This window comes from Motacilla alba, chromosome 6, assembly GCF_015832195.1.
Source record: "Motacilla alba alba isolate MOTALB_02 chromosome 6, Motacilla_alba_V1.0_pri, whole genome shotgun sequence".
Taxonomy (NCBI): domain Eukaryota; kingdom Metazoa; phylum Chordata; class Aves; order Passeriformes; family Motacillidae; genus Motacilla; species Motacilla alba.
Genome location: NC_052021.1, coordinates 32,288,890 through 32,401,237, shown reverse-complemented (window position 1 = coordinate 32,401,237; position 112,348 = coordinate 32,288,890). Strand labels below are relative to the sequence as shown.

General features: G+C 43.4%; 2 protein-coding genes and 1 long non-coding RNA gene across 4 annotated transcripts; 2 read left to right on the top strand and 1 right to left on the bottom strand.

Moving 5' to 3' along the window:
• Positions 1-37,638: 37,638 nt before the first annotated feature.
• On the top strand, positions 37,639-82,661 carry CHST15 (carbohydrate sulfotransferase 15). Of its 2 annotated transcripts, none has more exons than XM_038140779.1 (8): positions 37,639-37,716; positions 63,203-64,271; positions 65,012-65,351; positions 69,010-69,156; positions 73,510-73,666; positions 77,086-77,242; positions 80,716-80,863; positions 82,028-82,661. In XM_038140779.1, the coding sequence occupies exons 2-8, from the start codon at positions 63,729-63,731 to the stop codon at positions 82,216-82,218; spliced, it is 1,683 nt and encodes a 560-aa protein (XP_037996707.1). In that variant the 5' UTR covers positions 37,639-37,716; positions 63,203-63,728; the 3' UTR covers positions 82,219-82,661. The 2 variants fall into 2 exon arrangements, with proteins under 2 accessions (XP_037996707.1, XP_037996708.1); XM_038140780.1 differs by lacking the exon at positions 37,639-37,716 and adding an exon at positions 55,034-55,247.
• A 3,933-nt stretch (positions 82,662-86,594) lies between these two features.
• On the bottom strand, positions 86,595-92,350 carry LOC119702896. Its single transcript, XM_038141574.1, has 3 exons — positions 91,201-92,350; positions 90,125-90,245; positions 86,595-87,511 (listed from the first exon to the last, which is right to left on the bottom strand). The coding sequence occupies exons 1-3, from the start codon at positions 91,610-91,612 to the stop codon at positions 87,415-87,417; spliced, it is 630 nt and encodes a 209-aa protein (XP_037997502.1). The 5' UTR covers positions 91,613-92,350; the 3' UTR covers positions 86,595-87,414.
• Positions 89,345-97,578, top strand: LOC119702897. The gene is made up of 3 exons (XR_005257482.1): positions 89,345-90,140; positions 97,119-97,212; positions 97,466-97,578. It is a non-coding gene; the product is annotated as an uncharacterized LOC119702897 (long non-coding RNA).
• Positions 97,579-112,348: the final 14,770 nt, after the last annotated feature.

The window sequence follows — 112,348 nt, the reverse complement described above, 5'->3', positions numbered from 1 at the left end:
ATCTTCAAAGCTAAAGTCTGTTCTTTTGAAAGACAGAAGTTTTCAACATTTAAATTTTGTCTGGACTGTAGAGAAGCTACAGTGGGACTTAGGTACAAATCTGCATCTGATAAATTAGAGGTATTAAAATCAGGCAGAAGAGAAAGGCTCCCAGCTTTACTTAACTGAAGTGGATTTATCTGAAAAGGAAGGCTTTCCTTCTGAGTTGAAAAATGAGATTATATAAAAATCCACCACCGGAATGTGGCAGGTATCACAAAATTAGCCTTCCATCTTTAAATCCATGTAGGCAGGGAAAGAATCTCCTCAATCCCTGACTCCTCACCCACTCAGGTGCTGGGACCCATCCAAATCTGATTGCTTGAGGCAGCTTCAGTGACATAAATCACCAGCAGCTCCTGGCCTGGCCCCTGAAGCTGTGACATGGAGCACTTGAAGCACTGATGGTGAAGCTGCATCTGCCCCTCTGAAAAATGAAGTGCAAGAGCTGTTAATTCTGCACTCATGTTCTTCTCCAGGTCATAAAATGCACCCACAAAGAGTTTTGCAGAGTTTAAACCAAAACACTGAGAGCTTTTTGGGATTTGATCTGTGAGCAGCTTTCACCTTTGTGGGTCAGTTCCCATCCTGTGTACCTGGCACTAATTCCATCCCAAAAACACTGACAGAAAGGAAGGTCAGCGGAAAATCTGTAGCTCTGCATTACAAAATTTGGAAAAAATCCAAGGGGAAAAAAGATGAATCTCTGATTTACATCTCAGCCAAAAGTTTTCCTCCTCTCTTTGCTGTTTTTTTTTGGGGATGTGCCTCATATTTAGTTGGTACCCACAGGCAAATCCAGGTGTGTAGGGTCCCCCCAGCACTTCCCTGTGTCGTGGCACCTGTGAGAGCTCTGCTTTCTGCCCCTGGACACAGAAACAAAACTTCCCAGGCTTCTTGAACCACCAAATGATGGGAAAGGGTTGCAGTTCAGAAGTCTTCAGCTGATTTGGCTCACCCCTGCAAGAACAGACCTGAGGACAAATCCCTTCTTGTCTGCGTGGCAGGATCACCCACGCAAAAATAGTTCTGGTCAAAAAAAAGCAGGTTTATTGCTTGCTAATTTTAAATCAAATTACCTACAGATTTGCTTGTTTGGAAACAAAGCTCGGCTGATTTCAATCCCAACATTTCAACAAAAATGTGTGTTGGTTTTTGCTCTGAAAGAATTTCCTGTATGAAAAACAGGCTGCATTGTTACTGGAAGTAAACAAGGCAAATGTTTACAAATAGCCCATATGCAGTTTTGGTTTGGGCAGGACATTTTAATGCCACCCATCAAACAACTGCAAAATCCATTCTTCTTCCACTGCTCTCTTTTAAAGGCATGAGAGTCAAGCTGTAGAGCCCAGCCTGATAACTATAAAATAATACACAGCATAAAATTAGGTCCTCAAATACAGACACACAAAAGTACTTGACTCCATCAGCATCTTGGAGTTTACATATAAATGAGAATATGATGAGTTAATAGCCACTGATGTACGAGGGCAAGCTTTGACACACTGCAGAAGCAGAGAAATCTTTTAAATGCAGTTCACATATTTCGTTCCAATCACCAGAACAATGTGTTTAGGGAAGGAAGATCAATAGCTCCGTTGCTGCCAGCCCTCTCAAATGCAAACTGGGCTGTTTTCTCAAAAGAAAAATATTGCTTCTTGAAAAATCAGACTCATAGACAGGCTTGGGTTGGAAGGGACCCTAAAGATCATCCAATTCCAACCCCCTGAAATGACATCATGGTGATGGAATGTTGTGATCACCACATTGCAGGATTCCTCTGGGCATTGCTGGAGTTAGGCCAAGCTGAGCAGCAGAGCAGCACTCCTCAACAAGGGCCAGCAGATCTAAGGTGGGAATTAAAGTCAGGTTTCCCAAAGAGCCCACAAGTCCACAGCTCCAGCTCCAGCCTGAATTTCACTCTCTGCCTCCACTGTCTGGGTTCGTGCTGAGCTAAGAGGAGCACAGCTCATCCCCAGGGGGGTTGATGTGCTGCCACATTCCACTGATGCTGGAGCCCTGTCACTCCTTAAAACAGCCTCTGCAGCAGGTCAGCATTCCCTGGGGAGGAATGGAATGAGAAAGGGATAGGAGGGAAGGAAGAGAGAGGGGAGGAAGCAGGAGAGTGGAGATGAGAGAGGAAACCCTCCAACCTCTCCCCTCTGGCTGGACGGCGCCATGGGAGGCTCTGTTGCCCTCTCCATGTTTCCAATATTTCACTGCAGGCTGAGAGGCACGGAGTTTCAAGTCTGAGGCAAACACAGTGGAAGGAAAAGGAGAAATCTTGCCAATGTTTGTGTAGCCTTGCTGCCTGATGTCCTGCAACTCTCATACGGGGATTTTCATCATGTGCCAGAACTTGATGAGAATGATATTTCAAGATCAGCTCAGAGCGTGGGTGGATCCTGCTCCAAGACATCATTTTTTCTGACTTGAACTAGAATTTACTTACTGGAGAGTCTATTTACACTGCTGGTAGGTTTTTGTGTGCTAAGGACCAGGTTAAAATAAATGTTATAAGGAGTAGAGGCAAGCCAGGGCAATCAATTGAATAACTGTGACATTTCTGGGGCACCTCTGGAGTCAATCACATCAGAGCAGTAATTAACTCCCTATTATTTATGATAAAGTCAAGTATTTGATGTGAGTGAAAGACGTAGGAGAGTTTTCACTGACAGCCTTCCATTACCAGAGGCTGCAAAGGAATTTGTGAAGTTGTCAAGCAGGAGATACCCGGCGTGTTGGATTTGTCGTCATATCTGTCTGTGCCAATTGCTGGGATTGTGGGATTTACAGCTCGGGAGCATTCCTGCACTACCAGGAGCATTGGCAGCTGTTCCTCAGCCTGGAAGATGAGTTGGCACAAGGGCTGGTAGTTGGGCCCACGCCTGGATGCACCACAGCAGCCCACGGGTCTGGTGAGCTCCCATCCCAAACAGGATCCAGTAGCACAGGGAAGGATTTGAGCCCACCAAACTGATGTTCCCTTAAAAAAACCTGAGTGATTCACACTACTAATATCTCAGTGACATTTTAATTAACTTCAGAATGTCCAGAGCGCGGAGAGCTCACTGCAAAATCCCCATGCTGCTGTCCCATCTGTGGTGAGTTAATGCCACGTGGTACATCCACAAAACACTCAGAGTTTATTTCTGACGAGGTCAGCCCACGATGCACAGGCTTGTTTTGGAAGCTGATTTGAGTCATCCCAAATATTTGCTGGGGAGCTGCTGTCTCCCCACCTGCGCGGGTGAGCCCTGCAGCTGTTCAGCAATCCTGGGAAGCACCCATGGCATGGGATCCCAATGGGCTTGGGAAGCCCCAGCTCTCAGTCATCCTACACTGGTTGCTGTCTCTTCCAGGCTCAGGGAAAAAAAAAACCAAAAAACTCACTCAGGTTTCTTTTTGTGTGCAAAACTAACAAATATGGCAATGAGAACATTTTGTTGAACTTGAGGTCCATGGAGAAGAACTCTGGGAAAATGGGAACACACCCTGATAAACAACAGTTCTGGTATGAGTGTGATTGCTTTAAAAGCTGTGCACAACTGGTTTGTGCTTCCCAGGTAGTTCCTTTGAGATTAATTAGTGCAATATTGTTTGTTAATCTTGTGTCAGGGAGGAAGTTTGGAAGAAACAGTCACTACTGACCTCAAAGTTCTGGATTCTAGGAAAACCTGAAGCAAATATATTTAAAATGAAGTGTACTTCTCTCTTCAATTCTCTTTAGACCAGTGCTGTTTCCCTGAGTTGGAAAGTGACATTTGAAAACTGCTGATGGAGATGAGAAATCTTGGAAAGAGTTTCTCATAGATATCACATGGAAATGGAGAGAAACTTCAGTATATTTATGCTAAAGCATTTCCATGGGAGGAGGACACAAACTGAATGGAGTGATATTTCCTGTGATTCCAGGCCTGATAAATAAGGAAAGCACAGGGAGCACAATGCAGCATCTCCCCACTTAGAATCTGAGAAAAGCAGGCTAAAAATAAATAGTTTGGAGATAAATACTCTGTATTTATGTGCTGAGTACTGGAGGCTGTTGCTGGCCCTTTGTAGCTGTTGGTTGCAGCAGTGAAAATCACACGCTGAGGGAATGTTTGAACACCACGAGGTTTCAGCACAAGCCCTGACATTACCAAGTATTTTTAGAAGGTATTTTGCACCACAGAGAACCCATTGGATGTCCTTTGGGTTGCTCAGAGTGGCTGTGGATGCCTCAACCCATGTCCAAGGCCAGGTTGGACACTGGGGCTTGGAGCAGCCTGGGACAGTGGAAGGTGTCCCTGCCCATGGCAGGGGTGGAACTGGATGGGATTTAAGGTCCCTTCCAGCCCAAATTACTCTGGGATTCTATGAAAATCAATCATTTCAATCAATCAATCGTTAGGATCTTCCTAGGATCCTACACAGACAGCAGGGGTGGGCACCTGGTCACATGAGATGTCAGGAATTAAAATCAGCAATTCTCTAGAAAACATTCCATACAAACCAGAATTCTGGATACCACAAAGGCAAGAAAACCCCACTGCTCCCACCATTCACAAAGCCTTGCTGGTTGTTCCCTAAGCTGGGAGGATTTTTAACCAGGTTACCATGGTTTATGTTCACCACCCCAAATGATGAAGGCACATTATTACCCTGAAGATTTCTGCTGAAAGCTCCTCCTGTGTCCAGAAATTCATGCAGAGAGCACCCAAGTGTTTTATGAGGACCACAAGGAAGAAAAGACCGTTGAGAAGACAAAAAGGGAATATTAAAAATATTAGTTTTCTTCTATCAGTAATCACTTCTCTCCAAGTTACCACTAAAGAAAGCAATTCCAGAGCAGAGGATTTTGAAGAGCAGTGGAACCATAACACCAGGGAAGGTAGTTTAATTACAGAGCCATAACAATGCATTTCAGCAGCCTTACAACACAAGTCTTAGTTCAGTAACTTTTAGGGTTTGTTATTCTTTGCCTTACCATCCAGTTGTAACATCATCCAGGTGGTTATCTCTACAAGGTTTAAATTTCCAATCTATTAAAGCAATCTTAGCAATCTATTATTTCTAGACCATTGAGGGAAGGTTAAAATGAAAATTACACTGGAGGGAGCAAGTTCTGTTCCAAGTACAGGTTGAAAACATCTCAGAAGTGGAAAGCAGTAAGGTTTCAGTGGAAGAAGGGAAATGAAATGACTGATAACAGTCATTTAAAGTGATTTAAAGTGATTAAAGCAGCTTGAGAGAGGTAATGTGAAAAGATTTTTTCCCCCCACTAATGTAATGGGGAATTTTCAGTGCATGATTCAGACAGCTCCTACCTCCAAGCTGTTTTTGAACCACTGAGTTAGGTTTTAAGCACTACATTACAGGAATGGAAAATCTCATTTTCAGGAGCACACAAGAGGAGCAGCATCTATCTCCACATAGCCATCCACCCAATTTAAATAGAGCTGTGTGGCACGGGAGAAGCAGAAAATAGAAATATTTGGGAACAAGAGTGAACCCAGCTGAAGAAAGATTCTTTGACATTAAGACCTCATGGATCCCAGCTGGATAAATCACCTTCACAAGTTTTATCCAAGTAGCTGTGATGGGCAGAATCCCAGACTGGTTTAGGTTGGAAGGGACCTTAAAACTCACCTCATTCCAACCCCTGCCACGAGCAGGGACACCTTGCACAGAAGCAGTTGTGCCACAGACATAGCAATGCTCTGTTTTGGCCAAGCCGAGCGTCATTTATCTAATTTCCCCCAGTTCCTGCAAGTGAGATAAATCCCAGGGAACAAAAAACCCATGTGTACCTGTTGGTACAGCAACAGCAGCAGCAACAGAACCTTGAATAAAAAAACCCCTTAATACCAGGTCTGTTTATTTGTTGCTAGAATAGCAGCAGTTGATTTTATTAATTTTTATGGTGCTATTGGGAAATTTAATAGTCCTATAAAAGCCAGTTTAAAACTTTCTGATTGTCCTATCTCTTCAAACAAATGCATACTCTGGGAATTTAAAAAAAAAAAAAAAAGGAGAGCATCAACTGGATAGGGCCATTACTATGAATAAATTCCCTCTTACTCAACACCAGAGCCTTGACACAATAGACAAGAGCCTCCATGGGGTTTTTTTGGGGGGGGAATATGCCAAGGATCACTAAAAAGGGTGTTTTGTTTCCTGCCCCCTGTCTGCTGAGGGCTCCCTGGGAGCTGCCACGTGTGCAGAGCAAATTGCAAGGCACCGAGGGCTCCTGTCAAACCAGAGGTTGCACAGCAAGTTGTTTGGAAGCAAACAATTCAGTCATTTAATGTATTTTCACACAGTAAAACTGGTGAGTGGCTGCTGGGGATGAATGGCACACTCGGTGAAAGGAACAGCCAGTCTGGGGCCACTGCAGGTGAGGCTTGAGGAGGTGGAGGCGAGGGAAGGTTTTGAGGGTCCCAGTTTAGGCAGAGGGAAGAGGGAAATGGACATTTCACCAGAGTGGGGTGTGAGGTGACTGCTCCTCTGTGTGCCCTCAGAAATGTCACTGTGTTCATACAAAGGCTTGATGCACTGTGATTTGTAAAAAATGAAGTGGTAGGTCAGCAGTGAGCAGTAGAGATGTGTCTTTATCTACAATATCTCTGCACAACACGCCATAGACACACAAGAGGGTGTAAAAATTCCATTTGCTCCTTTTTACTCTATATAACCACAAAGCTATACCATAGAGGTATCCACTAAGTGAAAATTACTACCAGGCCTGTTTTGCTGCTATTTTTGTGGCTTTCTGATCATGTCAAAAGACAGCCAAGCCTTTCTAGCTCACCCCTTCTTACAACACACATCAGGCAGCGTGGCCCAGCTCCATCCCAGTAATGTCCCAGCTCCATCCCAGTATGTCCCAGCTCCATCCCAGCATGTCCCAGCTCCATCTCAGCATGTCCCAGCTCCATCCCAGCATGTCCCAGCTCCATCCCAGCATGTCCCAGCTCCATCCCAGGATGTCCCAATAGCCACTCCAGCAGTCTCAAGGCTCACCACCACCTTGGTTTCCCAGTCTGCTGCAAGCAGGGTTTGTTCCCCATCTCCTCAGGGCAGGGTTTCTCACAGATCACGTTTCCATTGAGTTATTCCTGGTTCTGACAATGCCCTTCACAGCTGCAATTCTATCTGAGGTAAATGAGACTTTTGAGGCAGAGACTATAATGAGCAGGTTTTGCCTTCTGGGATCATCTCTGCTGCTGACAGAAGCTCTAAGATGGGTGTTTTATGCTCTCCTGTGTAAGAGAGAAAATGAGAATGGGAGCAGCAGATCTTGAATGGTGTTTTTGTCTTCCTCCATGAGCTCAAACAGCTCCCCACAGTTCCATCAGGCTGGTGCCAGGGTGGTTCTGCTGTGGGCTGGAGCTGGAGGGTGCCAGGGTGGTTCTGCTGTGGGCTGGAGCTGGAGGGATGGGGAAGGATGTGGGGCAGGGGGTGACAGAGCAAGTTTTGGAAGAGAATGTCCCAGGCTTGCTCTGCGTCCTCCAGATGTCCTGAAGTGCTCACAGATCCCCTTCTCTCCACACGCTTTTATTTTACTTTTAAGTTACTACACTTCCACCTTTTAACCTAAAAGAGGATTGATTTAGGTTAGATAGAAGGAGGAAATTTTTTACAGTGAGACGAGGTGGCACAGGGTGCCCAGAGCAGCTGGGCTGCCCCTGGATCCCTGGCAGTGCCCAAGGCCAGGCTGGACAGGGCTTGGAGCAGCCTGGGACAGTGGAAGGTGTCCCTGCCATGGCAGGGGTGGCACTGGGTGAATTTTAAGGTCCCTTTCCACCCAAACCATTCTGGGATTCTCTGCTCTACCCCAAACCTCCACTGGACAGGAATAAATTGGTTTTGGCCCAGTTGTGTGAATACTGAGGATGCTGTTCTCCCTTCTTCGCCCTCCTCTGCATGCTGAGCATGCAACAGGCAGATACAAGCTAAATTTTATTTTATTTTTTATATTTTTCAGAATGAAAGACACCATCTGTGCCACATCCTCCTGTTTATTTCTGCTGCATCTCTGCAGGCTGGAACCTCTTGTGGCTGCCAAAACAGAGCCTCTCCAGCTGATGAACTTCTGGGTTTGGGTTTTGATTTTCTTTTTTTCTCACATAATGGTTCAGAGAGAAAGAATTTCCAGTTGCAGGGCTATTTCTGAAAGTGTGCTTGGCACCTGTGCTGAAATCTTGCCTGAAAGAGAAGGTGTAAAGTCCACAATACCCAAAGGCAGAGTCCTGATGAATTCCTGACAGGGAGCGTTGAGTGGTAATTCATCCATCAACCTGGGGAAGGCTCTGTACCTCTCTTCCAGATAATTGAACTTTAATTTATTTAAATTTAATGGAAAACCATATGGAGAGGAACAGAAAGCTAATTTAAAGCACTGCTCAAAGCAATCAATATGTTAACAGATTCCTTCAACATTTCACACTCAGTTGCTGAAAAATGTTTAAAATGTATGGTTTTTTTTTTAATTAGTATTATGAAAACACAGGGTTTCTGGCATGTTGTATTCAAAACTCAAGAGCCAAAATAAGCCTCTGTTGTGAAAATTGAAATATACACTGGAAGCACAAATCATTTTATTGGAAGTGGAAGTGACAAGTGTTTAATATTTTACCAAAAAATGCACATCTGTGAAGACTTCTAGGAAGACACCTATAAATCCTAAGGGCTCACATCACCGGGTTTCATATGGCCCTGAAATAAAAGCAGTAAATTAGTTGTAGGAGTTGCATTAAGAGATTGAAGTTGGCAGGAAGAACACACGAAGGAGCAGTTCAGTGTAAATGGATTAAATACAGATTAAAGCAGACGAATGCAAAACTCCCAATTATGCACATCAAAATTTTAATTATTTTCATATTTTCCTGATTCCTTTGATGCTCCTCAAGGTCATTTCTTTCCATTCTGGCTTTTGAAAACAAGTTTTTTTTCAATGGCAGGATAATTAACACTCTCCTACTCTTAAATGTTGATCTCCTACCATTGACCATGTTCTGCCCCACAGCCAAATGCTTTTTTATTCAGGGTACAACTTAATTTACTTTTATATTAAAAAAAAAAAACAAACCCAAAACCCAAATGTGTAGGCAATTTAAGGTCCTAGAAAATAATAAATGTCCCAATTCTATTTTATCTTATAAAAATATGAGGGTTTAATGATGACAGTGATTCTTATACCTGCAGTTTGTAATTTTCATTATGGTTTCATCTTTGTCAAGCTTGAAGAGTGCAAGCTGTAAAAATAAGTGAAAGGTTCTTTCAGAAAGTTTAATAACTTGGGGTTGTTAAGAAGGCTGGAATCTGAAAGGAGCAGTAACTCCCTGCCATGAAATTTCAGCAACCCGAACAAAGTCTTATGGAAATTCCATAAATAGATTTCAGTCAAACCTCATTGAGGGCAGGTCTGACTTTCCTGTGGCTTTTTTAAAAAGCAAATTATTTTAAGCTCCCTTTTTTAAAATTTTTTTTTTTCCTTTTGGTTAGGCAAATGATCCTGCAGCATTTTTCATGTCAGATTTGCAAAGTCCTCTCCCAGAAACTTATTAGCATGATGGCCCAGCTTTGCAGAAACTAATAGCTCCAATGGAAAAAGAGCAAATAATGGCTAAAATATATGCTGCTATTTATTTTATTTTATTTTATTTTATTTTATTTTATTTTATTTTATCTTATTTTATTTTATTTTAACATTACTTTACTTTATTTTATTTTAATTTTATTTTACTTTATTTTAATGTTATTTTATTTTATTTGATTTTATGTTACTTTATTTTATTTTATTTTAATGTTATTTTACTTTTTTAATGTTATTTTATTTTATTTCATTTTATTTTATTTTATTTTATTTTTTACAATGCAATATTCATTCATTTTCTTTCGTATCCTTTGCCCTTGGATTTTCAAGCTCTTGGCATAGTCCTGACTATAGAAAAACAGACAATTAAAATTGCTGAGGTCGTGCAAACTCTGCTTATTTCTTGCAAGATCAGTGTAACAGTAAATGGTGGATGCTAAATAAAAAACGAGGGGCTCTTTTAAATAAAATACATCATAAAATTGGTCTAATTAAACAAAATTTGTCTTTCATCGGCCAGTCTGCTGGAAGGAATTTCTCTTACAGTGGAATGTGCAGGAGCTGGAAATTTCACTTTCTATGAGCATTTTAAGGCCCTGTGAAATAAACCTGAATGATGAGCAAGAAAAAAACCCTTAAAGCCACTACAATTGCAGCAAAGCCAAAGGAAGGGGACACAGCCGGGCTCCAGAATAGGTGGGAAGTGAGGTGAGAGGTTCCCCTTTGATGCTCAGGGTGGGAATCCCTGAACACTCCCAGGTGCAGCTGGAGGGATGCTCCCTCCTGAGCTTTCAGACCTTCCACACCATCCTGGAAATATTTCTGGACCCACGTGGGGGTGGCATCCCACCTCTCCAAATACCCCAGCTCAGAGTGGGACCAGCCCCTGCTGATTTGTAGGAACACAACAAAACCTCCTCCCATCCAAAGGTCCTCCAAGCAACCAGAGCTCAGAAGAACAGAATCCTTTAATAGCCTGAAAGTGGTTCCATCAAAATCCATTGACAACTACTCAGCAAATATCCTTTCATCTCCCTGTGGGAAAAACCATTTTCAAAACCTTTAATTTCTAATTTAAGATTCCTTCTGTTCTGTTACCAAATCCCACCCAGAAAGCTGCCAAGATCCATCTTGAAACAGCTTAGGTTCCTTCTCCCAGCACTATATTTGATGGAGGGTTTCTAAAATTCAGTGTAGTGATTAGAGACCTTCTAATTCTACACTTAAATGTATTCAGGGCACATATATATATATATATATATATATATATATGTATATATATATATATATAACATATATATACACATACCCATTTGATCTTATCCTACCCTTCCACTCAGATAATTCTTCTGGTTATCCCCAGATGATTTTTAGAGAAAATTATCATTTCCTTCTTGGTCTTTAATCTCCTAATTTCTCTGTGATATCTGAGTAGCTGAGCTGGGTAAGCCACAGGCTTCAGCTGCAGCACGTGAGCCCCTGGGCTGATTTTCCTTTACACTCACCCTGCAGTTCTGGTGGACCAGTGCCCACTTTCACTGCCCTCCTCGAATTTTTGTGGAGAATTTGGGGCAGTGGCAGGGGGCAAAGCGTGACAGAGCATCGCTCTGTTTGCTAAGCAGATCCCCTTGGCAACAATGGTGATGGTTTTATGAAATTAGCAATGTTAAGGGGCTGAAATGGTGAAAGGAGCAGGCAATGAGATCTTGAGCAAGTATTTCACCTGGGATTTCAAGGGCTTGCTCATGGGCTAAGTTGGTGTTTGTATTTTTATGCAGTGAGCAGGGATTTCTTTTATTGGCTCGAGTCCTCTCAGAGGCCTGCACCCAAACTTTGAGAGTCCTCTAACTTGAGACACCTGGCTTTGGAAATTATTTCAGAAGCCTCAGTGACTATCATTTGGGGTGGACACTGAAGTGGTTTCAAACTCCACAGATCTTCTGTTTGTTTTTGGTTTTTTTTCAGCCTCCTCTGAGCTTGGCTGTCCAGACACGGAGCACCCATGGGGCTTGGAATGGGGAAAGGACCACGGGAAAGCAAAATTCCTGATGGCCAAAGCCCCCTGGAAGCCTTCCCTGCCTCTGGAGCAGCAGCAGTGTGCTGTGGGGGTGAGCAGAGGCTCTGCTGTAGAGCCAGGGAAGCAGATTCCAGCTGGGAATGATGAGCTGTGCACACAGGAGGTGCCGTGGGGCCTGGGGCAGCACGGAGAGAGGGGAGAGAGGGAGGCATGGGGGAGCTGGGACCCCTGCTCCCAGGAGGGAACAGGGCCTGGCAGCTGTGCCCCTGGAGATGTGGCAAAGCCATCTGAGCTCACCTCGGCGGCTCCTGAGGAGTCCCCAGAACGCTCTGAATTCATAAGAACACTGAAATCTCTCCAGAGTCACTCAGGAGGTGTGGGTGGCAGCACGCAGCGCTGCCAGGGACTCGCTGGGGTTACAAACTTGATGTGTGTGTGTGCTCCAGGGCCATCCGTCACCGGGAGAGCACATTCATGGACAAGCTGAGGGCAACAAGAGGCTTGATGTGCTGGATGCCACCAAGAGCCTGAGCCTGCTTTACTCCTGTAAAGTGCTCCTGACTCAGGCTTTGCCATGTTTTCAGGAGCAATGGTGAGCATTAAGAGAATAGGAAAGATATAATCATTTCTCCTGTGGATCACATCTCTGCTGTGATGTCTTGAGTGCATTTGCATAATTAAAACATGCAATTCAGCAAGAGAAGTTGCCTTAATGGATGACTCCTCTCACCCTCTGCGACCAAGCACCATCTGTCATTTACAAAGAAAATTGGCTATTCAACCAAGTTCTTTCTTCACTGGAATTTAGTATTTTTTTTATTTCCATGGCAGGAAGCCTTTCCTGGTTCCTAGGACACAATTTGCGATATATAAATCAAGAAGTGCAGGAAAATGTCTGCTGCCTGGAGTGTGTCTGGCATGTGCCTGTGCCCAAGACATGGACTTATTTCTGGAAAACCTTGCTGAAATTGGGAAACCCCTGTCCTGACTGACCCTCACGTTATTTGGGTTGCACAGAGGGAACAAATCCCTTCCTCCTTCAGGATTTCCTCCCCATCACCTGTGCATTCCCTCCCACTGCTCCTCACCTTCACATCTGCACTCCTGTCTGAAAGCAGAAATAACATCAATCTCTTCCATCAGGTTTTTCCAACCTGGATGGAAAGATTGGTCGGTTTGCTGTGATTCATTGTTGTTATTTCCCTTCTTTTCCTTCCTCAGTGTGGGAATTTCTGTTAGACACTACCTGGCAGCGAGAAAGCTGAAGGGAGGAGGAGAGGCTGGGGTGTGGGTTTGATCCTGGGGCAGGGTGGGACTCTGTAGGTGACAAAGGAAGAATCTCAGATCCTTCAGCACTTCTGCTCCTTTTAGGGGAGAAAAAAGCCTGGTCTCTCCCAAGCTGACATATTTTCAATTCGTTCCCTTTGAATTTTCTGGGAGCAATCCTCAGAAAAAGAAAAAAAGCCACAGTGAGGCAACATTCCCCTAACAAAGATTACAGGAGGCAAAACTGGAGACTCCAGCATTCTCTCCCCAGTTTAATAAAAAAATTAGTTTCTACCTCCTTTTGTGCTCCACTGTCTGTCTGTAGCTCCAGGTGTGCTGCCTCAGTGGCACAGGCTTTTCAAATCCTCTGCTCAGGAGCTCCTTGCTCTTATTTTCCTGGACAGGTGTGAAACCAGAGAGAGTGAGATCCCTGGGACCACTCTACACAGCTGGGCTGGGTGACAGAGCCAAAGACACAGTCAAAGATGGAGTCAAGAATGGTCAGACCTGTTTTTTTCCAAGATCCCCTGGCCACCGTGGATGCAGAAGGAAGGTGTGAGATGCTGGACCACCCTGGGTGGATCCCCCTGGAGCACTCAGTCCCCAGGTTCTGCAGCAGCAGGGGGCTCCCAGCCTGGGTTGACACCTCTCCCTGGGCTGTGTGCAGGGACTCAGTGGCAGAGCCTCCCCATGGGAGCAGCTTTTCCATTCTTGTTCCCAACTCCCAAGCCCCCCACAGTCCCTGATTTCTGCACGGATTGTCTGCTCTCGTAGCACACAGCAAGAAATTCCTGTGGTGGTGTCTCCCAGTGCCAGCACATGTGGGCTGCTCCCTGGGTACATATTTGTGCTCTTCCCATTTCAGCATGATTTAAGGCTGTGGGGAAAACAGTTACAAAGGGGGAGAAAAACAAAACCAAACCCCAACCTCTCCCAAACTGCTGTGGCCAGGCAGCTGAGTTTCATACTTGCCAACCCAAGCTGCTCGGAGATAATTAGCCTCAAAAGTCAAAAGAAACAAGCCAGATGTTCCCAAACCTGTTCAGCAGAGATTCTGCCTTTGATTGTGACAGTTTAGCATATGAAATAAAACTGTCTAGAGTTGGAACTGGAGTTTAATTTCTAAGATGGTTAAAAAAAAAAAATCTGCTTCATAGGACAAAACTGTCTCAGGAAGGAGCAAAGAGCTTCTGAAAACCAGCAGGATAAAAGGCACAGTTGAGTAAAAATTAATGAATTTTACCCTCTGTAGAATACAAGTCCCAACTACAACAGAAATTGGAGTATATGAAAAGTGATTATGCACACAAAGATACAAATAAAAATCCTGGTCCTTATGATCTGTATGTGTAATAATAATAATAATAATAATAAAATATGGAATAATAATAATAATAATTATGGGAAACAAGCGTACAGGCCATCCCTGCCTATCAAAGAATTTGAAAGGAAGCACATGGAAAAACCATGATACTTACAGTTTTTCAGCTGAATTTTCAGTATTTTTCATTTACCTTCAGTACTAGACTGGCATGAAGTCAGCAATGACGCCTTGAGTTTTCCCATCTGAAGAACTCACCCCATTTTATTTGGGTTGGTTTTTTTTTATGTGCATCTCAATTCTGGAAGCAACTAAAGGGACTGTAGAAGGACCGGGAAAGGAAAAAAGAGAAGTATGAGAGAAGAAGCTAATTAAGATTCTAGACTATTGGAAAATCCCAATGCCACAGAATATGAAAGGTCAGGTAACTAAGAAACAGTCAAATTAAATTTACTTTCCCCTTTGGCTTTCCAAGAAAACCTCTGCAGCCACAGAATATTTCACCCAAAGGAAAACTGCATGGAAATATTAGGTGAACTTCAGAGAAAGGGCTTATTGAAATGCTTTCTCAAGAGCCCTGGAACACTGCACTGAGCTGCACAGATACCTGGGAAGTGCAGGGGCAGAAATCAGTGGCAAAGCAGCACTCAGGGTGATTATCTGATTATCCCTCCTGATGAGGACACTCAGCAAAGCCTCAGCTGCTCGGAGTCCACTCTGGGTGTGACCTTTCCTACTGCACTGCTCTAATCCAATAACTTCCAGTGCTTAATGTGAAACGTGTGGTCACGGATAAAATCTCTCCAGAGCAGTCAGGAAGAGGAATGACTGCAGCTCTGCCAAAAGGAGAGAGGTTCCCAAGTTCAAGTCTTTATTGTGTTTGACTGCTGGGGGAATCAGTTACATCCTGCCCAGTGGCAGCTCGTGTCAGAGCTCACCCTCTGACCAGCCAGCACTGATGTAGCTGATCTGCAAATCTGTGAGCTCTATTAATCACTTCCCAGCTGGAATAATTCACTGGACTGACATAATCTAATGGTTCACTGCAGTATCACAGACTGTGATATGATTTCCTTTCTGATAACATTTTTAATTCACAGTCCATACTGATTTATTTTTTAAATGAAATATCCTACTGAGTTTGCACATCTGCTCAAGGTTATCTACAGTAAGTTTGTCATAATTTTGGGTAGGATAGTTTTGTAACAGGAAGGGTGATTTTGTAATACACTGTTGTACAATAACAAACAAATCTCTTGCAGCTACAGCTACCCAGGGTTGAGCAGAGTCCTCAAGCAATTGTTCCCAATTTGTTCTCATTCTTCTGCTTCCCTTTTAAAAGACATCCTGGTCTAGATTTCTGCAAACATGCTAGCAAAGCCCATCTGAGAGCCATTCCTAAGAAAAACTGACTCGAATCTGAATTTAGCTGAGCCTGGTGTCATGGAATCAGAATGGTTTGGGTTGGGAAGGACCTAAAGCTCATCTCATTCCAACCCCTGCCAAGGCCATCACACCCATCCCATTGCTTAACCCAAAGAGTCAGTGCTCTATCAGGTGGCACCAATGAGGATGGACCAAAGGACAAAAGCCTTAGACATAAATATATCTAATTTTCTGATATTGTCTTGTGTAATGATGAAGTCCCCAGATTCCCAGTAAAACTGAGCACTTCTCCTGCTGTATCAGAATGCAGGCAGCAACCCCCTGGATGGCTGCAGCTCCCACATCAAAGGTAGCTGGGAAAGATTGATGGCTGCTAAATATTTCTTCACATAAAGCTGAACAAAGCCCTGCAAGTCGAACCAAGTTGATTTTCAATAGTAGTGAGAAGACCTTTAAAAATGTGACTTGTGGAGGAAAAAGCATCTGCAAAGGATGTTCTCTTTAGATCCTTGGAAAAAAGCCACTGCTGTTTCTTTGCTGGTTTTTTTTCAGGCTGATATCTACTCACTCTGCCTGGTTAAAGCTCATCTCTTCCCTGTCAAGGAGAGAGTTGTCTTCATTTTTCACAGAGCATGGCTGAGTTTCAGACACTGCCTTATCTAAGGCCACAAGATGACAAAAGTAGGCACAGAAGGAAATCCAGACCACTTGAAGCTGAGCCCCATGTTGAAACTGTTGAACTTCTTCCCTGTGAGCAGGAACTGGACTCATAGCTGTATAATATCCTGTTTATTAGGGCCACTTGACATAGAGAAATGTTTTCAGGGAAAATCCATGTTTAATGAATTAGTAAAAAGAAAAGCTGCTTTTAAAATAGCTTCTGCCTCTAATTATAGTAGGAGAGGAAGAAACAGTTCAGCTTCTTCTGCAAAATTCTATTTGCTTTAGTTTGAACCACAACAGAGCTCAGATCCTGCAGGAATACAGTGGAAGATTACGTGTGTCTTATTTGTACAGTATTTGTTGTCTTCTTTCAAAATATTTGGCCAAGACTTGTCTTCATAACCACCTTCCTCCAAACAGAATCCACACAAAATACAACTGCAGTTATTTGGAGGAATGTTTGGGCTTTCTAGCGCTCACTAGTCTGACAGGTAAATGTTAATTGGGTAAAAATGCCTCCAAATTTAATTAGGACAACAAATAGTTTGTTCCTATTCTATTGATCAGAAGAACACACTGAAATATAGCTGAGCATCAGACACAGATGAGTGTCATTTGCAACAGCCCAAATCTTTCAGCAAATCAAAATACACTTTATTTACTGTTTGGAATGCTGTGTAGAAATCTGATCGATGGGGCTATGAGGATGCAATTCTGGCATTCAGAACTTAAGGGAAGAGATGAATTTTTAAAATACATTGTCAGGCTTTGGTGGGTGAGGACAAAGCAAACACAACAGGTCACAGTCCAAGCACGCACTGTGAGAGCAGCGGTCCCTTGGTCCCTGCCTCATTGTCCTTGGCTCTGCCTCCATGGAATTTTTCCAGACAAAGTTTGAGCTGCAGGGAGGCCTTTGGAAGGGTTCTGCTGGCCCATCCCAAGTGTGTCTTGCCCTGGTGGCAATGGCTCTGGCACATGCCTTGCTCCAAACAGAGCTGGCAGCTTGGTCTGCTCATGGCAGATGGGGAAAGAGGTCTGTGAGTCAGGGGGGAAGTGGGAGCTACGTCATCCGTGAACTCCACAGGTCACATTTGTGACAGGATGAAGCCAGCTGGACAGGGGCTGCTTTTCCCTGGGCTGGAAAATAGGGTCTGGATTGTGCAATTGGTGCCTGTGGTGAGGGGAATCCGGCTTCGACACAGGAAGGGTCATGCAAGAGAGGACTCATCCCAGGAAGCGTGTGCAATCAGCCGGGAGCATCTCCTGTGGAATGTTGTTATCAAGAGACACAAAGCCCACACAAACCCAACCCAAAGCTCCTGTGCCACTGAGGATGTGCTCCTGTGTTTGGAAAGCAGCAGCACCAGTGTTTCATTGCCCAGCACTCACCACCTTGCAGATAAACAGGAGGAAGGAGCCCCTCATGCTGTGAGCACTTTCCTCCTCTGTGTCCTCCTCTGACCTCTCTGGGTATTCCTATTTGGCTTTTGCAAGCACTGATATCTTGATTTCTCCTTCTCCTCCTCCAAGCACATCAACATCCACTCTCCCCTGTGCAGAACCAGGACTTGATGATCCTTGTGTGTCCCTTCCAACTCAAGCTATTCTATGGTTCTATGATCTCTGATTTTTAAGTCCCTCTGTGTGTTCTTCCTTGACCCAGATTTGACCTCTTGCTGCAAGACAACAACTTGTTCATACAATGTTTTCTGTCTAAGCCAGTTCTTTATTTAGGCAGCTGCTTTTCTCTTTCTGTCTGCATACCATGCTAAAAAAAATAAAAAAAAGTTGCAGGTTTTGTGTGTGGTGTAAACCTCCACAGTTCTGCTTTTTACTTTCAAGCCTTGCAGTGCCTTTCACAACAAAGATGCTCCCACCTTTGTGGGATCTCCCAGTTTATCCAATAAATCTTCCCCATGTTTTCATTTGGGGTGAAAACTGGAGATGGGTGACTCTTCAGGCAAGCAGGAAAGAGAAAATCAAAACAGTCAACAGAAAATTCCCTGGAAAACAGCTCAGATTTTTAGATATTCTTAATTTGGTTCCTTAATCTCTTTTTTCAGGCTCAAAAATCCCCCAAGTGAGGACTGTGTTTCACACATCAAATAGCTCCCCACACCTCTGCTTTACTGGGAGTCTTGGAGAAAGCTGGACACTGTGGACACAGGAGCTGTAACCTGGCCAGGAATTGCCTTCAGTCCCCTTCTAAACACCCTGTGCCACACTACTGACCTCACAGCCTGTGTTTTGGCCAAATTCCTGCAAAATCTACCCCTCAGTTCACAAAAAAGTGCCATCAGCACAAGTCAAAGTGAACAGGGAAGACATAAGGAAATGGGGCTGAGCTCTACAGCATCTTCCAATGGTAGTTGGATAACCAGAGCTCAGGCTTGGGGCTGGATCCTTAATTTTTAAAGTGGTGCAGGGAGAATTGAGAATTAACAGGAATGGAAGTCCTCATGAAGCAAACCAAAAAGCCTGAAAATGTGAGTTTAAACACAGTAAGTGACAGCAGAAAGATAATTGGGTGCACTTCTGGCCTTATCTGCAAACTCTGCTGTACACAGAGTCATTAAAAGCAATCTCCCAGTGAAAAAGAACGCCCGCCTCATCTTGAGCTGTTTAAGTGCTTGCTGTAATTGTGCTTACAGATGTTTTAAGAATTCATATGTAGGAAACTGCAGGTCTTTAATTATAGGTAGGCTGGCAGAGGGTGCACTCTGCTGCACTGCAAACAAGCCTGTGCTGACCCGGCAGTGACCTCCCAGCGTCTGCTTGGGAAATCAGAGGCTGCTTTCCCTCTGCATCCCAGATCAGCTGCAGGGACAAGGACCCGCTCTGAAAGCATCTCCCTGCGCCAGCTCTCTGTGCTGATCCCCTCCTGGAATGGCACTGTGGCAGGATGGATGATGAAGGGATGGATGATGGATAGATGAATGGGTGGATGGATGGATGATGGATGGATGGATGGATAGATGGATGGATAGATGGATGGATGAATGGGTGGATGGATGGATGGATGGATGGATAGATGAATGGGTGGATGGATGGATGATGGATGGATGATGGATGGATGGATGGATGATGGATGGATGGATGGATGATGGATGGATGGATGATGGATGGATGATGGATGGATGGATGGATAGATGGATGGATGATGGATGGATGGATGGATGGATGGATGGATCGATGGATCGATGGATGAATGAATGGATGGATGGATGGATGATGGATGGATGGATGATGGATGGATGGATGGATGGATGATGGATGAATGGATGGATGGATGGATGGATGGATGGATGGATGGATGAATGGATGGATGGATGGATGGATGGGTGGATGGATGGATGGATGGATGGATGGATGGATGGATGGATAGATGAAAGATGGATAGATGGATGGGTGATGGATGGATGGATGGATGGATGGATGGATGGATGGATGGATGATTGGATGGATGGATGGATGGATGGATGATGGATGATGGATGGATGGATGGATGGATGGATGGATGACGGATGGATGGATGATGGATGGATGGATGGATGATGGATGGAGGATAGATAGATGGATGGACGATTGGATGGATGGATGGATGATGGATGGATGATGGATTATGAAAGACAAACATTTACTCCTCACTTTCTTCTGATTTTCTAATTGTAAACCAAGGTACTCAGGATGTAATGATTCCTGAAGAGGATTAAGACCTTTTTCAAAATGAAAATTAAATATTTGGAGACAGCGAATACCACACAATTGTCAAGAAAGTATTGCTCATATTATTTCTTCTTTCTTTTTTCTTTTTTTTTTTTTTTTTTTTTTTTTTTAAGTTGGAAAGTGCTCTGTAAGGATAACTTTCCCCTCTCCCAGGTTATCTGTGATCCACAGGTGTGGTAGATATACCTTTATTTTGCAGAGAAAGACTTTCACACCCAGGTACCTTTTTTGACTGTTGATTTTCCCTTGAACTGAGCAGCCCTGGAGGGAGAGGATCCTAAAGAGGACCCTAAAGAGGCTCAGCCTGGGGGAAATCCTCAAAGACGTCTCCCCTTATTTTATTAATTGAAAAATACCCAATAAAAGGAAGGAGGTGCACGTGCAGAGACCACAGTAGATGGAAAGAAAAGGGAGAAAAGGTTAAAGGGTGGTTGACAAATTTAAATGTGAATGTTTCCAGACTCTTGGAACCGGATGAAAGGTGCTGATCTCCTCCAGGCTATTCTCAGTGTTTTGGTTCAGGACTGAGATTCTGCATTATGTAAAATATGCTTTCTTGCTACCAGGAAAGTTTCACCAGTTCGTGACCTTAAAACACAGAATAATTTAACTGTTTTAATTGTTTGGCCACAGTGATGTCTACTGATAACTTGGAGTTAAGGCCTTTCCCGCATGTAAAACCTGTCAGCACAGCTTTTTTTACTAAAATTATACCAGTTTTTTAGCAAATGCCTTCAATGGCAAAGAGCTGTGTAGAACACACTTAGAATCATCTGGGTAAGAGAACTGCTGTCCCAGTGTTGGGGGTTTGGGAGAGGAAGGTACACACATAAATGAAGTTTTGGAAACAGCCCTAAAAGTAGTGAATAAGCGCAGAAGAGAATCCCAAGAGGGTCTGGGCAGGAAAGGACCTTAAAGGTCATCCAGTTCCACCCCTGCCATGGGCAGGGACACCTTCCAATATCCTAGGCTGCTCCAAGCTGGCCTTGGACATTTCCAGGGATCCAGGGGCAGCCACAGCTGCTCTGGGCACCCTGTGCCAGGGCCTGCCCACCCTCACAGGGAGGAATTCCTTCCCAATATCCCATCTATCCCTGCCCTCTGGCAGTTTACACCCATTTTCTCTTGTCCTGGCATAAGAGGAGCTGATTCTCCCATTCAGGAAAGCAGTAGGTGGTTCTTTAGCCCTTCACCCTACATGTGGAGTCATGAATTTTTGGCTGGAATGTAAGTGAGCACCATCTTGGACTGAAAGCTCTGGTCTGGACACTTCACCAAAATCAAGGAGCTCATCCTGTGGGATTTTAAAATTGAACTCCATTTCAATGTAATTGAAATTGTAATTGTAATTTTGTCTCCAAATCTGCAAGCTCATGGGTTACGAAATGTCAGCACCATAAAACGCCTGCAGGTTTGCAAGCTCCAGCCTGTGCTCCTGGAAACTTGGGGTTATTCTCACCTCACTTTCCATGAGAGTTGATGGAACCCTCCAGTTTCCAGAGGCTCTGGGGGAAGCCTTGTGCCTAAGGGGCAGCTTTTCCTTTCAAATGAAGGATGGGAGAGAGAGAGATTCAATGGAGGCACATCCTACAAACACCACCTCTGGCTGGATTTACCCTCCATTCCCCACTGCACTGAAATGAAGAACACAGACAGATTATGCAACAGGGCTGTGCCATTTCTGTCCATTCTGTACAAAGCTCTTTAGATAAACAGATTCCCTTCTCCTTATCTGCATCATCATCTTTGGAGTTAGCTGTGGAATTTCAGCCACGATGGCCGAGGGTTTAAGTGGAGTAAAGGCTTTTAGGAGGAGAAAGTTTATCTTTTATTGGATTACTCTGAAAGGACAGATAAGCATCCAGGCATGCAAGTCTAAATGTTTGGAAAGGAATTCCTTGTTGGAGACCTTGGCCTTTCTCTCCAGCTTTTTTAGTTTGTTTTACAGAAGTATTTTTCCTTGCAAAGCTTGCTATGGCTATTCCTGAAATGCTGCACAGAAGTCAGGGAACAGCAGCCTGGATTCCCAGTCAGGAGAGGCTCAGAGGCAATTTTTGAAGGGCTGGAACACCAGCCACAAACATGAGTTACACGTAGGTCTCATGGGCTCAGATAGGAGCAGGTCTGATTTTTTTTTTTGGCTGCAGACACTCAAGGCCATTCCTTGGCAGTGTTACAGGAGCAATATTTACACAAGGATGAAGGACAACTTTGTCAAGGCATTTGCACAAATTAAAAACATTATTTTTCCTTGCTATTATTTATAATAGCAGACTGAAAAAAAAAAAAACAACCAAAAACCAAAACAAACCCAACCCAAAGCTGGTTTCCCTATGACGGAATTTTAATTGGTTTTCATGGTAGGATTGAGTGAAATTTTGTTTTCAAAGCACAGGCTGCATCTTGAGTAAACGGTGAGGATGAGGAGGAAAAGGAATGTATTTTTCCTTCTTATTGGGAATTCTGTATTGATAATGAGGAGCAGAGGCTTTAACACAAGGGATCAATGCTGAGTGATCTGTGCTGAGCTGGAGAACAAACCATTTTTTCACTCATACTATGAAGAAAATTTGGCTTCAGGCTGAACCCTGAATACATGATAATGTAGATAAAAAATTATTGAATTTAACTTCAACTTTAAAAGAATAAAAGAAAAAGGAAAAGTCAGTATTTAAAATCTGTGACCACATATGGACTTTGGTAAGGTCTGTTGATATTGAACACCCTGCTGGAGCTGCTCAATACACAGGAGATACACTCTGTGCACCAAAGAGCAGAAAAATAACAATGAACCACTGAGTTAACTCCCCAGATTGCTCTAGAATTGAACATAAGACATTACATAAGTTTCTGAAATGAATGATGCCATAGACCTCTCATACAAGAAATAAACCTGTACACCTGCATGGTTCATGGTGGCAGAAAATGGGACAGTGTCCTTGGTGGCTGATTAGAGCAATTTAGAAAACAGCAGTTCCATTTTGTAGGTGAATGCTGGAATTCCTCAATCCCTTCTCGTTCTAAACTGGAATAGAATGGTAACATTTGCTGGTGCAATAATCACTGGGTTAGCAGTATTGTGGTTTTATAGCTGGAAAAACCCAAACAAATCCAAAAAAACCCTGAAGGTAACATCTTACTGAAATGAAACATTGACAGATTCATCAGGAAACTAGAAAATGGAGTCCAAATTCATTTGTCACCTCAAACACTGCTGCTGTAAAACCAGCCTGGTCCTAGTGCTGCTCCATGTCTGCCTTAGCAAGGATTTTTGGATACAGCCCCAGACGTTCTCTATTTCTGCCCCAGCAGCACCCAGAGGGTGTGAGACACAGTGAGCTTCATCCTGATACGTTTTGGGGTGGAAAAAACCAAATATTTGGGAATCCACAATGTTTCTACTCCCAGCCTCACTTCCTCTCTGAAGTGCAGATTTGATCTCAGCACTTCAGCTCTACCTCAGCCCTGCAATGAAGCTGTGCTGGAAATGGTGGGAAACTTTATGGCTGGTAGAGACAAAGGGTGAGGCCAATCCCAGAAAGTCCATTTTGCTCCAGAGCTCTTTAAAGTGAAAAGCCTCAAACATTTATTCTTGCTGACAGAGTCAGAAATGTATGAGGCTGTCAAAACCCAACTCAGATGCAGTGTTGTGTCTGTCACGGTGTTGGTGGAGTTTAGATAGGAATGAGAAAAAGAATTTGTCTCCTCGGTAGCAGAAAATTGCTTATTTTACAAGGTGCCACAGAGAGTGTTATCTACTTGGGATTTATGGGGTGGAGGCTTTAATAATGCATTTCAGCAGGAAAGGAATATTTGTTTTATGACATCCTTCCCAGGGTGGTGCTTGGCTTTTAGATGGACTGTGGCTTGAAAATTACCAACTCACCTATCAGGGAGCTGAGAGACCACTTAACCCCAGGGCAAGGCAGGGTGAGCAGAGGGGTGGGAGCCCAGATTTTTCCCAAGACTTGGGGGCAGCTGGGCTGCAGAGGCACCCTGGTGGGACAGTGTCAGGGACAGAGCATCGAGGCACTGAATGCAGCTCATTATTTTGGACAGCACCTCTTTGTGTGGAAGCACCATTAGCTGCAGCAGTGGGGCTGGAGCTGTAAAAACCAATTCCTGTAGGACAGCACCAGTGTGAAACACTGCCCGCTGATATCTGATAACAGCAGTGAGATAGCATGAACATTTTGAGCCAAATAAGGATAAAAATGATGCTGTTGCTTCTACACTGAAGCCAGAGGCTCTGCAAACACGCTGTAATGAGAATTTTTTTGGCCAGCAGCAGCTCTGTCAGCTGAGTGGAACGGCCACAGCCGGCTGAGCAGGGGGGAAGCGCCGTGTGACAAACAGCCAACAGGAGGGCAATATCAAGGAGGTGCAGAGAGTTATTTGTTGCTTAATGAAGAGCCTCTCGAGGCTGAAAATTTACAGTGCTTTCACAGTTCAGTTTTGTTGGAGGAGGGAATAAGAATGAGCCTTGAGCGGAGTGCGGTGACGTCGCGGCGCGCAGAGGAAGCGGCACAGACCCTGCAGACCCGCGGCCCAAAATTGCATTGACAAGGGAAGGCAGGCTGAGAGCACGAGCCAGCCAAGGTCAGCCAGGGCATTGCATGGGGGTGGTAATTAGGCCACTAATTAGATTCTCTAGGGCAGGCTGGGGAAGGAAGAATGCTTTACAGTAGGAAAAGGAAGAAACAAATTCCCGGTGCGCTGTCAGACGCGTCCCTTCCGACCAATCTGCCCCATGATGGCCATGGTGAGCAAAGTCCTGGGGGACATGAGGAGCAGCCTGAGCAGCTGGGGGTGGGGTACAAGGACCTTGTGACAGGAGTAAGTAGGTTTTCTTCACCAAAGAAACAGTGAAGTTCAGAGAAGGACCTGCTGTGAGTCCTCCACCATCCCCGGAGGAAAGTCCTTGGTCAAACAAGTCCTTGGCCAAAAGCTGGGTTTTGGTGAAGGAAGGGGAGGATTGGAGGTGTTCAAGACAGGAATCTTCCCTGACAAGCCAGAGTGCACTCACTGTCTCTCCATAATGTGTAGGTAATGGGAGTAAGGTGAATTAAAAAGGCTGAAAATATTCCCTGGAGAAAACCAGGTCCCCAGTGAGGACAAGAAACTGAATTTGTGTCGTACAAACACTGCAACTTGATTTTGTGAGGTGGATTCTTTGCAGAATCACCCTCCCCACTGACTTGTGCTTGGCTTTATCCTGATCCCCTCCTCCTGGACAGATTTAAAAATCACATTTCATCTTATTTTTCATTTCCCGGGCTGTGAGATCAATAGTCTAGTCACACATAAACATAATCCAAATCTTTTTGTACTGTTTTTGTTGTTATCACAGGAAGGACTTGGACTGAAAAGAACATTTTACAAAAGACTGTTGATTCTGCTGGGATGGATCAAAGCTAGAGCTGTAACATTGAGGGAAGAGAATTCAAACAGAAAGGAAAAAGTGAAGGCATCTGGGACATACAACAAATGCAGCACTTTAGCTATGACTTTTCACCTCTGTTTTACCCTGTTCATAGGAAGAAATTCTTCCCTGTGAGGGTGGTGAGGCCCTGGCACAGGGGCCCTGGCACAGAGAAGCTGTGGTTGCCCGTGGAACCCTGGAAATGCCCAAGGCCAGGTTGGACAGGGCTTGGAGCACCTGGGATAGTGGAAGGTGTCCCTGCCCATGGCAGGAGAGTTATAAATATGTGATCTATTCACAAATAAAATCAGTGAACTGTGCTGGGCCAACCAGTCAGGAGGGAAACTGAACCTAATTAACATTTCACTCTACTCTTGTGGTGTTTCTTATCTCTGTACAGCTTGAAAGTAAAGTTTGGAGCCCAGGTACAGATTATATTGAACGCCCAGCATGGAAAATCTTCACCCTTGGTCAATTAAACAATTAAATCTGAGGGGGACCAGTCTTTTTTGTGGATGGTCATTGGAAAGAGCCCAATGCCCTCTCACTGAAAAGAGATCCCTATGGAAAAGTTTCACTCCAAAAGAAACCCCCAAGCTTGGTGGTGGAACTTTTCTGGTTGCATCTTTCTGGAACTTGGATACTTTGGTCAGAATTGCCTCCAATTCAATTAAGACCATACATGTCAGCAGCACTTCTCCTGTCACTTTTTTGGCCCAGAGGGAGACTTTGGATAAGGGAGAGGACTTTTGGAGCAGTTAAAAACTGATCTGTGCTCCTTGGCTACAGTGAACGTAGGAGGTCATTGGCCCAGAGAGTTAATCAGAGGTCACCTTTTCAGCTCCCCAAAGCAGAAAGCACCAGCAGCCGTCGCTCAGCTGGTGACCAGTTGAAAAGGAAAAAATAGATTGTCGTTTTTTTGGGCAGCAGCACTTGCCAGCCTCAGCTGCAGCCAGTGGTGAGATTCCTTGTAGCCTGAGGAAGTGTCCAGCAGAGCTGCAGGGAACACAGAGTACAGAGGAAGAGCTGGCTCTGTGTTCCTGGGGTTTGGGAATGCTCGACCTCCATGGAGCTGCCGGCCCGGCAGCCAGGGTCAGCGGCGGAGCATCAATCCAACCACAACTGCTCCTGGCAGAAAAAGAGAAGAGAAAAGGAGCAAGAATAAAGCTTGATTGTGGAACTGGAACTAGAGGGATGTGGCAGGAGGGAGAGGAAGAGAAGTGCCTGATTTGGCAGGGCAGAGGTGCAGGGGGTGAGTGGAAGTCAGAGTGGAGCATCCCACTGCATGCGCTGGCCAGGACATCAGGAAAGGCTCAGCAAACACGGAGCCTTGGGGACTAAAGCAAATATTTCAGCTTGGGATGGAAGCACTGATTTTATTGTAGGACAAGAATTCAGTTTCTTGTCCTCACTGGGGACCTGGTTTTCTCCAGGGAATATTTTCAGCCTTTTTAATTCACCTTACTCCAATTAACTAAACATTATGGAGAGACAGTGAGTGCACTCTGGCTTGTCAGGGAAGATTCCTGTCTTGAACACCTCCATTCCTCCCCGTCCTTCACCAAAACCCAGCTTTTGGCCAAGGACTTTTCTTCAGGGATGGTGGAGGACTCACAGCAGGTTTCAACCAGTGGGGCCACAGCAATGATGGGTTATTTTTATTTTTATTTCCTTGAGGGAATGGACAGAAATTGGAAATTTTATCACTTCCTACCCCCTATAGATGTGCAGAGGGAGCTCACAACACCCCAGTGGCTGCTGAGAGCCTTCCCAAGTTCACTGGGTAATACTTTGTGTTGTTTGCAGGCAGTAATTGACAGCAGCAGTTTAATTAAACAAAAACAGCAAGACAGTTTCTTGCTAAAAGGGCAGGCAACAATAATTTTCCAGAAATGGATCCTTCCAGCTTTCACTGAGGATAAACACTCAGAGCCCTTGCAAATTCTGATAAGTGACTTCAAGCCTGCCTTGTTATCTTGCCTTTTTTTTTTTTTTAATACTCTGAAGTTGTTGGGAGGAATAAAAAGAGCCAGAAATCTTTATTATTCTTCCTAAGGGATTCATTGCATTCTACTTTGCATTGCTTCATCTTATTACCGATTTTCACTGTACATGCTTTTAATAAATACTTATTGCTATAAAGATAACAACATTGTTATCACATTAATGGCTTTGCAGTGGTGTAAATGAAAATTAATATTAATAACATTAACAGTAACCTTGATACAGTAGAGCCCTGGTAACTGGGAAATATTTGAGTGTTTTACAATACAAGAAACCTTTCTTTTCTGGTTTTTCTACGCCAGTGCTGGAAGGCAAAGTAGGAGAGACAGAAATTTAGATATTTGTGGAAAAGGCTCGGTGATTATTTCCCGTTATAGATCACTGCAGTCTGGTTTATTAAAAATATCTTCTCATCCCCAATTCTTCCCTGAGGTATTTCTGCTGCCTACCAGCTCTGCAATGAATGAATGCAGACACCATATGGGCACTTGTCTTCCAGCCTGTGTGTGGGTCTTCTGGGGCTCTGCTCAGAATCCAGCAGATGGGTCAGACTGACATTTCTCTTCTGAACCAGAAGAGGGAAAAAAAAAAAAAAAAAAGCAATGGGGCTACACTGCCATTCTAGGCAGTTCTGCATCTTCTCAACCAAAAAGCTGAATGAATCAACCACAGGGAATTTTGCTCTCTTTTACACTGCATCGCTTTGCATGAAAGAAAAAGTCACCTGCAAGCAAATAATCAGATATGGTGGTTTTTGCATGCTTGTACATTTCCCACACATTCTCCTTTGTTCATATGTAAGCTGAATTTGAGATTGGGAGCACGTGCAGCTGAGCACCAAAGCTTTTTTGCATGATTTTTTTTCACCTGTGTTGACCTAAAAACTCCAACAGGAGCTGCTGATACCAGTGGTTGTGCGTTCTGCAGCAGAGAAAAGAATCAATTTTGAGCAAAGAGCTCTCTGTTAGTACAACATAAAGGAAATTCCAGTGTGCTGGGAGTACAGTCAGAGGGAATAAGTATTGCAAGATTTCCAGTACTAAGCAGAGATTGAAAACTGTAAAACCAAGGGTTTATGTGAGATTAAGCCTTGAGATTTTCAAGTCTGAAAAATCTGATAATGTCAAAGTTATTGTCTTCACTGGGCTGAGCCCTGTCACGCTGCTCATTTGCTTTCATAGTTTGGGGACATTTTTACACACTAAGGCATAAATTTAACAGAATAGACAGCAATGTAAAAAGCTGCAGATGGTAACTGCAGAGCAACCAAGCATTGGCTCCAATGGTGAATTTAACTTTAGGGTTCCCTGCTTTAGCAGATGGCAGATTTCAGGCCTGACTTTGCATTGATGTAACTTTCTTTAGTGCAATCTTTTGATGGGGGGATCAAATTCACCAAGACTTTGCTTTAGCTGAAGTCGCCTCAAAGATCAAATGTATGCTTAGGTATGTAACTCATCTCAGGTGTTTGTGTTGGGTTTTCAGTTTGGGGAAGGCAGCTGGATTTTACAACATGATGGAGAGTGTCAGCCAACACCTGGTGACAGAAGTTACAAGACATGAAATGAAGAATTCCTTTAATATGATCTTGTAGAATAAATATTGCTTCTAACTGGAGATGGAAATAAGAAAATGTGGCTGTAGCACTGTAGGAACCTGCATTAACTCCATCAATGACTCCTGCAGAGCCTGAGGAACTGTGCAAGAGCCTGACCTTGCTGTCAACACATCCTTCTTTTCCACAACATTATGACAGTGTTCTATCACTAGCTATAAATGAAAAGTAGATGCATTTTACAGGAATATGTAGATCCCAGCAGGCACATTCACCTCTCTACGCTGGCACCACTAATCTGTCTCTCTCCATCACTCTGATTTACAGCAGGCCTCAAAATGCAGACTAAGGCCTCTCAGTAGTGTTTATCTCACTGTCACTTTGTCACTTCGTCTTGCTCCTATGCCTCCGAGCAGAAGCTGGCAGCCACTGTCTCCAGCATAAAAGTGGATTGAATAGATTAAAAGTGGCCAAAGGGTATTGTGGAAACCAGAGGTGTGAAGGAAGGTGGCCAGCTCTCCAAACAGAATGATTAAAGATGGCAACGCAGCCTTGGCGGGTTAATGCAGCATCCACTGCCCACAAATAACACCATAATTTCACCATCCAGAAATACTCCAGGGAAATAAACATTTCTCATCATTGCCAGGAAAGAGGAATCATTAAGGAAGAGAATGATGATGAAATGCAGAAAGTCTTGCTTCTTGAGCACAACACATTAGTTTCTGGGACATGAGGCTCATTTGTAATAGGGATCTAATTCATATAATCAACACCAAGGCTAAACACTGAAGAGAAGATTTTCTGAAATAAAGATTGATTTCTGTGCCAGCCTTTCCATGCTAAACACAGTCCCAAATTGCATTTCTGTGTCCAGGAGCGGGTGTTTAGAAGCCTAAATATCCATTTGTGCATACCAACGGGCAGCTTGCCTGTGCAACCCGAAGAAAAGCAAGAGAGGGATGGGTTTTCCAAATCTCAACTCCCTGGTGGTGCTTCTTGGCTCTGACTGAGAGCAGAACTGGCTCGGTGTGCCTCTCTGTCCCCAGTGTTCCTGGGCAGGATCCACAAGGCATTGAAGTGCTCCATGGCACCGCTCCGAGCCCTTTGGATCGGGATGAGGCTCTCACTCCCTCTCATCTGCTGTTACAGCAATGCTTGACATTAATATTTCCCTCTTCAGCACAAGTTCTCAAAGCCCTTTTCAAGCCTTATTATGGTTCACATCACACTCAGGGATGATGCAGAGGTCCTAATGACAAGGAAAAATGAGGACAAGAGAAGTGACTTGCTCAATGTCACACGATTGCAACCCGGAGACCGCAACGGGAAGATTTGAGTCCCAGTAGTTTGCTCTGAGCCCTAATGAATACTAATGACTGGCCATATTGATAATTCATAGTGCTTCCATTGGGCTTAACACACACAAAGTGCTGTTGAAATGCTCATTTTTTCAGTGATCCCTGGGGCTCTGCATGGTGTTCATCTCACAGCCCACTCCACTTCGCAGATGTGGAAATCACAGAGTTAATCAGATATTGCTCCACCAGTGGGAAGCTGAGCGTGGAAGTGGTTGCAGGATGAGCCATGAAAGAGGATGTTCACAGTGTCTGGCTTCTGGCATGTCACCCAGTGCTTGATGGAGGGGTGCTGGAGCTGAGAGCTTGGTCTCCCTGACTGCCAGAAGAGGAGCCAGCTCCATTGGAAGCCCATTCAAAGCATCTGAATTAGAAGCTGTTTCTCTCTGCTGAGCCTCTGGAGAGATGAACATTAAAGGTCTCAAGCTAGACATGTGAATATTCTCCCTTAAGTGCTTATTATTATTCCCATTTTGCAGGTGGGTGAACTGGAAAGGACAGGACTCTGCTAAATTAGGCGAGCTGCCCGCGCTGGTTAGGCTCCCTCTCTGCTCCCTCATAAAACTCCTGGAAATGTCTATGAGAGAAAAGAATGTAAAGCTGCATAAATCTCCAGGGGAATATGTTTAGGTTGTAAAAATACAGAGACAGCATGGAAATACCTCCAAGTGCTCTGGGAATATATGGTGAGTCATGAGCAGTGTATATTAAATGGTCAACGCTTCTCCAACAGAAGCAATTCCTCATGCGAGACCACAGGAGTCACAGGAGTTGGCTTTGCCCCAAACTGCCTGATTCAGCAAGATAGCAGCAGTGTGCAGGAACCCTGCTCTCATGTTTCAGCTTTTAGGCACTGGGAAAGAGGAGAAACTGAGAGATTTTTGATGGATTCGAGCATGGCAGTGTTTTAACTGTGTGAGTAGGAAGTTACCAGAAAAATAAAATGCAGTAAGAATAGATAATCACAGAACCACAGAATGTTTTGAGTTGGAAGGGATCTTAAAGCTCATCTCGTCCAACCCCCAACACCTTCCACTAGACCAAATTGCTCGATATAATTACTGTATGAAGTGCATCCCTCCCATGCTATTTCTTCTGCTTCTTCTGTCTCTCAGTTTTCTGCCATCTCTGGCATTCTTCCTAAAGCCAGAATTCAGCTTGCAATCGTGGTAGTCATTAAAAATTATCATCTAAGAAAGTGTTTATCAGCTCTATCATTGCAGGTGCACTGGAAGAATGATTGCAAATTAAAATGGCTTTGTAACAAGGCCTGAGCTAGCAAAAAAGGAAAAAAAAAGAGGCAGAAAAAAGGTATATTAATTTTTCTGAAATTAGAAGATAGAATAACACTTGCAGGAAACATTTATCATTATGTCAGCAAGGGGGTTATGTGATAGATCTTTTTAATAATGGTTTTCATAACTTTGAAGGTAAAGACAGTTGGTCTATCTTGGTACTTTTCATAGAACATCTAACAAGTTAAATTACTTTATTTGTGTATGTCAAATGAAGGCTAATACAGCAAAAGCAGGCTTGGAAATTAATCTCTTTGCAGTTGTACAGGGGCAGGGCCCATCCTCTGCTCCTGAAGGAAAAATCAGGATGGCACAGGCCATGTCTATACAAGTAGACCCCACAAACTCAGCATTAACAAATCAGCCTTGCAACTCGAGATATTTATAAATTATGGCTAAAAGAGACATTTTTTCCCCTCAGCACTATGAGATGATTGTCCAGAATGTAAATATTTTTTAAGGAAAGATTCATATGTGCACTCACACGCCTTGTGTGTAAATGTGCTTCATGCCACAAGCTGTTTTATTAATTCTTGAGCCACTGTTGAAGGCTGGGGTTTGCAAGGAACTTCAGGAATGAAGAGCAACAGATGGGAAGGGGGAAAGACTGGGGTATGTAGGGAAAAGAGCCTATAAAATGCAGTTAATCTGTTTTTTTTTCTGGAGGTAGACAGAAGGGTAAAAATCACTTAAGGAAACCAGGCACACGTATAATCCAAGCACTCATTAGAACACATCCCTGATAAAATTTTAAATGCTTCATTTTGAATTCAGAGGCTGGAGGAGGAGTAAAAAATGACATGAAAGTGAAAACTCAGGGAGTTGGAGTGTGAATGTAAAGGCTCAGTGACCTTAAATTCTCTACCAGAGGCTCAGGGGCCAAATGTGAGAACACAAAATACATCTGGAGAGCCACAGCTTGTGTATGCGACAGAAAATGAAAAATGTTCTGTAAGAGGAGCTAAACAGCTCCAGGAGTGACAGCCTTCCCTCCTCATCCAGCAGAGCAATGTGAAACCACAGGGCTGCTCAGGTGGGAAACGAGGAACCAGGAGCAGAGATCCTCTTGACTCCAGCGTGTGCCTTGAATCAAAGCCAGACATGGTGGGGACACAGAAGCCACCTGGTCATTTTAGCAGATCTGAGAAGTCTTAGAGCATCTTTCATCATTTAATCTCCTGCTCAGCTATCTCAAGCTCTTCATTAATCAAAGCTCAAAAGCAGTGTGGATTTCTAAAGACTTTTTTTTTTTTTTTTTAATATTTTATTAAAGCAAACAATTTAAACAGAGCTTGAAGCAACCTAATGTCAAGCTCTGGGCTGCTGCCTCCCTCAGTTTTGCCACTGCTGTGATGAGCCCTTGGGAGCTGTCCCCTCTCTGGGAGCTGCAGGAGGAGCAGTGTGGAGCTGTCACACGTGAGCTGTTGCTGGTGCCAATCTGAACCTATCTCCAGCTGTCTTCTGGATCACAACTCCTCCTTCCCATCCCTTCAGAGGCTCGCAGAGCTGTGCATGCAGCAGGTTTCAAAGCTCTGCCTGCCCTAGGAATCACAAACACGTGCTTCCAGAAGCAGCAGGTATTCACAGGCTCCAAGGCTTTTCGTTGCATGCAGTGCCACAAAAGAATTATAGTAACTCTGAGCACTGAACCATTTAAATTCTATTTTAATTGATTCCCAGCTACCTCACAGCTCCAGCATATTGTTAAATCAGTGGTGGATGAAAGTAGCAGGAGGTAACATCTTCTGCATTGCTGCAGGGAGAGCATATCTAAAAGAAGGCAGTAAATCCTGGGCGCCTCATTGCCAGAGAGATGCAGACAAATTGGAAGAAATTCATAAGAAGAGTAATAAAAATGATTAAAGGTCGGAAGGGACTGAGTTATGAGTGAAGATTAAAGGAACTTAATATGCATCACTTGGCTAAATGATGACTAAGAGGGGAATGATACCCTTCAACAAGTACTTGGAGGGCATAAAGATCACCAATGAAAGGGAACTCTTGAAGGTGCTGAAGGACACACAGCTCAGGATGAAAGGATGGCATCAGGCAAAAGGCAACTAAAATCTAAAAATCATTAAAATCTTAACGGACCATTTGTGGGAAACCAGATTCTGCCACATGTACCTAATCAAGTTTCAGTTTTAATTTCTGCCTGTTCCAGGGACAAAGGCATTGTCTTCAATTAAAGGCTGAGCGTGAATTCCCAGAGGCATCCCAAGGTAGTGCATGCCAAGAGGAATAATTCCCAACCCAAGTTGAGAAAACAGCAAAAAAGGCATTCAGAGTATCTGAAGGTTGATATACCCTTTACTCAGAGCTGAAGGATGTACAAGATATGAAATTAGTGATGTGAATGTGCCTGTTGCCAGGATACCAGGGGCAAAATGAGAGTAATAATGCATTTCTTTAAAATACACACATTCCATTAATTCCAGTGAGAATTACACCAATATTTTAATGGCAGAGCAGACAACTAAGAATAGCAAATCTCCCTGCAATCCTCTCACAGCACCAACTCCCAGCCTTGGAGTTGGGAGAAGAGCTGAAACAATCTCCGGGGGTGCTGGAAGGCTGTGGCTGCACATCCTGAGCCCAGCCTGCATCCATCGGGATGGAATTAGGCTGAGCTGCGGCTCTGCTCGCGCTGAGCTGTTAAATACAACATCCATAGCACCTGGTGGTTTTCCAGGCTCACTGCACGGAAACTCCCGGCTGGATTTACAGGTCTGGTGTTGTTTTTTTTTTTTTTACCCAGGAAATTGTTCGTTTCCAGCTCCACCACACCTCTGCTTTCCCTGAGAAAGGGGAGTCCTGAGGTGTCCCCCGGGAAAGGTGGCAGGTCCCTTTGCTCCCGGCAGCTCGTGGCACAAAGCGGGCAGAGATGTTTTGGGGAAGTTTTGGTCTTTTCCTGTCACTGCCCGCGTTCATTTCTGGTGGAATTAGGATTTGATGTGAGGATGTCACTTGGTGCTGGCACCCTGCAGCAGCATCCCTTGAGAAGGGCTTTGGGAAGCACTGCCTGGGGATGGAGGTCATGGGAAAAGGGCTCCCCAAAAGCAGCTGGAGTGGGAAGCAAAATCCTCCTCGGTCCTTGTGGGCAATGAACTCCTTCCTCTGCTTTATGAGTTTGGGACAGAGGAAGCACAAAGCAGAAACATCTGCATTTCTAAGCCCTCTCTGTGAGAATAACCCAGAGATGCTGATGCTGGGAGAGGCACGTGGAGGAAAAGCAGCCCTTTTTCTGGGATTAGCATCCCATTACAGCAGTGCTCTGAGGACACAATCTGATTTATTTATCCCAGAATTTAATCTGGCTATAAATGCACAGCTCTGCTACTGGCAAACACAGCCATTGGACCTGTCCACCAGATTTCTGCCCCAAGCCACAGCCAGCAGCTAGGAGAAAGGAGTCAAGTGGTTAAAAAAAATCACCTTTTAAATTCACAGGTTTGCACCACTAATTGAGGGCCCGCTTTCCAAGACTGCTAAAGGACTCGCCCATCTTTTTCACCACATAAGCCTGCTCAGAGCTAAGAAATATGTACAAACTTGTTTTAAAAGTGGGATGATTCTTCATATGTTGTAGAGTAAGCATGGCAACCAGCAGAAATCAGATTTACAGAGGTGGAGGTCAGGACCTTTCTTTTTATGAAAACCAATCTAGTCAGAGATAGCTCTACTATAATTTCTATATTGAAACTTCTTCATTTCCTCCCTCTTTGAACCCTGAATCATGAGAATTAAAGGTCAGTCTCAGCTTTTAGATTTTTAGGCTGTTTACTCTGATTTTCCTTCCTCTGGCAATCATTACAAGAGCATGTAGTGACAGGACAAGGGCTAATGGATTCAAACTGACAAAGGGCAGGGTTAGATGGCATATTAGAAAAAAAAAAATTCTTCCCTGTGTGGGTGGTGAGGCCCTGGCACAGGGTGCCCAGAGAAGCTGTGGCTGTCTCATTCATCCCTGGAAGAGTTTAAGGATGGGTTGGATGGGTTTGGGGCAGCCTGGGACAGTGGAAGGTGTCCCTGCCCATGGCAGGGGCTGGGACTAGATGGGCTTTAAAGTCCCTCCAACCCAAACCATTCTGTGATTCTGTGATTTTTTTTCTCCTGGTAACACTGTTCCTGGAGAGGGATTTATTGTGCCATTAAAGTTTGTGTTTTCCTCCCCTTCTCTCCAGGTAACACTGAAGAGAGTCTGTAAGTGTCTGTGAGATGGGCAGACTCAACCTTTATGGAGTGCCTGGAAGTTTGAGCTGCCACGTGTGGAAAGCACCACCAAGATTTCTACTCCAGCTGCTGCTTGGTGGGGAATAATGTAAACAGAGACTTCCCCAGGGAATGAAGATCTTGTTTTCATGACAGCTTCTTTGATTTTTGGTTATTTAAAAATACAGAAAAAGGAAGGGAGTGTAATTACACAGAAATCTGGCTAAGGATAATTGCTATTCAGAGCATCCCACGAGGCCAAAAAAGGCCTTGGAGGGCAGCATATTTAACTCAGAACAGAAATGCTGAATATGTGTGAGTATTTTATAAATCACAGGTGTCACCTCGTCAGGGTCTTTATTCTGGCTGTTTTTTTTTTTCCCTAAAAACCAGGTGACATTCAGATGTGACCTGAACAGAGATGCATACATGGTGCTGTAGGAAATGTGTGCATGTGTGGCTTTTAAAAGCTTTTAAAAGTTTTTATATGGTCTTACAGGTGCACAATCACCTGCTTGAAATTGTTAATTTGTTTGGCTCCCAGACAGAGCTGTGTAATTTATAAACTTCTGCTTTGCATTTTACTATTAAGGTACATATGGTTTCACTGCAAAACAGATTCCCACAGAGCTGAGTTTGAGATGCTTCTGAAAGTTAAAACCAAAGATGGGCTTGATCACAAAAGGAAGTACTAAAATAGAGAATTCACTGTTCTTTCATGTTCAGCTTGTGCTTTAGCACTTCAAACTCTTAGAAATAATATTGCTGAGTTTTAAACAGTGGATTTAAGCTTAACAGTGTAAGGAGGGAAATATGAAGAGTTTTCCTTTTGATAATATTGGCTTTGCATGTATTGCACTAAACCTTTGATGGAAATGGTGTGTGCTGCGTCTCAGAAGGGATGAGTGTGTGTCACAGGCTTAATAACCAGACTATACATTTAACCATATATTTATCATCACAGAACAGTTAGAGGTGGGAGGGACCTTAAAGACCATCTTGTTGCAACCCTCCTGCCATGGGCAGGGACACCTTCCACTATCCCAGGGTGCTCCAAGCCAAACCTGGCCTCGGACACTGCCAGGGATCCAGGGGCAGCCAGAGCTGCTCTGGGCAGCCCAGCTGCTCTCTCCCACCCTCACAGGGAAGAATTCCTTCTTAAAATTTAATCTCAGCTTGCCCTCTGACAGTTTAACAGTTTTTAGGTATATTCACTTTACACATATATAAATAAATATATAAATATTTTAGTAGGATCTCGTTTGAGCACAAACTTTGCATTCAACTGTGTAGGAGACCTGGCATCCTTAGCCACGTTTGCTGTCCCATTCCAAGCCCGGAGCAGGGCAGAGGGTGCTGCCCGCAGCCTGCCAGGTGTGCAGCAGGGCAGCTCTGACTCCCCAGCCTCGGCAGCCCCCGAGCCGTGAGTCTCCTCGGGCTGACCTCTGCCTGCACACCGGGATTCGGGACAGCCCCAATTCCCGTCGCACGGCTCAGGAGGGGCCCATCTCCTCCTGGATTCTCTCCATCCATCCCCGCCGCTGCCGCGGGCGGTTCTTGGGGCCCGGGGGATGCCCGGGGCATGTCCCGCATCCCGCCCCGGGGGGTTCCGCGGCGCATCCCCCGCTCTGCCCGCAGCCCGTCCCCGCAGCCCCATGCTCGGGGGGACCCCCACGCCCCGGGAGCCGCGGGGCAGAGCCGAGCGGCTGCACTCCGCCTCCCGGGCTGCGCAGCGCGGCCGGGGAGCGGCGGGGCTGCTCCCTCCCCCTTCCTCCTCCTCCTCCTCCTCCTCCTCGTCCTCCGCCCCCCTCCCCCAGGGCAGAGCCGGCGGAGGCGGCGGGCGCGGGGCAGAGCAGAGCCGAGGCGGCGGAGGTAGGAGCGCGGGGATGGGATGGATGGGATGGAATGGGATGGGTTAGGTCGGGATGGGATGGAACGGGATGGCGGGGGGGCTCCCCAGGCCGCGGCTCCCCAAGTTTGCAGGCAGCGGGACTTTGCGGGAAGTTGGGCAGCGGCGGCCGCGGGGGCTCGGCTCGGCTCGGGGGACGCGGGGCTCCGCCGGGGGGGACGCGGGGCGGCCCCCGCTCCCCGCGGGCTGCGGCAGCCCGGGCGCTCGCAGGGCATCCCCGGAGCCGCGGCAGGAGCGGGCCCGCAGCGGGACAGGGCGGGCGCGGTGCCGCCGCTGCCCGCAGCCGCGGATGGCGCCGGGCTCGGGGACAGCGGGCACTTGTGCAGGGCTGGCCTGAGAGAGCCGTTCCATCCCGGCAGCGCATCCCACCTGGGAACCAGCCCGGCGCGGATGCTGCCGCTCGCCGCGAATGTTTTTGGGTGAAGAGGGGGATTTCTTCAATGCGAGCTGTCGGCTGTTAAAAATAGCTTCATAGCTGCTGAGAATGCAGGCAAGGTTCAGTGACGGGTTATTATGGTCAGAGTCTGTTAAGCAACAATTCACCAGCTGAACTTTGGCGGTCTCGTGTATGGGCTTCTCTTCTTCTTCTTTCTTTTTTTTTTTTTTTTTTTAAATTTTCCTCTGCTGCTTCATTGTAATACTACAGCCGTACTCTGCAGGGATCTGAGTGTCTCAGGCACTGACAGATTTGTAGGTTAATAGGATATGTGAGAGGAGTATTGCTTGGATGGTGCATCCAAACACCTACCAAACTCTCAGATTTGGAATTCTTTTTGAATTTTATTTTATTTGTTATATCATGCTATGGCCTGAAGTCCCCTTCACACTGACTTCCTTGCATATGACATCAAAATGGTTTCACTTCTTGAATTGTTAGCCAGACCAAAAACCCCATCATCACCATCATCTCCTGTAGAACAAACACGTTCTTTTGTGTTTTGAGACTTAAAAGAAAGAGCAGAGTGGCCAGCTGGGCACATCACAGATTAAATCTCGAAGCTTGCTGGAACTGTTCTTGAAAAATAAATATTTTTAAGGTTTTTACTGCAAATGGTATGTGCTCGTTTGGATAAACAAACACCTGATTGAACAGCACTGCACTTGATACTGCCTGGGGACTGCTTGATCTTTGGCAGAGAGGGAAATTTCCACCAATAAAACATCCCCAAATGGACATGAACCATACATATATATCTGTGCTATTTATAGACATAGATATGTTTTTTATATACACTCACTCACAAACAGTGAATCTCACTTAAAACCAGCAAACACTAACGGAGTAGCTGCCTTGAAGCCTCTTTTTGTCAGTGATTAAAATGTTGTCACACGTCTCGTGCCCTGAGAGCTTCTCTGCTGCTGCTGGTGCCATTTCACTCTTGGGCATTGAGTCAAAGGATTCATCTGGCTCTTCACGTGCCAAAAGAAAGAAAATCAATTTGAATGCAGAAAGGAGGAAACTACTTGTATGATGATTTAGTTGTGAAACTACCTCCTTTCTTTCCTTTTTTTTTTTTTTTAATAGCACTTAGATCCTGTGTGTATGAGTTGCAGCCACTGTGCAGTTCTGAAATCAATAGGAAAACAGTTTTATGGTTCAGATTTTGTCATAGGAGGACTAATCTCAAATTCAGAGTGTTTTATTTGGTGGTTTGTAACAGGAACGTGATCAAACAGTGGAGATTTACATTGCAAAACACTTAATTCCACTAATGCAATGGAAGGCAGTAATGGATTTTTATCTTCAATGCTAAACTAAAAAGCAGGTATCTGGAAATCAAATAAATGAGAAGGGTGAAGCAGACTCTCATATTTGAATTATTTCATGTGGTTGAAGGGGAAGGATGAAGGTGTGTAATCCACCAGCAGCATGAACAAGGATTTTATGTAGGCATAATCACAGAGATGCAAATAAGGTACTGCTTATGTTCTATTTTAACGTTATTTTAAGAAACCTGTGGCAGGAGCTCTGTGAGAATGGGGAGTTTCAGTGCTCAAAGCTTTTGTTGGCAGCCCAGGTGATCTCGGTTTTAAGGATGGGCTGGTACTAAAGCACCTCTCAAAGCATTGGTTTGTGTTGAAGATCAACTGGGGTGGCAGCAAACTCTGCCGAGGATTTCTTGTGGAATTCCTCTGCTGACTAGGAAGGGAATCCTTCCTTTTATAAACTACTTTTGCTGCACTGAGTTCTTCCTTATATGTCCACAGAGCCAAATCTCACTATTGTAGCTCAGGGTTGTGTCCCCACTGGGTGCTGATAGAATTTCTCCCGAGGTGAGCTGGCAGCAGAGGGCTGATCTCACCTAAATGACACGTGGATTTAGGAACCTGCAACACCCAGCTGTGTTTCTCTTCCAGCACAGATGCATCACTTAGGTGAAGAAAAGCCATGACATAAACAGATACTGATATCCCCCCCTCCCTCCTAATTACCCCTGCAGTTAATGTATGTCCCAGAGTCATAAATTCCAAAGAGACGTGCTCTTAAATCACTCAGTGCTGCCCTGGGTACTCGCCTGGTGTGGAACACTGCTTCAAACATCTCAGAGGGTTGCAGAAGATGCACCTTGATTTGATCTGGGCTCGTTAATTGCTGGTTTTAGACTCCCATTTTCCCATTTAACCCACCTGTTTTCCTCCATATCTCCCGCAGGGAGGAGTAATTCTAAATTCCCACCTTACTTCTTGGCTGGAGTTATTTGAGTTGCTCAGCTAGAAGAATCCAAAGTGCTGTGGAAAACCATGGTAGATTCCAATAAGAGAGCATTTTTTCACCGCTTTCCCCCAAAATTAGCATTTCTTATTTATTTATGTTTTTTAGTGAAGTGCCCTGTTCTGTTTGCTGACCAAGTGAGGTGTCAGATCTGCCACACAGGGAAAGGGATCTGTAACCTCCTGCAGGTTCTTGTTTTGAAGCACTTGCACCCATCTCTCTGCTTACACTGCAATTTCACTAAAATTCTAGATGATCTAGAGCTTTGCTGACCCATTCTCTTAAAGATTTGTGTGGCTGCTTGTGTATCTGACAAAAAAACATGTTGTGTTTGTCCCCACAGCCTGCTGGGTTGTGTTTCCCAGGCTCAAAGACATGATTGCAATTCTGTCCTGGTGCCTGGGCTGGGTTTTTACAGGCGAAGGAGCCAGGGAAGCTCCGAGGAGGTGGAGAGCCTTGCAATGGGAGCACTGTAATCCTTTGATTACACAGCTGTGCCTGACATGCCACTAAACAGCACTTTAGGGGCAAGCAGTTAATGTAGCTTTTCCATGGAATATTTATTAATTTGTGTTACACCTGGTTTCCAGCAGCTGTTGAACGTGGATTGTGAGCTTTAGATTCAAGGAGCATCCTCCGAGGGGAGACAGGCAGGTGATGCCTTGCAAGAAGAAACAGAAGGGAAAATGTTGTCCTGGTGGCAGTGACAAGGCAGCTGTGGGGAGGATGAGAGGCCTGGTGAGGTGGTGGATGGGAACAGGAGTGAGGGACCTTGGCACACTCTGTCCCACTGCCTCTGTCCCCTCTGGTGGCAGCGCACTGGAGGTCACAGTCTCAGACTGGTTCATGTGGGAAGGGAATGTGAAGCTCATCCAGTTCCATCCCTGGCATCTTCCACTGTCCCCGGTTGCCCCAAACCCATCCAGCCTGGCCTTAGGCACTGCCAGGGATCCAGGGGCAGCCCCAGCTGCTCTGGGCACCCTGTGCCAGGGCCTGCCCACCCTCACAGGGAGGAATTCCTTCCCAAAATCCCATCTATCCCTGCCCTCTGGCAGTTTGAAGCCATTCCTCTTCTCCTGTCGCTCCATTCCTTGTCCAGAGTCTCTCTCCAGCTCTCCTGGAGCCCCTTCAGAGGTTCTAAAGTCTCCCTGGAACCTTCTCTTCCCCAGGCTGAACACCCCACTCCCAGCCTTTCCTCACAGGATTGATGCTCCATCTCTCCTGCACCAACCCTCCAGCCCTGACTAATTGCCTCTTCTCATTCCCAAATCCACCTTCCCCAACTCCCACAACAGCCTGAGCTGCCTGAAGCACTCATTTCCCAAACCTCAGCACCTGGCTTTCTTTCTGTCCTTGCCCAAAAATGAGGTGGCCCACCTCAACCCCAGACACATTTCTGGAGCTCCTGGTGGTGTGAGCCTTCCCCTGTTGCTTTGCTGAAAGCAGCCACAGCCCCTGCAGCCCTGGGGATGGTTGGGGGCATGTGGCTGCCCCCATGGGTTTCCTTGGAAATGAACCCAATCCTGTGGAGAACTGGTGGGATGGAGTGGCAAGGGAGTAAGCCAGGCTTTTATTTGTTTGTATACCAAGCAGCACCAGATACACACTTAATGTTCTAAAACTTACTATGCCATCACTTACCCACCAGAAAAGCACAGTGTTTCATAAATAAATGGGGTTTTGGGCCAAATCTGTATCTAAAGTGGGTTGTTCTTCACTGTAAAAGGTGCAGATCTGTACCTAAATAGCAAAATACTCAAACTGACATTTTCCATTTGCTTCACGCCTTCCAGTAGGAAAAAATAAGTTTCATGAGGAGATATTTTTTCCCTGTAGAAAAACCTTGATTTTCAGTGTGGGTGAATGTACCCTGCTATCTAACCCTAAAATGAGAAAAACTGATGAGATTGAAAAGGGCTTTTGTATTGTTATATTTTACTTTGGTTTTTGCATTTAGTGGTGTTTGGCTTAGCTATGACAAGTTGAAGTTAAACTTGTAACTTCTCAGGATTGCATGGAATAGAGGGAAGGTCATTTCTTTCAAATAAGTCATTGAGTTACAGGTGAGTTTGAGCTGGGGAGAACTCTGAGGTCAGACAAGAGTGAAGATGAAATGTAAAGTTCAAAGTCATACGGAGGAAACAAGATAAGACTGCTTTGAAAAATGAAAAACTCAACAAGATACAAAGGCAAAAAAATATAAAGATTTATGTGCAGCATGTGTACTCAGGAGATGGAAGAAGCCTCACAGTGTTGAAAGAGTGCTCTGAGGATGGGCAGCACATGGATGTGAGTTTGTAATATTGGAGGGTTTGCCCAATTTCAGGTCTTGGAACAGTGTGGAGAAAAACCACTTAATTAAAGTGCTTTAGAACTGGCGCCAAATGAGTAGTGAGATACCAACAAATAGGAGAGACCTCAGGAAAAGAAAAAGTAGCATAAATCAGGATTCTGCAGGGTTTTGCCCATAATTTGGAGGAAATGTAAGAGCCCAGTGTCAACCTTGCTGTGCCTAAATTGGGATATAATGGTCTGAGTGCCAGAATTCATTAATGCAAAGAAAAAGGACTCTTTGACTGGGGCAGCCAGGAGGTTTGTCCATGTAAAGCTAGCAATAGGAGGAAGTGGAGAAGGATGGTTTAATAGTTTATTAGGAGAATGTATCACATAATGAGATGGGTTTGCCTGCAGGCCCAGCTCCTCACAGGGGAGCTTCCTCTCCTGAAAATCCTTTAGCAGCTCTTAAAACCAACGCTTCCTTGCAAGCCCATCAAATACCTTATCTAATATTCCTTCCCAGCCTCTTTGATTTTGGCTGCTTTTTAGTTGTAATTAGTCTTTTTTGCTCAGCTCTGTAGATATTAGATAATGTTAAACAGATATTGGTAATGTTAAGTAAATTAAATGGATAATGAATCTCAAATTTTGAAGTTCATCATTTTGTAGAGGTATTTCACTGCGTTAGGCTGGTGATTGGGCTCCTGCTCTTGTCTTCCACCCTTTCCTAGTGCATTTTTATGGGTTGCTGCTGTGCAGCTCATCCTTGGGACTGCTGAAGCCTGAGGACATTTCCTGGGGCTGCGTCGGGAAAGGATTTTGGGTGCTGCTGTTGCAATGGGAGAGGAGCAGGTTTTGCACATGTCCGTCAGGTGTGGAGCCTGTGCCCAGGTGATTCCAGGGAAGGAATGCTGGTTCACACTGTAAGATTGACACCTTCAGGATCAGGGATCCTCTCTGCCTGCTTTGTGTCTCCCTGGAGCTCCAGGCTGGGATAACACTGAGACATCTGGGTTGTAACTGCATCCATTGCAAGCGATAAAAATCCAGATAAAAACCCTGCTGTGTGTTAAAGACTGCCAATAGAAACTGCAGCACGAGATGCAGAGATGGGCTGTTAATTTAAGAAGACAAAAACATGTTCTTGAGCACTCCAGCACGGAGTACTACAGCTTTATGCCCTGAGCGACTCATCGGAGCCGTTCGGAAAGTAAATAATTTAGATGAGAAGTTTCATCAATTATAAAGCTCTGAAAACAGTTTCTCAGCTTCAGGATTAACTTGCCTGAGGATCAGATAAGGATAAATCAGAATGAAACCACTATTGCACTTGACACTTAGTATTAGAATTACTTTGCAAGGCTATTTATACCATCTTTAAAACAAGACATGGGATGTGAGAGGTGAGCAGAAGGGAAGAGAGGAACCTGAGCTGATCCTCTCACTGAGGAAAAAGGAAATAAAAATTTGTCTGACATCAGGTGATTTTAAGTAGGGAAGTTTTTAACCCTTCAGAGTAGATTTTTGAGCGTTTCTGAGGAGATCAGCAAAATGAAAATAAACAGCAGAGTAAATGCAATCTAGATTGGTATCCATGGAAATCCAACGTGGATTTATCTGGCATTAGGCTGGATCAGGAGTAATTCACCTTCTGGGTTTCACCGGTGTGAGGGGAACCAGGACGTGGGCGTGGGAACAGTTTTGCAGTTGTTGTGGAGGGATTCAGAGCCCTGTGCTCACCAAGGAGTGTGGCAAGGCTGGGAAATGTGGGTGACCCCCCAGAGCGTGTCAGGGAGCAGCTTTTGCCTGGAGTCAGTAACTCTCTCAGATGGTTCCCCTCACCTGCTGCTCATCCCTGCCTCAGCTGTACAGATTGAGCATTCTCCTGGCTTAGCATCAGAGTTGGAATGTTGCAATAACTCATTTTGGTGTAATACAGGGGAACGCATAAAAAGCCTCTGCTGAGTTTTGATAGTGTTTTCTTGTAATGATACCCATTAAATGAGTGTAGTAATCTCTCCAGTTTTCCATTTTTTTGTCTTGCTGTGCTGGTACATTGGATAATGAAGGAAAAAAAAAAGAGAAAAGCCCTAAAAATGTGCAGTGAAAATGCTGATAAATATGTAAATACCAACGGTATCTTTTTTGGACTATTACAATTCCTACAAGCTAAAGCTTTCCAAAACTGCAAAATGAAGAGGCACTTTATGACAATTAATATTTATGCATTAAAACATGCCTGTTACTGAAACAAGAGTATCCCATCCATCATCACTAAACATTTTACAGTGCACAACTTTAATACCCTCCTTTCTGTATTGTGACAGCAAATAATTCTGAAATAGCAAATATCATTAAGTTGCATTTAACAGAAAACTTGGAAGGTTTCAAATGAGATAACATAAACTCTGTGTTCATTCCAAACAGCAATTCTCTGGATCAACCTCTGCCTTCATTAAAGTCACTGAAATGTCTTCCTGCTGACTTCAGCATGCCAGCATTTCAAAAAATAAATTGAAATGGGATCTTTAAAAGTTTTCTTCTTGATGAGTGGCTGGAGCTAAAGCCGTTCAGCTGTGCTTTTCTGTGCATATGTTATTTAGCTCAGCCAGGAGGTCTCGAGGTGAGGATAATGTCTGGTGGGGATGAGGGAATGTGAGCAGGAAATAATATTTCCCTTTGAAATAATCCATCAGTAGCTGTGCTATCCCAGAGGCCCCTTTTTATGGAAATCCTGCAGATGTGGAGCCCCCTTTCAGTGCTGAGGGAAGCCAAGCATGCAGGTGGACATTCCTCTTAAGGATATTTAGGCCTTAAAAGTGATGGAAAAGCCCCAAAGTCCAACTCTTTATTTATTGCACTGCTGCAGGGCACGAGTGCAGCCTTCAGACATGGCTTTGGGGACATTTTTAGCTTTGTCCTTTTGGCATCAGGGGTTTCTGTGCAGCAATTGAATAGGAGGAAGGAATTAATTTGATTTAGCCCTGTCAAGCTGAAAATGAAGTTCCTCCTTGTACATCCTTCGAGGAACCCTCCATGGTCTGGATTTAGCTGCCATCCGCTCCATTTTTACTGTTATATTTTTGGACTTCCTCTGCTGATAAATATTTAGAGTCTGTTTATCTCTCATCTCATTTCTGTTACATGGTGCTTACAGATTTTTTTTTCCCCCATAAATACTTATTACTGCAGAAATTAGTGTTGCAGGCCTTGATATTGCAGTGCCAGCAATTTTGTAATTTTAATTGAGGCTGGCTGACAGTACTTCTATTAATTATCCAGGAGAGGCTTATGGCTTTCTAAAAGAGAAGTGTATTTCTGGCTGGAGGAGTTTGAAGGGGAGTAGTAATTGCTTTATGTCTGGAGTGCAGGTTTAGGTGCAGGAGGCTTGGCTGGATTTGTTGTGGCCATTGCTGAGGATCAATAAAGCATGAAAAGGGGAAAAGCTGTTTCAAATTTGTAAAAGTTGTAGCCACCAGGATGCTGCTGCACTCAGAATGAAAAATGCAGCTGTTTATTTTGGGTTTAATTAAAATCCAATGAAAGACAATTCAGAGAGACCTAAGTTGATATTAATTACTTTGAGCATGTGAATAATTGGAGCAGGTGAAGGACTTCCTTCACAAAATTCTGCACAGCCTTTTCTTACAGCCCGGCTCTATGTGATTCTTACTGATGCTGCCCAGCTAAATCCTAGTGCTCTTTTCCTGTGCCTTCCAAATTCCTTTGTGGAGTTGTGTTTTTCCTGATGTGAATATGACAGTCCCACTTTAATTGGATAACAGCAATTGTCACCCTGCAAGAGGGATTGTGATGCCCAGGGGCCTCAGAAGTATCTGCATGAAAATAAATAAATAAAACATCTGAAAAGCTTTGCTAAGAAGCAGTAAATTTAAAAATTGATTTGGTTAGCAGCATTGAAATGAGGTGCCTTATTCTATTACAGCATAAAGCCACCAGATGTCACTTATTTTGTGCACCCCTCTTCTGAGGAGAAGCATGTCCTTGGCTTGGAAAAGATTAAAACAATAAAGGACAACTTACTTTAAGTGGCTTTGTTTCTGTTTGTGTTTCCTAACTGGCAACTGTCTTCCTTGATAAATATTTTTATCTTAAAATAGATCATATAAGCTCATTTCTCACAATCAGACAGACTTGCATTTTTTATGAGCTTTAAATGTCAGCAGTGCCATTTTGAGAGTCAGTCTTTAAGAAAATAATTAATAGGCTTACTCCATTTTCGGAAGGGGGAATGTACATTTTACGGATAGGAGGGTTTTATTTTTATGAACTGTTCTGTCATTAAAGGCACCTCAGCCAATGGCTCACATGGATATTCATCTTCAGCCAAGTTAAAAGCAGAGGGGGGAGTTGTAAAGTCATACAGAAGGTGGGGGTCCTTGTGGAGAGGGAAAGGAATAATTCTGAAATCAGAAACCAGTATCTGCTTCTGGAGTGGAGCAGCTCATCCTCAGGGTTTAAAGGCTTCAAGGAGAAGTGGAGCAAAGGGGGATGTGTCCCTAAAGAGGAAAAACAACCCTTGATACCCAAGGCATAGCTGGATTTCCTGGCTTGGATGGGCATGGCCAGTGTCAGGGAGGTGGAGGAGGTGACAGTTCCTCACCAGTGAGAGCCAGCAAAGGGCTCCTTGTCGTCCTGGGTGTGTCCTGTTCCACTGTGGGTTTTCCCTCCCAGTACCAGAGATGCCAAATTGAGAGGTGCACGCCCTCTTTCTGCTCCCTGGTAACATAACCCTCGTGCTCTTTCATTTTTTGGCCTGTACTTAAAGGCAGCACCATTAAAAAGAGGAAATTTCATTTGCTGGACTTGAAGCAGAAAGGCTGAAAATTGAATGTTTTCCTGAAGGATAATGATTACTGATTTTTTTTCCACCTAGTGGTAGTACTGTAGTTTGTTTTTGTATTTTAAATATGTCTCCTCCCTCAGATTTCAGCTTGGGATGGAGTCCTACTCACTCTGTGCATCTCATGCGGGTTGGAGGATGTAAATCCACAGCTCTGAGTGAATGATGTGAGAGTTCCTCTCCAAATAATTTTCCATTTCAGTCCTCAGGAGCAGCTGTGCTGAAAGGCTACCTGCCTTCATTTTTCATCTGAGGTGAAAAATGTACTCCAGCATGTCATTCTCTAGCTGGAGGCAGAGTACATGACACATTCTCCCCTCCCTTTTCCCCCTGTGCTTGAGCCAAAATAGAGGTGAGCAAAACACTCCTTAACTAATAGAAACAGTGTTGGCTTCTAGCTGCAGCAAATTTGTATTTTAGCACCTCATATGAAACCAATTACATTAATGAGGGCTCCAGTTCTTAACTGGGGGTTGTTTATGACAGGGAGGGTTTCAGTTCCTGCTGCAGGTCTTGCACCATTGCTCCTGAAAGTGCCATCTGCCAGCTTTGGAGACCCAGAAATGCTCCCTGCCACTATTGTGCAGGGAGATTCTGGCACAACTCTGGGGCGGGAAGCGTGATTGCAGCTTGGGAAGCTGGGAAAATTCACTTTCTGTGTCTGTTGAGCTTATGAAAGGCTGAAATTCATTCTGTTTAATATGGTTACTGGGGGAAAGTCAGAGTCCATGCTGTCTGCCTTAGGTGGTTTATTTAGAAATTGGATTGCTGGTGGCTTTCTGTCTTGTGAAACACATTTCTGAATTTCATTCAAAATCCCTCAATTCCCAGGTAATGGGATTCTGGATGGTGAGTTAGGAGATCTAGGTTTTTTTTTTGTACTTCTATCATGTTATTCCAAATGATATTACAGGTGGCACATGTCAGAACTCTGTCATTTTGTCACCCAGAGATGGAGCAGCACCTTTGAAAAGCACTCTGAGATCTGATGTTGGGAGTTCCACACCCTTTCTGGACCATAACCTAACCCCAAGACACATTTGAGTGCACTCTGAGGCTCCTGTGTATGGCATGAATGGCTACAACTGCATTTTCTCATTTAATTACTTTTCACCTTGGGCAAAAGCATCTCTGTAAAAACACTGATAAAATAATTCATGTTGTATTTAATTGTCCATGTTTGGATAAAACATTTTGCCTGTTCCAGATCAGTTTTTTTGGCCCCACATAAGTAACTTAAAGGAGGAATAGTAAAAATAACATCAAATGCAAGTTTTCATGGGCAAAGAAAGAAGCCCATATAATTGTAAGGCTTCATTCTGATTTGCTATTCTTTTCAAAGTGTAATTTAAACCAATGAGCCATGCAATAAAGAAACTGAGGTGTGTTACCAGCTTATGATTTATTTTTTCACTTAATGAAAAGAACTGAGGAATTTTTTTGAGTTTATAGATTATTCTGAACTTCTGCAGTCACTTACTTTGATTATAAATGGTTTGGATGCTGAAGGCATTTTCCAGGATTTAAATATGCAGGAAAACTTCAAATTAAATCAAATGACCAGTTGTGAGACTTATTTCTCTCCTGCACCTAGGATGGTGCTCTAGAATGCCTAATTTTCCACATACTAGAGAAGTAACTGCTGTAAAAGGAGCAGGAATTGGTTATTCACATGGAAAAATAGTAGAGTCACAGTGTGGTTTGGGTTGGAAAGCTTTAAAGCTCATCTCATTCCAGCCCTTCCACCACCCCAGGCTGCTCCAAGCCTTGTCCAACCTTTAATTTTTGTCCAGGAGGGACAGAGAACCCATCCCTGGCTGCCTTCCCTTGTGGACTCTGGTCTGGAGCTCTGCTCTCCTCAGGCACGGTGGGGATGCACCAGGGGATCACCACACTCCAGCTGCCACCTCCCCCTTGACAGCAGGAGCAGAGGTGAGCTCCTGGAGCAATTCTTTGGCAAGAGACTGGGGGTTTTCATGGCAGGGCCACCACAGCAGTTCATGAGGCCAAAAAACTCAAGCAAAACAACCAGTGTGGCTCCAAGCTCAGGAGGGCTCTCCCAGCTGGGTGGCAGTGCTGGAGTGGTGATCATGGCTCAGGGGTGAAGGTGATGCCTCGTTCAGGCTGCCCTAGAACAGAGGCTGGGCAGAGTTCCAGAATAAAGCAGGGATTTAGTCAAAGGATCTCCTCCATGGATCCACCTTGGGCAGCACAAGAGCCCAGCCAGGGCTGCACCCAAGATGAACCCAAATGGTCCCAAAATGCACGAGCGCTCCCGGGGTCTCTCCCCTGGCTCAGTTCTGCTCCATTTGCACCTTGCAGTTCATTGTCCCATTCCAGCTTTAGCCCAGGCACTCCCACCCTGCTTGTTTTTCTCTCTCCAGCCCACGCTGTTTGTGCTCCTGGGCTGAGCTTTGGATCATTTGTCCTTGGTGCCCAGCTGGAGCAGGAATTGTTTTGTCTCCCTGCTCTGTGCAGAGCTCAGCATCCCCTGATATGAAGATCAGACCCACACACTAAAGCAGCACAGAATGTGAAAAATAGAAAAGCGAAAACCTGAGGCATCAAAGGTGCCAGCTTGAGGTTGATAGTTGGACTCAGTGATCTTAAGTGTCTTTTCCAGCCTTTACAATTCTTTGATCAGGCTGCTGAATTCTGGAGCTACACTGGAGCTGTTGCTGTTGAAGCCAGGGGCAAACCAGAGATTCTGGGGTGGGGGCACTGTTGGTTTTTGGCCATCTCCTGTAGAGGACATAAAGCAGGATGGAGGGGCTCCACTGCCCAGAACTGCTCCAGCCCAGCTGCTGAGTCACATTCCCAAAGATTTGATGGAATACGTGGCATTTCTTGGCATTTTGTTGCATGTTGCTGCCTTTAGCTATGGGCGTGGAGTGATCTTTGCAGAAGACAATGATTGATACAGCTTGTGGTGGCACCTGCTGTGCTTTTTAAACACCCTTCTTGAGGGTGGAAAGTGTTAAGGAAGCTGAGCACAGGGCAGCTTCTGCAATGCCTTATTCCCAAAACCTTGCAGTTCCTTTTGGTGCCCACTAAAAAGCAACTCGGCAGCATTAGTGATAGACAGCTGAGTATAGAGCTGTTTTTCACATTTCTCTGGATCTGAGGCACCAACAGAAGCATTTCCTCTTGCAGCTTGATGCATCAGTTGGGTTGAGCTCTTCTGCTGACCAATACAAACTTTTTCTCTACAGATATCTGTATATAATAGGAATATTCTATTTATCATTGTTTCATTGTGGCCAGGCGTCACTTTTGAGAAATGAGCATTGCATATCTCAAAGCTTGAGTCCTCACTTACCTGACAAGGTTTTAGGGGTTTCCTTACTGTTATTATTTAGGTTATATAGCAGTGCTTAGAAGGAATAAATGGGCTTGGAAGCCATCTCTTCCAGCCTAAGACACTTTTATGTCAGTTTAGTCCTTGCTGAAGAAATAGATTAAGGAATTTCTAATTTATTTCACATTAAAAACATCCCCTCCAAGTGTATCTGTATGCTCTTGATGCCATCTTAGTCTTCTGCATGTTTGAGAGCCTTGAATGCATTAACAGCCTAAACCAAGTTATTACATTAATCTCATGAAATCAAAGATTCATATCTTTGACTCAAGGTAAACACCATCAGCAACAGAGAAATTGAGCAGACGGAAATGTGTTTCAAAACTTGGGAGGCGTTTTTTGCTGGAGATTTCTTTCTTAGATATGTTAATTCTGCTTCAGTTGGAGTTTGTAAGTTCCTGCAAAGTACTTTGTGGGGTCTATTCTGGAGATGCTTCTAGTTCTTTGCAGTTTTATAATGTTAACAGTTTCAGTCTTTCTGCACTAGAAACAGCTTTTTGGGTTATCATTAGCAGTCATGCATCTGTTCTTGAAAATCTGGCTGCCAACTGCAGTTGATGGAATTTGTGTCACTTCAGATTCCTTGTGTGATTTGCCTCAGCAAAGGGTTTATTTCAAGCAGTGGAACCTGGGCTCAGAACTCGTGTTGACGCCATTTCAGCTGCAATGTCCTGTAGCAACTCCTCCTCTATTTGTCTGGAACCGAATAAATCAACAAGCACTGCTGCTTAGAAATAAAACCTCATTTTACCTCCCACTGGTCACTTCTGTGCTCTGCTGCCTCCAGGGACGTGGGGGTTTTCCATGGCAGTGAGAGATTTCTGGCTGGAGCAGAGCATTGAGGAGCAGTTGTGCTCCCTTTCTCCTTAGACCTCTGGGCTGTCTCAGGAGATGCTCTGCCCCGCAGAGCAGATGTTGGAGCATCCTGGTCCCAGGCATCCCTGTGAAGCTCCCATAAGGTGCTCGGGTAGGGATCAGTAAGGATCTGAATAAGGCACTTGTGCTATCTCAGAGCTCCATCAAGGGTGGGCTTTGTTTTCTCAGTTTCTCACTTCAAAACCTTAAAAAGTGAATTTTGACCCCTCTGCAGTTGAAGCAGAGGGAGAGTGGAAGGTTAGTTTGGGACAGTTTCCCAATAACAGAAGTTAAGTAATTAACATATCCATTGGAAAAAAAAATCTCTTGGAGCATTTGCCTTGGGTTTCCTCTGCCCACAAATAAAGACCATCTAGTTTGCTAAGCTAAATGTTGTCTTTATATTGCAGAAAATGTTGCAGAAGAGGCATGGTGTGAGGGAGTGCATGCCAAATTTCTCTTGGTATATTCATCATTATGCAGAGTTGGGGTTTTGGTTTGCTTTTCTAATTTCTTTTTCCCCTTGGTTTCTTTTCATGGAGATTGAGTAAAGAACATTCTCAGATTTTTATCTTGTTTGTTTACAATCTGGAGGCCAGCTAAGTGCAGTGTAAGGCATGAAAAGGTATTTGTGGTTGTGTTCTTTCCAAGTGGAAAACAAGCACGCTGAAGCCAAACACGGGAGAAACCTGCAGGAAGAGAGAGTCGAGTCAAGGGAGTCAATGGTTCAGTGGCTGAGGAGCAGATTTTCTTGTTATTGTCCTGGACATTAGAGTGTTTGCTCACTGGGTTCCATGGAGTTTTTTCCCTTTTGTTATGACTGTTGTCAACTGGGAACTTTGTGCAGTTGCAAGGTTCGTGGGCTGGATTTTGTCCTGTTGTGAGAACAGCACCAAAAGCTGTGATGCTTCTGAGAGGCTGGTGGCAGAGTGCAGCACATCCTCTCTCCTCCACTCACGGAAATCAGTGCCTTAAGATATTTGAACTCCTTTGAAGCTTCTGATAGAAGTGTTGCTCTTTAGATGTGCTGGTGTCAAGATAGGAGAGGGCAGTCAGGAGAGTTTAATCTATTATCAAATGGCTTTAGCTTCCTCATCAAGAGTGTGCTCTGCCAGCCACACACACCTCAAAGCCCGGGGTGCAGAGCTGCAGAAATGTCTTCAGAATGATGGCATCTTACAAACTGTTCAATAAAAATGTATTGCACTTTTGTGTAGTTAAAAAGCACAGACTACAGAGGGGTGAGTGATGGAGCCCAAGCCTTTGATGAAACACTTTGGAATAGTGGTAGGAGACTTTGGAAGTAAATGTTGCTTGACTTCTGCAGAATAAACACTTTTCTAGGAAGCTGGGAGCAGTATAATGAAATCATATCAAAAAGGTTTTGCTTAATTAGGTGTAGCCAGCAGTTACCTGCAAGAATTTTATCTGGTGATAACTTATTTTAGAGATAACTAATTAGAAATGTCCTGAGAACACTTAGAGCTTTCTTGGGTTTTCCACTTTGGGCTCTGAGTCTGCTGCACTTTGTAATGAACAAAATGGTTTCTTGGTTAATGGACTGAGGTTTATCTGATGTGTCATTGCTTAAAGAATTAAAGTTGTTGAACATTTAGAAAAGTTACTACTAAGCTTGGAACAGAGTTGGGTTTTTTAAAAGTGCTGAAACAAAGCCTCAGTTGTGATTTGGCATCAATGAATAGTTTGAGTTGAGTAATTTTTGTTTGAATTTACAAGAAACTTTAATGACAGACTCTAATGCTGAGTTTGTCTTTTCAGGATGCAGCTGTGTATGTTTCCTTTCACCCACTCAGCACTAGATGAAAGATGAAATGCCCTATTCATGAAAAAGCACTTACATGGTACTTATGTACAGATGAGATACGTTTTTCCATCCATTTCAATGCATGTCTCACAGAGAAGGCACCGTATATGAGTCACAACAAAAAGAATTCCGATGACTCTGTTAAGATAGTAAAGTTTATGGAGAAAACTCAGCTTGGGGGTGGAGGAAAATCCCTTCTCGGCCACTAAAAAATCAAATGAGCAGCTGCGAGCATTTACGTTGCTCTAGAATTGCCATAAGTGTATTGTGTTTAAAGCAAAGTTAAGCCTCACATAGAATGGGTCCCCTTTCAGGAAAACTGCCTATATATGAAGTGTGAAGGTGTATCAGATGAATTCTAGTAGATACCACTTGGTTGCATTATTGCATGAAAAACCATTTTACCACAGCATGAGATAAACAGGCACCGAAGGCATTAAGTGATGCAAATTCTATTTATTCCATACAATGTTATTCATCTCTCAAAAGCAGCCTTAAATTAGCAGCCGATCTCTCACAACCCACAGGATTTAGCAATTTGTGCTGCACACCCCTTGCAAAATGGCAGAAAGTATTAGAGATCAGATGGTGGATGGAGAATGTTCCTCACTTTAAATCAACCTGAGGTGGCAGCTGCTAAAATCAAGGAAAATCAAATGTGTAAAAGGAACAAGATGGTAATCAGAGTAACTCATAACTGTGAGTTATGCCCACTATTTTGCAGCATGTCAAGGCTGAAAACGCTTGGCAGGACGTTGGAAATACTCTCAGAACATTTTTCCCCCACGTGCTGGTTCTGGACCAGTAATCAATGCAAGAGACAAAGATCTGGGCTTAAAATAACCCTTCAGCACTGACAGATCCCCTCCTGCAAACCCAACTGTGCTGCACCAGCTCTCCTCCTCTCCCTTGGGTGACAGTCAGCTGGCACACTGACTCTGAAGGTTTATTTTCTTTCGCACAGTGAAGTGATTCCACTATCCCAGGTTGCTCCAAGCCCTGTCCAACCTGGCCCTGAACACTTCCAGGGATGGGGAATCCACAGCTTTTTCTGGTGTTCAGGTAGAGTGATGGAATCACTGTGCTGTGCTCACCTAACTGAGCTCTGCATGGAGGGAAAGCCTCGTGTCTCTGTGGAGTAAGCTGCTCCAGAAGAGCTGTTTGAGTAAATTGCAGCCCTAAATTGCAGCACTATCTTTCCAGAGAGTCAATGAAGCAGCCTTGGGAGCCTGAAATTAAACAGGATTCACAGTGGATAGGAAGAAACAGGTAACTACAGAACAGCTGGGTCTGGGACTTCAGCTCCGTCAATACCAGACCAATTCTTTGCCTTGGGCGTTTTCTGAAGATAAACACTTATTTATTTCTGATTACAGCCTGACTGCAGGGAGGATGAGAGCTGTATTTAGAGATGATATTTTTTTCCCTCTTGCCAACCCCCAAACCTCTTCAGTTTGTTTGATAAAAATAACTGCAGTGGAAGAGCTTCATAACAGATTCAGCCTTCGTGCTCTGTGGTTCCCTGTTGCACTCGCACTCAGAACAGGAATTTGGCTGATTTGTGGGATGAGAGTGGGATGTATTCCTTGAAAGAGCAGGCAGGTAAGAATTTCTATTATTGTAAATTACTGTGATGTCCTGTGTTGGAAATAAAACTTCAGCAGCTGCTTGGTCATATTAAAAATGCAATACAAGCATTTATGGCAAGACCAGCCTTACCACATTCACTTTCTGCACCTGAAGTTGGATTTTGGGTGATCCCTGTGCCTTCCCAGGGAGCTCTGCTTATTTTTTTTTCCCATAAAATAAAAGAAAGTGCATAGGGCAAATTTAGACTGAACAATTCTCACAGATATGAAATCATTGCATGAATTGTTTGACTTTCTACATCTGTCTTCATCTAATTTTGGCACTGGTGTCTCTCTGGACATTTAAGTAGGTGCACTTTTTCTTAGGAAGTGGTAAAAATTAACTCCCAGTGGCACCAGTCCTTTATTCTGGCTCTTGGTGAATTGATCATTTTAATGAGGGACTGGCTGGTTTTTGTTAAATAGATGCAATTTCTGGTTGTGTTCTGAATGTCAGAACTTTCTAATCTGGCTCCAGATTTTTGGGGAAAGGAATCTGTGAGCCCCACAGGACGCGTGCATTGGCTTATCCTTGTTTCCATGGAAGGACCCCCAGGACCATGTGGGGTCTGTTGGGATGTTGCTCACAGTTACTTTGAGGATTGAAAATAAAGATGCTAAACGTTGACCATGCAGAATGATTTCTGAAAGTGGATTAAAGTGGCTTTTTTTTTTTATTGTGAGAAGAAATGCACTGGAGTAATTTATGTAAAGACACAGTTTTTTTCTACAGTGTGCAACTCTTTCATATTCAATATAAACCTGTCAGTGATTCTGTAGCAAGGCACTATGTGAGATGAATAGGAACTAAGGGAAGGGAAAAGATGAATTGCTGGAGCTGTTGCACATCGTAGGCAGCAAGTTTTGATCAGGAGTTGAGAAGCCAGTGTGCACTGCAGGCAAAATTCTGCTCCAAACATCCTCAGAAATGTATGAAAACAGCACTCTGCTCCATGTTTGTACAGAGGAAGGATTTAAACACATTGATGGGAGCTCTGCCCTGACACAGGAGCTCCAAGCGTGTGCTGCCACAGTGGCTGCTGGTGCTGCTGTTTTCTTCCAGGATTTTTGGACCTGTATTTCTGGAGAAATTGCTGATTTTTGGTTCTATTTGATTTTCCTGCCTGCAATTTTTATCCTGCAAGTAGCCCAAAAAATAAGGTTTTTGATTTAGACTGATTTAAATCAGAGAGACTAGAAATAAGGAACACTGAAGTCATTAAATATAATTGGTGGGTTGGTTTTTTTCCTGCTGAAAAAGGCTTTAATTTAAAAATGGGTAATACTGAGTTTTGTTATTTTCACATTCTCGAGGCAGACCAAACAACAGCACATCACAACATGTGGCTGTGGCATTTTAGGAGTGCAAGGAACTGGACCTTGGTAATTTCCAGGAACTTGCACAAGACTTTAGGTGCAATAATGCATTTCTGGGGGAGGGCATGACCCTTCAGATCCAGGTCAGGGGGCTCCCTTTCCCAATCCCCACTCTTTTTTGCTTGCTTCCAAGAATCTGTTTATTCAGGCAGTGTTTATGCCCTAACTGAGTGGTGATTCAAGCTCAGTAACTATTTCCTGAGCATTGCAGCCCAAATAATAGAAGTCATCCTTATGTGATTGAAATGACTCCTGTTATGCTGATTTTAGGGGAGTTTGCTGATTTTCTTTTTTTTTTTTTTTTTTTTTTGGCATGTGGAGCAAGGACTTTGTTCCATTCTCACATTTTATTTGGAAGTGTATGGATGAGGAAGGAGCAGATTGTGTTTGGATTAGATTCTGAGAAAGGAACCAGCTGGGTTGTGGAAGAAACCACCGTTGTTTTCTAGGCGAGATTGCTGATTCAGTGGTGATTCAGGAGGTTTTCTTTGGCTTTAAAAGGCCATGAAATGCATTCTTCAAAGAAAATTTTAGACTTGAACAAGTGTTCAGCAGTTGTTCAACAGGTTGAGTGTGTAACCACGGGCTGTGGCCACCTTTTCTTGCTTTTAGGATGTACCTGTTTTGCCATTGATTGCCTTGAAAATGGTTCCATGGGTTTATACAGCGTCTCAGGAGTTGCCTTTATTGATGATTCTTTAAAAATTAGGGTTTAAGTAAACAGAGCTTTACATAACTTCAGTCTGCAGGAGGTTGCTGAGCTTTGTAATGAGTCCTGTGGCTTTTCTAAATCACTGCAATTGCTTTTTGCTTGTTTTTGTTTTGTTTTGGGTTTTTTTCCCTTTTTTGTTTGCCAGAAGTTTGCAGAGCTCAGTGATTCATGATCCTCTTTTTATTGACATATCATCTTTCTGGCATCTTTCTGATTTCTCTGAGGTAAATAGATGGGAGTTCAGGCAAAGTTTATTTCCAGAAATGTAAACTCGAGGAGCCAAATGTGTCCAAGAAGCAGGAGAGAGAAAATCTATGATTATTTCTCTCTTTTCCTTACATAATGTTCTTTCTTTTTTAATTTAGCTTAGATTTTATTCCTGCTACTGGGCTATTTTTAATTGAAATTATCCAACCTGCCCACTCACAGGATGAACTTCCTCCTGCTGTACAAATACTCCATTACCCTTGTACAAATACTTCAGGTTGTGTGCTGCCTGTAGTCTGCTTCAATTCTAACCATTTCCAGTAAGCTTGATAGCTCAAAAATATCTGTAATTGTAAGGTTTTGCAGGTTTTTCATGTTCAGAGGTCATAAATTTATCCCGCCTGGGCTGAAGAATTGCTGTTGTACATGGACAGCATTGCAGTGAGTGATGGAGGAATGGAAAAGGAATTACATGGTTGGGCTGCATTGCTACTGAATATTGTTGGGCTTTTTCTTTCCATATGAAAATGTTACGAGGATTTCACTCCACCAGCCTCACTTTGCCCTTTCATGTTTCCATTCCTCTTGATGTGAGTCATGGAAAGTTTATCGTGGTAGGACTGTGGGCAGCCTTTCACTTCCAGAGCTGCATCTCTGTGACTAATGACAGCCTTGTCTTCACAGGAGCTTCTCAGGGGGAAACATTTCCACAGAGAAGTTCATTTCTGGAGCGTTCTGGAGGGCGTGGGATCAGCTTTGCTACGAGAATTCAAAAAACATCAGCAGTGCAAACTGAGAACTTGATTTAAACAAACCTTCTTGATTTGGCAGGGAAGGCACTTAGGCAGAAGGAATATTTATCCAGATTAGTGGAAACAATTAGGAGACTATGGATAGAATAACATAGCTGTTACTCTAAGAATGGCATTAGATATATTAAATTAGGAGCAATGTGATGTTCCTGGCCAGATGATTCAGCAGTATTATCTTTGCCTAATCTTTTATTTGGGTTTTTTTTTGGATGAAAGTGTTTACCCTTAATTTTATAGCATCTGTAGCTTTTTAAGTAGGCTTCATCCCATCTAATCTGAGAGCTGGTGGATTATTTTCCCACTTGCCTTAGACATGCATATTTTAGGTTATGAGCTGCCCATCAGGACTGATTTACCTGAAATCTTCAATTATATTGTGTGAAGGGAGGAAAGTGCTGTAGCTCCACTAACATAAATCCAGGAGAGCATTTATACCCCAGGATGAGAAATGTCCTCCTGGTGTACCTGAAATATGTTTATAAGAGGTTAACAACTACCTTTTCATGTGGTGGGAGGAGAAGCTGACTGTGATTAGAAGTAAGGAGGCTACGGGAAAATGTAGCCTGAGGAGCACCAGCAGAAGTTTGATTTATCTTATTTTAAAGAGTTTTGAAAGAAAGGAAAGCATATTAAATATTAAGGAACTGGTGACCTGGAAAACAGGTCATACACACAGGTATATGTGTGTGTAAAATCTGTTCAATCTGTTTTATCTTGTTCATAGAGGAGCAGAATTTTAGCTACGTGACTGAGCATATGAAAGTAATTGCTTTTTATAGTCTGGTCTCTTCTCCCAAGGGGCAAGCATTAGGACAAGAGGAAATGGCCTCAAGTTGCAGCAGTGGAGGTTTAGGTTGGATATTAGGGAAAATTTCTTCATCAAAAGCCCAGGGCAGTGGTGAAGTCACCATCACTGGAGGGATTTAAGAGCTGTGTGGATGTGGCACTTGGGGACATGGTGGCCTTGGCAGTGCTCAAATAATGCTTGGCCTTGATGATCTTGGAGAGCTTTTCCAACCTCAGTAATTCCATGATTCTGAGATTCTGTAGCCATTTTGGTTGCAGTCTTCCCTTACAATCCTTAAAGTGTAAGGGAAGGTATTTTATGAAATGTTTATTTAATAGGAATAATACAGAATTTCACATACTTTCTGTACAGTCAAAAAAAAACCATCCGTGTGGATGATGAAAAATCTTGCATGTTTTCTTTTGAGGGGAATGTCTCTTTTTACCCTATGGATGAGATGAGTGGGGCCTGGTGGATGCTGTATTTTCAGTGCTTTGGGGTGAGGTTTTGCTGTTTGCTTTTGTGGTTCCTGCCAGCGTTACCTGCCAGCCTCCTCTCCTGCATCCTGAGCCCCCAACAGCCCCTCCTCTCGTGGAATGCAGGAATTGTTCAGGGAAACTGCCATGAAAAGGTCTCACCTGTTTGCTATTAAGTTCTGTTGCATATAAATACCTTTGTTAGCTTGAGCCTGCTCCGGTTTGGAGCGAAGTCCCCCCTGGCTTCAGTGGGAAAATATTGAAATCTTGGAAAACTTTTCCTTTTTTCCCCCCGTTCCGCTGTGTGTCATCTTGTATATCCATGTTTCCTCCTCAGGCTATTCCCAGAGATCCTGATTTTTATGAGGAGGGCTGCTTTTGGCCAAGGAGCTTGCAAAGGTTGCTGTTGATTTCTGCTCTGTGGTTAGGGCTGGCACGCATTAATGTACAGCAGACAAATGCAGTATAGACGTGATCATAAATAATTCACCCTTCCCTTCAACAAGGGGAAATTACATGCTACATTATTCAATATACAAAGACACTGCTTGTTGTGTAAAGAGAGTAATTTTCTGCCAGTGAACAGCCAGCAGCTTTGCAGCTAAAATATAAGGAGACACACATGGTTTATTACCAGCTCAAGCCTCATAACCTTCCCTCTGCCTGCAGTCCACATCCTTCTGCTCTCAGGAGTGGAATACAAAGAGGTGACGTGTGCTGGTGGCTGGGGCTGCTGGGAATGTTGGATGGGAGGAACAAAAACAGGGCTCTGTAGATGTCTTGATTTCATGGGGTGAATGAGGGAAATGAGGGCTGGGGGAAGATCCTGCCCTTCTGGTGAGCATCTTTCATGCCATGGTAAAATGTTAGGAAATGAACTTCTATCAAAAACTGCTTGGGAAAGAGAAGGGAGTGGCACTAGGGAATTAGATCCTTTTATGTGTTTATTACAATTCAGTTTTTTTTATTTAATTTATGTGACAGTGGAAAATCATGGAAAATGGTGTGTTGGCAACTAGCAGTTATTAAAAAAAATGAGATCAATGTGTCTATTCTATTAGCTGAGTGATCTGTCATTGTCCTGTGATAGGTCATCAAACTGATCAGCTAATTAAGCAGCCTGATGCTGTGCTTGTGCAGGAGCTGGCAGAGTTATGGTTGCTGGTGGAACTTTAAATTTCACCTCATGACTGGTGTGATTAATATCTCAGCTTTACTGTAGCCTAAGCATATTTTTTTTTTTTTTTGCCCTTGTATCAGCTTCCTGATAAACAATTTTCTTCACCTGCCAAAGATGTAGTTAACATGCTTTTTCCTTGGCTTTGTAATATTTGTGGCAGATGTTCATGAGAAGTGTCTCCAGCTGGGAAGGGTTCAATAAATTCCAGTTCACTTTTTAACATACAAATGGACATAGGACAGAGAAGGTTATGTGGTTTTTCTAAGGTCCTGTGGTCAGCATTCATTAATGTATTTCTGATTGCTCTTTTTAAAAATTTGAGAATTGATGTCAAATACACAAGCCTGGAATTGATCCCATAAGGCTGTCTCAGATAAAGCTGTTCAGTCAGTGTCACTGAGCAGGTTGGTCTTTTCTTCTTAAAATAAAGAAAAAAATCCAATTTATCTTCCAGTCTTCTCTGTTAGAAGAGGACTGGAAGATAAATTGGATTTTTTCTTTATTTTAAATAGCCAGTGCATAGGAATTGGTCTGTGAAAATATACAGCAAGGAGCGGGAGAGCAGAGGTCTGCGAGGGTACTGGGGTGGATGTCAAATGAGAGGAGTTCAGGGCAGAAGGATTGCATAAAAACAAATGTGTAGAACATGATAAATGTAATTGAAAAGATGCTGTAGAGTGGGTTTTGGTTACCAGTTATTTTTTAGGTACTGCTTTAACCTTTTGCCTCTTCTTTGTGCTTCTTTTTTGAGAGGGGCTTTTTCACCTTCCCCTTTTATCTTTAGTGATGAAGGCCCTCATTTCCATCCCCCTTTTTTTTACTTTTTTTTTTCTTGAGCTATCTCTGTTTTCATGACTTCCTCTGTTGGATGTGGATGCTGCCTGAATCTGCCCTGACACTGCCTCTGTCTCTGGCCCCCTTTGCTTCCTCTCTGAACATGTTTGATCAGGGTCTTATTTGTGCCTGAAATATTTACTTGGGAAGTGGAAACTTCTCACTTCTTGTCAGGACTTCCCTTTCTTGTCCTTTCTCACCACCATTGGTGGTGTTTGGACAACCACCAAGGTCTTTCCAACCTTGGCTCCTTTCCATAGTTCCTCTTTTTCTTTTGGATGTTTACTGGGGGGATATTTTACACATAAGAAAGCATAAACATTCTAGGTTTAAAATGACCCATGTGAATCTGATTTAATATCTCTCATTGTTCAAGCTTCTGTCGAGGTCATCACAGCTTTGCTCCTTTGGAGAAGTTTTTAGGACTTGTCCCTTTGAGAAGTCTTGCACTGATTTCTTTCCCTTTGGTTTAAATATAGTCAGTAATGATTATGCTGTGATTTCTGTCTGCCCCATCTGGCTTAGAGAATAAACTCATTAAGGAAATGAACTTTTTTGGGGTGGAAGAAAAGCATTTTGCAAATACTTTTGTTCAATATTTATCTAATTATTCTTGAGTCCCTGAGACACAGCCTACTTGCTCTGATTGCAGAAATCCTCCACTATGTGACAGTGTTCAGTGGGAGAAACATCAGAATACAAATAACTTTTACAAAAGCACTTTGTAAAATACAAAAATGCAGCCAGAAGGATGATGATAAATGTGGGATCTGAAGTGACTGCCCCATTTGATCAGGACACTTTTGTAGGAATGAACCAGGAGTTATTATCTAGAATTATAGCAGTGTTGCCTAAGCATTAAAAATAGGTGCTGATAGAGCTAAAAGCAAAACAGTCAAATTGTGGGACTCATAATAGTAATGATAATAGTAATGATTATACTTCTCTGATTTGGTGAGTAATAAGAGAAGCCATCATTTTGTCCAGAAACCTGAGATCCTGTCATTAGCCTTTTCCTTGTGTCTGTCTTTTGATCCCTTCACTTTGCTGAATGTTTTACTATGGCTTTTGATTTTTTTTTGTTTGGCTTTTTATCTCCCATGTTTGAAAGGAGATTGTTACTTTATCCCTGCCTCAAACAAGGTCTTACCCCACTTCAGGATTGCTCATTTAAGGTCCTCAGGAGCAGATAGAGTGTAATTATTTAAACCTGTGTCACTGGATACTGTCCAGAAATGCTCCCATATTTCAGGAGCAGATTAAGATCGGTTGGGTGGGTTAGTGAGTCGTGTAATGTTACCTGTAGCAGCAACCAGTCACTGATGTGAGCAGATGGGTGATGGAAAATCAGGGGCAGCTCGCTGTGAACCTGGAGCCAAATGGGTTTAATATCCTGAGTGCTCTAATTAACAGACTTGGCAAACGACAGGCATCTTTCAAATAGGAAGCTGAAATGACTGGCGGCAGGTTGGGCTTTGCTATGGCTATGGATGGTGTGGATATGATGTCTGAGTGTGTATAAATATCTGGGTTTGTTTCTCTAGGTTGGACAATGCATCTCTTTGGAGCCACCTCTGGGAAGATGAAGCTTGCAGCAGCAACAGCAGTGCGGTTTGGAACCTGCTTGTTTTAAGGGAACCTGGAAATTTCTACCCATTTCTGCCTATTCCAGCATAAAGCAGAGGAAAATGAGTTATTTTTATTTTTTGCATATTTTCACACTACGTAACAATTTTTTTTCCTTCTCATTTTGTTCACTGGGAAAAACTTGAGCCAGTTTTGTAGCTGATCCATACTTTGCCACATTCCTCTTACTGAGCCAAATTCTTGGGAACCACATCCAGAGTACATCTATTTTTGTGTGTTGGTGGTGGTTGGGGCTTCTTTTTCTTTCTGTGACACATGTCACTTTTTATTCTGTTTTGAACCTGTCCTTTTGCATTGCTGAGTAGTTGTAGAACCACTCCAGGAATGAAATAATTTCAGACTTGCAGAAGATGACTCATATGCTTCAGAAACTTTTTTATGGCTGTGCTTGGCTCATTAACGTAGGAGTTTAACAGTAGTAATATGAGGTATTGCATTAATTGCTGCATACATTTATTACCAAATGACTTGCACAGACAGTGTTTCAGATGCCGTGGACCTGATCACAATAACCAGAAGTGTCCTGTGTGCAGAGGAGAAAATAAAATCCCTTTGTACACCGACAGCAAGCAGATGAAGTGGCTCGCGGTTCTGGAAGTGAGGACTGATCACTGTGAGAGCTGGAATGGGTTTTTCTGCCTGAGGAAGGGGAAGCTCTGCAGTTTGATGTTTGGGTTGATCATAATGACTCTGGTGATGGTGTCCTACATACTGACTGGAGCCAAGCATGGCCTGCTGCTGATCCCATCTCCCTTCCATTACGGAGCTTTTGCTAGCAATCCCAGCTTAATGGACAATGAAAGCCTTAGTGACATGAAAGACTATTACCAGCCTTCAAAAATGAATATTTCATATGTAAAGGATTATCCGAGCATTAAATTAATTATTGACACCATTACTTCAAAGATAGAGTTTATAACGAGGCAGCGCCCTGATTTAGAAGAGCTGAGGAAGCAAGAGCCACATGTAAGTATGAGCTGAGGCGTGTCTTAAACTGCTTTTTACGTCCTTATTTCAAGGCTTGTGGATCAATCTTTTGCCTAGATATAAAAAAGTGCAACTGCTTGGATGTTCATGCAATGATTTACACCATCTAGAGTCTCCTGATTCACAGCAGCTGAGGAGTTGATATTGTAGATCACATCCCTCTGAGTCATGGGCAGGATGGATGGGTTCTATAAATGGTCTTGACACCTGAAGCAAAAAATCAGGCAGTCTTCTGGTAGCTGTACAATGTCACTGAACTTTTACCTTCTCTCATGCAAAATCATTGTGACTTACATTTACCCGTCACCTGAAATGATAAATAAGATAAGAGCCTTTCTAATAACTGCTTGCCAGGGCGCCTTCCTGAAAATCATTGCAAACCTTGTTGTATTTCAGAGTTAAAAACTGGAAGGTAATTTGATTGGAGTATTGGGTGTTTGACTTTAAAAATCAGTTCCTGGGATTGCAGAGGAGTTGGGGTGATTATTGAGGCCCTTTCTGGCCTTAAAATAAAAGGATTTCTAAATAGTTGCCTCCCAGCCCAGTGGGTTGCACAGGATTTGGTTCATCAGAAGCAATGAATGGGGCCAACTTTGTAGGCAGAAATATTCAGGTAGTGTTTCTGTTCTCTCACCGTGCTAAGTAAGAAAAGTAAGTGCTAAGTAAGAAAAGTTGATTGCTTGCTGCCTTGACTGAAATTGTTGTTCTTTATGTTGCAGATGTTTTCGGTAATTCCTAACAAATTCCTTCCAAACAGCAAGAACCCTTGTTGGTACGAAGAGTACCGCGGAAACACAACCACGGATCCCTACGCCACCAACTCCTACGCACTGTACTCCAAGCGCTTTCGGATCATTTTTGATTACCTCAGGAAGGTATTTTGGAACCACTTGTACCACTACAAGGACAAGCACTACCGCCTGCGCTGCCTGCCACACTTCTACATCATCGGGCAGCCCAAGTGTGGCACCACGGACCTGTACGACCGCCTCCGGCTGCACCCCGACGTTCGCTTCTCGGCCATCAAGGAGCCCCACTGGTGGACCAGGAAACGCTTTGGTGAGTCAAAATGTCCTTTGCTAGCCAGGCAAGTTGTCCCTCTTCAAATTCTGTAAGTCTTTGGGATGAAGTTTATAGATTTGCTGTCTGTCGGCTTGCCTAGAAACGGCTGGAGTTGGTGTTTTTGAGAAATCCAGGTGGTGGGCGCTCAACCTGCTCTTGTTCAGTGGTTTTTTGGGATAAGCCTCTTGGGAAAATGCCCATTTCATTTGGTTTATTTGCAGCGGTTTGGAAAATCTAAAGGAAAACAAAACCAGTGCATAAAATCGACCTTATGAATTTATGAAGGCAAGAAGAGAAACTGTTAGGTTGTCATGGGGGAGTTGAAGAGAAGCAGTGATAGTTTTGTACTGCAAAATTCTGTAAAGCTTTTCTTACATCAATAAATTATGGGTGACTATTTAAAATTTCAGTCCTTATGGTTCAATAAATACAGCTGTGGCAGGAGCTTCATTAGTGCCCCAGCTCTGGGCAACACTGATCAGTAGAGATGCTCTGCATGAGGAATCTCTCTCACACTGAGGGCCCTGCATATATTTTTGATCCTTTTTCTGGATGATATCATTATTTCCATCTCTGAATGCAGACTTGACTAGCTGGGGTTGTGGCCAACTGGAACAAAAGGCATCCATCCCTCGTGATTGCACCTCCAAAGGGTGTCTCAGGGCAGTGGGGCTGAGCACAGAATTTCATCCATCTGCAGAGTTTTTTTCCTTCTTCTCTCTCTCTGGATGCTGAGGAAGGTCAGTCTTGTGGTTAGAGATCAGATGAGCTGCAGAAGAAACATTTGAATTTCCTAACTGCTCCCTTCTAGATGTGGATGAGTGTTGTGCTCTCTGTATTCCACCCCAGGCGCTGGATTTTCCTCTTCTTGGGTCTGGCTGTTAAGTGCTGGTTTGCCCTCACTTTGTATGACTTTGGTATCAAAGATCAAAGACTTTTCAGTGATTTTACTGTTTCCAAGAGGAAAATTCTGCTTATTTTGGTGACATTTTAATTTCTGATTCTCATTTGCTGTTGCTTTATGGCAGACATAGACTTTGGAACAGGAAAAACTGGCACTGGAGTGTAGATGAGGACTTTGATCACTACTTTCTTTTGGTGCTTTTCTAAGCTTTCTTAGAATGGGAAAATGATAAATATATGTGGCTAAAGGCAAAAAAGGACACTTTCTGAGGCACTGGGACACTGGCAGTGCTACTTCAAATTCTTCATTTCTCCTACATGTCGTCTTGTCATTTCCATCTTGTTTCCCTGTGCCCTGGATCCCAGAAGAACCTTTGAGCTCCTGCAGACAGGGTTTTGTTCCTTGCTTCTTGGTGAGGAGCTCTCAGCCACAGAGGTGGGATTTCATGATTTTGCTGTTAAATTTTTAGTTTTCTCCCTTTGCAAATGCCATAAGAAAAGTTGCCAGACAAAATATTTTGGACATTTTCTAAATACGTTTTTGTAAACTAAGATGTAAAGCCACGTGATGAAAATGCAGCTTTGCTTTTGAGATAACTTAGTCCTGTTTGAGAAACACTGGAGGCACCAGTGTGAATTGAAGAGTGAAACCAAGCCAAGCCAAGAGAAGCATCATGGTGCTCCTTGAAGACCCCCGAGAAGGGACTTGTTCATCACAGTCAGCAGCTGACTGAAGGCAAAACGTGGGAATTATGGAACAGTTTGGGTTGGAAGGGACCTTTAAGCCCATCCAGTGCCACCCCCTGCCATGGGCAGGGACAGTTTCCACTATCCCAGGTTGCTCCAAGCCACATCCAGCCTGGCCTTGGGCACTGCCAGGGATCCAGGGGCAGCCGCAGCTTTTTCTCATGTTCAGATAAATTGATGGAAACAAGGGACTGTCAACAAAAACTGTGGAGGATTTTGTCTTCCATGGTAGTGCATGGTAGTGTCTTCCATGGCAGGAAAGGCTGAACCCAACTAAAACCTTAAACTAAAATGTTTTACACCTTCACTTACATGAACCTCAGCATAAATGTTTGGAATGAATTTTAGAGGAGGTAACGAACCCAGCCTCACTTCAGCAAGACTGGGCTCACCAAAGCTCTGAACCTGACCTACCAAGCAGGCAGAAGAATGTAAAAAATCAGGCTGGAATGCATCTAACTTGAGAACAAGGGTGAATTCCTATCTCTGTGCTGGCACTCACAAGCCTTCCACTTGCAGAGTCTTGTGGTCAGCCACTGGGGACCAAGTGCTGATCCTTGAAGAGAACATTCTTTGCATAATTCAGTTTTTTTGAAGTTGTTTTGTAGAGCTGGAGAATGAAGAAACATTGCAAAGCTCGTGGTCTCAAGGGAGAGGGATCTGTAGGGATGACATTCTGATCATCTCAGCTGTCTGCCACTGGAAATGAAAGATCAAGTTTATTCCTTGTGGCTCAGTCCTTTAATTTAAAGTACATTACCCAATGGTTACTATTTAAAAATTAAGAAAAGAAAAACAGAGGATATGACAAACACTCTCACAAGTGAAACTGAGACAGCCAGCAAGTGGCTATGACTCCTATGCTCCTGGCTATTAACTTGGTTTGGTTTCTAACACTTAAGCTGGACAAGAAAGTCTCTTTGTTCAATGGCATCCTCTGATTCAGTGGATTTTTATGAGGCTGACTAATTTCAGCTGAAGTTAAACAGTCCTCTGGGGAGGCCCCATTTCGCAAATCACTCCTTTCCCCTTCTGCTGGGATGGTTGATGCTCCACAGGACTTTGTCTCAGCTTGACTGTCTCCCTCTCCTGGCTCCTTGCCACTGTTCCTGTTCCCAGGAGTGGGGTGGCAACAAACCAAGGCTGTCTGTAGCTCCACGCTTGCACTTTTTTCCCCCCTCAAAACAAGTCAAAATATGCTGTTGAACTTTCTTCTACCCTCATTAAATCCCACTTTCCTAAAGGGGAAAATCAGAGGCAATGGACAAAAGAACTCCCTTGCTGAGCTTTGCTCTCACATAATTGCTAATTATTGGCCTTGTGGGAACAAGAAAGGGAGAGCTGAGAAGTTCTGTGTGGGGAGCATGTACAGCAAAAGGAGAAGTGAGACTAGATTAGGAAATAGGAGCGGGAATAGGAGTACAAAAATCACAAGATGCAGCTCAAGATGCTGAGAAACGCAGGGGGAAGGTGATACTGAACTCACCATGGAGTGTAGGGAAGGAGAGGAGAAAAAAAGATACTACCGTGGAGCTTTATTTGCATACCTGTGAAAGGAAAAAACCCATGAATGATTTCCCAGTGTGTGTTGATTTGCATATTTGGCATCAGAGCCTGTGCTCAATCTCAAAACAGTAAATCTAGTGGGAGTCCAATATTACTGCAATTTACATGGGTGCAAATGGAAATCTTATCTTCTATATTCCTTCCAAAAGCTAAATTTAGAAGAAGATAAATCCAAGCTCATTCATGCAGGGACTACAAAACAGAGCACTTAAAACATTTCCTATCACTGTGAATTTATGGTGTGATCATTCAGTATCTCAGATCTCAGCCACTTTATTATTGGCACTTTTATCTGAGGGTTGCACTTGCTCGGTCTGATCTCGTGCTGATGTTGGCTGGCTCGGGGCCAACCACCTTGGTTTGCACCAGTGGTTAGTCTTGCCCTGTTGTTGTCATAATTGCTGATTTTAATTCTCTCTTTTTGGCTGTTTTGTCTCAGGAATCATCCGGCTGAGGGATGGATTTCACGACCGCTACCCGGTGGAAGATTACCTGGATCTGTTTGACCTGGCAGCACATCAGATCCAGAGTGTGCTGCAGAGTGATGCAGTGAAGGAGCATGGCAAGAGGAACAACATCATCATTGGTAGGGCAAAAACAGCCCCCAAATTCTCTGTAGCTCCACATTGGCAGTGCTCAGAGCTGAGGCACCAGAGGGGGATTTTGTGGCTGGTTCTCAGCACAGAGCCCCTGGTGTTTCTCCTCTCTGGTGTGCCTGGAAGCTCTTGGCTTTCTTTTCCTTCTTTCTTTGTTGAGAAGCTGTGATTATCTTCAGAAAATTCCTGAGCAAGTGCTGTATATCTGATGAGCATCAGCATTTAATTAATGTGGGGGTTTTTGGTTTTTTTTTTTCCAAGAATGAGAATGACCTTGGTGACTCGTTCACAGTTTTCAATTTGTTTTCACAGAACCATTTAGGCTGGAAAAGCCCTCTAAGATCATCACTCCCATCCATTCCCCCAGCACTTCAAGGTCACCACTAACTCATGTCCCCAAGTGCCACATCCACTTCAAGCACAATTATGAGGGGATTGCCTGTAGTGCTGGGATTGTGGCTTCACTTCCAAGTGCTGGGGGAATGTCTGGGATAAATCAGGAACTGTGGTGGTGTGACACACACTGGGTGCTGCTGGGAGATGTGGTAGCAAAAGCTCCCAGCGGCTCTTAAGCTCCAACAGAAGAAATTGCTATAATTAGTTGGTATTAAATTACCTAATTACCACTAAGAATGGTCTAGAAGTGCTGTTTTATTGTACTTTGTGGAATTCCATGGTGAGCACAGGGAGGGATCCCTGGATTGCTTTCCATGACACACAGTGGTCAGTCCCCTGGGCTCGGCCACTCTGGTGTACTGGTTTACAGTGCCCATGAGGAACATCACAAACTTCTCAATTCTGCTTTTGCTGTCTGCTAAAAACAGAAAATTGAGGGGATGGGAATTGTACCAGTCTTACTTCACAGGGAAAGCAGACACATTCCATGCAAAACGTAGTTGTGCAAGTGACAGTTCCCTGTCAAAAAGAGACTTTTCAAGTAGGCTTGAAGTCACAGTTCTACAGAAAATAGAGACAAGATTTTACTGCCTGCCCTCAGAATTACTGGGGGTTTGGTCTCATTGTAACCTAAAATTTTAACCTATTGCTGGCTGGAACGGGATGGTGATGATGCCTTAAGTTGGTTAAACCAGAGCCTTGTCTGAGTCATATTTCTTCAGTACTTCCCCAGCCTCCATTTAAGTTCATCATTCACTTTATTAAACATTGCAACACCGAGCAACATTTGCAAGATGGGATTCTTAAGAAATGTTGCCATCAAGGACATCTGCAGATTTTCCTGCTACTTACAATAATATCTCCTGTCCTTTGATGGGTGAAGTGCTTCTACTAATTAAATTCACTAATCTAATTGGCAACGTACATCTTTGATTACCCACCTCCTGTTGCAGCTTTTTGTAGGGTTCACTTTGTGTTTCTCTTTCCTGTGGTCTCATTTCTTGTTTCATTAAGGTTCTGCTGGGTTTTCTTATTAAGTTTACAGGAAAAGTCTTAAATGATTATACTCATTAAGGCAGTCTTTTATGACCTTGGTAAAAAACAAAACAAAGCCTAAAATGAATCTATCTGAATATCAGGTTTTCTCATAATCTTCCTTTTCTTATTTCAGAGGACTGTAAAGAAAAATCAAATTAAAACTGTAAATATTTCAGTAGTTCATCATGTTATATTATTTTGAAAAGTTAGGCTTCCTTGGATATTAGACCTAGTGGGTAATAACTGCATTTTCCTAAAAAAAAACCCCAATATCTGTTTAGAGATGAACCTCAGAGGACAGAGCTGATCCAGCCCGAGGCATTCGGAACAGGATTTGTTTATGTGGAATCATTAATAAGATAAATTCAGAGGAATGACTTGTGAAAACACAATATGATGTTAATCCATTAATGACTGAATGAGGAGGTTATGTGCCATTCTTTAGGCAATTTAATAATTCATATAAGCTTTAAGTCCATAAGAAAAAAAAAAAAAAACAATTCAGTTGCACCAGCATAATTAAACACAATTAATTGTTGGTGATTAATTTATCTCATGTTTAGTATTGCTTTTTCTCTTTGCAGGAATTAAACCTGTATTATAAACCAAAACCAAACACTGCCAAATTGTCAGAAAAAATTTTGTTTGCCTGCTTCAGGAAATTAAAATTATAAAAGTCAGCAGGGACCAGAATGATTATTATATTTTTTATTATGTTTTTTTCCCCCCTCATTAAATTTGTGACAGTCATCCTGTGGGAAGATTTACCCTCTTGAGCCCAGGTTTTGCTGGGCTGGAGCAGCATCTTAAGCCCTGTTAATGCTTTAGCATGGTTTGGTTTTGTCCCTATAATCTTAGGTTGGACTTGACAATCTTGGAGGTCTTTTCCAACCTTTATGCTTATGGGATTTTCCCTGACTTGTGTCCTGCCTGCAGATTTGGGGTGGTGGAATTGACAGTTTCTGTGGAGTGTGGGCTCTGATGTTAGGAGAATCTGCCCATTTATGTGTAAATGCACTGGGGTTTTTTTGTAGTTCACACTGCAGCAGTGTAGGGAGGTGTCTGCAGGTTTGGCCATGCTGATTGGGATAAATCCAGCAGAACATCCGAGGTGATCAGGGAACAGAGCAGAGAGCTGTGAAGGATGATCAGATCTAGGCCAGAGAGGAGTAGGTGGCTCAGTGAGGTCGTAGACTTCAATTTCCTTGCCATGATTGAGGCAAACATTTTTGAGGGAGCTGTTTGAGGCTGTGCCTGTCAGGGGGGTGGAGCAGGGACTTCCCAAGGTCACCCCCATCCCTGGAGTGCCCTCTCCAGCAAATCCCTGCCTGCAGGTGCTCGTTCCCTCTGCGTTTCCCCACGTCCTGGTGGCTCAGGAGAGCTTTCTGTGGCAGGGCTGTCTCAGCTCCTGGCCTCTGTTTAATCCTTTGTGTTTCTGCCTCACCCAGCGTGGGAGCTGGGCTAATTGAGTTTTAATTGACAAGTGGAAGCCTGCTGGTGATTAGGCAGTGCTTTGGCTAATTAATTTAGAATGGAAGAGTGGAGCTGTTGTGGACACCCAGCTATAGCCAGTGGACCTGATCTCCTCCTCCTGAAAAGAGGCAAAATGAACGTGACAGAAGATTAATGTGTTTTCTAACAACTCCCAGACTTTATTAATGAATCGCATTATGCTCAGCTGAAGTTTGGAGCCAGTACCTTTCTCATGTTGTGTTTTGTCCATCTTTTTAAATCTTTATTGGGCTTTCCCAGCAGAGAAAGGAAGGAAAAAATAGGGAAATATTGTACAAGTCCATAAGCCTACAACATTATTATTTTTTTAATCTCCTTCCCTTTGATTTGAAAAACCTCATTAGCAAGAGTTAGCTTTCATTTGACTGTCAGAGTGTAAGTCCCCAAAAAGCTTCTGTACATGTTTTATTAAACAGCACTGTGTCACATAAATGCCAGGATTACTTAAAAAGACAGAGAAGGTTACAAAATTCAAAACAACATATCAGATCATTTATTTAGCAGCTGAACCATCATATCCCTCACTCTGGCAGAGATTTTTATTGAATATATTTCTCCCTGTAGCATTGCATTTTCGAGTGAGCTTCTTCAGACACTAAAGATACCAGAATCTGGTATTTTACCAAAGTGTGCTATTTATTCTATAAACCTTTTATCTATTCATAAATAGTTGACTTGTTCTACATGAATAATTATATAAAAATAATATTTCAAACCTCAATGACGCATCTCAGCTGCTTTTTAAATATTTCTTATATGCCCACTGATTCTCCTGATTTTGTTTTCCACACTGTTGATCAGCAGGGGTGGTAGTTTTCATGTATTTCTGTGGGAAATTCTACAATTTGTTAGCAAGCTGCTTCTCTGAGATTGGGAACATTAGGGCCAACATGTGCTACAAAGAGCATTGCAAGGCTTCAGCAGGGACAAATTCCTGTCTCCTCAACATTGGGTTGGATGGAGTTTGGAGCCACCTGGCCTAGTGGAAGGGATGGGAACAAGATGATCTTTAAGGTCCCCTCCAGCCCAGATCATTCTGTGATTCCATGATTCCTCACTGGAAAAGGTGCTAAACTCCTGAGCAGCCCATTCCAGCCCAAATTAAATCTATTTGCATGTGTTAGCCACCAGCAGGAAGCAGTGTGGTCATGGAGAGCAACATTTCAGGTGGAATTGCATAAAACCTGCCTTAAGCATCCCTGCATTCCCAAAGGCACAGGGCAGTGGGATTGCTGCAGCTCAGGGAGCTTCAGCCAGAGCAGTCTGCAAGAGCTAGGGTGTGTTGAAATTCATGGAGTCAATTTTGATCTGCCTTGTAGCACTTAAAAATTCAGCCAATTTCCACTCCAACATGAAGAATGGAATGAGTTACCAGCAGAGATGCTTTTCATTTCCAGGGGAGGCCAGTGCCTCGACAATGTGGGACAACAATGCTTGGATTTTCTTCTATGACAACAGCACTGAAGGAGAACCTCCCTTCCTAATCCAGGATTTTATCCATGCCTTCCAACCAAATGCCAAACTTATCATCATGCTGAGGGACCCTGTTGAAAGGTGAGCAAGAAAAATTTCTTGTTACGATAATATTTTTAGCTTTCACTCTGTGGTGTTTGAGAGCTACTTGGTTGTCACAAGAGGGGTTTTATTCTGTGTATTTTGGCACAGGTAACAGTGATAATGTTTTAAAGAGAAGCATGTGAGTGTGAATGCCATGAGTGCCATGCTTGGACTCCTGAGCTACTCTTAAAAAAAAGGATTTTTAGGTTTCCAAATGCAATCTAATGCCATTACCTGAGCTAATATGCCCTGGTTCTCAGCAGGGCTCTTTAGACTAGGAGGGCACTGCGTCTCCAGATCTCAGCAGAAGTAGTCCTGGGAAATGTTTCATTTCATTTCAGTAGTAAAATCTATGTTTTCATGGGGTTTGCAATTGAAACTGATTAAATAATAATGATTAAGAATGATTAAATAGCTCTAGAGTCAGCAAATTATACAATTTTTTAAAATTCTTTAAAGTGCTGGTGAGACAGTCGTGTAAACTTTCACTGGGCATTTGTAGCTTGCACAACCAACAGCTACAAGAGTTCATCCTTGCTCTTCCTGACTTTGTTTGCAAGGAAAGGGCTTGGCTTTTCCCAAGGTGTGGGCTGTTTTAAATGGCTGTGCAGAGTCAGGAATGTCCAGCTTTTCACTTGCATTTCACTTGTTCTCTCCAGTCTTCCTCCAGATTTTTGGCACAATCTTTCTCACTGTTTCCTCTGAAGCAGGATAATCATGATGAGGGTGGAGGGGATGCTGGCAGAGTCCACAAGGATCAGACTGAGGGGATGTGAGCTCCTTCTCACTGTAGCTCCATAGGGATAGTCAGAATACTTGTGGCAGGGTCAGTGCTGAAGGGGGAAGCACCAGAAAAACTCAGGGAAGGAAGGGGATGAAGGTGATGATGGGAGATGCAGGTGATGATGGAGGATGCAGGTGATGGTGGGGATGAAGATGATGGTGAGGAGCAGGCTCTGGTGGCTCTGGGAGAAGAGCAGACCTGTGCTGTGTGTGCAGGCAGCCTGTGTCCACTGCCCAGCAGCTTCCAGAGCTGGGGTGGTGCTCCCCAAGGAGCCTCCCTGCTGGCAGGACGTGGCTGTGGTGGAAGCAGGGTTGGGAGATGCTTCCCAGCTCCTGTGTCAGGAATGCAGCTCTCAACGTCAATGGCATCTTCTGACCCCAGGAGTTAACAGATGGTAATTTTATGCAAGAGAGTGGCTGGAGTGGCTTCCTCATGTAAATTAGTGACAAACTCCCTGATTGCCTTAACCACCCTCTGTAATGGAGGTGTAGCTCTTTGCCAGCTTTAGCAGGGGTCACAGAAAAGTCAGCTTCATCTCCTTGACTGTGTTTATAACAAATTGGTTCCATTTTGTTTGCAATTCTCTGCATTCCTCATGGCTCATCTGAGCTGTGGGAGCAAATCCAGAAGGGACAGCCCAGGCATCCATTGGTGGTGCCAGGCAGTGGGACAGGTTCCTTGGAGCTGCCAGGAGGGCAGGGGGCTGGGATGGTCTCTGATCTAACCCGCTCAAGGTCTGGGCCAGCCCCAGCTGGGAATATTTGAATGACATCTTTTTTTTGAGATGGTTGCTGTCGACTGGTGTCATTATTTCATTGGAATGGACAGAGGTGGAAGAGGAGGACTTCAAGTAGCTAGAACAGCTGAAATCCTAATCAGCAAAGGCAGATGTCTTCAGAATTAAAAACAGATGGGGGAAAAAAAAAGAAAAAGAAAAATGGAAAGGAAATCTCAGCTGCCCTGCAGAGGGAGAACTTGTCCTCAAAAACATAGTTTTTCATAAGATTCCAGTGAGTCTGAAAAATGATGCATTTCTTTTGATGGATGGTTAGAAACACCCAGCAGTCATATTAAACCTTGTTAATGACACTTCAGCCTGGCCCATGCAGTACCTGATGCCTGCTGGCTGACTTTTCCCAGGAAGAAGCCTTTCACCACTCAGTCCCACCATCCCTGGGACAAGCTGAGTCCTGATATCCACATTTCCTGCAAGCGGGAGATGCTGTTGAGTGTCTAATTTATGTGATCTCAGCTGGCCTGGTCCTTCAACTTTTCCCTTTCTTCTTTCTTTTAAAATGAACAGAGAGTTTTCATTTGTTTCACGTGGGAATTAAAATTCTATTCTTGCAAAACACTGACATAAATAATGAGTGCAGAGGGGCTGTCGCTGTGCTTAAGTGCTTTGCTGGACTTAGGCCTAAACTTTCCAAATGAGGTGTTTTTAAGTACCCACAGAAATATAGGGAAGTTAAAAGATAAATAAACTAAGTGCAATACAAAAGGTTACTGCAGTAATAAGTGAGACCTAAATAGATTGGTGCTTTTATTTCTTAAATGCCTGAGGCTGAAAAATATGTAAGATTTCTGGAATTTTATCAAGAGAAGGGTACTGTGGAGGCATCAGATCTGTGCTGCAAACTCACTTGGGGAAGTGACTCCTTGAGTGATACAAAATTGTGTTCAAAATCCTGTGGTACTGTTGTGGTTTTGGTCATTCTAAGCCTAATTATGAATGGAAGTTAAAATACCATGTTCAGCAGATCTAATATTTATGTCATGTCTGATAATTTCCTTTGTATTTTTAAAACATGTTTATCTCGCAAAAGCCTAATCAAGGTTTCAGGGCTTAATGCTAAAATTGATATTTTCCTTGCCTGTAGTTTTGGGTTGTTTCACTGCATCACCCCCAAAGGAATTTGAATTTACATTATCTTTTTAAAGTGATTTTAAGTAAATGTGCTAAAAGTGAGCAATGAGGGGATAATGCTTTGTAACTTAGAGAAACTCCTGCTTCATCTTAAAAAAAAAATTAGGAAATCAACAGGTGGAATGCTGTGAATTGGAAGTTTTTGATTGAAAATCAATGCAAGATTGGAGGTGAAGCTTCCTGTGAAAGGAATGGAAAATTTGGTCTCTTTGTAACTCATGGTAGTAGCCCGCTTGGTAGTAATATAAGAATTACTCTTTCTAACCCATCTAAAATTAAAGTTTCTAAAATCAGCTTTAATCTTTAGAGACAAGGACTGTTCCTGATCATGGAACATCAGGTGTAGAGGGGCAGCAACAACAGCTGGGACCATTTCTGTTCACAGAGAACATGAATTTAAAGTCTAAATTTTGCCTTCAGGAGAAAATACTGACTCACATGATTTCTAAGGTCAGTTCTCCAGGGATGCAGACCTTGAAAGTGGGGATGCTGTTCAAAATCCCCTGGAGAGGGTTTTGCTGTGAGCTAAAATTCATTAAAATGAATGAAAAAATGTCACTGGGTGACAGGCTGTGGGTGGGACGCTGTCACACACACGTCCCCCTTCCCTGGATTCCTGTAGCTGATTGGAATTGCTGAATCTGTTGTGTGAATTAATGTTCTTGCATTCCCTCAGCCCCTCACTGCCGCGTTTTCCCCTCACAGGTTGTACTCTGATTATCTGTACTTTGCCAGCGCCAACAAATCCGCGGAGGATTTCCACGAGAAGGTGGCGGAATCCCTGCAGCTGTTTGAGGGCTGTGTGCTGGATTTCTCCCTGCGAGCCTGTGTCTACAACAACACCCTCAACAACGCCATGCCTGTACGTATTTCCAGGCACTTTTGGCTCCTTGCTGCTTTCACAGAATTCCCAGAATGACCAGGTTGGAAGAGACCTTCAAGATCATCAAGTCCAACCCAGCCCCAACAGCTCAACTAAACCCTGGCACCCAGTGCCACATCCAGGCTTTGTTAAACACACCCAGGGATGGTGACTCCGCCACCTCCCCAGGCAGAGCATTCCAGAACTTTATCACTCTTTTTATAAAAAAAAAATTTTCCTGACATCCAACCCATTTCCCTTCACACAGCTTGAGGTTCTGGTTGTGTCAGTGCCTGGAGCAAGAGCCCAGCCCCAGCTGAGCACAGCCGCCTTTCAGGAGCTGTAAGAGTGATGAGGGCACCCCTGAGTCTCCTTTTCTCCAGGCTGAGCACCCTCAGCTCCCTCAGTGATTCCTCACAGGGTTTGTGTTCCCAGCCCCTCTCCAGCCTCGTTGTCCCCTCTGGATGTGCTCTATGTCCCAAGGTCCTTCCCAAACTGAGGGGCCAGAGCTGGACACAGCACTCAAGGTGTGCCCCCACCAGTGCCCAGTGCAGGGGCAGAATGCCCTCCCTGCTCCTGCTGCCACACCATTCCTGATCCAGGCCAGGAGCCATTGGCCTTCTTGGCCACCAGGGCACACTGCTGGCTCCTCTCCAGCCTGCTGTCCACCAGCAGCCCCAGGTCCCTTTTTGCCTGGGCACTGTGCAGCTGGACAGCCTGTGGAAAGGTTGCTAAGACACCAAAATCCCATGCAAGGAAGCAGTGAGAAATCAAAACTTTCTCTCTCTTCGTTTGTAAAGTGGAGGGTATAAATATATATGTAGACATGTAAAAGATGGTGTGGGGGCCCAGCTGTCTCCTCAGCCTGTTCCCTGCTGAATGCCAACAGGGATAACACAGCTTTCCTATTGTGCAAGTGCATGGAGAGCACATTTAGTGAAGATTACAATTTAATGTGCAAGCTTTTTGCAGATGTCTCCAAAAAAGTAGCTCTGGCAAAGATCTTTGCAGTACCAAATTGCCTCCAAATCAGAATAAATTATGTGTTCTTTTGTAAGAAGAGGCTACCAATAACTAGATAATATCTTTTTTTAATCTTTTTTCTTCTTTTTTTAATTGTGCATGCCAGAAAATTATACAAGAAAACACAGAAACTGCTGGCAAGGGAATGGATAAGTATTACAGGCTTACAGTTCCAAAATTCACAATTTTAGCATAGAACTGACTTCAGATTTTGCTCGAGGGCAGAGAATAATACAGAAGAGATGGACTGGAAGTATCTCATCTGGCCAGTTTGCCATTCAATCCTCTTTTATTTGCTCAGGCTGTAAAGGATTCGGAGGGAATAGTTCCCTTCTTTGCCTCTGGGGTGAAGTTATTGCCTCTTCCTCTGGATAAAATAACAGTACAAGAGTGTATTCCATGGGCTGGGGCCCTGCAGCAGCAGAGCAAACAGGACACTGCTCTCACTTACCAGGTAGGCTGGAGCTGCTCATCCCTGACTGCAGCCCCCAGGACTTCCTCACACACCAGCTGCTGCTGGGCAGCATCACAGAACTTTCCAGCCATCTGCTTGCACAAATGTATTCCTTCCAGTGTGGCAGAGAAAGGCAGAGAGAGAACCAGAAGGAAAGATTTTCCTCTTATGTTCATCCTCAGGGTGCAGAACCCGTCTCCATTTGTTGTCCTCTTGAGCAGCCCTCTTGAAGAAGATGCTTTTGGAAACGAGCAGAGGAGGCCTCTTTCCTTCCACAGAGCCACAAGCAGGTGCTTGTAATAAAACCCACATGCCAACTGTGCTCCTCAGTGGCCTTTTTTAGCTTCTTCTTCAGCCAAGTTGCTAAATCTGTTGTGTTCATGGTTTGCTGTGCATTGAAGAAGTGAGGATTGCTGTCCCTGGTGAGCTCATTAGGTTGCTAATTCTGTGACTATGCCAGGAAAAGAAGGGGTTTGCTATTTGTTAATGTGCTTCTGACACCAGAGAGGTGTCCTAGGCATCCTGGCTGCTGCTGGATGCTAAGGGGGAAGAAAGGGGTGTTTGGCACCTGGAATCAGTGGCAAGAACATTACCCAGAGGAAGGCACAGTGACCAGGGTGATCCCAGTTGTGGCCTGCCAGCACCTGAAGGAGAGTACAAGGAAGGTGGAGAAACTATTTACAAGAGCCTGGAGCGAGAAAAGAAACATTAAACCAGAAGTTTGCCCCAGTGCTGAGTGGAATGAGGCACTGACTGAGGGCTGGGGTGCTGCCCTGCCAGAATTATCCCATCTTAGCCTGGTGTCTTCATCAAATAAGAGGTTCCAGATGCTCGTGTAGCACATCTATAAAGAAATCTGCTAAATATGGAGGAGACTTGTGTTATAAACAGCCAAAGACACACACAAGAATCACACAGGATAATAATAATTCAGCAAAATGATTCCCTTTTTTTAGGGGAATTTAGGTATCATTGCAGGTCATGGGGCAGTGTCAGGAGTGAAAGGGGCTGTTGTCTGACTTGATGGGCTCTGTGGTAATGTGAGCTGAAGATGTTAAGTCTCTTTTATGCAAGATGCTTAAGACTTGGGATTCATGTTCCTCTCCTCTGAGCCTGAAGGGATTTAGAAAAATAATTTATAAGCACATTTGGAGGCTGGACTTTTTAAGAACACCAAGGCTACTCCTTTTATGTTTCAACTTCTTATGTAAAATTGAGGAGGGAAGAAAAACAGATAAGGGCAGGAGAGGCTGAAAATCTGCCTTTCCCCCACTCTGGTCTGGTTCTCTGGGTACTCAGACAAGGCTCTATCAATGCTGCTGCAGCTGAGATCTCAGCCTAATTATTGCAATCAGAGGATGCAGCAAAATGCACCCAAATCTAACACCTGACAGCCAGCCAGAATATTTGTCCTGATCGTGGCAGCGTGACCGGCTGCAGCTGAAAATCATGGAATCATTTAGGTTGGAAAAGACCTGTAAGGTCACCGAGTCCAAGTTTTAATGCAACACTGCCAAACCCACCCCTAAACTATTTCCCCAAGGTGAAATCAAACTGAAATAAGCAGCCTTAGGGTCTGGAGAAGGGGCAAGACTGAGCATTTGTCCTTAAATTGCTGTTCATCTGGGGGGCTGAGAGCCCTCAGTGTCTCTATGAAGGCTCCAAGCATGGAGGAGAGCTTGGAGTGTGAGGTGGCTGAGCATCCTCCTACAGATACTTGTGTCTGTGCAGCACTTTCACACACACCTGTGGCTGGGGCAGCAAGTGCAGCTTGGTAAAATGACATCTCTCACCAGCAGAAAAGCTCTTTGCAAAGATTTCTTTAAGCTGTTCAGAAAATGTGAAGAAGATTTAAAAATATTCACATACTTTCTTTTAGTTGTTCCTTAAAAGCACATTTTGGGGATTTTTTTGCCCAGTGATAAGAGTTGGGTTTTTTTTTTTGCAGCTAGAAGTGTTGTAAGGTGAACTAATTTGGGTTTTTTTGTACTTACAGGTGAGGTTACAGGTCGGGCTCTATGTTGTGTATCTCCTGGACTGGCTGACAGTTTTTAACAAAGATCAGATCCTTGTTCTTCGCCTGGAGGACCATGCATCAAACATGAGATACACCATGCACATGGTGTTCCAGTTCCTGGATCTGGGTAGGTGCTTGCTGGCTGGTTTAAGTGTGCAGAATCATTATTATCCTTCTCCTTTTAGGTTCATTTTGCTTTATTAAGGGACAAGAAGAGAAGCAGAGGAATTTGGCTTGAAGGATGCATTAATCTCATTGCCTGGAGTCAAGCAAAATTAAATTCTCAAATGCCTGGTGTTAGAAGGTCTTAGTAAGAGTATATAAAGAAAAAAAAAAATCCAGATCACTCAGAGTGCAGGGATTTATCATCCCACACAGAAGCCAGCCCTGCTTCTGAAGGCACTCAGGGCTTGTTTGCCACGGGCTTACAGAGATGCAAAGTTACCCTTCACAATTTTAACAAACTGAAGTGCTACCAGCCCAGAACCTAAATCTGAGCATGATGAGAGGTTGTGTTTATAGCCAGGAGAAGGGGGAAATTGTGTTTTTGCTGTGTTGATTGAGACATCTGTTGCTAATCCTCGGAAGAAACGCCGGCAGACAAAACGTTGCCCAATGTTGATTTGCCAGTAGCAAGAGAATGAAAATGTGGCTGAAAAATCATCTCTCTGGTCCAAGGCTTGGTCTAGATGATGAGAAAGCTTGGATGGAGCAGGCTGAACAGATGAAAAGCTTGGCATCTGCTTCCTGAATGTGGTTTGTGCTGGAAAACTCCCTAGGTTTTTATCTTGCTGATGCACATTTTTTCCCAAAGTGGGGTGTCGCTACACCTGTGTCCACTTTGATCCCACTGCCAGCCTCCAAAATAAACAAACCAGGGCTTTCCTGAGTGCTGAGTGAAGCTTGTGGAGTTTCTGTTGGGTATTAGTCAGCTCACAGCATGAAATGCAATAGCAATATAAAATACCTGCAGCTCCAGAATGGAGGGGAAGTTGTCTTCAATCAATGGGGTTTTTTCTGAAAACAGGTATTTTCCTCCAAGAGTGATTTATGCTGCTTTTTATAGAGATGACTAATTACTGGGAGAGGAACTTGTATTATTTCCATATTTACCAGTCGTGATTTATTTTACTGATCTAAGCCTGTATTCAATATTCTGAAACATTGTGGCTGCTAACAAAAATTACATTTTTCTCCCTGTGGCAAACCTTCTGATTTTAGTCATTAGATTTCTTTAGGATGGGCATTTCTGGGGGAAATATTTGAAGATAATATTCTCTTTTTCCATAAGGACCTCTGAGTGAGAAACAAGAAGCTCTGATCACCAAGAGTCCTGCATCCAACACCCGAAGACCTGAAGACAGAAGCCTGGGCCCGATGCTGCCAACCACCAAGGCAATTTTAAGAGATTTCTATAGGCCTTTTAATACAAAACTGGCACAAGTTCTTTTTGATGATGCTTTTTTATGGAAGAGGACATAACGTGTAAATTTCTTGCCACGACTACAGTGCTTAAAGGAGTTTTTATTTTTTTAAATTCTATTTTTGTGCGTGGATATTGGACATTTTTTTTTCCCATTCCAAAGAGCAGCCGATGGGTGAGCTGAGAGTCTCACCTTCAGCCAGCACACATCTCAACAGCTCTACCACATTTTCCTTGGGAGAATGGAAAGCATCTTGCTTTAATCAGTTTATTACAACTTCTTTCACCCCAGCAAAGGAGTGGACAAGCATCAGGACAATGATGTCTTGCACTCTTCCACAGGGGTGTTGAAGTAGAACCTTCTCTGAGATGCTGCAACGCAGAGTCAGCATCAGTTTCCTACAATTACACTTATAATCTCTCATTTTCAATATATGTTATTCACTCATTTTTTTTCAAGCAATCAATGTCATTTAGTCATTAAAATTTTTAATTGAATTCAGCCTAAAATTCTGTTTCTTTTTGTCAGCCTGTTTAAAAATGGTCTACACTAAGACTGAGTGTGTTTCCTTAATCCTGAAAGAAAGATGAAGTGCATTCACATAAATTTCCAAGTCTCATTTATATCTTCAAGATAAATGGACTTTCCTAGCCACAGTTCTTGTAAAAGAAAATGTTATGATCCAGGTGAGAATGGATGACTGAAACCTAAACAGGCCAATTTGGTGTTTAGCATAACTAATTCATTGCCTTCCATATTTTGTTCATGTAAGTATGAATATGTATAATTTATTCGTATCACTCACACATTTTCCCAGGAAACCACTTTTATTTAAAAGTCCATTCCTGGCCATGAAGAGCTTTATGGACATTTCTGCTAAATTCTGCAGGATTACTTCTCTCCAATGTGCAGGAATACACATTTTAAAAGCCATATGAAATTTTGCTATTAAAATCATAAATGAGAAGGATTCTCAGTACCTTTCAGAAAGGATGTGTTACCTGAGGAATTAGGTTATGTGTTTCCCTCTTCAGGAAAAATGTCTATATTTAGTTAAAGAAGTTGAGATATGCAGACTTGAGGAGAAAAACCCCAACATTTTGAAAGTTATGGAGAAACTTAGGACTACCTGAAAGTTTTTATTTGACAAAAAAGATCAGATTTTTCTATGGATGTGCAGCAATTCAGTCTTTAATTTCAAACGTAGCTGGTTAGGTCACTGTCAGCTACATTCTGCAGCCTTCCTCAGCTGAAGGTCCCACCAAAGTAAGGGATTTTTTAAGAGACAAATATAAACGGTACCTGTTGATCATTTCCTCTCATGGGCTAAACTATTTCCTCCTGAATGTTTGTTGAGTGGGTCAAAGGAAGCTCCTGTCCAGCTGGCAGCTATCAAAACCCCAGAGAATTTTCTCTGATGGGCTTCATGTGTCCTTTCAACCACAATGCAGTTTTATTGACAGATTCACAAGTACATTTACAAATATTAAAGGTAACTTCTCCCTATCCCCCTCCATGGGGACATATTATTCATTTCATGTGTTTCTAAACTGAGAATTAATGCTGAAAACTTGATGGATCCTGCACATTTCACACAGGGATACGATTGCTGACATGTGAGATGTTTTGCAACAGAAGACTGTTCCTAGGTTCTTTGCCAACTGGTAATGTGCTGTTTAAAAAAGGATTCAATCTGGGGTTTGAAAAGCCTAAAATAAGTAATTTAGTGAAGTATTCTAGACAACCAGAACAGATTAGTTCTAGTTCAAAAATGCTCAGAGACCAAAAATAGTTGGAGAGCTGAGAATGGACTACTTTAGTAAGTACAAATAAAAGGTATCATGGGACTGTGAAACAGAAAAATTTGCCACCATTTGTAGATGTAAAAAATTTAATCAACAACTTATTTACACCGAAGAGTTCACCCAGCTGTGCTTTGATTTGGAATCAACACTGTGTGGTCAGGATAACTCTGCACAGATGTTTCCTAACCTGGCCTGCCACAGTCCAGTATTTCCATTTAGTTGTCAACTGCAGCCATGATCTAATGATATTATTTTCCCAGCCCTAGAGGCTAATTAATACATCTGTCCTTTTCATTAACTTGAGCACTGAACAGCTCACACATGGATTTTGCCTGTGGTCCTTCTGAAAGTCTTCATTGAGGCTGCTTTTATGTCTCCATCTCCTTCATGAGCTCCAAATCAGGATCTCCTCCTTTTAACACATTGTAGTGTGTTGGGTTGTGGCATGACTAAGAATCAAACAGCAGCAAATATTGGTTAAGAAGTCATTTTGGAGGTAAGGATATCACTCTCTAGCTCAGGCTGTAAAAATAAAATTGATCTGGTGACTCAGAATGAAACAAACCAGCATTTCCTCAAGTGATGTGGCAGTGCTGGGTGTCGGAGCCCCTCTTCTTCAAGCACAGCCAGCCAGTGGCTTCACAGCAAATCCCTACACAGGACAAGGCTCACCCAAGTTCTTCCAGTTCCCTTTACCTTTCTGCTGACAATTCTAGCTGTGAAAAAAAAAATTCCATTTTATTGTTATTAGTCACTGTAGCACTGAGGTGACCCCCATCCCCATAAAAGCAATTTGCCAAGAAGTTGGAGTTAACGTCAAGACAACATGTTTTCATTTTTGGTGTCTTGTGCCAAAGCACAGCAGTGGCTCCTTCCAAAGACCCCAGAAACTCTGTGTCTCATGCTGTGCTTTTGCTCTTATCTCTGCTAACAAAACTAATCAGACAAAGATGCAGCTTTCCTGAGTGCAAAGGCACTGAGGAAAGGCTTGTTTCCAAATGTTCTCGCTGCTACTGCAGAGGAATGTGAAATGTGTTTTCTGTAAGACCTTGAGCGTTCGGGCCAAGCACCTTGGCTGTCTGGAAGAGGTACAATAAAAACAAAAGGATCTCCTGCAAAGGAAAACAGGCACTGCTTGACGTGGAAAAGGATCTGTTGTTATCTGTTGAGTCCAGGCCACAGGCCTTGAGCTTCAGCTTGGAAAACTGAGGAGAAATGGTGAAGTTGTTGCAGTTCTGAATGTATCTTTCTGCCAAGAAATTAATCCATTTTCCGACTAGGCCAAACGTTCTTTTGTTAAAGACAAGGCACAAGAGTGTCATAAAAGAGTCATTCCTGCTTGAGCCCCCTCACACAGGTGAGGGGACATTCGATAAGACCAGAGGACATGGCCTCAATCTGCATCAGGGGAGGTTTAGGGTGGATTTTAGGAGGAATTTCTTCACTGAAAGGGCTGTCAAGCATGGAACACGCTGTGCAGGGCAGTGAAGTCACCAACTCTAGAAGGATTTAAAGGACCTGTGGATGTGGAGCTGGGGGACGTGGGTTAGTGGTGGCCTTGGCAGTGCTGGGCGTGGGTCTGAGATCTCAGAGGTCTTTTCCAACCCTAGCAATTCATGAGCAGTGCTTCCAACAGGAATTCTTGTCTTGCACTACCATCTCGTGGCCAGCCCCAGCAGTGCTTTGTGCCATGAGCGCAGGGTTTTCCTCTGTTAAAAGAAGAGGCGGGTGCAAAAGGAACAAAAAATAATTTCTACTTCTTTTCAGATGCTCACAGGAATACAATTTCCAGTGCTGGTGAGCGTGTGGAGAAGTGCTGGCTCGGGACAGCCTCAGCACCGTGGAATCACAGAATCATTTAGGTTGGGAAAGGCCTCTGAGATCATTGAGACAGAGACCTGGCGCTGCCAAGGCCACCACTGCCCCATGTCCCCAAGTGCCACATCCACACTGCTTTGAAATTCCCTCCAGGGATGGGGACTCCACCACTGCCCAGGGCTGGACAGCCCTTTCCACGTAGAATTTTCCCCTAAAATCCAATTTAACCTCCCCTGTTGCAAGCTGAGGCCTTTCCTTGTCCTGTCCCTTGTTACTTGGGAGAAGAGACTGACCCCACCTCATCCAGGGGAAGATGTCACCGGGAGCTGAGGCTGGGAGCTGCTCACCTCTGCTGGATTCATCCCTGTCCTGCTGGGGACAGATGCTTTTTGAGTCACAGCTCCTGTGAAAACCCTGCTCTGCCTCAATCAACAGAAAGACCCTCAAAATGATTGCCAGCATGGCAGGGGCCTAGTGGGCCGCCAGGCTGGGAGCTGCCATTAAAATGAGAAGCCTGCTGTGTATGTATGAAGACACAATTAGCATAAAATAAGGTCTGAAAGAGACACAAATAATAATCACTGCATCACAGCTCAGAGGAAAGTCACTTTCCCTCACCCTCATCATTTCTGAACTTGCCTTTGCTGGGTGGAAAACTTCCCCTTCCAGCAGGAGTTGATGTGATGGTGCCTCAGCTGGGCTGGCAGGGGTGAAAGATCTACTGAAAAAATGCTAAAAATACCACTGAAGGGGTTGAAAATTGCAGTTTAGTCTCTGAAGGAGCAGTTGCTGTGTGACACTGGACAGCCGGGCAGCTGCACAGGACACCTTCCTTGAGGAAAGTGGGGCAGATTTCCAGTTCTTTCCTCAGTCTGGGAATATCCCACACAATTAGAAAATGATTTCTTTCTCTATTAATGAAGAGGAATGAGGAAAGGAAAAGGCTCTGCTGCTACTCAGAACATTGCAGTAGATGGACAGCCACAGAGCAGCTCCCAAAACTTCATTTAATTTAAGCTACAGAGGCCTAAGCCATAGATGAATTGCAAATAACTTGTAGTTTAGCTTTTAAAGAAGCTAAAACCAGATCATCCTGATTATTGGACACATTAGGTGTCTCAGAGACCAAAGATTTGGGGCTGCTGCTGGACTGTCTGGGTGGTTAATTGGGTTGACACACATTATTTCCTCCTCTAGAGTGTTGAAATTAGAGATAGAAAGCAATGGAAACTTCTGTCCATCAATACGAGCTGGGCACTCCTACAGGGCTGTGGCAAAACAGCTACAGAAAGGAATGGAGAAATGGAAAAAAAAATAAGAAAGAAATCCTGCAGCTATGTCTAGTGAAATCCTGGAATGCTGAGAACAAACTGGTGACACAAAAATACAAACAAAGTAAAGCCAAGCAAGGCAGCCAATAAAACCAGAAGAAAGAACAGAGAAATAAGCATAAAGGGATGTGTGGCTGCGAGATGAAAAGGTGGAAATGTTTTTACCATCTGAAAAGGCTTAGGAAAGGAAAATAATCATATCACCTGGGAAAGTTGTTGGCCCAACTGAAAAGGCATCAGCTGAGCTCACTTCAGACTTTGCTTTTGTTGTTTATTGCACTGAGAGGTTTAAATTCAGCATCAGGGATGGGATCCATAGAAATGTAGGTTCCTCACTTCCTCTGCCTGGCTCGTGCAAGACTCAAATGCTCCATTTAAGCTTGGGAAGGAGCAAACACTGAAAGGGAACAGAACAATTATGGAGGGGAAGGTCTGGAAAAAGAACAAGAGGTGCTTGGCTGGATTAAGAGTCTGAAGGAGAGGCTAAGAGCTGCATTTCTGGCTAAGAAGGAAAGGGTTGGCATTAGAGATGGCTCAGGTATCATCTGTCCCTGAGTGCAGGCTTTAGATGAGAGGAGCCATGAAAGAGCAGGATGTACAACAGGTGGCAAAAATACAACATGGCTTTTCTTTTGGGCTCTGTCTGGGGAAAACTCATTGATTTCAAGTGCTGGGGTGTGCTGCTGCTGACAGAGGCAGGTGAGGTGCAGCACTTTGCCAGCCCAGCCCTCCAGCTGCAGCTCTAAAGCATCACCAGGCAATTTTTTTTATTTTCCAGTGATGTAAGAACAGCAAGAAATAAGCATGACTGAGCCAGCAGCACACCACGAGAGGGCAGGGCATAGCTGGAAATTCAGCTGCAGCTGGAAATCCAGTGCCACAGCCAGAGACAGCTCCTGGTCTTGCACCACAGGACACTTGGAAGGTGGAAAAAGAGGGAAAAGGAGGGACATGCCTGCTAGTGTGTGTCTGGTGGGCAAAACCCCCAAAGATTTCACCAGAATTGCAGCAAGTGGTGGAGAGAAATTGGTTCTTATGCTAGGAACATAAACACTCACATAACATAACACAATATAACTCATAACTTACGCAAAACAGAGCTGGGAGAGTTAGAAGGGCTGAAACACACTCAGCAGTGTAATTTACACACAGTATAGAATCATGGAATTGTTTGTGTTGGAAAAAACCTTTAAGGTCATCAAATCCCTCCTCACGGCATTGATGCTCCTCACACAGAGCCACTGGCATCATAATCCCACTTCTTTCTCCTGCATGAGCCAACCAGAACTGGGGGAACCTAAACTCACTCTGATCCACTGCTGAATGCAAACCCCTCCTCAAACCTCAGTGCCATTTTGAAGGTGCCAAATAAAAATCTCAATTCCTTGCTGGGAGTGGCAAACATAAGCCCAGCTCCTCTGAGTTTATCATTTCAGTGGGATATATTCAGTTATTCTGTATTAGGATATATATCAGGATATCAGAATATTTCCAGATATTCCTGTATCAGGAAAAGGACCCATGAACAACTGATCCCCACTGAAAATTCCTCCTGGGACAGTGGCACACTCAGCTCAGTATTCATGGAATCATTAACAGCATTTCCTCAGTGCTCTGGTGCCTCACAGTGATACTACCAAACCAAGCACTGCTGGAGCATTTTTTGCTTTAGTAGTACTATTAATCCATGAAAAAAGTTTCTTGGACTGAAAAGAAAATTTAAATAACACCTACCAAACTGGCAAATGTGAGTCAGTCCTTGGCAGTGCTGTGTCATACAGCCCAGGGTGAATCCTGGAACATTTGTTCCCAGTCCAAAGCCAAATGAGCAGGAAGCCTGGCCTATCCCAATGGTTAATATGTGCCTTCCTAAAACTGGATTAAAAAAGATTTCACTTCAGCAGGTGGTGCTGCAGAGCAGTCCTATCATTCTAACCATGCCTGAGCTTTTGTGCTGCTGCATTTGAGAAGAGATGAATTTATAAATTTTCATTGGGCTGCTCTCAATAGTTTCCCTTTCTTCTGTACAGAAGTGAATATTTCCTAATGAACACCCTAGTAGGTACCTCTTGCTCTGGAATTACAGGCTGGGGGGCAAAGGCAGCACAGCAGGAGCTTTGAAACAGAACAATTCAGCAAGAAATCAAACTCCTGAGCTTCTGAAGCCGGGAGGTTCAAAGCACTTGGATGAGCAGAAGTGAATGGTTGTGAGCATGATAAAACCTCAGGAGGCAGGAGCTGTAGGTGGCCAGCACTGCAGGAGGCAGGGTTTGCTGAAGTTAACAGCTGCCAGAGCCAGCAAATTGGGAATTTTAACACTTATAGTGAAGAGTTGATGTGCAGGAGAGCTGAAGAACTCAGGGCAGAGAGGGGTGAAAGGCTCCAGGTGCAGCCCTGGTGAGGGTGGGCTGATTCATTCTAGAGAAACTGAGGCTCCAGAGTGATCTGATCCTTCAGCTGCAGAGAGAACCAGCTAACAAGAGATGTTTGCTCACTGTCCACTGCTGGCTTGGCAGGTATCTCAGACATTTTAAACTGCAAATCTTTAAGGGCCTTCACCCGTGGGTGCTCAAAAATCTGTTACTGATCCAATGACTTCTTTTGTTAAGATCCACACATTTTCTTAATTTTTCATGTCTTCTGTATTTTTTTTACTTCCAGGATTGCTGCATCAAGGATTTTCCCACAGACAATAGACCCAGCTCATGGGTCCAAAGACCAAACCTGAAGGAAAGGATGATCTTGCAGTTATCCCCTGCTTCCTTGGACTTCAGAAGGCCTTAAGGACCTTGCCATCCCCATGTCCTCCTCAAACCTCAAGGAAGCCTCTGACAACAGCCCTGGGCTCACTTTGCCTTCCTCTCAAAGCTGGCAAGCCTCAGGAGGCAAACCAGCCATGCTGGATTGGCTTTACACCTAAACTGGGAGTAAAACAGCACCAAAAGTTCCTTGTCTCATGAGATAAACTGGAAAAAAAAATAAAGAAGGTAACTTAGGCAATCCAACCTACCCACACGTGGCTCCAGGTGAGAAGACTGAAGGGCAGTGGAGAGATTGGTCAGGTTTGCATCCAGGCATGGGGAGAAATTCCCCTGCTTCAAGAAACCAGCCCAGTGTTTGCTTTCTGGTTGCTTTAAAAGGACAAGGCAAAAGGGGATATGTGGAATGTAACTGATTAGAATAAGGAGCTTGAACAATATCCTGAGATTGTTTTGGTACATGGAGCTGTTCACAAAGCTTTGTGGGAGCCAAAAACTGGTTGTCATTAAGTCCAAGAACCAAGAAAATATTGAATTTTTTTTCTTATACAAATATTTTCTATACTTTGAAACATGCACATTGTTAAAAATGCACATTGTTATTTAGCCCCATCCAGGCCTGGGTTTCCTAACATATTTATCCTGCTATTCCCTGGAGCACCCAATTTCCACACACATGCTGCAGATTTTCTGCTTTGCCATTGAACCCGTTTCCCAGAATAAGCTGGGCTGGTTCCTGGTTGTCCTTGAAGCATTTCCACACCAGGCCAGGTTTAATAAGCAGATGCAGCACAAAGGGCTCAGGTTTGCAGGTCAGGGAGATGCAAACACTTGCTAATGCCAAAGTTTTTTTCATGGAATCACAGAATCACAAAGTGGAAGGGACCCCAAAAACCACAAAGTTCCAATCCCCCACCATGATCAGGGACACTGCCCGTGTAACACATGAATTTAAAAACCCATCAGGAAGAATATTGAAGTATAAATATCTTTTTTTCCCCTGAACTACAATCCCTCAAAGTTACTCCAGGTTAAGGATAAGGAAACTCACACATTGACATGCAAAGCCCTGAGAATATTATCCAAGAAAAGCATCTCTAGGTGAGTCACAATAGGAAATGCAGATGCCCAAAATGTACATGCAGTGCTGTTCATTGCAGTTTAGAAACCATTTTACGTGTTTAAAGTCAATTTGAATATGACTGTAAGGGGCAGCAGCAGCAATTCCCAGCATCTACAATTTTGTTTTTGTATTTTATTGAATATATTTGGGAAAAGAATTGCTTTCCCTGGCTCCATCATGAAAATGAAATGAAATGAAACTCACCCTTGCACAGCAGAGCAGAAGCCTGGGTGTCACAAGCCTCATGTTGGACAGGAGATGGTGCCACCACATTCTCAGCAGCAGGGACATCCATCCCTCCAGGTGTGCACTGCAGGGAATGTGGGACAGCTGGAAAGGGTGGGACAATGCCAAAGTCACCCATGGAGAGCACAACACAAGTTCTCCAAAGCACTGGGCCTCCTCTGAGTGCTTCTTTTGGTGAAAAGACATTTCCTTTCTTCTCCCCAACTCCTGCTTTGCAGGAGCAGCCAGTCCCAGCTGTTTTCTCCAGTGTTTGTTCCACCCAGGGCAGGTCACAGCTCAGCAGGTCCTGGGCAAACAGAAGTGCATCCAACACACCTGCTGGGAACCAGCTGGAGGCTGGGAAGGAGCTTGGCCACTGCTGGAGGAGCATTCCTCACACCAGGAATTTGCTCTGACCAGCAAATCCAAGCTCCAAGCGTGGGCTGCTGTCTTGGCTGTGTGAGTCAGAAGGCTGGAGTGGCCTAGTTCTAGTGAAAGAGGCACTTTGAACATTTCACCCCAATCTTCTCATCCCTGGAAGAAAATGTCTCATCAAAATTTTATACAGCCTTGGGATCTTGGTGTTTCATCAACAAGGCCTTTCCAGATGCATAAATAAGAAAAGACTGGTATAACACAAATTGCTGGTTCAGAGGAAAAATGAAAAGTAGATTAAAAAAGAAAAAAAAAGTCAAGCACTTACTCAAAATGTATGGACATTTATATACACATTTGGGAGTTTATCCAACAGCAATACTGTTGCTCTTGCAGGAAATAAAAGTAACTGGGAATTTCCTACATCACTCCTCCTTTCCCCCTGGGGTCCTTCACAAGTGTGACCTTTGAGCTGAGCTCCTGATTGTGTTTCTGGGATAAGGGTGCAGGGTGTGGAGGATAGGTCACCTCAGATGGGGTTTTAGGGACCCTCCTAAACTGAGCATCCATTTATATGGCAACCTTGCATTTCCTGGGATGGGAGTTGATGACCCAAGTAGTCTTTTCTAGCTTCTTATTTAATAAAGTTAGTGAAAGAAATGCTTGCTGTTCTGGGGCTCTTTTTAATTGCCAGGATGAAGCTCTCATATAATAAAGAGAAGATTCTAATTGGTTATAATAATGTAAAAGAAAGTTTGATCTCTTTGTGCTCATCATCCACTTCCCTAGTGAAAATAACAGATTGTTTCTTTACAAGAGCAATAGGTAAAAATTACTGTTTGTTGTGAGGTTTTCTTCAGTCTATCTATACAGAAAGTCCAGTTATACAATGCCCCATCCCTGGAAGTGTCCCAGGCCAGGTTGGATGGGGTCCTGAGCACCTGATCTAGTGGGTGGTTTGCCTGCCCATGCAAGGGGGTTGGAACAACATGAGCTTTGCTGTCCCTCACAACCCAAACCATTCTGTGATTCCATTTAAAAAAAGTAATTTTCCAAAATTACAAACTTTTAAGAAAATTACAAGCTTTTAAGAAAAGAGAGATTTGGGCTGCTAAAGTACTCTAGGGTGCCTCAAACACTGCATTTATTCCTGTGCATATTTTTCCATCCTTCCCAAATATCCTTGAAATTATTCAGAATCCTCTGTTTCTCATGGCCCTGCAGTGCTGCTTGTTGGGCTACCACAGACTGGTAGAGAGGAATTATCAACTGCAGGGTGGTTACCCCACCCCAGAAGACAAGAATAACCCAGGCTGCTGTTAATAGAGCCCTTGGGGTGGATTAGAGTGAAATGACACTGAGCAATCAGTGTTTGTAAATATACACATGGAAAGCTTAGCGTAGAAAAATTGGGTTGTGCAGGAAAACAGGTATGGAGCTGTTTGCATTGTTGTTATCCATAGGTTTATGACAATATAAAAGCATAAAAACATCACTTGAGAAAATGTAGAAGAAGGAAGGGATGGGAACAGAAAGATCTCACCACCTGTAAGCCTTGTGATGAGACTTGTTGCAATTTTGATGAGAGTTGGTCAAAGCCAAACTGGCTTTTTGCAGTCTGGATCTGTGGGGTGGGTGGGAGAAATCCCAAAGATGCAGGGGGCAGAAAGCCCCAGGACCATCTTAATCACTCAGGTTAAATGGGAACAGCCAGGTACCTCCCCTGGGGCAGGCAGATTCAACTGGATGATGGAAGGTTGTGGATCAGACACTTCAGGAGCCTTTGACACCTTCTAAGGGGATACAGCTGATACCACCCCAGTGCAGCTGAGTCAGCTGTGGCCCATCAGAGAGGGCAACACCTCCAGGCCTGTGTGGAGGACAAAGAATCAGCTCCTGCCTGCCGGGGTTCTCCTCTGTCCTTTTCTCGTTCTTCACCAGCTCTAGTCTGACATGGGCTGAGCTCTGTATCATTCTACAGAGGATGGGATTCAGCCAAAGCATCCACAGGATATTCATTCTGTACAGTATTCAAAAATGTCAGTTTTACTGAGCACTCCTGCACAAGGTTCTTAATTCTTGGACCACAGTGTGTCTACAAGGCAAAAGATCTCTAAAAAAATTTGGTCACATAAGAAATTCTATACTTTCAGATAATTCTGGTTTAATTAAATGAAAAAAATATTGTATAAAACACATGAACTGCTGCTAATGCCATGCATTGAAAAATACAAAGTCCAAACCCATGGAATATGAGATTAGTTAAAATAAAACATTAATGCTTTTTATGAAACTTGCATTTCCCTGTTTCCTACTTAATTTTCATGTTTGCCTTTCCAGCCACATAGGCTAGAAATGAACCTCTTTTTAAAAGAAAGTTGAGACTCTTATACATTAAATAAGTTCAGCTGAAGGAACCCTAAAGAAAATATTCATTACCAGGTGAGCTGTAATAAAACCTCCCATGGCTGGCACAGGCTGTTCTCCGGGCTGGCTGCTGGCAGAGCTGGGTGTCTCCTGGAGCCTGGCTGATTGCTCTCCAGCCCTCTGCCAGGTCAAGGCAAACACTGGAAGCCCAGGCATGAACCAACCCCATGGATTGGCCTCATTATTGCCTCGTTATTTACCCCATTATTGCTGCAGGTGATTTGGTTACTCAGGTCGAGTTCCTCAAAGCCAAGCATTTGCATTCATCTGTTTTCACAAGATTCTGCTCAGGCTTTGACCCTAAACCAACACATTTCTGTGCTTTTACCATGACAAACACCATTTAAATAAAAAATGCCTTTTCTGTTCTAACACCTGAGACTCTCAGGAAATACCAAATCTATGCTGAGCTAAAGGAGGAGGAAGTGCCAACACAGGAAAATAGAGCAGGCCTTGAATCAATTAGCACCACATGGTTTTATTTAATGCATTTATTATGGTTTCTACTCAAAAGCCAGCCCTTGCCCAGTTACATAAAGCTGTCATTTTCTGGATGGCAGGACTGGAACTGTCTTTATAAAATCTGATATTATTTTGGTTCATTACTCCAAGAAAAGTTACTCTTTACTTTTGCTAAATTCAAGGAAGCAGAAAGAGGCTGACACAGACAGCTTGGAAGAAAACAGGCATGAATTTTGTAAAACAGTGATTGTATGGGTGAAGTGAAATGTACAGAGAGACACTGTCACAATTCCAGGTGCCATCGTGTTGAGTTGGACACCATTCGTGGGGAAAATGGGACAAATACACAAGTCAAGTGACTTTACAGCTCCTCAGAGAGGAGCATTGGCCAGGGGGCTTCAATCCATGGAACCCCAAACTTTAATTTTTATCACTGCTCCTTCCCAGTCCCTCAAGGCAATCTCCTGGAGGGTGGTGGAGCTGGTGAGGGATGTGCTGAGTCTGGGAGGGAAATCCTGAGTTATCTACCTGTCTACCAATTACAGTCTTAAACTCAGAGGAAAATTTTGTTCCATAGTAATTTTCTACAGGTTTTTTTTTAAGTGATATATAAAGCCAGTGAACATCAGCCTTTGACAATTTTATCCAAATTTTGCAATTTTTAAACATACTTTTGATCCACTCTGAAAGTGGAATCATGTAAATCCTCAGTCATCTACCTTGGCATTGAGGAGCAGACGCCAAGGTACAGCCACAGATTTGTGCCAGCTGGAGATCCAGCCTTGGGCATGTTCCCATATCCTAAGAATATTACAGAGCTCATTGTGTTCCTGCCCTTCTCTTCTTATTTCCTCCAACTCTTCTTTGCTTTTCCCAACCTTTTGTTGCCACTTCTCCTCCCCTTTAACACAAATTCCCATAATCAGTTATATCATACTTATTTTGGGGTTTGTACTGTAAATATAATCTCAGAATATACATTTCCATATATTTTCTATACAAAATGCCATATACTTCTCTAAACTTTGGCTTACATGAAGAGTAAAAGGAATAAAGTCATTAGAAATGTTGACGTTAGGTTTAAAAATTAAAGAAAGAGTACACATATTAAAAAAAAAAAGGAAGAAATCAACATTTGAGCACATCCTCCTGAAATCTCCTGTCTCCTTGCTCTGCTTCATGCTTGAACTGTCAAAACCCTCTACAAAATGGTCTGTGGATCTACTCTCTTTGCAGAGCTGACATTTTACAGCTGGAAACAAGCACAGAAACATGGGTTCGTGTTGCTGTTGAATATAGGATTAGTTCCACTGATTTCCAAGGTGTTACCCAAGCAATATGTGACTTTTTGATATACATTTTTTAGAAAAAAAAAAAAAAAGAAAATTAAAACTAAAATCTGAGCTGAAATCTCTATTCTAATGAAAAACACTTTCAAGGCCTGACCCCACTCTGCCTCATGCCTGACAGTGCTACAGACTGAGACCTCCTAACTGAGAAATTGTTTTTTTAAATCACCACAAAATCAAAAATAACTGCAAAAATAACTGCAAATAAAGTACTTGAAGTTTCAACTGTCCAGGACCAGAACCGCAACCACAGCCTGAGTTTTGAGTCCATGGTTTCACTCCAAGTTAGTTAAATAGAACATGAGTTAGTTAAACAGAACAGTGGGGTTTTGAGGATATTTTCTTTGGGAATTCCTGCAGTAGTTACTGTGGAATAGCACATAACATAATCACAACCTTCCAAGTGTTAATTGCTCTAAAAAGCAGGATAAGGATTATACTCCTGACATGCAGCCAACTTGGAAATTATCCTCTTATTAAAGCTCTAACCTGAGAAGAAAAACCTGTGACTCAGGACTCATGAGAACATTAAAAATACAGTAGGATCTTTTCTACTTTTTGTTCCCTCTTTCCTTCAGGGATAACAATAATTGCAATAACAACAACACAGGTTCTACCATTTAAAAAACTGAATATGTTTCCTTGGTTGCATCATAATGACTTTGCTTAGATTGCCTGGACTCACCATGGCACCTTATAATGAGCTTTTTTATTGGTGTTTAAGGTTAACCATCTTAATTTTTTTATTTTCCAGTCAGAAAATTGGACTAATTTTACTTCTTTTTTGATGAAAACCCAGATGAAATCAATGGCACATATGTCACTGACTGCAGCACTGTAACACCACAGGATGCTGTGTCACACCATGGGCTTGTTCTCCACAGCAGCATCTTCTGCTGGGCACCTCAGAGGGTGCAGGGGTCAAACTGGGGAAGGCTGTGGCTCCTTTTTTTAGGGGAACCAACCAGGATTCAAACCTGTACAGATTGAGGAATGCCACTGAAACCTCTCTGCTGGGCTGAACTTCTTCGTTTTTTCTTTACTTCACTTAAAGAACATATCTGGATGTGCTTTTTGTTACTGGGATAACCTCTGGAAAGCCTACACTGACTGCAAAGCAACAAATCATATTTTATTAATGTACCATGGGTTATTACCAAGAAATGGTAGCAAATTCAGAAAAATCTATTCTTATTGAAATAAAATAAATGAGCCGGGTTTGAGATTTGCAAAAGCTTTTTAATAATATTTCAGTCTCAGAATGTGCATTTTTTATGCTGATAGATATGAAGAATAACCTTATGGAAGTTGCTGGAGAAAAATGAATGTAGTGGGAGAACTAAGGAAAGTAATCTGAAGCAGAAACCACAGCCTCATGGTAAGGGGAAAACGGAAGTGTCTGTTGTTTCTTGTAAGTGAAATTTATCTGTTATACTGACATTTCGAGGCTGTAGTTGGAGGTCCTTTGAGAGTAAATATTATTACACAAAGAAAAAGAAATGGTAGGGTCCTGACAACACAAGTTGTCAGCAATTTGATTCATTGCCTCAAGTAATTCTTGCATGTAAACAGAAGCCCCCCAAGCCCACTCCCACACACTGCTGAAAATGTTCTGTGTTTTGTTTTGTCAGCTGGATGAAAAGCCATGCCACAGTTTGTTTAAAGAAAAAGCTTTTTATTTCACAAAACATACTCCTCAGGAAGCCACCAGAGACCAGCCTGTCGAGCAGAAAGTACAACAAACAGATCCAGGGTAATCCTTACCCTGAGAATACCAGGGTAAGCAAAATACATTTTCTAACATAAAAAATCTCTGCCTTCCTTGGACATATTGTGCGATGGAGCCACCATGGATTTACCTTCTAAAATATGAACAGGGAGCTTCAAGAAAAGAAAGTTTAATTACTGTTTATCCTCTTGAGTGTGTTCTGGGGGTGTTATTGATTCTCTGTGTTTTTGTAGCCACACCAAGAGAGGTTGAATTCAGGGATATTCCCACACAAAGAGGAGCATCGTGGTGCTCCTTGAAGACCCATGAGAAGGGACTTGTTCATCACACTCAGCAGCTGACTGAAGACAAAACATGGGAATTACAGAATGGTTTGGGTTGGAAGGGACCTTAAATCCCATCCAGTGCCATGGGCAGGGGCACCTTCCACTGTCCCAGGCTGCTCCAAGCCCCATCCAACCTGGCCTTGGGCACTGCCAGGGATCCAGGGCAGCCACAGCTTCTCTGGGCACCCTATTCCATTGAAAAAACCTCTGCCATTAATGTACTGGTGACATTTTCCTGGTCAATTGTGATATCTTTGCCTTTAAATGCTCCCTCCTCCACATATTTTTGTTCCCATCCTGGTTGGGATCTGCCAGACTCATTTCAGACTCATCCTTTACTGCTCAGTGGGGAGGGTAAAGAAAAGTCAAAGCAGCCAGAAAGTTCCAGCTCCTCCAAGAGAACAGTAAATAGGACACCCCAACTTGAATTACCCTGTTGGATATTGGGAACATTTTGAATACTTCTGGCTTGGTGTTGTCCCAAAAAGTCGAAATTGTTCAGACGCATTAATTAAAAAAATAGAGAACAATCCATTTCTTTTTTAACTGGAGCGGATCAAAAAACACTCTCACATCTATTTTTCTTGTCCAAGTCCCAGACAACATCCCTCAACTTTGTGTTCTTGGTTTTGTGAGACTGAAATCAGACAAAGAGTGAAAAGCAGCCAAATATGGAAAAACATTTTTCAGGGAAGGGGACTTTGTGAGTCAATCTCTGATAACTTCCTGAATTACAGTCTCCTTAAACTCAGAGGAAAATTTTGTTCCATAGTAATTTTCGACAGATTTTTTTTTTAAAGTGATATATAAAGCCAGTGAACATCAGCCTTTGACAATTTTATCCAAATTCTGTAATTTTTAAATATGCTTTTGATCCACTCTGAAAGTGGAATCATGTGAATAATCTCTTATTCAATGGATTTTTTTTTTATTAAAAATGGGTGTTGCCATTAAATTTTTTAGTTTTTTTCTCTCTTTTGCAATTTGCTCAAAGTCTGTAAAGGCAGCTCTGCTTGTGGACTGCATGGGCTTTGTCCCAAGACAGTTCTGTCAGCTTATCATTCCAGTAAAGAATTTATATAAGAATATAAGGTACAGACAGGCAAAGAGAACTTGATTTTGATGTTTCTGAATAAAAAAAAAAATAATTCAGATGACGAGTCTTTCAGGCTAAAGAACAATGACCAGACTGAAAGGAAAAGTTTTTCCCCTGGGTAAAAGCTGAAGTTGGTGAGGATTTGCATTCAGCAGTTTCAAAGCACGCTCATTTTGGTTGGGTTTTTTTGCATAAAAGTCTGAATGTTCTGCAGAGAGATTGAAGGGAGCATCTCACTGAGCCTTTTTCAGCAGAGGTCTTTGCCACCATCTGCTGAGGGGATTTTCACTGCCAGGGAAAGCAGGAGATTGCAGTTCAAACACAGCTCTCTGAAAAGGCAGCTGCGATTCCTCCCCTCATTTCTGAACCTGAGGTTGATCCATTTCCCCCTCATTTGTGGAAAGACCTCCTGACTTCTGTAATTAAAGCATTTTAACAAGAGGATGGGAGAGAGAAGAAAACAGAGGCAGACAGGGTAAAATAATTTGCCTAACCTTTATTCTTTAATTCAGACCCTGAGCTACTTCCAGCACCAAAAGGGGCTGCAAAAGAGCTGGAGAGGGACTTTGGACAGGGAGCTGGAGTGACAGGACACAGGGAATGGCTTCCTACTGCCAGAGGGCAGGGATGGATGGGATATTGGGAAGGAATTCCTCCCTGTGAGGGTGGGGAGACCCTGGCCCAGAGAAGCTGTGGCTGCCCCTGGATCCCTGGAAGTGTCCAAGGTGAGGCTGGACAGGGCTTGGAGGAACCTGGGATAGTGGAAGGTGTCCCTGCCCATGGAAGGGGTTGAAACTAAATGAGATTTAAGGTACTTTCCAACCCAAACCCCTCTGTGATTATATAATTCTATATAATAATATAGATTATATAATTCTATATAATTCCCACATTCCCACACAAGCTTCAGCAAGATCTCAGCATTCCTCCTAAACCACAGCAAAGCATCTTTCAACCCAACCATGTCAGCACACAGCAGAGCCCCCTCCTCCATCAGTGTCACCTCCACAAAGCTCCTGTGCTGGGACAAGTTGGGGGACAACCTGCTTGCTTTTATTCTGCACCTTTGTGACACTCAGGGGGACAAAAAGGAACAAGCCAAAAGTCTGGGAATTCCTCTGGGTGCACGTGGGGAAATCATCAGGTCTCAGAGCAGCACCTCAATCCCTTGGCATGGGAGAGGCATTTCCTGGCATTCCATGGCATTCCATGGCATTTCCTGGCATTTCCTGGCATTCCATGGCATTTCCTGGCATTTCCTGGCATTCCATGGCACCGCTGGCTGATAGTGGTGACCAGAGCAGCACAAGGTTGACCATGGATATAAAGAACTTTTCCCCGCACATTTCAAAACCTGTGCCACTTAGACAAAAATTGCTATTTTCTTTCACACTGACTGATCCCAGAGAGTCCCTGGAGCCTGCTGAGTCCCCAAACTGGTGAGCTCATGATACTTTTAATAATCAGCATTTATTTCCACGTGGCTTGGCTGACAGACAGACTGACAGGATTTACCTTCAGGGCAGAAATTGCTCTGAAACTGTAACAGCAGCATGAGGGATTGCTGTGCAGAGGTGCTGGTTCTCAGTCTGCAGGGGCAGCACTGCTCCATGCCAGGGCAGGATGGGAGGTGGGCTGAGAATCTGAGCTAGAAACAAGCCCAGTTCGTGTTTTTTGGGGGTTTGTTTGTTTGTTTGTTTGTTGTTTGTTTTTTTTTTCCCAGGAAGCAAGATCTCTCAGCTGAGGAGTTTTGCTGGAAGGTGTTCAGAACAACAAATGGGATTATATAATTTATTTCTTTTGGTTTCTATATTTTGGGTGCTTTAAATCAACTGGACCAGATTTCTGCCCATCACAGCCATGGTAGTGCAGCTGCCATGACATGGCTCAGCGGCGACAGCCACTTTGGGGGTCATGCCAGCATCCTTTGGGGGTCTTCAAGCCACCACAGACATATTTGGGGTCAGGGGAACCCTTAGCCTGGCCACTGGGCCCCCATTTCAGACCTCACAAGAAGGGGGCTCATGAACACCCATTACAAGGTGTGAGGGACTGTTGGAACCCTGGCTGCTGAGAATTTCAGACTTTCTGTGCTGCCAGGCACTGACCCCCAAGAGAACTCTGCACTGACCTGAGGCCGTGGAGAAGGCTTCAAAAATTGAATGGTAGAACTGGGATTGTAGGTGTGCAGTTTGGATAGAAGTCAATAGAAGTTTAATAGAAGTGTGTAATATCACAGGGTGGAAAACTTAGAGTTTAAGGGTTTAGAATATATATAAAGTAAGATGGAGGTTTTAGGGTGAAGGTTGGTCCTTCTTCTTCACCTTCTTCTCCATGGGTTTGGATGGTTTTGTGCAACTGGATAAAAAGTCCTCATTGCAGGCCATGGGTGGTTGGTTATTGGGTTAAAAGTAAAAATAATTGAGGTGTCATTTCTTAATTGGACAGTTTATCCTTAAAGGGCCTTGTAGAGAGAGAGAGATGGGGCTCCATTTTTAGTTTGTTGGAGTGAAGTGCTGTGGAACTCATGGTTTGTGAGACTGTAACATGGATAAGAACTAATAAACATCTGAGTCCCAACAAGAAATACCATCTTACACATTTAATCCTGACCCTGACAAAAAAGCAATTACGACTCACAAGGGACACTGCTGTTTTCTCCATCCCCTCTGCCTTTGTGCCCAGCCCTGCCTGCTGGAAGCAGAGAATTTCCTTTCCCCAGTTTGCTCCTTCTAATTGCCACCATTTTCAGCATGAGGGTTTTAGTGTTAATTTGATTTTTCCTTCAGCCTCACTGTTTTCTTCTTATCCCCTGAACTCCCAAAGCTTTTCATCCTAGCAGGGCTGTTGGATGCTTTGTTTCTGCTGGTAAATCTAAATTATATTCCCTAACCCCATTTGTATGGAAGATTAGTAGCAAAGCATGCTGAGGAGAAGGAGTAAGTCAATCAATGAATTAACCTCCTGGTTGAATGCCACAACATGTGACAGGACAAATGCATCATGGTTTAGAAATGCAAATTTCAACAAGGGGGATTAGTGCAGTTTATAATGACCCAGAATGTTTGCCTTTAAAAAATGATTCCCCAGATGGATTCAGCCTCTGGAGCTCCAGCAATGTGCCTGCCACATGAAAAATGTGCTCCCAGTGAGGAGTGCAGACTCCAGGCTCAGTATTGATTGAAATTTATCAGCAGGTTTCACAGGCAGCAGAGGGCTTATTTAGTGCAGACAACTGGCTGAAAAAAATATTTAGCTGCTTCCCAGGGCTGAGCAGAGAGGTGTGTGGGCAAAATTGTGCATGGGGAAAAAGCAAATCCTTCTTTCCAAGTCATAGAGGAGGCAGGTCATTCCTGAGCCTGAAGGAGCAGCTCTGGCACAGGAGGTATAATTTGTGTCTGCCTGTGGAATTGGGAAATCAGCCGTGGGACAGCTGGAGTCTGGGAAACTCTGCAGTTCTGCATCTGGGGGAGAGGAGCTGCTGATCCGTGGGGCACCTGGAGGGGCTGCTTGCTCGTTACTGAGGGAAGAGCATCCTGTTCCTGTCCTGGCACTCCTGAAAAAGGGACAGCTTAAGGGAAGGATGAGTGAGGATCAAAGATTTGCTGCAAATGTCCCCATTTCCCTGGATTGGCCAGTTGGGACCAGGAATTCTTTCTGAGCACACACAGTTCTGTATTCCCATCATGGATTGTCTCCTGGCATCCCCTTTGGCAGGCTCACACTTTTCCTTTAGCTGTGTTTAAACTGTCCCACAGGTCAATGAAACAAGAAATTAGGTTGAGGGAAAACCTCCAGCTTGCAGGAAAACTCCTTTGGATTTTACTATTCATTGACTGGCACAGACTTATTTCTATTTTAAAATGAAAATTTTGTCAGTTAAATATTTCTGCGACTCAGAAAACATTGACTAAAATTATCCTTCTGGTCTGAATGGAAATAAAGCATTTTATTAGAAAAGCTGCACTCAAGTTCTGCTTTAGAGTGTATGTACCTGTCTTATGTATGAGAAAAACTTCAACCATCTATGCATATATCAGAGGCAAAATGTGGCAGAAAATACAAGATAAAACTCATGGTTTAGATTTACTCTGATTTGCAGCATCTGGTGATTTAATCTAAATTAAGCTTTTGGAAAAACAGAGCAGAAGGGACAATGACTTTTCTATGTTTCCAAAATAATTTAATTAATCAATTAACAATACAATCGAGATTGTCTCAATAATTTAGCAACTGTTTATTTCTAAATAAATTTCTAAATTCTATTTCTGTATTGTACTTACAATACAGAAAAGAAAAATCTGTCATCTTTCTAAATTCATATTTTCTTGTAGCAAATGCATCTGTAGTTCATGCAGACTAAAGGAGTAGGCAAAATTGAGATTAAGAACACGGAATAAAAAGTTAAGCTTGTTATTTAACAACTTCATAATAAAGGTTCTTGCTGCTCATATGACACTCACTGTTAAATATAAAATGTATTTTAAATTGGGACCTTTCTCCTCACCTGGGAAGTACTACAGCATGAGGATACTGAACTGAACTCTGCAGAGACACCCATGTTATGAACTCCACTCCATTTTGCAGATAGACCCTGAAGAAAGAATTTCTCACTTAGAGGGAGACTAATTATATGACCTTTGCATTTTGAGGATCCATCTGGAGAATTTTAATCACTCAGACAGCATGAATGGTTCAAGTCAGCTCCACTTACAATCAATTATAGCACATACGCAGTTTTATCATTTGCACAAGCCAGAAAAGAAGCACCTTGATGGAAAAAATGCTGTTTACATTCATACTGTAGTTCACTTCAGATTCACCTTTTCCCCGATTGCCGTCAGGAGATCAGGATACCAGCTCTGATCAATATATAGTAGCAGGGACAATGTTTGGACAAGCTGGGATTGAGAAGCAGTGCAACACATTTTCCAGATCAAGAAGAAAGGGTTCTATTGACTTCTGAAAAAAAAAAAAAAAAACCAAACAAAACCAAAAAACAAAATCCCAACATTGAGTGGGATATGAAGCACTGTGCTCTTTTACACCGCAGTCCAGAACCATGAAACTCCCAGAGATGCTTGGTAAAATCATCCTGGTACATCCTCAGAATTACTGTGCCTTTGGACAGAGAAACACAGCCAGGTGGGAAAGGCAGAGAAGGAGATGGGCTGCGTGAAGGAGAGGCACTGAGTGGAGAAAGTGGTGGGATGGCAATAGAAAAGGAATGAAAGGCATCAGTGCAAGTGTTCTGAAATGCTTGTGCTTCCTCAGCTCTGGGGAGGTTTTATATGTACATTTCTCACAGTCATTAACTGCATCAGGCTCTGCAGAAGGGCTCTGCATGTTTTTCCATGAACTTGACAGCTGAAGAGCCCAGTAAGATCACTTCTCCCCTTTCAAAATGCAAATGAGATCAGAGATAACTTGATTATCTCTGCAACTTGCAAAGATGTTTTCAGAGCAAACAAGAGGCTCTCAATCTTCACTTTGTTAAGCAGAACAAATGTGAAGTTTCTCATTAGAAGGCATCTCTTCTAGGCTTTAAATTATGTATTGCTTTTTAAAAGTACTGCTTCATTTCCTTTTCTTTGCAAAACTTACATTTTGCTATGGAACATCACATTTTACTGCCAATTCCCATTAAAGTTAGGGCATCAAACTACCACTGAAGAGTTTACAGGTTTTACCAGTGGTTGTTACAGTTCTTGTCAATCATCTTTATCTTCTGACACCTCACATTTGATAATATCCAGCTGCCTCAGCCACGTGGGCTGAGATTCACTGAATTTTAATGCTAAACTTATTAAAAGATATCACTGCTATGGCTGCTGCTCAGCAAGGGGTTGGTGTGGGGTTTCTGTGCCCCTGCTCTGTCAGTAAAGTTGTTTGTTATTAAAACACTGCAAGTGAGGATGTGTAGAAGGCAAAGAGCCTTTTACAGCACCAGAAATGCAAAGAAGCTGCATTCTTTAGTTCTGGAGCAGTTCAGTAATTTTCCCTAAAATAATAACTCAGCCTCCTTGTATTTATAAAGATGAATAGATTTCACTGCTCATTATCAGAGAAGCAAATACTGACTCAGTACTGACTCACAGATAAGAAAACATTGCAAAAGGACAAATCAAATTGTTGGCCTTGTTGGGAGTTTCAGACATAAAAACTCTTGCCTTGCTGTTGCACTAATGACAAATACCAGTTTTAGGAAGCACAAGGCAGGTCTGTAGCTCCAGACTAGATGAACTGGATATTGCAATATGGAATTGAGCTCAGCTCAGAAATGAGAGTTATCTGACCTTTGGGGCATGGCAGATCCTTAAACCTGGGCTCATGTGGTGTGTTTGCTTCCCAGAGGAATCCAAGAGCAAAGGGAATGTATTCCATGATTCCTCTTGCACCACACGTCATGAATCAAACCAATAGCTCATCCTTGAGCTTTCAGTAGAAGATTTTATATATTTCCTTTATTACCAGCTGGTTTCTACCAGAGGTCCTTTGTTATTTTCTTAAATATTATCAGTTCAGCCACGGGAAAAAATATTAGGAAAACATTTGGGAGATTTGATTTCAAGACTTGGTTTTCACCCCAGTATCTGAAGCTGAACAAAGCCATTTCCCTTAACTGCAAATCCACATCAAGATATTCCATCACACTTTGGACAAACTGACCAGAGCCCGACAGTCTCTACCTCTCCATGATTCTTCTGTTTTCTGCTGAGAACACGAGGAGGCAGGATACAGATACCTACAGATGACCCCTGAAAATTCATGTGGAGGTGATCTAAAAGATTATTTCTTCACCTGGCCACTGTCCCCTTTGCTATAAGAACTTTCCAGAGTACATTACAAAGATTTTTCCAGCTCTGTTATGATGTTGGTGACCTGTAGTGGCCGTGGAGCCTGAACATCTTGGCCCCTGTGGTGGCTGTGGGGTGGAAGTCTATGGGAATACCTGGTGCCAGGTATCTGCATAAATATGGAGACAATAGCAGCAAAAATTGTGGATACTGACAGCCTGGTCAGAGAGAGAAAAAGTCAGATAAACTTTCCCAGGAATTGTTCTGGGGAGTTTTGAGAAGGCTGAAAGAAAGAATTAAAACAATCTTGCAGCTGGTGTTTTGAACAGTTGTTTTCTAATAAGATGTTTTACCAAAGGGTGGCTCTTTAATTAGCCAATCATGTGGGTTGTGTTGATTAACAGAACAATTAGGCCCACCTATGTCAGAGCAATGTATAAAAAGGAATGGGTTCCTAATAAAATTATTATTAGTCTCCTGAAGAGATCTGGAGTGTGTCGTTCATTCATCCGTTCCTGACTCAACAGTGACAAAAACTTGGGTGGGATATTTCCTGGTACAGAGCACCAAACCTGTGCTCAGGAGATGAGCACTTCCCCTTACTGAACCAGCAACTTTGATTTGATCAGCTTCTACATCCAAACCTGCAACCAGAAATACCCGTGAGGGGCTCAGAGAAATCTCTAGTAGGAATAAAAAATAGTAACACACTGCTGATGTGAAATGCATTATGGTTTTATTTCCAGAGACAGACTCTGCTATCAGATGACAACAGCCACGAGTGAAGCCAGGAGGTGGTTAAAAGCAGCATTTATGGGATAAGCATCAGCCAGGCCTTCTGCCCCTGCTGCTGATTATGTGGGAAACACGCTGGTAGGGCTGGGGGCCTCACAGAATTTTTAGTTCTATATTCCTGTACGGGGGAAGATTAGATATTTTTCTGTGTGACAGCTGTAGAAAATGCTTAGAGTACCCTTTAATTTCCTCCATCGATCAGCTCAGATTGTTTTTAAATGGGGATCTTAGGGGAGCCATATGCTCAGAGACATTCTCAGTACATTGCTCAGTCGAACCCAACTGCACTTGCTCCTTAGCAGGCTAATTTTTCACTGTGATGCTGATTTCTGATGGAGCTTCCCCGCAGTTGGTGGCCTGCTCATTGTGCAAGGGCCACTTCAGTGAACTCCAAGCTCATGTGGCAGAAGAGCTCTTCCCACTTCCTTCTAATTGCTGCGGACCTCTCCAAACGCCAACGATGCACACAGGTTGTGAGCAGTGACAATGCACGCAGGTTTTCTGCTGCTGAGCAGATCAAAGCAGAAAATTGTTGTGAGGTGCTGTATTCATTATCTGAAGGAGTCTTTCCTTTGTCACAAGACTCATAAATGTGGCTGGATCTGCCTTTTTCTCCCAGAGGGACAATGGGTCCTTCTCACCCCTCGGAGCCTCAGCAAAGTCTGTGAACTCCCCCGCAACTTCCCCTTTAAAGCGTAAGGATTTCTCAGTGGGATTCAAGCTTTGCAGAATTCAAAATTTGAAGAAGATCCTGCCTCAGATCCCTTTGTATGTGAAGACCTGCACCTTTTTTATTTCCAAAAGGAGCAGTTAGCTCTGAGAAGCTGCTGGCACTGAAATGCCCACAGTTGTTATGAGAGATAAATACTCACAAATGCCCTTTTTTATATTTTTTTCCCCTGCCCAGCCTTTTATTGCTCATGAAGGAAACCCTGGAAACAAAAGGAGGGTTAATTGAGATGAGATAAAATGATTAAAATTAGATTAGGATGAAGTTAAATTACAGTGAAGGTGGTGAGGCTCTGGAACATCTTCCCTCATCCCTGGAAACATTCGGGTTGGATGAACAACCTGCTCTGGTGGAAGGAGGGTGAAAACAAGATAATCATTCAGGTTCCTTCCAGTGCAAACCCCTCTGTGATTCCACAACCTGTTCATTTTCAGGGAGGTGCAGTTGGACCCTGCTCCCTGGGCTTTTTTCCATGAAAAGGAACAGGTTTCTGCATGAGGCTCAGCCCTCCAGTGCCTGGGGGCTAAAAGGTGGCATCACCTCCAAGGAAGAGGAGAAAGAGTCCTTGTTAAGGCTGATGGAAATGCCAGCACTGGGCACTGCATGAGTATCACCTGCTGCTTTCTGGGTGTCTAAATCAAGACAAGATCCAGTCTGAGTAAGAGATAAAATGTTAGAAAGTGCTGTACCTGGAAGGAAAAAAGGCAAGAACTCTGTTTCTTTTGCTGTCTGCAGCCTGTAGTAACAGCCCCCAGCATGGGAGATATTTTATAGAACAACATCTGGTTACAGAGTGCAAACAAACCAATAATTTACACAGGGGCATGTGAAAAGGTTTGGCATATGGTATTTATTTATGATATTCAAAGAGCTGCCTGTGTTCAGTTTACATTCAAATATTCCCTATGTCCCACAAAGAGACCCCATGTGTAGGCTGAAATAATTTTGCTGTATTCACTCATGATGCTGAGCTAAGTAACCTCTAATTGGCAGACTCAGATTACACAGACATGAATCACAATTTTCCCCATAGAATAGATGGATACAGCAATGTTTTCTACAATAAATATCAGCAACAAATTCATAACTGAGAAAAAAAAAATCACTCGATAAAATGTGAAAATTCTGTGGACAGCATTTGCATCAAAACAAATTTCTAGAATACCAACATATAAAATGCAAGAATTAAAATCATATTGATCACCCAATCCTCAACTTTTAACATTTCTCACAGGGGAATAAGAAGCTGTGAATTTGGAAAGGATTGTTATGATAATCCATTTTGATCTACTACATAATACTGGCTAGAAGGAGTATTTTATTGGGTTATTTCTACAGCAAAATTCACTTTTAAAGACATTCTCACTTCTCTATCACATCTGTCAGCAGTTGACCTGTTCCAATAAAGTTTAGCTTTGCTGTTTAAATTCACAGCTCATTTCTGTTCTGCTTTTAATTTGTTTTATCAACTGGTTTCAGCTACTAGGCCTGACAGTTCCATCATTTGCTGAGCCAAAAGAGCCCTCTGCTGTTGGAGACCTACTTCCACCCAAGGGACTTCAACCCACAGCCAAGAGTCCAGTTGCATAGTGCAGAAAAACAAGTTTTTAAGCTTTTGGAAGGCAGAATTTCTTAAGTTGGCAACCTTCTCGTAGCTGTTTTCTGAAACATTTCTAAAAGCTGCCAAGAGGTGTGTGGGTTGGCATTGCAAACACTGGCATTTCAGCTGTGGTGGGATTCAAAAATACCTTCTCCCCTATTTCCCTTCCTCAAACTTTTGAAGTCTCAGATTTCACCTGGAACTCGTCGTTCTTCAAACCAATACTGAGAAAAATGGCTCAAGTTGAGATGTTGTGTTTAGTGAGAACCAAGCAGCCACAAGGTGTGGATTTGACACTCAGAGAGAAGGTCAGTTCTGTGTTGGTTCTGTTTTGGACTGCGTGTCACAGCATCACCATTCAGAGCAGGAGAAGGACATGAAGTTTTAAAAATGTAAAATTACAGTGCCTGCAAATCCTGCCAAAGCTAGAACCAGTCCAAAGACTGAAGCTTTCTGATTGATTTTCACAGCTCTTATTAAAAATGAGTGAACGGACTTTTAACAAAAGCTGTGCTACTGCAAAGTGGAAGCAATGTGCTGGTTAAAACTTCAGGTTTCTGTGATGCCTTGTGAAGGCTGACCTAGAACAGAGGCTGGACAGAGCTAAAGAATAAAGCAGGGATTTATTCAAAGGATCTCCTCCATGGATCCACCTTGGGCAGCACAAGAGCCCAGCCAGGGCCTCACCCAAGAGGAACCCAAATGGTCCCAAAATGCACGAGCGCTCCCGGGGTCTCTCCCTTGGCTCAGCTCTGCTCCATTTGCACCTTGCAGTTCATTGTCCCATTCCAGCTTTAGCCCAGGCACTCCCACCCTGCTTGTTTTTCTCTCTCCAGCCCACGCTGTTTGTGCTCCTGGGCTGAGCTTTGGATCATTTGTCCTTGGTGCCCAGCTGGAGCAGGAATTGTTTTGTGTCCCTGCTCTGTGCAGAGCTCAGCATCCCCTGATATGAAGCTCAGACCCACACATTAAAGCAGCACAGAATCTGAAAAATAGAAAAGCCAAACCCTGAGGCATCATCTGTTCTGTGAACATCAGCTGTGAAGGTTTTTTTTTCTGTTCTTGCTGCTGCTCCCTTCACCCTGGATCTCCATGGGCTTTTCCTGAGGCTGCTGAATCTTGCAGAGCAATCCATGGTGAAGCAACAAGGATCCTTCCTGGCGGGCACAGTGGTGTCCCTTGACTAGCACAGGCATTTAGGGGCACCCCAAGAAAGAAAAGGAAGGAGTGGACAGGGCAAGCTGGCTGCAGACACATCATTAAAGACAGTCCTCAGTAATTCACTTTGTGGAAGCCAGGACTGGGTCATCTATTCCAGCCAGAATGAAATGCTGATTTTGTCTGCACCAGATTTACAGCAATTTACAGCTGCACGTGCTCCAGCCTGGCAGGATCAGCTCAAACCAGCAGGCCCAGAGCACTCAGCTGTGGCAGCAGTGAGGGGGCTCAGCATGAGCCACCTTGGGGGCAGGAGAAATGAGCAGGGATGGTCCTGGCAGCTGCTTTTTAAATTAATTATAATGAACATTTCTGTGCAACCTCTTGGGAATGGATCCATGGAAATGGAGACATCTTCAAGACATCTTCAAGAAGCTGAGAGTAAATAGGCTCCCCTGACACCGAGGCTGACCTTGGCTCTGCCTCTGTCACCAGTGGCACTGCAGGAATCTCTTTAGAGATCTCTAAAAATCTCTAAATTTTTTTAGAGATTTCTAAACCTCTAAAAAAAAATTCTAAAAGTGGACTCTGCTTTGGAGGGCCTCCTCCACTAATTGATGCCCAGTTGATCTGAACCTGATCGCCTGACCCCTCTCACCTTTTCCTGATGCTCAAAGGAGATTCCAGAATCTCTTTCATAATCTCTTGACCCAAGTCATCAGAGCATGTTGATTACAGCCTTGTAATTAATTTTATTAGTGCTCTGGATGTGGTTACCAAATCCCAGTTTGAATCTCTAATTAGCCTGTTTTGAATTAATTAGGTTTTTATATCCATACTGTGAGGGTGTTTTCTCTAATAAACTTTTGTTTCAACTGGCCAGGCTTGTTGGATTTTGACAGAGAATATGGAGGCTACAGAGATTTAAAACTACTGCTACAGATTTCCTCTCCCATATTCTGAATTTTATGAAATACAGATTATTGATGCTCTGGGTGAGGGACAGTCCATAGCTTGAACTTGATTTGTTCACAGCCAATGCAGAATTTATGTAGGAAGATGCATCATAAGCAGCTCAGTCACCATAAAACATGATTAATTTTAAATTTTATTGCAATGGGTTATTTTGTAGTGTATATTATAGTTTTTGTTGTGATTTTGAGACAGATTTTGGCTTCATATTTGAACACAGCTATTTCTTGGTGTCTGCACAGTGATGCCCATGGATTTTAGGAAAAATCAGGATCAGTGAGGCAAACGCCCCTCGGAATCTCCCAATCACCCCTGGCCACATGGTCAACCCACAATAGCATACAAGGAGAAGAAAGAAGAGTAAAAAAAAAGGAAAAAGTAGATCACAAAGTGAAGGAAATTATGGAATTCCAGAGGCCCTCAAAGTAAATAGGTAATCACCCTCCTGCAGCTCCTCTCCCAAGGAGATGCTCCCTGGGCTCACTCACTGCCTGTCTGGGGGATACAGGAACATTTGTCTGGGCACCTGAAAATTCCATTTACAGCTTAAATCAACCCATCCTCCCTGGGCTTGTCACAGGATATGTGCTGGGGGGATCTGGGGACTGAAACAGGTCTGGGCAAGAGGGATGACTTTTAGAATTAATATCAATACAAGCCAGAAGCAAGAAACTCCCTGAGAGAGCATTTGCCTGTCCAGAGAGGGACACTCACACCCTCCTCCTCATTTAGGGTCATTATTTGTACTGGGCTCATTTGCATGTTATACTTAAAGGTCAGCTTGGCTGCTGCTGCTGTTTATTTGGTATTATGATCTGCATTTATTTAGAGATGAAACAGGAGCAATTTGAGCTAATCTGTTCTGAGCACTATCATGCAAATAGAAGTGGTGATCATTAACTACCCAGAGCCACACAGAAAGAAGAGTTAATTAATTTAGGCACACACACGTATCAACCTTTTATTTTAAAAAGCTGCATGATGACATCAGCCTTCGAGAATGTCAACAGACATTTTAAAAAGTTTCTGCTGCTTTTGTCCAAGAGCATTCAGCTCCCCAGAGCTTCTGGAAAGGGAGTTAAATATCCAATTATAACAATTTTTACCATCCAGATCATGAGCCTATTCTTCAGAATTAGCCCGAATTAATGAAAAGTGTGGAGAAAGGAGAAGTTACACATCATTACCAGCTGCATGTTTTTCTGGACAAACCCAAATCCCCCACCTCAGTTTTAAACCCTCATTAGCAGCATTTGCAGAGGAGTTCAGGCTGTTCCACACCCACCAGCACAGCTCCTGCTGCTGCATCTC

Excerpts from the sequence above, each read along its gene's own strand:
- LOC119702896 (XM_038141574.1), bottom strand. The coding sequence starts at position 91,612 with ATGCTCCTCCAGCAGTGGCCAAGCTCCTTCCCAGCCTCCAGCTGGTTC. Across the intron at positions 90,246-91,200 it reads TTCTGCTCTGCTGTGCAAGG|CAACCAGAAAGCAAACACTG; the intron begins GTGAGTTTCATT and ends GTCCTTTTAAAG. Across the intron at positions 87,512-90,124 it reads TCACCTGGAGCCACGTGTGG|TGTTTGCTCCTTCCCAAGCT; the intron begins GTAGGTTGGATT and ends GTTCCCTTTCAG.
- CHST15 (XM_038140779.1), top strand. The coding sequence starts at position 63,729 with ATGAGGTATTGCATTAATTGCTGCATACATTTATTACCAAATGACTTG. Across the intron at positions 77,243-80,715 it reads CCCTCAACAACGCCATGCCT|GTGAGGTTACAGGTCGGGCT; the intron begins GTACGTATTTCC and ends TTGTACTTACAG. Across the intron at positions 80,864-82,027 it reads GTTCCAGTTCCTGGATCTGG|GACCTCTGAGTGAGAAACAA; the intron begins GTAGGTGCTTGC and ends TTTTTCCATAAG.